This window comes from Uranotaenia lowii, chromosome 3, assembly GCF_029784155.1.
Source record: "Uranotaenia lowii strain MFRU-FL chromosome 3, ASM2978415v1, whole genome shotgun sequence".
Taxonomy (NCBI): domain Eukaryota; kingdom Metazoa; phylum Arthropoda; class Insecta; order Diptera; family Culicidae; genus Uranotaenia; species Uranotaenia lowii.
The window spans coordinates 106,339,764-106,461,659 of NC_073693.1; the positions used below are offsets into that span (position 1 = coordinate 106,339,764).

At 35.9% G+C, this 121,896-nt stretch overlaps 5 protein-coding genes, 1 long non-coding RNA gene and 1 other non-coding gene across 7 annotated transcripts; 6 read left to right on the forward strand and 1 right to left on the reverse strand.

Annotated features, from left to right (window-relative positions):
- Window positions 1-11,960: 11,960 nt before the first annotated feature.
- Window positions 11,961-12,748, forward strand: LOC129756594 (acidic leucine-rich nuclear phosphoprotein 32 family member B-like). The gene has a single exon (XM_055753505.1). The coding sequence runs from the start codon at window positions 12,254-12,256 to the stop codon at window positions 12,530-12,532; it is 279 nt and encodes a 92-aa protein (XP_055609480.1). The 5' UTR covers window positions 11,961-12,253; the 3' UTR covers window positions 12,533-12,748.
- A 20,142-nt stretch (window positions 12,749-32,890) lies between these two features.
- On the forward strand, window positions 32,891-34,062 carry LOC129756593 (glutamic acid-rich protein-like). Its single transcript, XM_055753504.1, has one exon. The coding sequence runs from the start codon at window positions 33,097-33,099 to the stop codon at window positions 33,415-33,417; it is 321 nt and encodes a 106-aa protein (XP_055609479.1). The 5' UTR covers window positions 32,891-33,096; the 3' UTR covers window positions 33,418-34,062.
- A 13,497-nt stretch (window positions 34,063-47,559) lies between these two features.
- LOC129756589 (uncharacterized) lies at window positions 47,560-49,036 on the reverse strand. The gene is made up of 3 exons (XM_055753499.1): window positions 48,562-49,036; window positions 48,400-48,491; window positions 47,560-48,310 (listed from the first exon to the last, which is right to left on the reverse strand). The coding sequence occupies exons 1-3, from the start codon at window positions 48,671-48,673 to the stop codon at window positions 48,035-48,037; spliced, it is 480 nt and encodes a 159-aa protein (XP_055609474.1). The 5' UTR covers window positions 48,674-49,036; the 3' UTR covers window positions 47,560-48,034.
- Window positions 49,037-66,191: 17,155 nt separating this feature from the next.
- LOC129756586 (uncharacterized) lies at window positions 66,192-69,172 on the forward strand. Its single transcript, XM_055753496.1, has 4 exons — window positions 66,192-66,512; window positions 66,590-66,681; window positions 66,768-66,948; window positions 68,882-69,172. Exons 1-4 carry the CDS (start codon window positions 66,383-66,385, stop codon window positions 69,010-69,012), a joined length of 534 nt encoding a protein of 177 aa, XP_055609471.1. The 5' UTR covers window positions 66,192-66,382; the 3' UTR covers window positions 69,013-69,172.
- A 446-nt stretch (window positions 69,173-69,618) lies between these two features.
- Window positions 69,619-70,151, forward strand: LOC129756595 (uncharacterized). The gene is made up of 2 exons (XR_008739498.1): window positions 69,619-69,741; window positions 69,832-70,151. It is a non-coding gene; the product is annotated as an uncharacterized LOC129756595 (long non-coding RNA).
- Window positions 70,152-84,616: 14,465 nt separating this feature from the next.
- LOC129756584 (medium-chain specific acyl-CoA dehydrogenase, mitochondrial) lies at window positions 84,617-107,958 on the forward strand. The gene is made up of 4 exons (XM_055753494.1): window positions 84,617-84,731; window positions 98,594-98,855; window positions 106,746-106,846; window positions 106,914-107,958. Exons 1-4 carry the CDS (start codon window positions 84,714-84,716, stop codon window positions 107,799-107,801), a joined length of 1,269 nt encoding a protein of 422 aa, XP_055609469.1. The 5' UTR covers window positions 84,617-84,713; the 3' UTR covers window positions 107,802-107,958.
- Window positions 107,959-111,375: 3,417 nt separating this feature from the next.
- On the forward strand, window positions 111,376-111,569 carry LOC129758851 (U2 spliceosomal RNA). Its single transcript, XR_008740092.1, has one exon. It is a non-coding gene; the product is annotated as a U2 spliceosomal RNA (small nuclear RNA).
- The last annotated feature ends 10,327 nt before the right edge of the window (window positions 111,570-121,896 follow it).

Genomic DNA, 121,896 nt, shown 5'->3' on the forward strand with positions numbered 1-121,896 from the left:
GTTTTTGTGATTTTTTTCTTATATTTTTGTCTAATTGTGTTATATCTGTCATATTTTTGGCATAATTTTTTTTACTACATTTGTCGTGTTTTATTCAAAATTTTGTCATTTATCTCTTTTTTGTTTGTCATATTTTTGTCATATTTTTAATTTTAGTAATATTTTTAATATTTTTCCACAGTTTTGTTATATTTTTGACAATATAACTTTCTTTTTATAACACTTGTCATATTTTTGTTTATTTGTTTCAGTGCTTTTTTGCAGTTTTCTCAAAATTGTTGTTAAATTTTTGTCAGTCATTTTTTATCTATTTTTTGATCCCTTTTACTCATTTCTTATATTTTGGATGGATCATGCGATTTTCACTTATTAACTGCATTTTGAATAGAGCGGAAACCGCCATCTTTTATTTCAAAATGGCGTCGGACAGCCAAATTCGACTTCTTACTTATTGAGTACTTTCATCCAATACCCATATTGTGGGAGTTTCATGTGCTTTTCAGACACTTCCAGCATTTTAAAGTTGAGTGGAAGCGGCCATATTGGATTTCAAGATGGCGTCGTATAGCAAACTCCAACTTCTATCCGTTCAGCCCCTTCACTCTATACACATATTGTGGGACTTTCATGCCACCGGTCGTTTATTGCCAGTTAGAATTTGTTTCAATTGAAAAAGACTGAAACCGCGTTTTTTTCGAAATTCCGCGCTAAAAAACCGTGCATTTTTCATTACCAACACAGAAACGGCTATGATAATTAAATAAATAAACTGTTTAAAAAGATTTTTTAGATAAATCATTTTACGATAAAAAATATCCGAGATAATATTTTCAGTGTATGTCCGGATGAACAGGATGAACTCGCGCGATCCAGCCGGGTCTTCGCATGAAAATTCGCTTGCACTGTGGCCGGTCGATGTTTTTTTCAACGTGTTTCAATGAGAAGCGGTTTGCCGCGCGAATTGGAAATTCGCTTCGCACTTCGCTTCGCGCTCACTGTGAATTCGACCTTAGTGTCCGAGAAAGCTGGAATCAGAAACATGAATGTATATATTTTTTTTAAATTTTTTTAACATCATGAACACAAAAAAATGTAAAAAAGTGGTGTACCTGTACATTTAAATGAACCATCAATGAACCGTCAAAATTGTTTAAGTCACACCGGATGAACTTTAAAAAGTGGGTAAAAATGTTGACGTAATTTGGCTGATTTTTGCATCTTTAGATTTTCAAAATATGAAACACACACACAAAACTTTCGAGGCCGGAATTTAGCAAAATTTTGCTCAAATTTGACCAGCTAGAAACTTAGCAATCAATTTAGCAATATTTTTTAACTAAAATTTTAGCAAACAGGAAAAAAGTTAGCCGCCGCAGTTTTTACTCAAATTTCTAGCAAAAACCGGAGAAAAAGATTTCCCGGATCCGTAATTTAATGTTTTGTTATTTTTTCTCTGGAGAATCAGGGGAATGTTTGATTATTGAATAGAATACACAAATTTCATTCACTTATTATTTATTTTTCATATTTTTAAATTTTATTTTCACACTTTTCGTAAAATGGAAGTTCCGATCCTGGGAACGCATGCCACCTTCATCAAAGAAAGCACCGGGGTGTTTGCCGGATGCAGCTTGTTGAAATTCCAGTTGTGGTTCTTCTTCATTGCCGGACTGTTGCGGGTTTCATGTTGCAGTTTTAACCTGGTAGAAAAAAAAACAAACACACAAATTAGTAATTAAAAAATTGAAGAATCTGAACACATTAAGATCGGACCTTACCTGTAAGCATTCGGTGTTGATTCAGCTACAATTTCGTCGTGGAGTTGGCCACCACAAGAACCACCACCAACGAACATCCGGAACCGCACTTAATCGCGACAGCTTTTTGTTTTTCTCCCAACTGGCGCGGCGGCTGCTGTCTGTGAACAAAGCGGCTGAAAAACCTTCGTTTTACTAAAATAAAGTAAAATGACCTTTTTTATAACTAAAATGAAGTAAATGTAGCTTTTTGCTAACTGAACAGTAAAAAAATATTTTTGCTAACGGAAAGTAACAGCGAAATTTTGCTAAGTGGAGCCCCGAAAGTTTTGTGTGCAGAATTTTGACGAATTTTCAAAGGTATCTGTTTTTCGAATTTCTTATCAATTTGTAATTTCTCAGAGATTCTAAGATCTGAATTAAACTTTGCACTAGATTCGAGTATGTAAATGCAAGAAAACTGCTGCAAAAGTTATCAAAACAACTTTAAAATTTTATTTTTATTTCAATCTTCTCCTCATTTGTAGGGAAATACATGAACATTACATGCATGCCTTTTGCCTTGAAATTTCACAAAACTATTGCCTACACAGCAAATTTTTTTTTGCTGGAAACCAGCAAAATTTTGCTGGTTTTTGTCCCGCTGATTTTCCAGCAAAATTTCCAGCAATTTCAATTGCTGGAAAAAACAGCAAACGTTAATGCTGGTTTCCAGCAATTCAAATTGCTGGAAAATCAGCAATTCAGATTGCTGGAAATCAGCTATTTCTTTCAACACAACCGGCAGTATTTAGTATGAAATTTATATTTCAATTCAAAATTAAAGTTTAATATTGGCTGTGCATATAATAAGCAATAAAATCAATTATTTTCTCCCATTTTCAATCAGGGATTTATTTATTTTCCAAAAAAAATTTTTTTTTTTCAAAACTTTCTAACACCGGCTCTGGGGTGGCCGCTTTGTGCCAAAATGTTGATCATCCGCCACCTGTAAAAATAGTTTTGATTAGTATCTTCTATGGAATATCTACCTGTACAATAAAAACTTACCCTTGACTTGATGCCTGGTTGCTAGAATATAAAGGAAAATAAAATAATTATATTAATTTAACCTGAGTTCGTAAAATAGAATCTCACCTTACTTCAGCGTACGAAACAAAAACAAACTCCAAATTGACAACTCGATTGCTGTTTTTTCAGCAAACTAGATCAATTGCTGGAAAGTCCAGCAATTTGAAAACCGATTGCTGATTTTTCAGCAAAAATGACAAGCACATAACCGAATGCTGAAAAATCCAGCAATTCGAAAACCGATTGCTGGTTTCCAGCAAAAAATTGGATTGCTGAACGTTTCCAGCAATTTTTTTTGCTGGAAATCGAGGCAAAAATTTGCAGTGTATGGTGTTTCAAAAACGTGTTCATTATTTCAAACAAAAAGGTAAACGTTAGATAAACGTTCAATAAACTCGAATTGCAGTAATGATTCTCAATTCTGCTCTTAAAGGTTATGAAGGAAACGATTTCGTATATTTTCATCCTCTACCGCCCCGCGTGGCTTTCTTTATACATGCACACATGCAACCAGGTAACGGGAGGGAAAAACTACTGGTTTGAATCCTTCGCACTGCGCACCAGGGTAGTTTTTTTTCTCTCTATTTACAGGGGTGATACTTTCAACCCCCAAATTTTTAGTGCGCAACAAAAGTTAGGTAGCATTTGGGCAACGAACCATTCTAATTCTAATGCCTTGTGAGCGTCACTTCATCCAAGCGGACCCTTCCAAAGTTTTTATAAGATACTTCTTTTTCCGGAGAAAATCTATATATAGGGGAGAGTGGGGTATCGTGGGCCATGGGGAAACGTGGGCCACTTTTAATATCTCAGATGTGTGTTGAGATAAAAATCTCAAACCAATTGTCATCGTCGTCGCTTTGCGTGAGCATATATTCCTATATGTTGTTGACTGAAATATGCACCATAAGCTTCTTTTATTTATCAAGCTAAAAAAAGTTAGAAAAATTTACTTACATAATTAAAAAAACATCCGCTAATTTCATCGATGAGAAACCTAAAGTGCATAATAAAAATATGCTCATACGCTTATGATCTTAGTTATGTCATGATCTTTCACGTGGAAAAGGAATTTTTGATGAAACATCAATAAGTCACACAAACGCAACCAATTTGCGAATCATAGCTTGTGGGGAATCGTGGGCCACACATCTTGAACCACCTATATTTTTATGTTTTTATAAACATTCAGAACTTAAAATACGTTTTTCCTATCTGTAAAGTTTTCTTATGCCAAATGAAGAATTCTGAAAAATATTTTGTCCATCCTATATAAGAAATTTTGCCAAAACGTTTGCGAGCCAGGTTTTGGAATCTATGCGATCATACACAGCTCTCTTTTTTATTTCATCATCTGAAATTGCTTTTAAATAACGAAATGAATTAGGAAATCACAGTTTTGGGTCAACTCATAAACTTTGCATGTTATTTGGTCAATTTGGATTTGGTGGCCCACGATTCCCCACCATTTTTCAAAATCCAAAAAATATTGCTTTTTTTCAAACAGTCAGAATTTGGGGAAAATAACTTATTAAAAATTAAAAAAAATACCTTATGATACCTTCAAAATGTACAAAACCATACCATTTTTTATTTTCATTTTATCTTTTATAATAAAGAAGTAATGGAACAAAGAAAAAAAGTGGCCCATGATTCCCCACTCTCCCATATAAAAATGGATTTCTGTCTGTCTGTCTGTTCCCTATAGACTCGAAAATTACTGAACCGATTTGCGTGAAACTTGGCATATAAGGGTATTGGAGGCCGGGGAAAGTTCCTATGATAGTTTGGGACCCCTCCCTATTCCTGGAAGGGGGAGGGGGTCTTTCATTTAAAAGTAATAAGTCTTCATAACTCGAGAACTGATCAAGCAAATCAAACCAAACTTGGCATGGATGGAAACTTGAGTACGAGGAATGTTTCTTAAAATATTTGGTACCTCTCTCTCCTTCGTGTGGAGAGATAGAAAGGGGGGAGGGGGCCTACCTTGCAATTTTGTACAGAACTGGAGAACTTATCAAGCAAATGGAACCAAATTTGGCATGGGAGGGTAGGGGAATACGAGAAATGGTTCTATGATTGTTTCAAACCCCTCCCTCCTTCCAGTGGTGATACAGGAAGAAGAAGGGGGGGGCTTTCATACCTTTTTTTATTGCATGACTTGAAAACTATTCGAGCAAATGAAACCAAATTTGGCTTGGAAGGATGTTTGGGTACGATAAATAATTCTATGAATATTTGGTACCCCTCCCTCTCCCGCTCCTTCACAATTTTCAGTATAACTGGAAAACTAATCAAGCAAATGGAACCAAATTTGGCATGGTAAGGTATTTGATTACGAGAAATGTGCCTATGATAGTTTACGAACCCTTCGTTCTTACAGTCGGAAAATCTTAAGAATGAAGGGTGCTTCCATACAATTTGTTTCATCACACGGGAACTTACCCAGCAAATGGAACGAAATTTGGCTTGGGAGGGAATTTGAACACAAAGAATGTTTCTGTGAATATTTGGTACTATTGCCTCCTTCCAGTGGGGTTATTGGAAGGAGAGGGCGGGGGGGGGGGGGGTCCTTTATAACTCGCATAACGCATAACTCGAGAACTAATGGAGCAAATGGAAACAACTTTGGCATGGGAAAGCATTTGGATACGTAAAATGGTTATTTCCTTTTTTCAGACTTCTCTCTCCTTCAATTGGGGATACAGTTAGAGAAGACGGTACATACGATTGTTTTGCATAAATCAAGATGGATGGAACTAAATGGAACCAAATATGACTTGGGAACAATAATACAATCGAGCAAATGGAACAGAATTTAGCATGGGAGTGTATTTAAATACACGGAATGTTTGATCTTGATCCCCACCTTCCAGGTAGAAGATAAGTTGGAATAGGGGCTTTTATAGCATAACTTGACAACTAATAAAGCAAACGAAACCAAATTTGGCATGAGAAGGTATTCGAGCACAAGAAATGTTTTTCCGGTGGTTTAACACCCCTCCCTCCTTTCAATGGAACGATAAAAGTGGGAAAAGGGTCACTCATACATTTTTTTAATATTTCGATAACTAATCGAGAAAATGGAAGCGAATTTACATGGGAGCATATTTGTGTACGGGCAATGTTTCTTTGATGGTTTGAGGCCCCCTTATCTTATATATAAAGTGGAGAGAGGGTCCTCCGTTTTTTTAATATCTCCAGAACTTATAGAGAAGGGAGCCATTTATGACATGGGATCGTATTTGTATACAAGAAGTGTTTTTCTGATGTTATGAGACTCCCCTTCATTTCATTAGGGATATAGGAATGGGCAAGGGGGTCACTCTAACAATTTGTATAATAATTCGAGAACGAATGGGTGAAATGAATGTCCCTTGACGTTATTTTGATTCATAAAATGTTTTATGAAAGTTTGAGACCCACTCCATATTAAAAAGGAACGCCGAAGTTCCATATATAAACAAAATATTTTGGCATAAGTTATAAACTTATGAAGCAGAGAGATCCAGAGTCATGAAAAGGATTAAAACACGGATTTAAAAAAAATATTAAGTTTTTAAATTTAAAAAGTTGCAACTATATGTCGATGAAACATTTAAAAAAAAATTAAATTGAATTTAAAATTTTGGGCAAAAAAATGAAAATTTGAATAACTAGGAACCACAAACTTCAATAAATTTTGGAAGGTGTAGCAAAGCACACCGGGTCAGCTAGTTTAAAATAAAAATGTAATTTTTTACACTTGAATCGATTTTTCAAACATGCTTTTTTCTATAATTCAATATTCCAACCCGTAATTTCCATTCCATATGCTTAGACCGCTGCAAAAAATGACTTTTTGCTCCCATATGGTTTTTCGATGCCTTTTGGGTACCCAAGCATCACTTCAAAATTGGATTCCTGAGTTAGCGCAACGCGTTCCAATTTTGTATGGAAATTTGTATGGAAGAGGTATTTTTGCACATTAAATTAAGCGCTGATGTGGTCTAGTGGATAGGCTGGCGCGAGTCTGGTAACCCAGGCGTTATTTTTATTTATATAGTATTCCGTCTCACGACATAACTTGACGAACATAATTCCTAAAATTCACTCGGTCCATGGCAACCGTTCTCCTCCGCCAGATCACGCTCCACTTGGTCTAACCACCTCGCTCGTTGCGCCCCCGCTCGTCTTGTTCCTACCGGATTCGTAGCGAACACCTGTTTCGCAGGAGAGTCGTCCGGCATTCTCGCAACATGTCCCGCCCAACGTATCCGGCCAGCTTTCACCACCTTCTGGATACTGGGTTCGCCGTAGAGTCGCGCGAGCTTGTGGTTCATCCTTCGCCTCCACACTCCGTTCTCCTGTACGCCGCCAAAGATGGTTCTTAACACTCGTCGCTCGAATACCCCGAGTGTACGCAGGTCCTCTTCGAGCAATATCCAAGTCTCGTGCCCGTAGAGAACAACCGGTCTAATGAGCGTCATATACAGGTTACACTTCGTGCGAGGACTAAGTCTTCTCGACCGCAGTTGCTTGTGGAGTCCATAGTAGGCACGACATTAGCTGATCATTCGCTGCCGGATCTCATGGCTCGTGTCATTGTCTGCGGTCACCAGTGAGCCAGGTGTGACAAAGTCTTCGACTATCTCCAGCTCGTCGCCGTGGATCGTGACCTTGTTATTACTGGACAAGTGGGTTCGGTCGGTCTCGGATACGCAAGCCACCATGTTCTTCGTCTTGGACGTATTAATCATCAACCCAATCCTTCCTGCTTCGCGTTTCAGTTTGCGGTAGATCTGTTGAAAATCGTGCCCCGCATTTCGCCCATCGCTCGTCGAAAAACACCTTCTAGCGCCACGTTGAACATCATGCAGGATAGACCCTCGCCTTCTGGAAGCCCTCTGCGCGATTCGAACTCAACAATTCACCCGAAATCTGGACACAGCACTGCGTTCCATCCATCGTCGCCTTGATCAGTCTGGTCAGCCGTTCTCGTCCATGATTTTCCATAGCTCGTCACGGTCGATCGTGTCGTATGCGGCTTTGAAGTCGACGGTGCGTAGGGACTTGGTGTTCACGGCATTTTTGGAGGATTTGCGGTAGTGTGAAGATCTGGTCCGTCGTAGATCGTCCCTCCCTGAAGCCGGCCTGATGACTTTCCACGAATCTGTTTGCTTGTGGCGTTAGGCGACGGAGTAGGATTCGGGACAGCACTTTGTAAGCGGTTTTTAGGACAGTAATCGCTCGGTAGTTCTTACAGTACAATTTGTCGATGACATTCTCCGCAACGCTGTTGATGGCTGCCTTGATGGTATCCCAACACTCAACAGTCCTCGAAAGTGACTTCGTCTAGCTTGCCCTCTGCCGGTAGCGCTGCTTCGAGCGATTTCGCGTAGTCTGCCGCGACCTCAGGTTGCTTCAATCGTGCGATATTTAACCGAGGCGGTCGTCGGTTTCGTATGTTGTTCACTACGAAGAGTTTTGGGCGAATCTTCACCATCGCCAGATAATAGTCTGACTCGATATTGGCGCCTAGACAGGATTTGACGTCGATGATGTCCGAGAAGTGGCTGTCTATCAAAACGTGGTAGATCTGTGATTGCGTTTGGTACGGTTATCTCCAGGTGTACTTGTGTGGGAGGTGGTGCTGGAAAAAGATACTACGTATGGCCATTCGTTTGGAGGGGGTGAAACCTATTAGCACAGACCTGGTGTGCTATTAGTCTGAGGCCGTTTTCGTTGGTCAGCTGGTGCGCACTGAACCTGTTTGAACTCCCTTCTGGCCGAACTGAGCGTTTAAATCCCCGATGGCGATCTTGATATCATATTTTGGGCAGCGGTCGCTTCAGCTGCGCGTAGAATTCTTCTTTGTTGTCACCGGTACTTCCGAAGCGAGTGCTGTGCACGTTGATGATGCTAATGTTGAAGAACCGGCCCTTGATTCTCAACCGGCACGTTCGTGGATCGTTCGACCATCATCCAATCACGCGCTTTCTCATCTTCCTCATCACTATAAAAGCTGTTCCAAACTCGTGTGTGTTGCCGCAGCTCTGGCAAATGGCATGACCATCTGGGTACGTTCGTACCTTGGAGCCCTTCCAGCATACCTCCTGCAGCGCTACGATGTCGAATTTGCAGCTCTTTAATTCGTTGAAGAGCACGTGAGTACTGTCCACGAAATTTAGAGATTGTCAGTTTCATGTTCCAAGTTGTTACAATGAGTATATAGCCCTCTCTAAAATAAAATTGAAATGCTCAATACAGCAATCCGGAATCCTTCCATTCATGGTATCGCTCAAAATTGATATGCTTGTTCCAGTAGTTGCATTCTGCATAGTAAGAGGATTTGACTACAAAATCAACAACTTTCCAGGTACAATGTCCTACTAGCACCGCCACCCCGTGCAACGAGTTGAAGCCTCTCTTGCGCCAGGTCCCGTCTCCCGACACGGTCAATTTTGTTGGATCATCACCTGGATTTACCTTGCTTCAACACTAGATCAGTGACAGTTTACGTTGACTCCTGCCAAACTAATGCCCAATGTACGCATAACGGAACAGAATCTAGTGTTGATCTCATCCCAAGCAACCAAAAGTCACATATTTAATTGAATGAAGGCTTTGAAAGTTGCATATTGGCTGACAAAGAGAATCAACTGTCCAATTCCCTTTGCTGAACTTTATGTACTCATTAATGAACTTGAAAGTTGCAAAAGTGATTAATATGTACGTTGTATGTGACTTGTTTTGCCCAATTCCCATGAGTGAACTATATGTACTCATTAATGAACTTGAAAGCTGCAAAAGTGATTAATATGTACGTTGTATGGGAGTCACATAAAGGGCACAAAAGTGCTCAAAACGGGATTTACTAAGTCACATAAAGGGCTCAAAAGTGCTCAAAACGAGGTTTATTAAGTCACAAACAGTGCATTGAGCTGCTTTCAAAATCAAATCACCACATCGAGTTTTAGTTTTAGTTAGAACAACATTTAGGCGTGGTCTAGTGATAGCGTGTTCGATTCTCACCACGAAGGTCGGGGTTCGATCCCCAAGCCGGGCAAGTTTTTTTCAATAAATAATTTATATATTCTGATGAGATATATTTAGGAAATGTAGGAAAGAAGCAATTGAGCAATTTGTCGAGTTTGGAATCCAGTGCGTGGCATCATGGCGACACCATGTACAGAACATAGTAAATAATCAAGAGAAGGTTATATGAACCGATGCCAAGGGTGCAGTTGAGATAGAGAAAGATTTTTTGCTCATTATATGATTTTTTGGAAACTGAATAAAAAGGCCGCTGGAAGCTGAATAGAAGATCATTAAGACTTGTTTTGAAACTTGAAAGTATCAATAAGAACTTAAATTTTGAGCTGCATTGAACGGACTTCATACCAATGATGGAGCTGAGTAAGCGTTTTTGTACCTGTTTTATGGGACTTTTGGTTGCTTGGGATATGCATTGTGGATGAAAGGACACGACGGGATAAACGTAGGGTTACAAGATCCACATGTAACTACTAATTTAAAGCCGAGCCCTCGAGTGCTTTCTATTGTGAATCGTTCATCTCCATCACACTTTTTGCATTTTACAGTTTCCGAGATAGCGGAAAACACTGCCAGAAAATTCAAGATGCGATACCCGATGTCCAGATCTTCTGGTGCTGATGACTCATGATTAGCCTTCAATTTTTTGGCTCTGGAACTGACATTCTGGTCGGAAAGTACTACTTTCTCAGCTTGAAATCGATTTTTTACAATAGGCTTCTATTTCATTGAAATTTTACAGAAAGAACTACAGTCATGGAGGTCCCGAGAACCTTTAGCTTTGACATTCATGTTTGTCCGAATTATTATATATCTATTGACGAAACTTGTCCAATTTCTGAAAAAGAATAAAGGTCGTGTGATGCTTCTTCTCCGAAAAGATGTCGACTTGGATTCTGGACCAACATATTTTTGAGACCTCAAGCTTCAAGAAAATGCATAAAAAATCGTTTTTTTAACCGCCACTCATATTACCTTAAAGCAATTCTGTTTTTAAACCCTTATTCGGCATACATTGAATTTTAAAAAAAAAGTAAATTCGTCTTCAGCGAATTCTACTTTTTGGTACGAGGGAACTCCCTTGTCAACTGGCAGCGCAAATGGGTCGAGGATGACAGGGGTCGGTGGCTCCACTCGATTATCCCAAAGATAAGCCTTGAACCCTGGTTTAATAGGTTGGACCTGAGTCGAGATTTTATTCGTATATTTTCCCGTCTCATGTCCAATCATTGTTCCTTAGACGCGGTACTCTATCGTTTTGACATTGCTGGCAGCAATTTGTGTAGTTGCGGCCAAGGTTACCATGACATCGAGCATATTGTTTGGTCGTGTAAGGTCCATCTTGTCGCCAGAACGAATTTAATAGACTCCCTTAGGGCCCGAAGAAAACCACCTAATGTTCCAGTGAGAGATGTACTTGCTGTGCTAGATTTGGACTACATGTTCGAAATCTACCTTTTTCTAAAAGCTATCGGTCTTCGTCTATAATTTCTTTTTTATTTTCATATTTCCCTTTCTATCTTCCTTTCTCCTCTCACAAAGTGTTAAGTTAAAAAAACAATTGTAAACAACGAAAATCGATTTTGGCTCCTTAAAGCCTGAAGGTATGAGCCGTTTCAAATAAATAATTGTTAAAAAAAAAGTAAATTGAAAATTTGAATGACTTATTGTCAATTGTAAAAAATTTACCTTGTATCGCATTTTTCCAAAATTTCAAAGTTACTTTTATTCGTTTCTGGTGCGAAAAATGTTTGAAAAAATATGTATACGTGATAAATTTATATTATAGTTTTCAGATATAAACTTAAGGGTTGTTATCTTCCTTGAAATTTGGTAGATTGTAAATTGTGTAGGAAAAAAGAACTAATCACACATAGGGAAAGCGTAAACAGATATCGCGCCAAGTCCTGGCAGTTGTTTGGCATTGACAAGAAGAGGAAAATTAGGCCGGCCGGCGACTGAACTGACACCAACACAGCTACAAATGTTAGAAGCCGCATCCCACAGACACCAAACAACGATGTTTGCCTGCCGGTGAACCAACGAGGGAGAATTTGAAAAATTTTACCTACTACTGCTTCTGATGCTACCGACCCAATCGACCGGCCAACAGACAGCAGCAGACGCCTTTCTACCACCCTAGCTAGCCGGTTAGCCTTTCTATCTACCCGCGCGGAGGACGGAGGCAGAAAAAGGGGACACAAAATACCTACCTAACGGTTGATCAAAACTCCGAAGGCTGTCGTTCATCGGCACACAGTCAGTCGCAGCTCTTACTCCGAACGCATCGTGTGGTGGTCGCTCTAGTCGAGAACAACGAAAACGGAAAAAGTTACAAGTTAAGCAAAGTTAGTTTGAAGTTACAAAAAAACAAACACCTCAGCAGCATTATGAGTTCCAAGAAGGTTTCTGAAGCCAAGGGAGTGAAGCGGGCAGCCGAAGATAAGGTGGCCGATACCAAGAAAGCCAAAAAGGACGAAGTTGAGGATGAAGTGGCCGATGAAGCCGAGGAGGAGCTGCTGGAGGGTGAGGACGGTGAAGAGCTAGAGGAGGAGGAGGGCGAGGATGAGGAGTTCGACGAGGAGGGTGAGGACGGCGAGGGCGAAGAGGGTGAGGACGAGGAGGAGGACGCCGAAGATGAAGAAGGCGAAGACGATGAGGACGAGTAACCGGCTACCAACCAACCAGCTAACGAACACAACTGTAGAAACTGATGTGCGAATGAAAGGCGGCTTGAGCGCGTGAGTTTTTGAGAATAGCGTTAGGATGTACGATCTTGGGTGATACACCAAAGTAATTGCGGGGAAAAAAACTAGAAACTAGACAATTTAAGGGAGGGATAAAACAAACCAATTATAAATACAACAAAAAACTAAAAATTTAAATTAATGGTACTTTTTGTCCGCGAATATCACACGATTTCAGAAAAGGTGAAAAAATATTTTAAGACGCTTCCCACGCGGGTGGTGACAGGAAGCGGCTACCGGAAAGTTAATTGTCTTAAAAGCTTTGCTGGTTCTTTAAATTGTGTTTAGGGTTTTAGAATATGATTCAATTCGTTAAATTGGTATTGTTATATAATATTGAAGAGTTTGGGTAGATATACAAATCCATTTCCAGGTTTAAAAAAAATAGCTCAAAATTGGTGAGAAAACATGTATGAGCAATATGTTGAAAAAACGCCAAAAAAGCGATAGGTGGGTAGAGCAAAGTGAATTTGTTCGCTTGATTTAGCAAAATCCAAGTATATTCGTAGGACTGTACTTTGATGATAATGTGTTTTCAATCCACATCATCCTCTCTAAAGATTTTTTAGTTTGTTTCATCATTTGTTTAATTCTTTTTTGTTATTAGTTGCAACATTAAACATGAATTCACGGCTATAAAGAGGTTTTAAAAACTAACTCATCTTCTTTAAAGCACATGAACAAGCTAAAAAAGAACCGTTCAGACATTTCATAAGATTTACGCGAGAATATAAACAATAATTTTAAGTTTTATATATCGCTTCGAACTCTACTCCTATAGCAGTTTTTTTAAAGCAAATATATCTATCACTTAAGTCTACCATACTTGAACATTTTAAAACGTTACCATACCATAATATAGGAATTAAAAGCTATGTTACCGTACACGAGTCTGACAAATTGCTAAGATTCAGATCCCAATGTATTGAAACCGTGTGTGTTAAAATCTAGCGCAAAGCATGTTTCGCGAGCAAGCTCGTCCTTCAAGTTTGGTTCTCTGGGAACATCAGTAAAAAAAATCCGAGCCGTAAAAACGTTTACATCGAAGTGAAAATGTAAAGTCGCGCAAGTGCGTTCCAAGGCAATACATTTTCTACAAGACACAATAAGGAGAACCTCATATCGAATCCTCGTAGCATCTCTTGTAGGAAACTACATTTCTCGGATACACGCCCCACTTCACAGAAAATCTTACGATTTCGGTCTTCTGCAAGTTTTAACTCTTTTGCAAGGCATTCATAATTCGGGTGATCCCATCATTGACCACATGCCAAGTGTTGGCGTACTAACACATTTTCTGCATCGGGTTTTTACACCATCACAAATTGTTCAAAATCTCTTGGTGGAATCCTGAGCTACGTGGAAATCGTAACGCAGTACGAAAAGCCCGGAAACGTTACTTCAAAGAGAAATCCGATGAGAAAAAAATCTCTTTTAACTAAATTGGAGATCGAAATAATCAGCCGATTTATTAGCCGAGTTTTTCAGCAGCGTATACAGCTCGATAACACCAGATTGCTTCGATTCCTACTTTGCAACTCTGACCAACTATGACATTAGATTTTCGCACCGCTTTTTACTGAGCAGAAAGTTACAAATGTTCTAGGTACTCTCGATCCGTCAAAAGGTCCAGGGCCAGATGGAATTCCCCCGTCGTTGATCTCGAGAATTGCAGTTTCCCTCACAAACCGGCTTTGTCTGTTATTTAACCGATCAATTTTAGAAGCAGCTTTTCCGAGCCTTTCGAAAACCGCGTCAATTGCACTGATTCATAAGTCTGGAAATGCACTGCGGATGGAGAACTACCGACTGATTTCAATTCTCTACTGTTTTTTTCCAAAGTGCTAGAAGTCCTGATGTACGAAAGGTTTTATACGGCAGCTTCTCCGTTGCTCTTGTAGAGTTTGGACTTCCTGAGTGGGCAACTAAATAGTTATATTCGTAACTTTTAATCGTCAAGGCTATATAAATATTTATCGAACACACCTGAACGTGTTCGAAATACCGTTCGGTGTTCCATACGGCAGTCACTTAGGAGCTTTAATATTCGTGCTCTTCATAAACGACCTCGCTACTTTCCTTCAATCGCCTGTTCAGAATCACTTTGCAGAGTACTTTGGGAGTTGTACAGACCCAAGTTACGCCGCGTCAGTTACCACACTCGGTCAGGTCTCCTCTCTCCGGGACCTTTACGAGGATACCCTGCATCCAGTCGGCCGGGAATGTTGCAGTATCCCAAATGTCAGCGAAAAAACAGTGCAACATTTGTGCTGACAATGCAGAGTAGGCTTTCAGCATTTCAGCAGGGATGCAATCAATACCAGGCGCTTTGTTGGATTTCATGCTTCTGATTGCCGGTTCTATTTCAGCCAGCGAAGGCGCTTTGAGGAGTTCTTCAAAATGCTCAGTCCAACGATTGAGCTGATCTGTTCGATCTGTCAACAGCAGCGATGGAAAAAAATCGCTTCTAACGATTTTGAGCAGCGAACGACCAACGTTCGGACTCGTTCCAATTGCTGCTGGTGGACGACGCCGTGTGTTCTGCTTATGTTGCATGGAGAGATCTCAGAGAGCGACGAGTGACCAGAGATTCGAAGATGCAAGAACAGAAAAAATCCTGTTGCGTGCACTCGCAACGCTATCCCATATCTTCTATATGGCTTGTTGCGCGTGGTTATGACAAGCTACGAATCTCGAAGGATACAACTCCCGAATCTCCCCGATCACGGTGTGTTACAACTTGCGATCGGATCGAATCATGGTGTTCATAATCATGATTTTTTGAATGATTCTGCTCTGTTGTATGTTGCTTGGTCGTTCGTTCGTTAGTAGTTGGAATCGATTCGTTCGCAATTATTTAGAAAGATAGCGACATGGAGTGTTATTGCTGTACTGTTGAAAAAAAAATCCCTCCGATTGTGGGTAGGAGGGGGTGGGGCAGTTTCTGTTTTATGACCATAGCAACAGGTAAAAATATGACCCATTCCAAGCGCCTCTCAACTTGAGAACCTATTTTTATTTTTCATTATTTAAAAATAATTTGTACAGCATTAGAATGGCTTTTTCTTGAGCTTCATTTCCCATTATAAAATAGTTACCTTTTTTTAAAATTGAGTTTTTTGTTGTTGAAATTTAAGAACTTTAGTATGAAAATTAGGTGATTTCAACAATTACTCTTTATTTCAAACAAAACTTTGTCAAAAAACTAGCTAAGGTACACCGGGGTAAGTGGGGACGGTGGCTATTAAAACAATACTGAGAAGTATTTTTTCAAACTTTTAATGCAGAATGTTAAATTTACTTGTAATCTATCCAATAACTGTAAAAGAGATACGGTTCCGACAATTGCGAATGTTTACGGTGACTTTTTGTAAATTTTCTATTTTCAACTACGATGTGAAGTTGATGTGCATCTTTTTCAATCGCAAGTTTCTCGTAAACTAGCTGACTCTGGACGAAAAACTCTACATTGACACAATCCTTACATTCGAAACAACCAGTTAGGAAAAATTAAATGCAAACAAAATTCAAAAATCTTTATATGTACATGGTAAATTTTATAGATACATTTTTTCCTTCTAACAAATTCATAAGACTTTGATGGAAAATAAATTTCTCATATATTTTTTTTTGTTTAACTGTCCATTATTGAAACTTCAAACTCAAAGAATATCACTAGAAAATCCAAATCGAGCCCCGTATTCACATTAAATCCCACGGAAAGACTTTTGAAGGTATAACAAAACAATAAAATGAAGGCACTAGCACAGGGTTCCATGCAAAATTAGGGCCAGAGTTTATTATGGAAACCTAAAGTTTGTATAGAATTACGTGGATTTTGTTCGGGAAGAACAAAAAATAACAGTTTTTCACCAATAAATTTGAGCTTTATCAACCGATTTGTCTTTTAACCTGAATGTTTTAAGCTTTAATTGTGACAATATTTCATCTGAAGAACGCATTTCGATTAAAGTTATCATAAAACAGTTATTAAGCTTTTAGATAGGTACCTATATGAGCGTCTAATTTCGAACACTCTATCTTTTTTTACCATAACCCTTATCGAAATGGGGCCTTTGGATACTACAAAAAAAATTTATAACCCTTATCGAAATGGGGCCTTGGGATACTACAGAGATTCGTTGATTATAATGAATCGATACTTGTCTGAAATTTTCATTAAAATTTGATCGGAGAGAAGAGCAGAAAAATGCGGTTTTATTAAAAAACTGAAAAGTGGAAAAAGTTACGCGTTGTGACGTTACGATTTCTTTTGCAAAAATTTGGATAACTATTTGTTCAAGAAAAATTCTTTTGATTTCATATTGTAGCAAATTAAATTCTTAACATAGAGGTATGTTTTTTCTTTAATGTGTGATATGAACGTTGCAAACGTTGTGACCACATGCTGGAATGGGTCATATTTAAAAAATTCAACAAAATGCTCAAAATGTAGAAGAAAATAAAAACTGACAGAACTTCCATAATTGACAAAATTAACATAATCGTCAAAATTTGAAGAAAAAAATTCAAGTATTACAAAAGACAAAATAGACAAATTGATATTTTTTCATAGTTTACAAAGTTACAAAATTGACCCAATTGTGAAAATTGACAACAATTTTAAAAATGACAAAAATATTAGAACTTAAAAATGACCATATGTTAAGAAACCATCAGAATGACCAAATTAATTAGTTGAATGAATTTGAAAAAAAAATGGACAAAATAAACTGCTTTGATAATACATATTGGCCGATTTCGCAAAATGGAATCAATTGAAAAAAAAAAAAAATACAAAAGTAAACAAACTGACTAAATTGACAGCATTGATAAAATAGAGGAAATATAACCTATTGAAAAAATTTAAAAAATTCACAACATTGGCAAACTTGGTAAACCAATAAAATAGACAAAATATTTAATTAAATGAGATACAGTGAAGTAAAGCAATGAATGGATTTTTTGTCTGAATTTTTTTTAACCAAATTTTCTGAAATAGTGGTCAAAATTTCCGTTGAATCCTCGCCCATTTATGCACCTTAGTATAAATTTGTTCTTAACAATTACAATTATTGTAAAATCAGTTTAATACAATAAGACTGTCTAAAGTTGTTTGCATTTTTTAAAGTGATTCTTTTTTGGTACTCTTTTCAAAGCCAGCTTCGGCTAATTTACTAAAACATATTGAACCAGTTTTTAAATGTTGAGAAACAAGAATAAATTACGTACCCAATAAATCTAACATCATACATATTGAACACATTCTATAGCAAGTGGAACGACTACAAACTACGAATAAAATAAAAAAAAACGACATCAGTTTTAACGGAAACTTTGCAAACGGCATGGGAAGATTTAAAAAGTTCCAAACAAATTTCTCATAGAACGACGCCCGTGCGTATGTTTTTTTTGTATCTATCCATACCCGGGCGGTTGGGTAACTCGAGAGCAAAACAAATCCTAGCCATCCTACCTAACCAACAAGTGCCGAACTTTGGGAGTGGTTGCAACAAGATGTAGGAAATCCCAAAGTGTACAAGTCTCGAGTTTCCCCGATCACGGTGTGTTACAACTTGCGATTTGGTCCAATCGTGTGCAAGAGTGACACTCACTCTACGCGAGCGACGCGTACGTAGGAATTTATTCAAGTCCGAGCATAGAGAGTAGCATCCTTCTCGGAGCTACATCACTCCCAAAATGTTGCATGTAGGTATTCAACCATCATCATGCCAACTCGATTCAGCTGCGGACGGGATTGAGTTCGCTCTTGGTTTGTAACATACCGAGATCTTGCGACGTTGCGACTAAACGTTGATCGAATCGAAATCATTTCGTTTCCATCGCTGGTCAACAGTAGATCTGCTCGGTCTTTCAGCAGCATTCTTGCATTAGTCTTTACACTACTAAGACGGCGAGAAATGTCATGTAGTAATCGGATCTCTCCAACGGCGGCTTTTCTCCCTCTTCGGCTAGGGAGTCTGTCCAGGCTCTCTTGTCTCGTCTACAAGCTCGTTTAACTGCGATTTCCAGCTCCGCATATCGTAAGTGGGCGGCTGCTTTAGCTGACCCGGTACATACCTGCTCAATTCCGACTTTCGCCTCTCTCGGATCCTCGACCATCCTCCAGGTTTCATTCGAGATCCATTCACTTCTTCTTCTTCCACAGACTTTACCGAGAGTTCCATGGCTTGCCGTGATAAAGGCATTCTTGATTCCGCACCACTGTTCTTCGACTGTTCCGTCTATCAGCGATTCCGAGGCGCGGGATTCAAGCTGTTCAACACCCGACTTTCTCCTCTCGACGTTGGACACCCGCAACTCTCAGTCGTATCTCATCAAGAACGAGATGATGATCAGAAGCAATGTCTGCGCTAAGTTTGTTCATCAACTATCGCCTATGAAAGTTAAAAATTACTGTCCCATCGTATAAAACAGTTCGCTAGGGGTTTGCTGAGAAGCACATAAACTGTATCTTAAAACATATGCACAACGCACATTTAAGGACAATCCATCATACCTCAATGTTTAATTGGTGCAAACTTTATGTTTTTAGTTTTATATTTCCATAGTTTTTCCATCAAACGGTAACTGCAACGCATCGCATAACATGCGGAAGATTGAGCAATAGGAAAACTTTTTGAAAAAAGTATTAAATAGCCCAACAAATATTTTGGTCGATTTGGTACGACAAATCGCTGAACAATAGCTGAATCACAGCTTGATTGCCGTTTCAGTCTACTGTCTGCAAAAAAGGCGTTTAAACAAATTTACAAAAATTGGTTTGACTATGACTTACCAAATTTAAGATAACATTAGGCGTTAAATCGACTCAAACGATATACTAATGTTTATAAAATAGATAAGCAAAGTTTTCACACATTATGGACGAAATTCAGCATTTTTTTTATCTCAAAACTCGATGGACTCGATTGTACAAATTTAGTACTTTTGAGTAACCAAAAGTGTTGTGTTAAATTGTGTAGAAAAGAGTTTTATAATTTAATTTATAGCAATTGAGTTAAAATTCTAAAAGAAGCTCACTCGCAGCAAGCGAAAAAACGAGATTTCTCTTTTTTCGTCCGCAATATGTTAAAATGCTTCAAATTAGATAATCATTCTAAAGTGTTTTGTGTGGGAGTAGATTCATTTCTGATAGTCTGATGATCCTTGAACGCCAGCTTGTTCGTAAATTGTTTCAAATATGTAAGTTTGTGTTGATAAGTAACGTTTTTGGAAAGAAAAAACTATCATTAAGGGAGTGTTTTAAACCAAATTTTGGAAAGAATCCAAATAACTTGTGGAGATTTACATAAACACATTTATTAAAATAATCAGGATGTTACTTTTTTCAATGCAGTAGTAAAATTTTCGGATATTTTGTTCCAGAGAGGCATGTGAAGTCGATTTCCGCTTAACATTTCAATACCAGCCAATTGCTTTTGAACACGAATTTTCTTAAAGCTTAGTTTACAACAAACATGGTTTCTTTTTTTTTTTCTTTTTGAGCTGAACCATCTTCAATTTGATTTCGTAACTTCAACTCCCGCGTTCAAGCTTTCCTACTCTTGAAGGACTCCATTTAAAACCGACAAACGAGCTGTTTTTTTTTCCTTTTCCCGCTCCGCTTGGCTTTCTTTCTGCTTTCTGCTGAAGCAAGCAGGTAAGAGGAGGGAAAACCTTCTGGCCCGAATCCACGCATCATAAAGCTAGGGACCTAGGGTAGCAGTTGTATTTTCATATGCTTGGCATCAAGGAAACTTTCAACCCTCGTGTTTTCAGCCCTCAACAGAAATAAGGGAGCGTTTATGACTTGTAAAATTGAGGTTTTTCTGAGTTCGAAAAATTAAAAATTAGAAAACCAAACTGTTTTATTTCATAGTTAGATTGAACTTTTATTTATTTAATTTTTTTATTTAAAAAAATTGCTTCAAGTTTTGGAAAATGGGGTCAAGAAAAATCAATAAATTATCTTTTTATTGCCCACCCCAGCCTCTTTCAAAGCGTGGCTTGGCTTCATTCAAGCGCCTCCACACTTCTTTTTGCTTTCGATGACCTTCTCCCATAAGATTCGGCCAACTGTTTATTTTTCTTACGAAATTCTTATAAGATGCTTCATTTCCCGGGTAAAAATGTTTACGAGTTTAATGAAATTCTTAACCGAAAACGTATTTCAAATTACGATCATTAGATAGCAAAATAGATGCATTAGAGTCCTCGTGGTTGATTTTTTATTCGTTTTTCTTCCCAGGATTCGTACCGTTATTTTTTTTTAAATCAGCCAACCGGCTGTTATTATATCATGGTCCAACCTACGCAAAATGATCGATATTACAATTCCCTAAATATTCGAAAATAAACTAAAAGTAATTCATTGCGTAACACTAGGGTGGTACCTCTTGTGCTACTCCTCACAAACGGAAGCATCCGGCTAGGGAAAAAATTCCGGATGGTTCAAATTTGATTTGCCCCTCCGTAATTTGATAAACAAGATTTTTGCCCATTCATTGATCACGTTCGGCGTGACCGCGCGTTGAGCTATGGCTGTGTTGGTTTGAACGCGCTGAAAACAACTGATACGGACCGTGGTTTCGGCAAATGAAACTGATGCCCGAGAGGTTCATTTCGGGTTCGCCTCATCCGTTTCGGTACGGTGGATGAAAATGAACGCTCCTCTTCTAGGGCTTCATTTCGAGGCGTCGGTTTGGTGTCTGTTTTTTGTCGAAATTTGGTTGAAGAACGACGCCCTTGCATGCAAGTAGCGTAGCTGTGGCATTCGAAACGAGGGGTACAAGAAATGGGTTGAAGTCTTTGGTAACCAAATTCAAATGTCTATGACCCGATTAACAGGACACTGCATTTTTTTTGGTGATAGTTCAAAATATTTTTTTAAAGATTTTGTGCTTTTTTTTTTTAATTTTAGAGTAGAATATACAGCTGGTAAATTGAAGTGCTAAAATCTAGGAATCAATATCATCCTTGATAAGCTAACCAGGGAAGAATATTTCACTGTTTGAAGTTGTTTTTATAATTTTTATTTCTTCCGCCAAGTTGATAAAAAAGCTTAAGAAAAGCCATCTAAAATATACTTTTATGTGCTGCTACGTATCGAATAACTGACAAGAACGGGGATGAAGGGGTAGGGATTGAACCAATATTGGGAAACCTTTGAACTAATGGGCCAATTTTTTCTGCTGGCTGCAATAAACTAATAGAATAGATAATAGAACTCATGTGTTATTTATTTGAAATCTTTGAAAAGAACTTTAGCCTCGCTTTTGAATGCAAAGCTGAAAAAATTCTATATGCTTACAATTTTAAACGATTAAAACCATTGGAAAAACATTTCCTTTTGTGCAGAAATTGCTTAGTAAGGTGTCAATAAAGTTATTTTTATTTGCATTTTTTTTATCAACGGATTAGAGTATGTATAGAGGGTTAATTAACACATTGCAGACCAAATACGAGATATCTCGAGTGAGCTGTACTTTGTAGCATGGGCCATGGCTCAAATGTTATAAATTTAACAATATTCTGAAAAATAAAACACAACACATTCGAAAATTCAAAGATTTTAAATTTATAGACTTTGATTCAGTAGTTTCTGATATTCTAATATTCTTAAGTTGAGTTTCAAAAATCTTATGACAATTTATGGTAATAACAATTGTAACATTAGACTGAGTAGATTTGGGTTAATTTTTGAATTTCTAAAACCCTGGAGTTTTAAAAATTCCGTTTTGGTTCAAAAATCATCCATGATTTTTGCAGAATTTGTAAGTAACGTCAACATAAGTATATTTGAACTTTTATGTTTGTATGGGTAAATTGAATATTTTGTTCTGAAAAATCAACATAACTTTTGTTTCTTCTATGAAGTCGATCCTGCTTATGGTTTTTGTGCCAATTTATATATTCCTTAAAGGAAATTTTTAATTTAATGATTAATGGCATTTCGGTGAATTATACATTCTAATAGGAAGAATTTCAAATGAAAGTAATGAAAACTATAGACGGATAGATTAGATTAGGAAGCATGAAAGGTGTTGAAAATGAGCCAAGAGCGTGATTTGAGAAAACTTCTTGCCGCACAAGACCATTTGTCCCACATCGTATTATTGTCTAGAAGAAGCAAAGTCGATAGGCTGACTTTGCATTGATCTATACAATGATACATGGATGGATCGAAGCACGTGTTTTTTGTACCCCAATCGGAAATTTTTCACTGATAAATTTGTCGGAGATCGTAAAAATATTAGCTGCTGAATAGGAGTTTTTTTGGTATTAAAAAACAATCGATTTAACTGACATCACTGCTGGGGCCTAGCGAAGTGTTGTTAGATCGACGCATTAAAATATCCAAGAAAACCATGCGAATGAAACATCGTTAAAAGCTGGACATTTTAAACTTAGACGGAAAATAGATCATTTCTAACCTAACTGATCAATTTGAAGTTGGAAAATCGTAATGCTCAAAGATTTGATTTGGTTATTGTCCATAAGGGTGTGTCGTATTGGAACTTTTCTCGAGTTTCAAAAACCCTGTAGCCCAAAAAGTTTTCTTTTTGGTCAAAACTAACGGCAGATTTTTTTGCAGTTTTTATTTAAGTGAGATTTAAGTCCCGGGCTTTGATTTGAAATTTTGTATGGAAAAAGCAAAAATTAGTTCACTTTTTGTTTTTCTTGGATATTTTGTTCTCACGCAATGCAAATAAAATTCCAATACACGGAACTTACTGAAAAGTTCTCTTGCTACAGCTCTGCCGAAGATGGTATAGCGGTATAAATGGCGAGAAAATAGTTATAATAATGCCCCAAACAGAGAATTTTCATGAAAAGAAACTAGCAACACTGACTGATTTTCAGTCCAATTTTCAGTAATATTATTTTAACAAGAACGTTTTTGATTTTAGAGTCTTAAGTCTTATGAAAAAAAGGGTGTATGAAATCAAATTGCACCACTTTTAATTGGCTGTAACTTTTTACCCGTTTAATATTTTCCATTGAAATTTTGGGTGGAATCAGTTCAATGTGTTTTTGTTTACGCTGTGTACGTTTCACTAGCAGATGTGCAGTCGATGCGAAAATGGAGTCGAAAAAACAGCAGAGGCGCAAAGAAATTTTGCGCACGTAAATACCTCGAAAATCCGGATCTTTCTCATCGGACCATCCGAAAGAAGCTGGGAATGGTACATTCTACGGTGTTTAAAATCGGTACCACGAACGTTTGATCATCGATCGGAAAGAAAAAAGTGGCAAAAACAGACCTCCGTATAATGTTAAGGATCACAAGCGGATCGTTCAAGCTTTCACGAAGAATCCCAACAGTTCAGTTCGAGTGGTGGCGAAGAAACTGAATCTAACCAAAACTTTCGTACAAGATGCGAAAAAACGTGAAGGACTACACACGTGCAAAATCCAAAAGGCGCCTAATCGCGATGCACGACAAAATACGGTAGGTAAAACACGTGCACGGAAGCTCTACACCCAGATGTTGACGAAACCACATTGCCTCGTTATGGATGACGTACGTACGTACAGACTTCCAGGGCTCCAGTTTTTCACCGCTCTTCATTTGATTTTATTTGATTCAGTTTGATGACCCTGAGGACGTTAGAAAGCAGAAGATGTCAAGGTTTGCTAAAAAATACATGATTTGGCAAGCAGTTTGCTCGTGTGTAAAGCGGAGCACCCCGTTCGTAACAACTGGAACGGTCAATGGGCAGGTGTACCTAAAGGAATGTTTCCAAAAGCGTCTACTTCCTCTTCTGAGGTCACACGATGGTCCTACGATTTTCTGGCCGGATTTTGCCTCGTGCCAGTACTCGAAAGAGGTTTAGGAGTGGTACAAGGCTAAAGAAATTAATTTCGTGCCGAACCATCTCAACCCCCCGAACGCACCGGAACTGCGGCCAATTGAAAAGTACTGGGCAATCATGAAGCAGACACTTCGGAAGCATCCTAAGGAAGTGAAATCGGAGCAATCGAGGAAGAATGACCTAAATGGGTTAAACTCCTATAAAAAAATAATAAATTGGAGCAAGAAATGAACACTCAGGCAAATTCTTATTATAATTTTCATAAGATGCATCTTATGAACCGCTTTTTAGAGTGTAAAATAGTTTTTCATAAGAGTCTTATGAAATTCTTTCAATTTTCATACGATGTTCTTTTGAAAAATAGAAGAAACGGTATTGTGAAAAAATAATGAACACATTCATTTCATCAGTTATCTATTTCATCGTCGTCAGAAGCACTAAGCAATTGTAAAGTTTCTTCAATATCAATGTGATTCTGATATTCTAAAGGTAAGTTTTCGTTTATATTTAATACTAGCTGATCCCATACGAACTCCGTTTCGCTTTCAACTTGTTTAAAATTCAATTGCCAAGCATTTTTCAGATGCACTTTTGAATTCATTGTTAAGTAATCATTGGACATCATATTGGACGATCACTTTGTCTGTTGTCTGCTACTAAATTTGAAATCAGGAATCAATTGAATGTGCCAAAAAACCCCGTGTATAAATTTCGACTCAATCGTTCATAACAACGCAGTTATTGCCAAAAAGATAAAAACCCTTTCGGTGGCCTCTTATACAATTTTTGATATCTGAAATCGATTTCCCTTTCCTCAAAACTCACGTGTGCCAATTTTCAAAGCAATCCATTGTATAATAACGCCAAATAGCTTAAAAACAGTGAAAAAGAAATCTATATAGACGACCCCTTTCATCGACCCCTGGCGAAATATTTGACATCTGAAATCGATTGCCCGTCCCTGAAAATTATCTTGTGTAATTTTTCATCCCAATCCGATGTATAAAAGCGACGATATAGCAAAAATATTGAAAGGTTAATATGGACGACCCCCTTTGCCGGCCCCTTACACAGAGTTTCATACCTGAAATCCATTACTCGTCTCCCATAACTCTCCTGTACCAATTTTCGTATGAATCCGATGTTTAAAAACTACAATATCGCATCAACAGTGAATAGTTAATATGGACGACCCCTTTGGCCGACCCCTGATTTTAGTTTGGATACGTGAAATCAATTGTTTCTCCCTTATAACTCCTATGTGCAAATTTCCATCCTAATCCGATTTATAAAAACGCCAATATCACTAAAATACTGAAAATTTAATATGGACGACCCCTTTTGCCGGCCCCTTACACTAAATTGGATACCTCAAATCGATTGCACGTCACTCAAAACTATCGTTTACCAATTTTCATCTGAATACGATGTATAATAACGTCAATATCGCAAAAATAGCGAAAAGTTAATATGGACGACCCCTTTAGCCGATCGCTTACACAAAATTTGACACCTACAATCGATTTCTCGTTTTTCAAAACACTCATGTGCAAATTTTCAACACGATCCGACGAAAAGTAACGTCAATATCGCGAAAACAATATTTGTCTTCTATGGACGACCCCCTTCAGAAGGGGTCATCCGAAAATCTAAAAACATTTTTCATCCTTCCTGGTCCTAATGAGCATCCATGCCAAATTTCAGCTCTCTAGCCATTAAGACGGCTGAGTCTATAGAGGACAAACAAACAAACAAACAAACAAACATACAGAAATTGCTTTTTATATATATAGATTAATGAAGGTTGAGAATACTTGTAAGATCAATAAAAACATTTTATTTTTTACTCACATTTCAGATTGGCTACTGGCATGAAGCGCGAATTCAAAGGGCCGAGGCGTCAATAAAATTGGGTCAATAAAAAGAACTGCTGGTTGTCGCCATGATGTTATTTCTAACAAATTAATAAAAAAAATTATATGAAAAACAATCTTGAATTATTTTTATTGGATGCGAAACATTCTTTTCTCATAAGAATATCTTATGAAAAACAACAATGCCTTATTGAAACCGGTGTTCATCCATTGAGTTCATTCCACCATAAGACAATCTTATGAATTTCATTACTTTTTCTTATGGCGCCACATCATAAGAGAATCTTATGGCATACTTAATAGGATTTTTCTGAGTGAAGAAACCTGGATTGCCACGCAAAAAAAAAGTTGGTCCAAATGTTGTACAGGAAGGTCCTGTAGTAGTGTAAAGAAGAATGTTCGTGCATTTGGATATGGAATTGAAATTGAATAAAACCAACATGGGAAAATATTCATGACATGTTTTATTTTACTCCCTGAAAGTTTGAAGGTGATTGGTTGAACGGGTGATATTTTTGTGTGTTGCAATTTGATTCCGTACACCCTTTAATCTACACTCAGAGGAAATCTTATTATAAATTTCATAAGATACATCTTATGAACCACTTTTTTGCGTCCAAACTAATTTTTCATAAGAGTCTTATGAAATTCTTTCAATTTTCATACGATGTTCTTATGAAAAATAGAAGAAACGGCATTGTGAAAAAATGATGAACACATTCATTCATAGCATCAGTTTTTTTTCATCATCTAACAATACGAAGCAATAGCCAGTTCATAGTTATTATACACTCAGAAGAAATCTTATTCATTAATTTCATAAGATACGTCTTATGAACCCCTTTTTTGAGTCCAAAATAATTGTTCATAAGAGTCTTATGAAATTCTTTCAATTTCATAAGAGTTTCTTATAAAAAAATAGAAGAAACTGCAGTGCGAAGATAAAATGAACACATTCATTCGAAACGGCAGAGGAAAAGCTTCTTAAGCATTTGAGAAAAGTAATCCATTAAGTGTTCGTGGCATTGATTTTTCAATGGTAAGTTTATTTTTCAAATTGTATTATTCTTATGAATGTCAAAAATATGCTGAAAATATTTACAAACTTTGAATTTTTGTCCACTCTCCAGCTTACTGGCTGACAAAAAGCAAAACATCCATAGAAAGAAACCGGCGGCGGAATTTTTCAGGGTTTTCTTGTACATCCGCGAACAACTGACGGATCTACTGATTCTGTGGGAGTTTTATTTGAAGTCCCACAACGAGGGAACGAGCGAGCAAATTATCCTTTCTTTCTTTGTTTTGTGGACAAGTTGGACCGGAATGAAAGTGCTGCGAATGGTTACGATTATGAAAAAACATGAATAGAACGTAATAAAATGCAATTTTATTATTGAAATTATAAATTTTACGTAAACAAATCCATATTCTTCTGGCATTGCATGTTTTTATAAACAATCTTATGAATTTTCATATTATTAGAACAAATCATAAGATTATCTTATGAAAATCAAAACCTCATCTTTCAAAGAAGTGTTCATCCTGAAAGTTCATTTCAGTCATAAGATAATCTTATGATTTTCATTATTTTTTCTTATGGCGCCACTTCATAAGAGAATCTTATGGTGTACATAATAGTATTTTTCTGAGTGTACATTGGATTCTGTGCCATTTGGAATAAAATTAGGGTTACCAGAAATGTACCAGAGTCACCAGATGCAATGGATTTTTTTAATTGAACTTAACTCTGTGAGGATCTTTTTTCTTCACTTTTTGATTGACAACAAATATGAATTTACAATTATTTGTATAAATCACATTTTGAATAAAAGTTAGGCATTTCCAAATATGCATCTTGTTGCGATAGAAGAAATCCCTGCCGTTTTTTCAACAGAGTTAATAATATTGGCGGTGCGATACTTAGCATAGCATAGGGTGACTACACACATCTTGCATTGGCTGATACAAGAGGTACAACTGATAATCATAACCAACACGAGATGCCAAAATAAGTACCTGGGTTCAGTACTATTTCAAGTGCTACACTGAACTAAATCTGGCTATAAAGAATATCGGAAATTCCAATGCTTTTGCACTACTAGAAAATCCAATACTTTTTACCAGTACTAGAAAAAATTTATTCTATTGAAATGGTTGAAGGATTGATTTCATTGGAAATTCCGATAAATACAGTAGTGTGGCAAGTTGATATGATTTATTATTTTTGCAGATGAAATGAAACGGTATCGTGGGGTCCAATGAAACTTACTAATGTTTATTTTGCTAAAAATTTTTTTTGCTTTATTTTACTTACTTTCCTTAAATTTAGTTTTTTTTTAATTAATATATATACCGCATCCTCCATATCATGCACTTTTGGATGTTCGCCGTACTTTCAATACAGCTGGTGTTTCTTCCTGTGTTGCATCGCTCATTGCCGTGTGGTGGTATCCATAAAATATGGTTAATGGACTTTTGTTCTGGAATGTATTTTAACACTATTACTTTTCCTTCAAAATAATTAAACTATATGAACTTACCGACGAAATATGTACATCCTGACGTATTGCGATGTCAAAAAAAAGTCCTCTCATCAAGCGGGATGTTTTGATTGAGCCACACGAAGCTGCGAATAAAGTTTTCCCCTCACATAGATCGTCTTCTTCTTGAGCTGCAGAAAAAATTTCATCGAGCGAAATTAAATAAAATAAATCCTGCTATTTCCGCATTTATGGATTCTGGAATAAAAATAATCACAATATTTCATTGCATTGCAGATCAAAATAAACTACTTACCAGTATTTTGGATTGAGCTTTGAAAATGAACAATGATTAATTTACGAACGAATAATCTTCCTTTTTAGAATCGATATTATTTAAATGGTTTAAATTTGATAAAAGTTATTGGATCTTCTTATGCATTTTACTACGGGTGACTGCCTTATAGAATTTATTGGATCTTTTAGTAGTTTCAGACGGATTTTTATCAACCAAAACCAAGTGCTAGAATTTATTGGATTTTCTTTTACTTCTCATTAGAAATGCTATTATCTTTTATCAAGACCCTAATTTATAGAAGTTATTGGATTGACCCGATATATTATATAGCCCGATTTTGTTCAGTGTACTTTTGAAAATCAGTGTGGTACCATATTGCACACCGCGGCAAGTCAATGTAATCATGGTAGGAAAGTTCTGAAACAGCAAAACAAACTCTTTAGGTGCAGAGAACTCATACGACCCAGAAAGCTGTTTCAGAAGGGATCTGGAAGGGTAAAAATTGGAAATCTTACTTGGCAGATAGGATTGAAAAGTTTCAACATAAAACAATCTCACCAAAATCCATCGTCAGCCGGCAATGACTTCCCACACTTCTTATCCTTGCTTGGCAGTTGTTCGTGATGGACTCATCGGGGTTCCAATTTCTCTTCATCTTCATTTTAAATAATCACAGCAGGCCACTGCTGAAAAACGAAAAACCATTTCCCAAAAACCCAAACTTTCCTCAACCCTTATTAACGCACAAATGAATTGTTTTCCTTAATAAAAAGCGGCACTACAGTATTCTGATTGAAACATCTTCACCATCAGCACACAAATATGGCACGTTAGTCAACCAGCGTAAGATGTAATCTTTCTTCAATTCCAGGAGCCCAAATTTTATGTGACAGTACAGAAAAACACCATATTAACCAGATGCTCTCGATGATGGATTCCGAAAAACACAGAAAAAACCCGCTAAATCATTAGAACGCACCACATCCGATGCAATACGGCTTCGGATTATCCTATAACAGCTTTTTATAAAATTTTCAATAATTTTACTCCTTAAATGAACAAAATATTTTAATTTTCTGGACGGAGAAAAAAACGCGTGCGCTTTCATCAAGTCAACGCCTACTTCTCATAATATTGGCGGTGCGCTACTTGTCAAAATATGATCAACATATTTCAGAAAGTTAATCGAGAAATTTTGCACCGTCTATGTAAATACATCACTAGACCTGATATGACTTTCTTGTGCATATGGTTTTGTTGCAAACATCTCTTAACATACTCAAAATCCAGTGCAAAGTTGAATTTAGGTTGTAGGTGCTAGAATAGGCTAGCAACTAACAATAGTCTCAGAAAATGCAGATTGACAAAAAGTTCGAAAAAACTTCTACATTTAAATTCTCGTAAAAATTCTATGTTTTATATTTTTAAAATCTAAGTCAAATTTTCCATTCACTTTTCAAAATTTTACTACTGTGACTCAGCTTTGGCGGTAGATTTATTAAAAAGTACGGTTTTACACCACTTTTTACTTTTTTTTGTGACCACGATCTTAAGAATTTTTTTTTTCCATAAGTGCAGCATATAGCTTTTAACTTCTGCTTACTAAATGAGGCAGACACTAAATGATGTTTTGAGCACTCCTGACTTACAGTCTTTTCTTTTCCCGTTCTATGTTTTTTAAAAAAATATGACTTTGAATAACTTTAAAATAAATTATTGTAGCTGAAGACACGTTACATTCTAAAACTATATTTTTTGTTAAAGTCGATTGAGTATCAAGAAAATTCTAGGGGAAAAAATAATAAGGGGTCTTTCGATCCCTGACGGTATGAAATGTATATGCAAAGTGTCTTTTTTTATGTTGAGAACCTTTCAGTTGGTTATGGAATTGTTATGACCTCAAATTTTATGTTGCTAGGACATATGTATAAAGAAAATAGCTTATTTGCCGGTAATCTATGTCAAATTACACTTCACTCAAATCTAACAAATTCGAATTTATGAGAAAATATCACTTAAGAGAAGTATTATTTCAGACCAAAAAATCTGCGTTTGATGAAGGATCAAGTGTCTTTCAACGTAAATGGAAATCCAAGGTGCCTTATCTGCCATTTATAACACAGATAGGTACATACATGATATAAGCCTCATTTGAAGTTGGAGAAATTTATCGAAAAAATTTGACGGAAATAAGCAAAGGGGATCAAGTGTCCTTTCTCTTCGCTATTGAAAACACTAAAACTACAGGGGAGATTGGGGATATTTGATCCCCTTTTCTCGTTTCTGACAGCGTATAATTTCAAATTTATGTGCTCTTAAAATTAGAAAGATACATGAACTTATAGACGAACTAGAAACTTTTCCGTGAGACTTAAAAAATGTGATATTTTTATTCAATTACAGGAGACTTGATCCTTTACTAAAAGAGACTTGATCCCTGGGCACCCTGAAGCCCAGACACTAAGCAAAATCTAGAAAATCAGAAGGTAAAAGGAAAATAGTCATATTTTTCGACATATAAGTTCTCATTTTACAGTTTTCAAGTATCAGACAAAGATTCATTGCATACTTTAAGGCGCAATTTTCTAGTTTTTCGATAAATATAGTATTTTGAGTCCTTTTTAACAGATAATTACTGGATGAACATAAGTTATTGGACATATATTAGTAATTTTATTATACCAATGATTACGATCCACACAGTAGAAAAATATTTGTTTTAGAACTCTAGGGATCAATTATACCCATAACATACCTTTTGGAATACTTGTTCTTAAAAAAAATTGAGAGTTTACTATTGCTTAAATATGGCATAATGAAGTTCATATTATACTCTAACGATTGACATACTGGAATAAATATTTTTAGTATAATTTTTTTCATGTGAGAAACATTTTAAAGTGATAAATAAAGATCTTCAAATCACATTTTGTAAAATTTTTCAAACAAAGTTCAATAACTCGATTTTTTTTTGAATCTGTTGAGATAGCAGCATTGTTGTTTCGTTCTATTTGGCATATTTTTTAGAACATTTGATACTTGTAAGATATTCCGGTTCCGAGATAAAGCGAAGGAATCAAGTATCCTCATTCTCCCCTAACGGAAACGTTCTATAAACCCTGTCATAAATGTAAGTTTGAGTCCAATGCACATAACTCCAAAAACTCTAAACCTTTTGAATCTCTTTACAGGCGCAATTCCCAATGTGACAATTTCATTTTATTTACATATATAAAAACAATATTGATAACTTTTTCTTCATTGAGTCTGAAAGGCATTTTATTGTACCATTTGAAGAATGCATTAACTCCTGTTTGAATATTCCGAAATTTGTCCATGAACTTTCGACATAACTTATCAATGAATCAAATTGTGACAACTTTCGGACCATTTTTGTAATATTGCTGACAAAAGCTGCTCTTTTAGCATCCGATTTTTTTTGGATGGTGTATTGCGTTGAGCTGAACCGAACTGAATCAAAGAAAAAAAATAAGTTGAAAGGGATTTTCATTACCTATCAAATTTTAAGCATTTTTTTTAAATTTTTGTCCCGATTCACCCCATTTTACGGTACATAACTCCACAACGAGATGCAGTCAAAACTTTCCAAAAGTGATCCTTATTTGGCAAGGAAACCCGTTGGATTTAAACTTAAATCAGTCGTTTACAAACCAGCATTACAACGGCTGTGTTACCAACACAAGACCGACGCCCGGGTTTTTTGGTCTACCTCTGCGCCTACCGGCATCTGTCAAACGCGTTTATATTTTACCTACTTGTCAAATAAAACCGACGCCCTTTACCATCGTCCTCCATCTCATAGTCAGACATCGTTGTGTGCGCATCAGAGCCAGAAGCTACTCCAGAGAGTACCTGAAGCAAGCCATCAGCACTCTAAAAGGCACTGTTCTTCTAACTATAAACCAAGTGGTCAAGCAGAAAAGGCGGCTTTAGTCCCGGACAGTAAGTCTACTTAAGGAAAAAAAAAGTTACAAACCTACCAAAAACCATCAAAATGAGTTCGGAAAAGAGTGAAATTGAAACCGTTGCCGCCGGAGAAGAAAAGACCACCAAGGAAACCAAGGAAGCGACGAAAGGCGTCAAGCGGCCGGTCGAGGAGAAAGCCACAGAATCGAAAAAGGTGAAAAAAGACGATGATGAAGCCGGTGAGGAAGAAGAGGAAGATATTGATGAGGAGGGTGAGGAACTAGAGGAAGGCGAAGACGATGAGGGCGAGTTTGACTACAACGAGGAGGAAGACCTCGATGGCGAAGACGAAGAAGACGGTGAGGGTGAGGACGAGGAGGATGGCGAGGAGGAGGATGAGGATGCGTAAAATTGTAAGAAAAAACCCCTTAACAAAAAAAATTGTATGCTAAAAAACGCTTCAGAGTGACAGTGAAAAATCCTATAAGTCTCCTTAGTTATTGGATAATTGGCCAGATATTTTTTAGGGCTCCACACAGCACCGAAAAAACCAAAGATCAGAAAGCGACGAAACGGATTTTAACATTTCCCAGCAACTAGACGCATTTATAGTGAGAGCACACGACGCTTCCATTTTCATTTCATTTTTAAGGTTATGTTACCAATCGGCGGCGCTGTCCCTCCATTTTTATTTTCTTCGTTCACAAATCACGAAGCTTACACAGCAGGGCCCCCGTTAGTTTCAGAACCAAAAATTTTGACAATGTTTCGTCCATTAAACGATTATTCCCCGTTTATAAAGGGGTAATGAATTTGGTTTTATAGATCATGCAAATATGTATATTGTGCGCATAAGAATAAAAAAAAAACAATCGGAGCCCTAGAAAATGTCCTCCCAATTTCCGCGCAAAAATCAACAATTGTATGTAAAGACACTGTAAAGACTGTAAACGAGTAAAAGAAGAAAATACTTTGTGTAGCTTGTCTGTGGAATGGAATGAATGGATCAATAAATGCACACTTTTGAAACGAAGCGGTTTTTCTAGCGCGCAAACCATTGGCTTTTTTCTTCTCTCATTTTTTTTTTTGCTCTATGTGTTATGCATATGGCGGCTTCCTGTATTGAAGAATTCCATGCAAAAGCGCGGCAAAATGTTGGCTGCACTCTTATTTGGTTCGTTAATTTTCTTCGTTCGCTACCTCTTTCGGTGTAAACTGGGTTTGTAAGTTGAGTCGCGAAAAGTCGTTTTTCCGTGAAAAATGGATCGGAATTTTAAATATCTGAACGCTGCTAGCTTGCCTGAACGTTGGCGTTAGCATTCAGCAGAGTCGGCGTCATATTTTTTTCGTGCGTGAATGTATTAGTTTGACGAACTCCAATACATACATAGAAAATCCCATGAACAAACAGCAAACACTATAAATAAAACCTCTAAGGGGTGATATATCGATCAAATTTACCGGTCAATATTCAATGAGAAAAATGCTGTCAGGGGTAATCTTTCAGGGATTTTCATTATTTGCTTTTTTTTTTAATTTACTTTTATCGCGACATAGTTTTTAATCAAGAAAGTTAAAGGAAAGATTTTTCATAAATCTAATAAAAAAAGATTTTTCATTTACTCTTCAATTATAAAGGTTCGAATAGTTCATACATTTTCCTGTATAATTTAATTCTTTTTTATCGATCCTGGTTCTTGAACTTCCTGAGTATATTTTCAGTCAAAAATATTTATTTCTGCGCTAAGTTTTGACTCAACGCATTTTTAATGTATATTCATAAAACTGTTTTGTTGATGTTTTTCTAACAAATTTCGGAACGTAAGGTTTTGAGAGATAAATTTTAAATATCGGTTCTGCAGCTGATATGGAACAACTTTAAAATTAACCCACATGGTAAGATGTAGCTGATAATAAATAGGTATTACAGTCGAGGCGTTAAGGATCTGAGGGTTGTTAGTGCCAAAATCATCCATTTTAAGAAAAGTATACCAATTGTTTCTTCATATTTTAATCTACATCTGATAAATACAATCTCGAATTAAAAAAAAAATGAAAAATCGAGCACCTTGACAATTTTAATGCGAGATTTCTCGAAACTATCATTTGGGCACTTGCATCCCTCTGATCCTAAGCGGCTCATTTCTTATTTGAATTAGGTAGTCATTTCTTATTCACCAAGGAACTTTTGTTTATTTCTGTCTCATTTCGGATAACATTCTGTTGAGAAGAAGATGAAAAGACAGATACAGTACTCACTCGTGAATCGGGTGATGTTGGAGCCGACAACCGAAAACGCCCGATTGCCAAGGGTGCCTTGACAGAAACATTATTTTGATCCAAAATTTTGACTCAAAACAGTCTTTTTCATGAAAATAATTGATTCGGCGTTTTAATTTGAAGCCATTTATCAGGGCTTATTGGTTACTTGGATGGCTTCTCAGCTCCTATAAACAAGCGAGTACAGTACCGATGTTGTTAAAAAAAGGGATCTAGCCTGAGGTGAAATGCCCCTGAAGTTAGACCGGTATGTCTTGTTTGAAACCATTACAGCTTTTATCATTTTGCGTTTTCATAATTTCTTTTTAAATCAGAAAAAAAAACATACAATGGAAGAATATCTATTAAGCGAACAGTCAAACAATACGTTCAATATAATTATTTTAAAAGATCAGGTACGTAAAAATGTCCAGGTACAATTTAATGTAGCATTCTCGAAACAGGATTAGAAAAAGAATAACGTTAAGAGAATTAATTTACCTAACGCCAGCATTTGAAAGAAGCAACTGAGTTCTAAACTCCAAGTTCTATACTGGGTAAGTATTTTGATTGTCTGAATTCTCAAATGTGATGTGTTTTGAAACTTACGTGGCGGCTCATATCCAGACGTGAAATTCATTGAAACCAGATGAACAAACTGTAAACGATTACCATGGAAAAAAATGTTCAAAATACAACAAACAAGATATCTTTCTTCTAAAGTCTGTTGGAATGCTCATTCACTTTCACTATGACTGGAAATTTACAGCAGAAATATTTAACTATTTATTTTATTTATTTACATAGTATTCCGTCTCAAGACATAACTTGACGAACATAATTCCTAAAATTCACTCGGTTCATAGCAACCGTTCTCCAATTTCTCGGGCACCCCACGTTCGCCAGATCACGCTCCACTTGGTCTAACCACCTCGCTCGTTGCGCCCCGCTCGTCTTGTTCCTACCGGATTCGTAGCGAACACCTGTTTTGCAGGACAGTCGTCCGGCATTCTCGCAACATGTCCCGCCCAGCGTATCCGGCCAGCCTTCACCACCTTCTGGATACTGGGTTCGCCGTAGAGGCGCGCGAGCTCGTGGTTCATTCTTCGCCTCCACACTCCGTTCTCCTGTACGCCGCCAAAGATGGTTCTTAACACTCGTCGCTCGAATACTCCGAGTGTACGCAGGTCCTCCTCGAGCAATATCCATGTCTCGTGCCCGTAGAGAACAACCGGTCTAATGAGCGTCATATACAGGTTACACTTCGTGCGAGGACTAAGTCTTCTCGACCGCAGTTGCTTGTGGAGTCCATAGTAGGCACGACTTCCGCTGATAATTCGCCTCCGGATCTCACGGCTGGTGTCATTGTCTGCGGTCACCATTGAGCCGAGATAGACAAAGTCTTCGACTTGAGCCGAGATAGACAAAGTCTTCGACTATCTCCAGCTCGTCGCCGTCGATCGTGACCTTGTTATTACTGGACAAGCGGGTTCGGTCGGTCTCGGATCCGCAGGCCAGCATGTACTTCGTCTTGGACGTATTAATCATCAACCCAATCCTTCCTGCTTCGCGTTTCAGTTTGCGGTAGATCTCCTCCACCGCCGCAGATGATCTGCCGACTATATCAATGTCATCGGCAAAGCAGATAAGTTGACTGGATCTGTTGAAAATCGTGCCCCGCATTTCGCCCACCGCTCGTCGAATAACACCTTCTAGCGCCACGTTGAACATCATGCAGGATAGACCATCACCTTGTCGAAGCCCCCTGCGCGATTCGAATGAACTCGACAATTCACCCGAAATCCGCACACAGCACTGCGTTCCATCCATCGTCGCCTTGGTCAGTCTGATCAGCTTCCCGGAAAAGCCGTTCTCGTCCATGATTTTCCATAGCTCGTTACGGTCGATCGTGTCATATGCGGCTTTGAAGTCGATGAATAGATGATGCGTAGGGACTTGGTGTTCACGGCATTTTTGGAGGATTTGCCGCAATGTGAATATCTGGTCCGTCGTAGACCGTCCCTCCATGAAGCCGGCCTGATGACTTCCCACGAATCTGTTTGCTTGTGGCGTTAGGCGGCGGAGTAGGATTCGGGACAACACTTTGTAGGCGGCATTGAGGACAGTGATCGCTCGGTAGTTCTCACAGTCCAATTTGTCGCCCTTCTTGTAGATGGGGCATATTACCCCCTCCTTCCACTCCTCCGGTAGCTGTTCTATGTCCCAGGTCCGGATTATCAACCGATGTAGGCAATCGGCCAACCTGTCCGGGCCCATTTTGATGAGTTCAGCTGCGATGCCATCCTTCCCAGCCGACTTGTTTCTATTCAGCTGGCGAATGGCTTCCTTAACTTCACTCATCGTTGGGAGTGGCTCCTCTTCGTCGTTGGCTACGCCGGCGATGTACCTTCCCCCACCGTCTTGATCTCCTGCATGTGCGCCGTTCAGGTGTTCATCGAAGTGCTGCTTCCACCTTTTGATCACCTCACGATTGTCCGTCAGGATACCCCCGTCCTTATCCCGGCACATTTCGGCTTGCGGCACGAAGCCTTTGCGGGATGCGTTGAGTTTCTGATAAAACTTTCGTGTTTCTTGGGAACGATGCAGCTGCTCCAGCTCCTGGAGCTCCTCCTCCTCCAGGCGGCGCTTTTTCTCCTGGAAAAGTCGGACTCGCTGCCTCTTCCGCTGTCGGTGATTTTCCACATTTCGACGTGTGCCTCTTTGCACTACTGCCGCCCGCGCGGCATTTTCTTCGTCCATCACCCTCCTACACTCCTCGTCGAACCAGTCGTTCCGTCGAGATCGCTCCACATAACCGATGACGTTCTCCGCCGCACTGTTGATGGCTGTTTTGATGGTATCCCAACAGTCCTCGAGAGGGGCTTCGTCAAGCTCGCCCTCTGCCGGCAGCGCTGCTTCGACCGATTGCGCGTAGTCTGCCACGACCTCAGGTTGCTTCAGTCGCGCGATGTTTAACCGAGGCGGGCGCCGGTTTCGCTTGTTGTTCACTACGGAGAGTTTTGGGCGCATCTTCACCATCACCAGATAATGGTCCGACTCGATGTTGGCGCCCCGACAGGATCTGACGTCGATGATGTCCGAAAAGTGCCGGCTGTCGATCAAAACGTGGTCGATCTGTGATTGCGTTTGGTACGGTGATCTCCAGGTGTACTTGTGTGGGAGGCGGTGCTGAAAAAAGGTACTACGTACGGCCATTCGTTTGGAGGCGGCGAAATCAATAAGTCTAAGGCCGTTTTCGTTGGTCAGCTGGTGCGCGCTGAACCTTCCAATTGTCGGTTTAAATTCCTCCTCCTGGCCGACCTGAGCATTGAAATCTCCGATGACGATCTTGATATCATGTTTTGGGCAACGGTCGTATTCACGCTCCAGCTGCGCGTAGAATTCGTCTTTGTCGTCACCGGTACTTCCGAGGTGAGGGCTGTGCACGTTGATGATGCTGATGTTGAAGAACCGGCCCTTGATTCTCAACCGGCACATTCGTGAGTTGATCGGCCACCACCCGATCACGCGCTTTTGCATCTTTCCCATCACTATAAAAGCTGTTCCAAGCTCGTGTGTGTTGCCGCAGCTCTGGTAGATGGCACGACCATCTGGATACGTTCGTACCGTGGAGCCCTTCCAGCATACCTCCTGCAGCGCTACGATGTCGAATTTGCGGCTCTTCAATTCGTTGGAGAGCACGTGGGTACTGCCCACAAAATTTAGAGATCGGCAGTTCCATGTTCCAAGTTTCCAATCGCTAGTCCCTTTTCGTCGCGTGGGTCTTTGCCGATTTCCATCCGAAATTTGTTGTTCGTTATTCGTTGCTTATGTTTTTTAGTAGTCACAGGCTCGCAAGGCCCGCAGCTAACCCCACTATCTCGCAGGAGGACCGTCGTGATGTTGCTGTTTTGGGTCCCGAACACCACCAGGACGCTGTTGCACTCCGCACGCCGCCCCTGACATGGAGAACAGACGCGTACGAAGCCCCCTAACTCATTCTGCATGCGACCAAAGCATCCACCGGGGTTGGGTACCCGATCTCCGCTAAGGTTGCTCGCACCCCAGCTAGCACCACGGGGAGGTAGAGAATCGGAGTTGCAGACAAGAGGTGATATGACCACTACCCGAGGGTTGGGTGTATGGGGTCTCGAGTTGCACATTGTCTACTTCACTAGCCTAAATATTTAACTAAAAACCAATTGATTTTCTTTTGTAAGATTCCACATAGAGAATTTTTAGATTTACATGCCTAGAAAATCCAAATTGAGTATTCAAGTTGGATGCTTAAAAACGAACCAAATTTTATTTAATTGCTAGGTTTCGCCTATTCTAAATATCTAGCATAATACCGTCAACTGGGGCATCATGCAACACTTTTCAACTTCAATGTCTACTGAAAATTTGATGTCCACAAAAAATCACACCGCTTGTACATCAAACGTTTCAAGGTTGATGGGACGTCAAATTCAGGTAGTCAGAAATGTATTGTATTGTTTTTTAAATTTACAAAAACATGCGATTTCCACACTACTAAGAAAGAGAGGTTTGCATTTACCGGAAAATCAAATGAAAACGTTTGATAATTTATAGTTTTTTATATATTTGTGATGTAATTACTCATAAAACACCAATTGCAGTAATTTTTGGATTTGTTCGAATTAAATTTGACATTCTGTAAAAAATGTTTTTAAAAGAAAAAGCAAAAGGGTGTGCTGCATACATTTAGGGGTAGAAATTACCACAAAAAAATTCTAGCTGAAATCATAAAAATAATGTTCAGATGGATGACATTTTGAAATTAATAAACATGTGATGCAAAAAAATCATATTCCAGCATATAGAAACGAGATTTAAAAAGTGAATCTTTGATTAGTATTTTGATGCATTTTAAGTTAGACTGGTAACTGAATTTTTAAAATTATTTATTTGATAAACAATTGGTAACTGTCCGAAAAATATTTTTACACCAAAAGGGTTGGTATAGGATAATAAAACCAGCATAAAGTTCAGCCAATCCGTCATACTGCGTAAAGTATTCTACGTCATCGAAAAATGTTAAAATTTGTACATCTATTGCTCAATTTTTTTTAATTTTCTATGAGAATCAAAAACTTTTAAAAACTTTCTCACCATGTGAGAAACTATGTCATCATCATTTTGTTATCATTAAATGATAACTTCATGACATTATATTAAAATAAAAATTCAATAAGCATTGTGGTACACAAACTAAACCATATTATAACGACAAGCAATGAAGTTGAAACTACTAAAGTCAATTTTTGACGGTCGCCATGGAAAAAATGTATCACCATACGTAAATACCGCTTTTTGAGGTAGGACGATTTTCTTTTCAAACGAGGATTTGAAACTACGACAGATATTGTTCTTTTTTATGCATTCCAAAGTCTGCTAACACCCTTTCTTAGACTCATTGTCGATTCTATTCAGTATACGATTAAATTTTGAAGGTTCTTTTTGTTACCGCAGAATTGTTGTAGGTAATACATATACCCATTTTTCGGGGATATCTGTCGCGAAACGATATATATACATGGTAAAAAAATAAATTAGGTCATGGATTAAATGTACCTGGGGTTACATGAACAGTTTTTAAAAAATTTCAATAACTACCTCTAAGGGGAATTGCATCTCAAAACAGTTTTTCACGTATGAAAGTTTACAAGGTGCACCATCTGGATGTATCAGATTTCATCGTCATTTTTCAGCTGGTTTTAAAAAATATACAAGACTTTTTTCAGGAAATTTAATGTCATAAATTCCAACCATGTTTAGAATACCACGTCGATTAAATGAGTATCCCCATTTGATATGCAAAAGTTGGAAAATTACCAAAAAAATTAATTGCAGTAAGTGAAACAGTTGGCGAGCATTTGAGTTAAAAATTGTAGAACAAAAATCCGGCCAATATCCGGGAAAATTTTGTCAAAACCCAGAAACTACTAAACAAAAATCGTGAACAAAATTGAAAAAAAAATGTTCATCAAAATTCATAGACAGATTTTAAATCGTATTTTAGGCTTCCAAAAACCTTTTTATGCTTATTTTTGTAAAACTTCCTCAAAACACTTAATTTTGGAGGCATAGATAAAAAAAATCAACAACACATTTTGGTTTTTTTTCTTGATTGATTTGTCAAAAATTTGAAAAAAAATCCGGCAACATCCAGGCTTTTTCAATGATGGATGGATCACCGGGCCAGGCTGGACTGTTCCCAAAACTTGTATTCAATATCCGAGCAACCCGGTTAAAACCGGCCAATCTGGCAACCTTATCATAGCTGCAGAAACGGAGTGTTCTAATCACCTGTTACCGTAAAACCAACCTCATATTCAAACCGCTTTAATATGGAATCGCGTCGATCGATTTTGAAAATATTTGGTCAAATACTAGAATATGATTTTGTATTTTATTTCACCAAATTTTGAGATGAAAATGTAAAATTTGACAATGCTACAGCAGATTTTGTGAAGAAATCTCAATTAAATAGCTGGTGTGAAAGTTTCTTGAAAAATATCAACTGTGAGATAAATGGCAGTCTGTCAAAGTTGGAAGTTTGGGCGCTGCATTTGATATGCAAAAACAGCTCTTTTGAGAGCATTCTGCATAGTATTAACCAGCATTTCGGATTTTAAATCGGCTATATCAGTTCGTATATTAGGTTAAAGTTGTTCATTGTTCTTCGGTTTGCTGGTTTTGCATCCACAGAAAATTTACGAACAAGCACATACGGTACAACTGTGATCGATGTTTATTCCCAGCAAACATAAAATCGCATTAAAAATGATAACTCAAGTCATTAAAACGTTACTGCGAATCGTAATTCTAACTTACACAAGTAAAAGGTCGTAAAAATCGTTACTCGAAGTCGGATTAAATGGTTTAAATCGAATATGATAAAAAGTCCGCTATGTTTGCCGATTTTGAAGACGATTTTGTTCCTTTGCTTCCTCCCGCGTGGGTCTAGTGATAGAACAGCTTTGTTGTTCTCTCTGCGACCAACAGTGCAACCAGATTGCTAAAAATCTGATGGTGTATTTGCAAGAATTGCCCAATTACAGAGGCAGTAAATATTGTCGCTGGCAACGGTTTGCATTCATTGAGAGACAAAACTTGTGCTCTCTTGCATTCTTTTAGTATGTATGAATATGGTGTCGAATATCTCCCAAATCGTAATCTCTTATCGTTTAAACCAGAAGTTGAAAATATGTACATACGTATATTGCCTTCACTTTGGTGGGTAAATGCAGTTTTTTTAGAATTTCATACGATTATTCTATAATGTACATATATGAGACGTATAACAAAGTTGTTGAGAAATATACCTACAAAAATGTTTGCTGGGATTCTTGGGCTCGCACTTACGGACATCGGCTCAGGAAGCACCTAACTTGCCAACTGAGCTATATTACAAGCCAAAATCGAACGATCGTTTTCGATGTAAAGCACTACAATTTCAGCGAGTTCTATTCAAGTCGACCTAATTTAAATAATTCTCAAATTTTACAGGATTTTTCTTTACAACGACGATAAGTGATATTGGAAATGTTTTCAAAATTTATGATGTTTTTTTTTAATTCAGGAGGTTTCTTTGAGTTTATTTTTCATTTTTTTTTTTTATATCTAAATCTAAATTTGAGACTTGATATGATTTCAGTTTATCATTTTTATTTTTTAATTTCTTCAATTTCTGTGTGCGTTTTCTAATTGCATAACCTTACTTACACTTTAATTTCTTCAATCTAGGGGAGATGAGGGCATAACGAATACCCAGGGCATAATGAGCACTCCTTTTTTCTACATAAGTACGTATTTTCTTAAACAAATTTTCATAAGGATTTGTTGCCTACTATCCATAGCATTAATTTTTCACCAAAAAAGAAATATCCTTTTCATCTTTACAGAAATATTAAATAATAACCAGCTAGGTTCTCAAGTGACGAAAATATTATAATTTTTGATTTTTCACTTTAATCAATTTTAAAACGCTTTTTTACTTTAATTTGTTCACTAGAGGCGAACAGAGCACTATCAATGAAGGCATATTGAGCATTTTCTGCCGGGGAATCTAGCAGCGAATTCAACTCGATGAAGTAGTCAACTGAATAATAAAGCTACAGCTTGGCTTATTTCGTCTGTCGATTTGGCCTATTGGTAAGGTGTCGGCGAGGTAATCAATAGGCTTGAGTTTGATTCCTGATCGAGGATATTTCTTTTTTAACATACCATTCATGATTGATTTTTTTTATTGTTACATTATACGACTAATAGCATCAAAGCATCATCCGTCAAACAAAACACCAGAAACATAATGTATGAGCATGTGTTAATTTTTTGAATTCTACAAACAGACCTAGATTAATTTGTTATTGCTTTGTTTGATGAATCTACGCCTCACCGTTTAGTGCAATCATGATCATGAATGATAAATTAAAAAAAAATCACCTCGACCAGGAATCGAACTCGAGCCTACTGATTACCTCTCCGACATCTTACCAATAGGCCAAATCGTCAGACGATACAAGTCAACTGTAGCTCTATTAGTCAGTTGACTTCATCGAGTCGAATTTGCTGCTAGAATCCCCGGCAGAAAACGCTCATTATGCCTTCATTAATGGTGCTCATACTGCCTCGGGGGGTTTCTCATTATGCCTCTACAGTGATTGGTTTTCAGCTTTTGGCAAAAATTTTTAAAATGCATTTTTAAACGTTTTTATCTACTTTTCAAGTTTCATCCAATTAGGCAATAGACTATTTGAGTGTCTGAACACGAAACAATGATGTAATTCACATATTACAGCTGTTCTCTATGGTTAAATAAGCGTTTTCCTTAAGGTGGCCATTATGCCCCCATCTCCCCTACGTACCGTGAAAAGGGGTGAATGGGACATGGAGGGAAATCAGGACACAAATGGATGATCCAAATATCAAACAATCTACTCATTATTTTTTGCTTCTCTCGGGGCCAAAACGTTCCTTGATTTATTGCATAAAAGCTAATAAAAGTTAAATTTATGTATGTTTCTCAAAAAGTACCAAAAAATTAAAAAGTAAAATTTCATACCGTGAAAAGAGTTGTTAAGTAACACTCCAAATTGAAATTTGCCATGTCTGCAAGTTTGATATATGAAAGGATTCTTTCAACATGATTCCAGTAAAAAAAGAAAGACAATTAATGCAAACAGCATCAAATCGTAAAACTATTTAGAAAAATATTCCTTGGGCCCCTCAATCGTTGGGTTAATCGTTACATGTAGAAAACAGTGTCTAGAATCCCCCAGGATCGTTGGAAATTGAGTGAAATAGAAGATAATTTACTTTCAAGTTGATCCCAGAAGAATTTGGCTTTCAACTTGCGCAGGAAAACATTTAAAAAAATTTAAATTTTCTTTACTATTTTGCCCCTGTAGTTAGGCACCGCCTTCAACATCTTTCGAAAATAAAGTGCGGGTGTTTTAAATAAGGGAAGTGAAAAGTGAAAAATTTTCATTGTTGAACAGATCCTATGCACACGAGTTTCTCAATAAATAAGCAACTGTCTCTATTCACTTAACATGGGGGATGAACAAAAATTAATGTTTAAAAATTGATGGTTAAAAAATCATTTCAATTTTTTTTCCTCGTTTAAGTTTTGTTCAAGATAACAGAATACACCATGTAAAAAAAATCGGGTGCTTAAAGAGCACCATTTGACAGAAACATTATGAAAACAGTTCAAAAATTGTTCCGATTCACCCCATTTTACAGTTTATTTAAAACATTTAAAAATACAATACCATTTTTCTCAGCAATTAGTATCTAATATTTTTCAAACAATTTTTCCATAGTGTTTGGTCAGACCTTCGGATAGGATGAAGATAAAGATGTTATCTTGTTGACAACCAACTTAAAAAAGGGCAGTTTATTCATATTTCATTAAACATTACATTTTTCCCTCCAAATCTTCACAAATGATTTTAAAACAAAACATTGACAAACTGGCAACATTTAAGATTCAAATTATAGTAAGTAATTCAAGGGCCTTTGTTATAATTAGTAACAAACTGCAATAAGGGTAACCAATAATGATCGAGATCCATCACACAGTTAAAGTGTTATACCTACTTCTCGAGTATACAATTAATAGTTAATAGTCTGTTACAGTAATAATTTTTTGAATTTATTCTAAAATCTATAAAAGTTGTAAAATCCACATGCGGTCATCAATTTTTTTATATAGTGATTTCCGTTTTTTGGCTTTTGTTGAAAACATCTTCGAAAACCCGCAATCTCTTTGGTTTGTATGAAGCTCTGACAAATGGATGTATCGGGGAAATTTCATTTTGGAATTTCAAAACCCACCATACACTTTTTGTTGATTGGCATAAATAAGGCCGGAATAAATTTGCGATCATTCTTTTGTCACTTGGAGTTGAAACATCTCGAGAGGGCGATAGTAAAAATAATCTAAATTTTCAATAAATTGGAACAAATAGGAAAATAGCTTGCATGCAACTAACTTGCATACAATCGTTTTCGCCCAAAATTGAAATTCGAATTATTTAAGATCGGAAATTTGAAAAATTTCGAATACAAAAGGTGCAATAGGATACAATTCTTATCTTCTGCAATTAGAATTTCGGTGTTGAAATGTTTTAAATTTAAAAATAAATGTATCAAATTTTTTGATAAAATACATTAAACTGTATTATTTCTTGCTTCGGGATTTTCGGAAAAATCGAAGTGGGGGGGGCGTTGATTGACAAAAGAAGAATTTGAAATTTGTCCCGGCCTAATTGACCTGAGCAAAAGCTCATTCGGATTTGATTTAGGGGTTTCTCAAAGCGCTCAAATTTAGATTAGAGAGGGTTCATAGAAAATCGGGAAAACAATTAAGATGCCAAATGATTTTGAAATGCATGAAACGTCGAGATCTGGTGTTATTTCGACAAAAATTTTGATCAAATATCGGCAGATTGATGTAGAATTGAACACAAAATAAAAAAAAACACGCTCAAATACACAATTTTCAAACGTCGTATATTTAACACAGATATTTTACGAAAATGAAATAAAATTGAAAAAATAAAAAATTTAATATCACAAACCGAATATAAAAAAAACTGATATAATTAAAATATGTGTTGTAACAAAATAAGCATTTTTTTTTTGATAATAACAACAAAAATGGCTAGAGTTTAAAATAAAAATTGCATAAAGGCTAGAATCACAAAATCTACAAAAATTACACAAATTAAAAAAAAACTTCATTCACAACACACAAAAATGGCAAATTTTAAAAAATCTGGGTGATTTTCATTTAATTTCTCTATTATTTTAGGATTACCCTAGTGGAAAATGAATTAACAGGCCTATTAAAAATTTAGTAAAAAATGACTTTTAATTATTCAAATAGTTCACATGTTTTTTGGAGTCAGTTATTTTACAAGCCAATTCTTCTTAAACATTCCGTATAAATCCACAGGAGTTCTAAAAATCCAAAAACGTCCCAGAAAGTCGATTTTTTTTCCAAATTTATCTTCAAATAACACCAGATCTCGGCGTTTTATGTATTTTCGAGTTATTAAATTACTTGTAAGGGTGAGAAAAGCAGAACTCTTAGCGCTTTGAAACACCCCTAAAGCAAGTCCGATTGATCTGAAATTTTGCACAACTCAGTTTTTTATACCAATCACCAAATTTTATATGATCGGGTTTTGAAATTAAACTTGGCCATTTTGGCTACCACCCTAGTAACCAATCAGACCCATGCAATCTTGTAGAAGCCTTGAGGAGAACATCAGATTTAAGCTTTTTTTGTCACATTTTAGCTTTTTTTCTCAGATTAAAGCTTTCATCTTAAATGCATCTTCAAAAGCTTAAATCTGATAAAAAAAGCTTAAAACGGGATTCACTAACACTAAGCAAATAGGTGTTGGTCACACGTTTTATAGAGAAATCGTCTAACGTTACAAGGACCTGTAACCAATAGTATACATACATACACCTAAAAAATACCAGCTCGAATACAGGTCCATGCAACGTTACACGATTTCTCTATAAAACTTGTGACCAACATCTATTTGCTAAGAGTTAGTGAATGTGATTTTTAAGCTTTTTTTTGCCTTGAGAGCATTGGAGATGAAAGCTCAAATCTAATAAAAACAAGCTTAAATCTGACAAAGATAAGCTTTCTAAATTTGAGATATGTTCTCCAGATGGCTTCTATAAGGTTGCATGGGTCAGCTTGAATACTACATAGACTAAAAGGATGTATTTTGTGTTGCTAGTTGCTGTGCAAGTTTTGACTTGATCAGCTTAGATATTTTTTAAATTTTGCATGTAACTTTTTGAACATGATTATTTTAGTGAAATTTCTGGCAATGGGATTTTTCATATTGAAAGTTTTTATTACAGAACAGCTAAATTTAAAGCCACAAGCAGTATACGAAAAAATACAAATTAATTTTTTTTTCTTTGAGCCTTTCCATGCATGGTTGCAATTTTAAGTGTCTTTGAAAGTCTGATGAGTCTGATCTATAAATTTTCTAATAAATCTATATTATTTGCAGCTTCAGTCTCATTGTACAGCAACACAGAATCTTCTTCTCGAACATTTCAGAAGAAAACACACGTTCCCCTCCCAGCAGCTCAGGTCTAAAACTTGTAGCGCCAAATTTTGCACAGTTTTTTGCACTCGAATTGAAGCTTCAAATTAGTTAACGCCTTGACATTCTAAGTTTAAGTCGACTACCCATCTACTGTCACCTATGTTGACGGTTGTTATTGTTGTTGTTTCGCAAACTACGCGCCAGCCTTTCCCTTGAGTACCGTTCATCGACGTAACTTTGCACGCCCTCGATGATCCACATCTCTAGTCCAACGGATGCCGATACAACGAGCAACATTCCGGTGGCCTCGATGCTCTTGGCATTTTCCGAAATACTCCAGGCCACACTTTGACAGGTGAAGAACACCGCCAGGATTAGATTCCTGATCAGCATGTAAACCTTCTGGGCTCGGATGTACGGTGGCTTGATCTGTTTGACGGTGACGATCAGTGTGAATGAGATAAGAGTTTGATTAAGGGATGAATCACCCTTGGAACACGTTTTGATACTTGCCGTACCTCATCTACCCCAAGCTTTATCAGCAGTGAGAAAAATGCTGAAAACAGGAATATTACCGTCCCAGCGGCCGGGAGCAGGAAACTTTCGTCACCTGTTTTTTATAAGAAGAAAAACGGTTAAACAATACCCAAAAACCTCCTCAAAAACTTTTAAAGAATTACCTCTACTCTGAACAAACTGCTTCAGACAGTGGATGGTGACGAAGAAGGACCCCAGAAAGCACAGGATGGCGTAGGTGAATCCAATCTGTCGAAAGTGTCTCGAGGCGAACATTTCTCGACTTTCGACTCTGCCATCCAACCAATCGATCAATCAATCAAACGCGCTGCACCATTCACTACAGCCGGTGGGGTTGCACTACGGGCACTAATCGATCGATGCATTCTCAATGACGGCGGGCGGGAGACAATCTACCACAATATAGCTACCCCTATCATACGAAGTGTAACTAGTGAGATTCCGACTTGGCTTGGTTGGGATTCGACGTGCTACGCAATTATTATTGGATGGAAATTCCTCTTCCGAGCGGGTTTACTGAATACTGCAGCATGTACCTTCATATGTAGGTTCTGTGTACATCTCGGGTAAGCCGCACATTCACAGCATCGGCGTTTCGTGACATAAACTCATCGTTTAGACATCAATTTTAGATATTTGTGTTTCTGGAGGCAATTTAGGGAGGCTTTAGAAATATGAAATGATTGGCCTTTAATTGGCAATGATTATGAGGACATGCTTCTTACGTAATCTCCTGGCTGGAATATAGTAGCAAATTATTTGCAAAAAAATTACTAAGATCGTGAAGAAAATACGCATCAGTAAATTTGGATCCAAAATCCCAAATGTAAGAAGCATTTGGTATGAAAATCGTACTTTGTATAAAACATCTTAATAATTCACAGAAAACTGCTGCAAAAGTTATCAAAACAACTTTAAAATTTGTATTTCACTTATAAAGTATGTTGTCCAGGCTACCAATATTCTAATTGGAAAGAAGTTATGACTAGTTTATGTCAATTTTTCTAGTTTTTCGGAATAAAACTGTTTGTTTACATTTTTTTCATATGAATTAATGAAAGCTCACGCGAGAAGTGTTGTTTGAGTGAAAAAAAGTGAAAAAAAAGGAAAACATCAAAAAGCTGAATTTAAGCAAAAAAAAATGTCTTTGAAAAATATTTTAATTTGATGTAAAAGATTCATGGGAATTGATGGAGAGAAATGTCAATAAATTACTAAAGCCACCAAATTTTAAAATTATAGCGAATCATAGGCCATTTAATGTGCATTATCCCGTGCCACCTATATGTATGTTAGTGATTTATATAACATAAACATAAAATATATTTTTCCTTTCTGCTCAGTTTTCCCATAGGAAAAGGACTCTTAGATTTTATTGACTTTTTACGGCAAGTTTTAATATTTTAAATACAAAAATTAGCAGTTGTCTACTTTGGCATTCGTTGCTCTTCAGTAAACACTAAAATTATTTTTTTTCACACATTCAGTCTTAACTTCAACTTTTAGTTAGAACTTTCAAATTACTGGCCATCGTCTTAACTACTTTGATATTAGAAAGTTTGTTTAATGAGCCCTTTTGTCTATTGACTACATTATCGTTGTCTTTTAATTCAATATAAAACCTTTAGGTTGTTAACCTGGAGTTGTATCCAGAAACTCTTTCCTGAATTTTTGTGTTTTATAAATCAAACGAATGTCTATTCTCAAGACTACAGTGCCAGTGAGCGAAATAAGAATAATACCGTCAAACGGAGCATCATGCAAAAGCAGGGTAAGATGCAACATTTGTATACAACAACACTAGTAGATAATTGTTCTCGACTGGTGAAACTGTATAAACGGGAAAATATCTCGGCTTTTTCAGTCAATTCACGGATCCAAAACACCTTCTTTTCTTATTCCATAAGAAAAGAAGGTGTTTTAGATCCGTGAATTGACTGAAAAAGCCGAAATATTTTCCCGTTTATACAACAACACTCATTTAATTTTAATTTCAATATACTGCAATAAAGCTATCATTCAATGATAAAAATTGATGATGATATAGTTTTTAACATCGTGAAAGAGTTTTTTATAGTTTTTGGTTCTCATAAAAAATTTAAATAATCGAGCAAAAGATGTACAAATTTTTACATTTTTCGATGTCGTAAAAACCTTTACCTCGTATGACGGATTGGCTTAATGATATCACCTACAAACTTTATATTGCTTTCATTATCTTATAACAACACTGTTGGTGCATAAATATTTTTCGGACAATCACCAAATGTTTTTAAATAAATATTTTTCTAATTCAATTAGCTGACTGGGGCAATATGCAACAAAATGCTAATCAGAACTAAATCTCATAAATCGCGTTTTAATGTGCTGGGGTATGATTTTTTTTTGCATTTTGCGTTTGTTAACATTAAAATTTCATCCATCCTATGATTTATTTACATGATTTAAGATAATAGCATATTTTGTAGTATTTTTTTTACCCCTAAATGTATGCAGCAGATTAACACTTTTTTCTAAAAAAACATTTTTGACAGAAAAAATGTAAAATTTAGTTCGATCAAAACCAAAAATTACTGCAATTGATGCCTTATGCGTTATAACATCACAAATGTATCAAAAACTTTAAATTTTCATACGTTTTCATTTGATTTTTCTTTTTATAACAGAGTTTGTTGCAACTTACCCCTTTTTCTTAGTATGGTGAATATCGCATGTTTTTGTAAATTTAAAACTAACTGGTAAAACCAATAATTTTTCTGAGTACGCCAGTTTGGTGTCCCATCAACCTTAAAACTTTTAATGTACAAGAGGTATGATTATCTGTAAGCATTAAGATTAGTGTTGCATGTTGCCCCAGTTGACGGTACCGCTATGTGTTTTACTTGTTTAAAATATGAATGATTGAAAATCACCAAAACTTTTTTCTACACTTTGTTTTGAATTGTTTAACAGGTAAATCAAGCATAAGTTTCCTTTTTTTGTACGTAGCAATTGGCGTTGAGGATCAAAAATATGAAAAAAGAGTGCGAAATAAGAATAGTACCACTTGAGTTTTTCAACGAAAACAAGATTATTTCTGAAAATTTGATGTGCAAAAGTGAATAATAATGCCTCTACGAATTATCTGAGTAGATAACTGCATTTTAGGGAGTTTTCCAGAATTCCAAAGGTATTAAAAGGGGGTTTTAAGAGATGCTTTTCCAGAACTAAGGAATTTGGTATTTGAGATGTAATTCTTTAACAAACTACTTACTTTCTTTATGACGTAAAATGATGAAACAAACATTCTGGGTTAATTTTGAATCAGAAAAAAAAACTAGATTGGATTTTTTTCAGTAAAACACACTTTTTTCCAGTTTCAAGTTGTTGGTGGCAGCACTATCGTGCAGTTGAAAACAAATTATGTCTCAATATTGATTTTCCAGGTTTATTAAGAACCATATTCATCATTTCGAGGTATTTTTACAACACAGTTTTGTTGGAGTTCACGCTGTAGAAAGCTTTTCCAGATTTGCAAGAAATCACCAGCACAAGAATGTACAACCGCCAAAATTCCTGCTCATCTCAACTTCCGATTCTATTGCAACTCATACCAATAATACTGCTGGCCGTCTGGTCCATCGAGCTCCATCGGAAAGTACAACATTATTCTGATTATCGGCCCAAGAAATTCACTTTTAGTGACCTTCATGCAATTCTATTTTTTTTATTTAGTGATCTCACAACTTCCAAGGAGTTCACACGGTACCAAGTACGTATTTCTTGGTCAAAATCATCCAGCACACCTAAATTATTCCTGTATATTCGAAAATGGGAAAATGAGAAATTGTGTTTGACTATTTAAAAACATTAGTATTTAACCTGTTTTTTGGATTCATATTCAGCCTGAAATCTATGTTTCATCATTTTGCATCATACTTATGAATGTTAATGAAGAAATCAAGCAGTTTGATAAAGTTTTATAGCTCAAATAACAAATTCCTTAACGCTAGAGGAGCATCTCTTAAAACACCCTTTTAAAACCTTTGAAAACCTTTGGAATTCTGGAAAACTGCTTGAAATGCAGTTATCTATTCAGATAATTCGTAGGAGCTTTATTATTCTACTTTTACACAGAACATTTTTAGAAAAAATCTTGTTTTTGTTGAAAAACTCAACTGGTACTATTCTCATTTCGCACCCTTTTTTTTTAAATATTTTTAGTCCTCAACGCCAATTGCTACGTCCAAAAAAAGTAAATTTATGCTTAATTTATCCGGTCAACCATTCAAAACAAACTGTTGTAGAAAATTTTAGTGATTTTCCATCATTCATATTTAAACAAGCAAAACACATAGTGGTACTATGTGTGCTGAACCTGTGCTTATTTGTTTTGTAGATGACCCATTCCAGCGTGACGTCACAACGTTTGCAAAATAATTTTTTGGTATATTGTATGTAAGTTTTACAGGTCATATCGCACATTGTTGAAAATTGTATATTATAAGGTCAAAATTTAATTCTCTACAATTTGAAACCAAATGTATTTGTATAGAATAAATAGTTAACAAAATTTTAGCAAAAGGAATCGTGACGTCACAACGCGCCTCTTTTCCCACTTTTCAGTTTTTTTTACAACGCCGCAATTTTCTGCTCTTCTATTTGATCAAGTTTTATGAAAATTTCAGGAAAGTATCGATTCATTACAACCAACAAATAGCTGTTTTTGATTTTTTCAAATTTTGATTTCAATTTATTTTAGAGCGATTCAGTTTCGTGACGTCACAACGCACCCTTTTTTTAAAGCAGGGTTTTGCAAAGCGTTGTGACGTCACGAAATTTGATGGTTAGCTACATGAAATAAATCAAAGTATAATCTTAAAATTAATGCTTGATTTACTTAAAATGCTTAAAAACTTAATAAATAATGTGATTTGATGATGAAATCGAACCATTTATTCCCAAAAATTAAAAGGAATTAAAGCACAAAGGCCCATATAAGCAGATAAGGTTTGCAACACTGCTCTTATCAATTTAATTCGAAGTTTTTTAATGCGATCATGTGAATATTATTTAGGACAAAACTAAAACTAGGAAATATTTATTCGTAAAAGCGTTGAAATGTGTTTCTGAATCTTTTTAATCCTTTATTGCGAAGGAAAGGAAAAATAAATGATAATTTCAAAGCCTTCGATCTTTCCAAAGATAGTTAATCGACACTAGAGTGTCTAAATCAGCCATCTAATGAAAATCTTATAAGTTGCAAGCTTAAATAGATCCTAGGCCTAACACAAAGTCCAGTGCCAAATTTTGGGATTGGCCCACGGAAATAGAGGGCACAATGAGCCTGAAATTTGTATGGAATTATGAGAAATTGGGTTTGGAAGGACATTAAAACCAAGTTATGCACCAATTTCTGAAGTCCCTATCGGCTGGTTTGTTTAAATTATAGTCATTCACAAAACTTTCATTATGACAAATAGTTTTTCTCAAGATCCCATTTCGACAATGGTTTAGTTAAAAAGGTTTTTGAGTTTCTAAAATTAGCTTCTGATGGGTAAAATACAAAAAATACATGAATGATCGTTAATCGACGCTAATTTTGAACATTATAGCTGTTTTATGATAACTCTAATCGAAACGCGTTCCTCAGATGAAATTTTGTCATAATCAAAGCTTTAAAATACTCAAATTAAAACAAAAAATGGTTGATAAAGACCTAAATTATTGACGAAAAACGTTTTTTTTATCATGCTGAATAAAATCTACATAATTCCATACAAACTTCAGGTGCGTTGCGCAACCCCTTTCCATTAGAATAATCTGACCCAAATTTTGCATGAGACCTTGTGCTAGTAAATATTTGAATTCATTAAATTTTGTAATTCAGTTAAAAGTCTCTTTTGTGAGATTTTATGTTAACACGGGGCTCGATTTAGATTTTCTAGTGACATTATTTGAGGTGGAAATTTCAACAAAAGCAGTTTTCTATTAAAATAATTTATTTAATTTTATTTATTAATCTTATAAATTTTTTAATAAAAAAATAAATCTTTTAAGTTTACCAATTTACCAGATTTTTTGAATCTCATTACATTTATTTCATGGAGCTTATTTTGTTTAAACATAATGCCAGAAAGAAATAGAAGCTACTAGCGGTGTTTTTATTCTAACATAGATATATGAAGTACTCGATCTTTAACAAGATTTTTATTCAAATCACAGATAACTATCTGCTTTATGATTCACAAATATTCTTTTACAAAATCGAACAGGATTTCATTTGTTTGATAGTTTGTTTGTTTATTCTTGAATCAAGCGTTTTTAAGCGCTGTTTTATATGTTTTATTAGAAATGTTTAAAAATAACTAAGTGAATGCAAAAAAAAAATAGTTTCTTTAAAAACTTGACAATAGAATTCGTTTATTGAAGCACATTGTTGTATTGAACTTGTATTGAAGAAATACTATCATAGTGTTGAAGTAAATAGTCTTGAACGTTTTCGAAAAAAAAAGTAAATAAATTTTCGTGACGTCACAACGCATTCTTTACCCGGGTGCAACTCACAACCCGCTAAACCGATTTTCAATCTAAAAATTGCATTAAATTCCGCTCAAAAAGTTTGAAGAAATCTCCAATTTTCGACAATATGTGAAATTTCAGTAAATCATAAATTTAAAAACAGTAGAATTTTCGTGACGTCACAACGCTTAAAAATAAATACCTTTATCAACGATTCTAGAGCGTAAACTTGCAGTAACTGTTATTTATCTTATATCATGCCTTAAAGATGGCTTTTCTACCATCATTTTGCAGTAATTTGTTTTGACATAGCTAGATTTTTGACAAAGTTATGTTATAAATAAAGAATATTTGCAAAAATCAATTTAATTTCATACTAAAATTTTTAAATTTCAACGTTAACATACTCAATTCTAAAAAAAGGTAGCTGAAAATCTTTTAATGGAAAATGACACTCAAGAAATAACCTTTCTAACGCTATGTCATTTATATTTGGATAATGAAAAATAAAAATCGGTTCTCCAGTTGAGGGGTGCTTGGAATGGGTCAGATACAGTTTTTATATGTTGTTTTATACGTTTTTTTAAACTGGAAGTTTTACCGATGTACGATTTCCTACATCGTCCACACTTAATTTCATATACATTGTTTATGGTTTTGTTGTTTCGAATTTTGTCTTTGGTTTTTGTGAAAATCATATACTTCACCTTGTCTAACGGTTGAAACGCGACATTGATTTCTAAATGCTTCTAATACGTTGATAGATTTTCTCCCGAATCAGCGCAGTATGGAATGGTTACAAAATTGTTCATATTTTTACTAGAAAGACTTAAACTGTTGTATATTTTGTGTGTTTCTTCTTGAATTACATTTAGGACGAGGTTTGAGGGATAGTTTTTAATTTAAGGATATTTCTAACTGTTTCGAGGGAATTTTCTCTGTATATTGTGTGAGTCAGCTTAATTGTTCTATCCTCTAATGCTACTATTGTATTTTTCTTGTGCGAAAATGGACTTACCGAGTTGAAATCTATGTACCGTTTGAAAAACACCGGCACGATTCCTTGTATTCGCAGACCAGCGAGGGCAGTTTGTTCGAGCCTCTCTAGAGCTTTAGAGGATACTACAGGACTTGGGACACCAAACTTCTGGGCTTAAAATTTATCGCAATATTGGAAAAAGTTCATTTCAATACAAGTTTCAAAAATTTAAAAAATTCCTCCGTTTCCATTTTTTTTTTCTTTTGATTTCGCCATACATTACATTCTATATAAAGAACTTCACCAAAACATTCACAAGCTTAGTGAGCTTGGAAAAAGTCTAAATTAAAATTAAAACTACTATTTTAACTACAATTAATAAATTCCGCATGTTACTTGATAAGTTTAGATGGCCCCACAGTTTTTTTTTTAATTTTATAAAATATTAGTTTAAAAAACAGTCAGAAAAAGAATTAATTTTGAAATTGTTTGAATTCCGTAAAAAAAAAAATGATCTGTGATACAAAAATTGTGATGAAAATTTTCTCATATTGCTATGGCATTATATATTTTCCGATGTTTTCCAGAGCTGTATTAAGGCATTGTGGGGCCCAGGGCAATTTTCTCGGGGGGCCTCAAGGAATCGTTCTTTTTTTTGCAAATGTCATCCCAGAGAAAACATACATAATATTTCAAACATATAAAAAAAACTAGATATGAGTTAAATATATTACCTTCAAATACTTATTACGTCTGAGTAGAAGGTAGTTTCAAGAGTTCATAAATTTATTAATCAATTAAAATGTTTATTTTCATTCTATCATTGATCGCATTCATCTAAATAATAAAAATATATATAAAACAAGCAACTCCAGTTTTAAAAAAAGATCAGAAAACTCAAATTGAGTTAATTTCATTTTTTTGCGCTTATCTTAATTGTTTTTTTTATAGTTTTAAAAACATTTTGTAATGCTTTTGACGTGTTGCAAAAAAAAAATAAGGTTTTTTTCCTTGGTTTAATTGTAATTTGAATTACCAATGGATTTTGCTTAAGTTTTACTGTAGCTGTTAAAACGAAACGAAAAAAAACTAAATTGTGTTATCTCTTTTTTTCAACGGTACCCCAGATTCCCTTCCATTCCACTGATGGCATGGGTTCGATTCCCATTTCGGTACTGGGTGTTAAATGTTAATCTTAAGCTGTCCACGTCATTTATTCAGTCTGTAAAGCCTAAATCGGCTAAGACGGTGTATGTCTTTTTATTACAAAAAATCTTTTGAGCCCACTGGAAATGTACGCTTGCAAATTAGGCCGGAACAAATTTCAAATCCTTCTTTTGTCACTCGGAGTTGGAACAAGGCAAGGGGGGTGGACAATAAAAAATAATGCGAAAAACAAATAACTTTGAATAAATTTCACGAAAGCTTGTATGCAAGAAAATATAATATAAAATTTGCACAAAACCTATAAATCAAGTAATTTTTTATCAAATAATTCAATGAAATCGAGAAAACAAAAGGTGAAATAACTCCCATCTTCATAAATTTAATTTTTAGTCTTGTAAACTTTCAGATATTGGAATTTTTTTATTGGAATTAACATAAATTACTTCAAACTTTATTTACTTCCCCCTTCGAGTTTTTGGAAATTTCGAAGGGGGGGGGGGGGGAAGGGGGGGGGGGGTGGTGACAAAAGAAGAAATTGATATTTGTTCCAGCCTTATCTATCGTGAATTGCAAACGATTAACATTGAAAAAAAGCAATGAAATTATTCGAATGTTTTAGGTTTGAATAAAACACTTTCAACAGTTTGGTTCAAAGCCAAGAATTATAACTAAATATTGCGCGATATGATTGTATCTCTTTAGCCAAACAATCTCAATCTCAGTTTGTTTCTTTTTTTTAATAATTATTTTTCCTCGCTGCGCTCTTGAATCATCCCACGCTTTTACGCATCTCTCTGTAACGTTTTTATTTTCACTCGCATAGTGATTTATAGTAAGAGAAAAACGTTCAACAGCAACTCAGTCGTCGGTAACATCATCGGTGCAAACGTCATGTACGTATCTTCTAACCAACAACACAACAATTCGGTAAAACCTTCACTTGCGCGCGATTGGCTAATCCACAGACCACTTAACTATTGCACTAACGATAGCAGCAGCAAAACAGAAACAGCCCTTACTCAGTTGCATCGGGAAAAACACTTAGAGATACCTACCGAGCTACTTACCTGCAGCTGATCGAGAGAACATACAATAAAAACCCAGAAAATATAAACTTCCCTGCTAGAGCTCTCCCGGGAGATTTTGCGGCTGTTGTACTTTTCTGCCCCTCCGAGAATGGGACGTGTTTAAACCATCTCTGAAAAATAAATCAAATCTACATCCGACTGTAGCAGAAACTGCACAGAGCTCGAGATCGATCGAGAAATTAGTATTGCAAAGTCCGCAAATAAGAACGCAGGAAAGTGAATACATATCGAGACTGTTAATGTTTATTCCCTTGGTTTTACGTGTTTTTTAACGAAAATTTCGTACTAGATTTAAGATCCATCAGGTTCTTACTTAAAAACGAATTTTTTATGCAATTCTAAGTAACTGTGCAATCCAGCGGATATTTTTTGTGTATCTATTATTCTCTATTCAAATAAAAATATTACTAATTGAGTAAAATGTGTTCATAGTGTTCTTGCTGAAAAATATTTAAACTAATTTGTAAGTTGATAGGGCTAAAAATGTTAAAAATCAAAGCAGTACCAAGTTAGGTACTTTCAAACAGAAGTTTAGGTACTTTAAATTAATGAGCACTCGAAAAAAATTGATATCAGATTTTAGGTAATTAAAAAATAAAATAGAAAATTCTCCAAAACTCAAGCGGATGATTTTTTCCTTCCAACGGCGACCATCAAATAAACTTTGGATAGTTTCAGCGTGTTTGGTTGTAGGTTATTGATAAGCTGCTCTTCGGACTTCTTTGAAACTTCCACCATTTCGTATCAAACCACTAGAGAAGAGTGGGATATCGTGGGTCACCCAAATTCTCGAAAATAATTGAAATAATACTCAGATAAGATTCCAGCCGATCTAGTCCAAATTGGCGAGCCTTTTGTTTAACGCCTGCCATCAGATTTGTAAAGTCACCTTATCCACTTTCTTAGCCGTAGAACGCCAGTTTGCTTCGAACTGCTTCTCTTTGCTAAAAGTTGTTTGTGTCTTGATAAGGTTCTGCTTAACTATTGCCCAATATTTTTCGATTGGGAAAAGTTCTGGTGTGTTGGAAGAGTACTTATCCTTGGACACAACCTGAATGTTGTTAGCGTTAGCCTTTTCCATAATGGAAGGATGCCAAATCCTGCCAAAACAGCGCAGACAGGCGCATTTGAAGGCACTCTTTTATGTAAATTTCCTGGTTGACGGTCCGGTAACAACGAAAATGTCGTTTTCATGTCACAGGTACAGATAGCTGCCAAACGAGATATTTCTTGGCAAACTTTGACAGTTCATCAATATGCTTGAAAATGTCTGCCAGCTTTCCCCTATCAATTGCTGTACACAGTAAACGAAAATTACCGAGTTCGGTAATTTTTTTACCGAAATCCTAACATGTGTAAATCGTTAAACTGTTCGGAAAAAAATAAACGAACATCGGTAAATCGATTCTTCATTTACCGATGTTCGTTTATTTTTTACCGAAAAAATTACCGAACAGTTTAACGATTTACACATGTTAGGATTTCGGTAAAAAATTACCGAACTCGGTAATTTTCGTTTACTGTGTATGCTCTCAAGGCAAAAAACAGCTTGAATATAAGGAAAAAAAGCTTAAAAAGAAAATCACTAACACTTTGCAAATAGATGTTGGTCACACGATACATAGACAAATCCTGTATCGTTGCCGGGACATGGAAAAAGCATAGACAAAAATAAACGCGATTTTTTCGGTAAAAAATAAACGAGCATCGGTAAATCGATTTTCGTTTGTTTTTTACCGAAAAAATTACCGAACAGTTTAACGATTTACACATGTTAGGATTTCGGTAAAAAAAATTACCGAACTCGGTAATTTTCGTTTACTGTGTAGGAGATGAAAGCTGAAATCTGAAGAAAAAAGCTTAAATCTGAGAAAAAAAGCTTAAATCTGAGATATGTGCTCCACACGGATTGAATATCGTTGCCGGGATCTGCTTCTATAACGTTGCATCCGTGTGTCAAAAGGGCCCTATGATTTCTCTTAAGGGGGGAGTAGGGTCTAACACTTTCAAATAATCGATTTTTTTATTTTTTTATTTTCTTATTGTAAAACATTTCAAGAATGTTGTGTCAAATTTTCAAGTCAATCGAAGCAAAACTGTAGAAATTATAGGCCTTTATCTCCTTCTATCTAATACTGCAAGAGAGAGAGAGAGAGAGAGAGAGAGAGAGAGAGAGAGAGAGAGAGAGAGAGAGAGAGAGAGAGAGAGAGAGAGAGAGAGCAGAAACTTCAAACGCGTTTTTCTCGAAAGCACATTTTTAAAGTCTGTGGACATCGTCATTTGAAAACTACTTCACCGATTCTTTTCAAATTTGGAACATATTTTCTACATATAAAATACCAAACCCCAACGATTTTCTTTTTTTTTACTTTGGGGAGATTTTACAGGTAAAAAATGGTGGATTTTTTTCGTGAAAAATCGTAGTTTTTACTTCAAACAGCCACAAAAATTCCAAAAACAATTTTTTTAAGTTAAATAAAATCGTTGGGGTCCAGAAAAACATCTATTAAAAATATTTTGCTCTGATTTTTTGACTTCAGATGATTCTGTGCTGAGATACAGTGTCCACCGCAAATCATGTTTTCTAAAAGGCATCCTCGAAAGTGCTCCGTCACTGACTCATTTTTCAATATTTTTCTACGAAAAAAATACTAAATGTTCTTTTAACAATGCTTTGTATAATGCAAAAAATTGAATACATTTATTTGAAAGATAGCCCTAATAAAAATTCGTGAAAATGGTGTTTTTTTCAACCCGTTAGACCCTACTCCCCCCTTAAGCTGCCGGATAAACAAAAGTTTAAGCTGAAATCTAATGTGCTGAGTTCGTATTACAGGATGGCCCGCGAACCGGCAAAACCGGGGATTGAAAATGGAACCGGAAAAAACCTGGAATTTCGAATAAAAACCTGGAAAATTATTTATGAATAGTTTTTTTCCCATATATAAGCCTATGAAATCAAGAAGTTTGTTTATTTCATCATAACGCAACTTTTTCTCAGAAACTTAGAAACGGGATTTTCCCAGGAAAAGTCGTGATGTGGAGAAATATCATGTCGTAGAAAAATTTCTCGACTATAAACTATTACTTAGCTTACGTGTATTATGAACAGCAACAAATGTTTCTAAAATAAATAAACGTTTAATAACTTTGAAGTTTGAATACGTTACTTTTATATCGTTAATTAATCAAAGAATTCAAAATATTCTACCGTTTTACACTTTTTTTCACGGATTTCTAGTTTAAAAATGAACCTAAAAATCTGGATAAAAAATTAATGAAAGGATTTAAAAACATTCTAATTGCTGCTACATTATTGTTCTGATGTGAATTCATACGTTGAAATCAGACAGTTTTTGACTGAAACCACATCTCGAAAACTAAATAAGATTCATGTTCAAAATCGATCTTTATTTATTAAAATTAATATTATCTTTATTTTACACTAGTCCAGAATTGATGATGTTCAAATCTGTGTCAAGAGCATTTCTTTTATTCAAAACAACACGTTATAAAAAAATGAGCAGAAATGTAACAAATACATTTGAAATTTTGATAAGCCCAACTAAAACACTGAATTATGATGAACAAATAAAGATCAAATTTTAATAGAACGTATGAAGAATGATATGAATTCAGCAATGCATTCATGAAGTCCTCATTCCCCTCTAAGTCAACTAATTTTCTGAAAAGAAAATTTTTACAAAGATTTTTTGAAGAAACGCTGTTTTTAAACAAATTTAATTACGACTTTTTTCAACGCAATATTAGGGTAAGTGAGTCTTAACTTGGCATGCTCTTTATCTTGGCATGCCAAAATGCATTTTGGTGATTTTCATGTCAAACATACGCCTGAAATGGAATAAAAATCAAACATAAAAGAAAATCGCATATGGCAACATTCTGCATAGCATTTGTCCACTATTAAATCCAAATGACTGCGTAATAATTTTTTTTTTCGCATGACAAACTGCAAATGAAATAATGATCTTCGGAAAAAATCCTAAATGAACCTACCTTGCTAGTGCATCTGCCGTCTTCGTATTGATTTTAAAAACACACTTCCTTATGAAAAAATTACTTAAAATTACCACTGGTTACAGCAAAACATGGCAAAAAATATAATTATAACTTACTCCAAACAACGTACATTTTCTATGTAAAATTGAAGAAAATATAAACATTTTTTTTGCCTAATCTTGGCATGCAATTCCACAAATAGAAGTATGTATGTATGTGTGAAAACGACATAGCAGGCAGCCGGCGACCGTTCGTCGGCCGACGGAGCACTGTGCAAGTGGTCTGGAAATTAAAAAGCCGGTCGAAAGTAAAATGAATGATTGAAATAATTTAAAAATATTATGAATGTATTTCGGACTATAATCAATTTATTTATCTCTCAAGCCGACTCAAGCGTAATTGGCATCTTAGTTAGAATTATAATACTACAATTTGATCTGCTTTTTTATGGTAAATTTCGAGAACTTTTATTCTCAATATAATTTACCTCTCAATAAATTAATATACCGGTTACCATACCTAAAAAAATCGACATTTGGAAATACGGTTTAACGTATTTTGATTTCATTTGATTTGTATTGAAGATGAACATTTACTGCATATGTGTCGCTTTGAAAGGAATTGTTTTAAAGTTCAAATTATGACATATCAATATTAAAAATAACTACAATGCAATGTTGAAATACTATGTTGTACCGGGCTTGAATTTTTATTGTTTTCAATTTCATGTGAAATCAAAAATAATATTTTGACCAAGATTGTTTTTTATTATACATCACTGTGCATTAGGTGATGACGTTGTTCTCTGTAGGAAAGGAATATGCGAAGGAAGAGCTGCCTAGTTCGAGTAATGATTTTGCATGAGTGCGAGAGGGATGCAGCCTTTATTTCATCCAGCTTTTGAATTTGCTATTCGCTTCCATTGCCTATAGTTCCCAAACGAACGAGTGAGATGCAATATATTTCTATCAGGCTGGCTAGAGTGAGCGAAAGTTTGTCTTGTTTTGCTATCCGAGTGTACGCATACGATTGCTAGAAAATTCCTAAGGGCGACATTTTAAACATTTATGATTCAAAGAATCGTTCGCTTACTTTAGCTTAAGCTTTAGTTTGCTTCTTGTCTCGGTCATAATGGTTTTTAAAATGTCGATCCTCCTTTTAAGGGAGTGGAATGAAAAAAATATGAACATTTACTATCTTATGTTAACCTGTTAACTTCAATGGAAACAGATCTTTCATGATTGCATGTTAAAAATTGAGCGAACGATTTGTTTGCTTCATTAATAAACATATTTATGTTAACCAGTGCAATAGTTTGGAACCTGTTTGTTTTAGATTATAATTCTTATGATAGAAATTTTAAATACACAAAAACTGAAATAAACAAGTAAAACTTTTTTACCAAAGATTATCATTCTACATGCAAATGATGCAAATATCAATTCTAAAAGTTGATTGACATTTCGTACTTCCGACTTTTTAAAAACAATACAGAACATTCCTTCCGATATAGGTTCAATGAATTCGTGGGGGCTGTTGTTGTATTAGTGAGGCAAATTTATTCTAGAGACGGCCAATTTAAGGAACTCAAAAAGGGCCAAAATTCGGCGCGGGGGCTACAATAAGGAGCATTTCAATCAAAAGTTTGATAAGGTTTGTCTCAAATTATCAACCGCTTTCAAGCAAAGACATATTTTTGTTGCATTTCAGGCTAGTAAGCAATCATATTTGTCGAAGGACTTTTGAAGGTACACATTACAGGAAGACTACAATCATGGGAAATCTAGTCAACCATGCCTTAGGGGCCAAGATTGGGAACATTTACCCTAATTATTTTTAGTTTTTTTTCAATCAAGTTATCGGTACCTTTGTCAAACATAAAAAAATAATCATAACAATACTCCAAGTTTTTGATTGGAAAAATATTTAAAAAAAAATATTCAAGTTCGAATAAAATTTATGTTTCTTTGTTTGTGTTATATTTACAATGTACACTTTAAATTGTAAAAAACTAGCAAAACATCAATTCAAAAATTAATATATATTTTTGATAAACGACATAACTTAGAGGTAATTATCTTTTTTGGTTTCGAAAATATATTCTTAACATTCAGCACAATTTCATAAAATTGAAACACAAAATTCAAATTATGCGACATTTTATTTGAATTATTGATAAACGAAAATACCAAGTTTTTGTGTAATTCTTGTATACATTCTTTCCTCAAACCAGTAACCGCATTCTTTATTTTTAAAAAGTTTTTAAAATTACTGATTTTAAGTTATTGAGCTATGGAATCACGTTTGGTATTTCGGAATCACAATCATTAAGAGTTCATCTCAAAAATCGGAATTTAAATAAATATATCACCTAACAACTATTCTCAAAATCCAGGATCAAGGATTTCAAATTAAAAAATGGAATGAAAACATGAATTTTGAAGTTGGACTGAAAATTCAGATTCAGAATTTACCAGATATTAGATAAATAGATTCATAATCAGGCATCTAGTACTCAAGCTTTTGAAGCGCACTCTGAAAGAATAATTTCAAAGGTTATTCAACAAAAATGTTCAATGAACATTGTTCATTCGGTATTTTTATTATGAGAACGGAAATCAAATTTCAGGTTGCTGCTTAGTAGATAATAAGATTCAGTCAGGGGAATCTGTTTTAGGCACAAGAAATTAAAAATATAATATTAATCAGTAGCATAGCATAAGGTTGCCAAATTGTCTGGTTTTATCCGGATTTGCCCGGATATTTAATACAAAATTTGAAAAAAAAGTCCGGCCCGGCCCGGATGCCCGGATGCCCGGATTTCATTGAAAAAAGCTCGGATTTTACCCGGATTTATTCACTTTATTTGCCAAAACAAACAAATTGTGTGGTAAAATTTTTTATACGTGCGTCAAAAACGAAAGTTTTTAAGCAAGTTTTAAAAAATAATTATGAGAAGTTTTTTGAAAGTCTTAAATACGATAAAAAATTGCTGATGAATAAAAAAAAAATCAAATTTTTTTCGATTTGTGTTGAGTAATTCCAGGAATTTGACCAAATTTGCCCGGATATTGCTTGGATTTTTGGTCAATATTTTAAAATCAAATGCCCGAATTTTGTCAGGTTTTTAGATGAAACAGCCAAAATTTGTTCGGCCCGGGTAGCTGAAATTTTTTTGGCAACTTTAGCTTAGCAATAACATTAAATTTGATTTCTTGTTCCGAAGTTAAGCGTCAGAAATTAAAATTAACTTTCGCATGATGAATCCAAACTTGAAATAAAGTTGATTTATGGATCTATATTTAATCCGAAATTCACCGTTCATGATTAAATTTTGTATTTCGGAGTTCAGAAGCCAGAGTTCAATAGTAAAATTCGGTATTTTAACTTGAAATTTTGAAAATATCATATGGCACATTATATCGAAACTATATTTTATCTCATGCAAAATACAGGATTTTTTCTTGGTGTGAAAGTATGAAAAGAAGGTAAACATTTTCGGTAAAGGTTAGGACAACTAGCATTATTTCTAACCGTATTATAATCACCAAAACCTGACTAACCTTTGAATGTCAAGATAGATATAATAAACAATTTGAAGTCCTCTTATACTTTTACGTTCAAAATTCTAAAAAATATCTTTTTCTATTGTTAAAACCCCGATAAACATATTTATTTGTGTACTTTGGAATACGGAAAATCATAAAATCACAATCCGATAAACCGGAAATTTTAAAATGGAATCTTGCTGACCACCCTGGTCTTCGTTCCTGAAAATTATCACATTTCCAAAGATGACGGGAGTATTAGAGTTTTAACTCAAGTCATTTTTGGAGGATTTGTGAATTATGCAACATCGAAATATACAAACGAAAAATCATCTATCATTTATGTTTTAATGATTACAGTTGTGATATCTTATATCGATTTAGTCTACAAGTTATCAAAATAATAACAAACACCACAATTAGACAAGGGCTACGATCCGCCCGTTTGAAAGATACTGCATGAGCCCGACTTAAGTCCCACGCTTATCTAGAGTCAATCTTCATTCGTTCGCTCCCCTCGATCTAGTCAAGTAGTGATATCCAAAGTAGTAGCAACAGTAGCAGAAGCAAAAGTACACATCGCTGTAACGCTCCCGGGTACCGGCTAGTAGTTTTTGGGATCAGATTTCGATACCGACATTTGTCTTCATCTTCTGTAATTATGGTCGAATCAAAATCATTCCGCCGGATTGGATTCCTGTACGCGGTCATTTGCTTCCTGGGGTCGTCCAATGGGGCAGTTTATTTTTTCAAACAACTAGTCAACAACGAAGAGCTGGATCCAAGTGGATGTAAGTTGCTTGTTTTTGGGATTTAAGTTTGGGGGGCTCGATTATTGACATCGTTTTTGCTATTGTTTCCTATCCAGACAACGGTAATGTTGTGATCCATGCTGCCGGGATGGTGATGTTCCTGCTGTCGGCCATGTTTTCTGTGTTCGTCAAGATCGGCATCGAGGAGGTAATTCCCGCTTAGTGATGAGTTGTTTCTGGCAGTGTTTCACCAAAGTTTAAAATTCCCCCCGTCTTCCCCGTATTGATTGATAGGTGGAACCCGCCTACATCAACATTCAGCGAGTTTGTATGCTGCTTCGCAATCTGGTTCTGATGATCGTTTGGACCTGTGGCAGCGTAAGCCTGAAGATCGAACAAATTTCCGATCCCGACTTCCCCCAGGACAAGGTGCGGGACTTGAACCTCAACACTGCCCTGCTGGTGATGATCTCGAGTGAGTACATTGTATTGAAGTTAGTGTCACTTTTTGTAGACGAAATTTGGAACAACTTTAGCAACAAATTTGAATATCAGAAAATAGAACACCGAGTAGGGAATCTAAATCATCAATTTTAAAGGAAACCCGGCAAAAAATCATGAAACTTGGTTCACTGGTGTACACTCTCTCTTGTTTCCCAACCGATTTTTACAAAATTTACAATTTTGGAAACCTTATAATGCAACTCAAACATGTTTGTCTGACAATATTCAGCTACAACACTTAAGTTTTCCGTTATTCAAAGTCTAAGAAAATAATCCGAATAAACATGCTTCGTAAAGAACTACAGTCTTCTTCAGCTACGAAATACTAAAAAATATTAACTTAGTGTCCAAGAAAGCTGAAGTTAGGAGCACATTGCACATGATGCACGTTGCACATGAGGATAAAAATAACAGCTACCTTTGAAAATTCATCAGATATTCTGTGTTTCGTATTTTGAAAATCTAACGATGCAAAAATGTGCCAAACGTAAACTTTCCAATCCTCATCCAAATTCATCTGGTGTGACCTAAACAATTTTGATGATTCAATTTAAGGTACAGTTTTTTAACCACTTTTTACATTTTGCGTGGTCATGATCTTTAAACATTTAAAAAAATATATCCCTATGCACAACGTAAAGCTAATTACTTAAGCTTTCTTGGACACCAAGCGATTTTTTTTTAGGCATTTCGTAGCCTGATTTAAAGTCTTCTTTCCGATGCATGTTTTTCGATATTTTTTTCTTAGATTTTGAATACCAGAAAACTGAAGTGTTGTAGCTGAATATTTGAGTAACGTACGAGGTTTCAAAAACTGTAAATTTTGTAATATAATTCAGAAATCAACCAAACCACCTCGAATTTTACACTGACGCTTGGTGACCCAAAAGCCCTCGAAACAACATACATATCTATGGGAGTAAAAAGTCAATTTTTGCCGCGGTCTATATTGCCCTCTCTGCCTTAGAACTCTGATGTCAAACTCTGAATTCGGTTTTGTGGAATAGGAGTTGTAAAAAAGAATAATTTAAGAATCTTGAAAATGAACTCTGAAAAATATTGAAAGTGGTGCGGTTTTTTCCCTTCAATTGAAATGAGATTACTCATCACTAGAACTTGGTTCCTTTTCTTGATCAGTAATTCAAGCCTCCCAACCAGTGTTCCGAAAATCACTCAATTCTCATGAGAGACACTGAAACGTTTTCAACAGCGAAAGCAAAACCTAAATTGTCGGTTGGTTTATCTCCCAACGGGGCAAAGATAGTGTTCGACAGCGCTGCTCCGAGAATCAAAAAAATAAAATTTGAAAGAGAGACGTTTCTTCTCCAGTTGGAATTCTCAACTGAGTGAGGAGCAACCTGATTTTCAGTTTCTTCTTTCAGTCAATAACTTTTTTTGCTCAGTCACTCACTCGTTTACTGATCGATGATCGAATGCTGTCTGCCTGATACATCTTGTTTTGTTGTTGCTGTTGTTGGGGAGGACCAAAATAGCCATTCAAACACGCAGGCAGTATGTATGAACATATGTATCTTCCGCTTTGCCAGAAAGTACGCAGGCAGTATGAACCGATGCAAGGTCGCATTGATTGAGTTTGAGTGAGTGAGTGAGTGGATTTTCGAATTGGATCTTGTATCAGTCAGTGTCTCAATCACTTCTGATACACCAGGTAGTGAGCTTGAGAGATCGACTTAGATGCGAATCCGCTCTCGCTTTTGAATCTTGTTTACATTGACTTCGCATTGACGCTCTGCCGAATCTCTAGAGAACAACAGGCAGCAGCAATCGGCTTTGAATGTTTCCAACTAGAGACCTATCATGAGCGTTTCTTCCGAGTGATTTTCGGAACACTGCTCCCAACAATATTGTAATCTGACACCCACTTTTCTTCAATCCAAACGCAGTCATCGTCGGTCTGGAGATGTGGATCATCGAGGGCATCCAGAGGTACGTGGACGATCGACACCACCAGGAGCGACGCCTGGAACAACTCCGGCGACGTTTTGTCCGAGATGTGTCGCTAATTAGTTCCTGAGCCTGAGGCCGTCCGTCTGGCAGTCTTATCCTCGAACAAGCGAATTCTGTGATAAACCTCCTCGTGATGTAATTGAACAAAACGTTAAGTACTTATATATTAGCTTTACTTCCTTCCCGCCCCCAACTTGTCAGCCAACCGGAGAGGCTGGTCTTAGTGATTAAGTTCTCGTAGAACATAGATGTATTAAAAATATTTTATTCCGGGAGATAAACAGACCACTGACTGATACCAAATAAAAGTCAACGAGAAACCGAGAAGCTGATTAGTTTATTTTTCTCTTATCGTCAGACAAACAGAGCCGAACGAGACATTGCGATTGGATTACCCCTAGTAGCTAACGAAGAGATTGTTGAGGGCATCCGCAGCAATCGCGAGCAAAGTGAAAATGCTCACGAGTTTATCCACTTCCATACCGCACCGGGGGTTAGTATGAAGGTGAGCAAAATAGGGCCGATGCCGTCGGGACCGACAAAATCACCAAATTTGCTCACTAGAAAGGGGCGAGAGCAAACATGCACTGAAAAAATTCTACCGTTTTGACCAGAAATAAACAAACGATGTCGCAGCGTGTAGATGTTTGTTGATATTTATTTTAAGAAAAAAATTGAATCAGATTAAAATTGTGGATGGATTTTTTTGTAATAACCAGTTAAATTCGCAATTTCGTTACATTATTTCGGGTTTTTCCAGGAATTGAACGAGAAAGTGTAAATGCTGGTGATGATGGTGAGTTATTTATTTTGATTTTATACTGTTTTTGACTTTTTTGTACCTATGAATTTTGATAACATTTTTTCCTTTCTCACTCAATTTCAGATAAACAAACTTGAAGCATCGTAATTTGTGACCAAAAATGGTCACTCGGAGTTTCTCGGAGTAATAATAATCGAGACCAGTGCGCTGTGCATGATTTTTGTATCCAACCGGCCAATATGGGTGGCATTCCAGTACTGTCCCTACCGATTCGGCTTTCGAAACGAGGTCTCTCAATAAGTTTGGAACTAATGGGACCCAGTTTTTCGGAGCAGCAATTATTTCAATCAGTACGTTGGATAGAAAAAGAAGTTGATGATTTTTTAGAAAAGTATGATTTTAATATAAATATAATAAACAAATAAAGTTGAATTTTAGTTGAATTGTTTGGTTTGTTGAATTTTGTTTTTCGGGTCCATGTGTTAGGAAATATAAGTGCCCGGCGTGTTGAAAGCAAAATCGAGCTTAATTCGAAAATATTTTCTTATCTGAACTTATTTTATTCAATCAAGTCGTCCTACAATTCAATAAGTTTTTAATCACAATCCAGCAAACGGGTGACACGGAATTGGAAACACCGTAAGGGAAACTCAACGCTTTACAACCACCACCGGTTGAAAGCGGTGTCCTATAGATATGATGACGAGGCCAAGCGAAGCAAACATCCTGCTCGGAAGTTCTTGCTGCATCCGTCATCGGACCCGATTGCTGGTGTTCGAAGCTGCTTGGCCTTGCTGCTGCTGTATGGCATGTTCAACCAGGATGTAGACTTTGACGTCACGATACGTATAGCAGCTATCCCGTCAAATAACTTCCAACACCCCCAGGCCCTTTTAAGACCAACATTCATCGAAATTTCAGCAAAAAACAGACGACTACGAAAATTTACTCGGTACGTATTAATTCAAGATTTAGATTTTCTTCAAAAATTTTCTCAGTGCAATGCTAAATTTGAAAATAATTATGCTACCGTCCGGTGCACGAAAGAGTGTGTATCCCAAAACCGGTCCGCTGAAATGAGCAAAACCGGGCCGCGTATACTCACTTATTGGTGCGTTTGCTCTGAATGGCGTAAAATTTATTCCGGTTGCCGTGCATAATGGCGTTAGATAATTGATATTTCATTCTTATTCCCTGTCGACCGGCTTCGAATCGGAGTGATTCCTCGGGATTGCTGGCAGAAGTGCTGTTTTTTTTATTTGTTTGAACGGTAAAAGCCGCTTCAATAATTCGTGTTTATTTGCGACTTTGTCTTTATGATGGGTACAGTTACCCACTGAAGCAGTATTCATTCAAGAGTCAAGTGTACTTTTGGACTTTAGTCTTGCTCACGAGATTAACTGCTCACGGTCGATAGTCTGATAGTAAACTACCACCGATGCTATTGTGTCGTGTTTATTTTGATTTTTTTAGCCAAAGTTGTTTTTTTATTCTATGAAGAGACTATCGATCGTATCATCTTTTTGCTCGTTCGCACTGCAAGTTTTCCGCTTGTGGGGCAAACCACGCTTGGCCTACTAATGTGTGATGGTAGATGCATCTCTATCTGCATCTACCACTTCATAGTAGTTTGCTGGTGCTGAACTTTGTTGATATGTGATGATAATGCTTCTAAATAAATTCTACCCGCTCAATTTCACCATCCTTCCTTTCTTGTAATTTTCTATACATCCATAAAATTTCATAATCTTGAGATATCTCTACTTAAAAGGACATCACATTTCATCGATAAGACCGATAGAATAAAGTAACAAACATAAATTACGGTGATTAAATCACTTCATAAAATTAAAATTTAATTTTAATTTTGTTCTTCTTAATTTAGTAGTAATCAGTTTGATAACTTAGGCTTTGATAATATACTAACCACGCTTTGCATATTTTTGTAAGGTTTCGTAGATATTCCTTGGGTGGAGTTTTTTTGTTTACCTTTTTGTAAAAAAAAACGTCCACAAACTCTCGATAGAATTCACTTTCGAGCTAGGGTTAGCCACACGATCGGTTTGGGCCATGTAGATCAAAAGAATATGTACTGCTGTTTTCTACACTTTTTGTTTGGGTCATTATTTTTCTAAATAATGTATTTGTCCTCATGTTCCGTTTTTGTCATATATATTCCTCCAGATTCTCGTTCGAATTGTCGATTAAATCATCAGCAATCATATTACCGTTGATCCGAATCAAAAATTTTATCACTGCCCTCTTGAGACACCTCATTACCATATTCACCATAGATTTTTAAATGTCATATGTACTCGTAAAGTATACAACTGATTGCTACTGAGAAAAGAAAAAAAGTTCAAAAATTTTAAAACAATATTGAAGTTACCAGCCTCTCAACGAACTCATTGAAATTTCAAATGTTTTTAAGAAACTGGAAATATTTACGATTTTTTTAACCATAGTTATTGAATTTAAAGCGATTTTTTCGGGTTTCAGTCTGTTCAAATAGCAAAAACGATTATTTATTTAACGTTCTAACGTTTCAATCCATATAAGGTCGTCATCAGGGATTGAAATGTTTATTGTGTGTTAACCAAATTTCAAAAAGTCTTCACAAAATTAACTGATTATTACCTACCTAAAATGTGTCGTATTTCTTGTCAGGTTTGATTCGGTTGATCGGGTAAAGCTGTCATTTGTATCTGTTACAATGTTTTGTGATTAATATGTTTTTTTTAGTGTTTTGTAGTGCTGTCTGACTTACCGTGTAAAAATCCGTACTTCCTCCTTTTTTCATGATTTAATTTCCGCAGTATCGATTTTTCACAATTACTACTTTTCACTTTTGGTTTTGGTTTGATCTGTTACAACTAGTTTGTGCTATTGTTTTCTGAATGTTGGTGGATTTGTGTTTCTGTGTTTTTAGTTTTAGGTTTTTGGTTTATTTTCTTATGTGTTGAATTATTTGAAAAATGCTGAAATGAATGGTGCATTTGATTTTTACCTACAATGAGTCGTATTTCTTGTCAGGTTTGATTCGGCTGATCAGATAAAGCTATCGTTTGTTCTGTTAAAATAATTTTTGTGAATAATTTTCGATTCTAGTGTTAAGTAGTGCTATCTGACTTACTGTGTCAAAATTCGTACATCCCCCTATTTTTGAATTAAATTTTCACTGCCTCGATTTTTCACAGCCACCACTTTCCACTGTTTGTTTTACTTTGATCTGGTTCAGCTAGTGTATGCTATTGTTTACTGGGTGTTGTTGGATTCGTTTTTCTGTGTTGGTGTTTTTATGTTTTGAGTTTATTCTTCATTTTGTGTAAAAATTGGACGATATACAACACCTTTTACCGCACATCCTGACAGTATGCGAGAGAGCGTAAGTTTTGCTCTCAATGCATGCAAACCGTTGCCAGCGACAATATTTGCTGCTTCTCTCATTGGCCAGTTTATCCAAATGGACCCTCTGATTTTTAGAAATCTGGCTGCACTGCTTATCGCAAAGAGAACAACAAGGTTGTTTTCTCATTTGAATCCTGCACGCGGGAGACAAATTTGCAAACATGGCGGACTTTTGTCATATACGAGTCGGTAGACTTTAACTAACCATTTTTACGATCATTTACTTGGTTTGGTAGGAGTTACGATTCGCATTAACATTGTTAACGAGTTGAGCTGACATTTCTAATGCGATGTTATGTTTGCTGGGTATATTTGTGAGCGAATGTGGAAGTTTCTTATCTTCCGCTACCATAGCTGTTTGGGTGTTATCCTTTTCATTGAGACGGTTTATGATCCTATTAATCAATCCAATCGGATAATCGTCCAACCTCAGGTTTGTTCAAATGATTTGGTTGTATTCGTTCTTATTTGTTCGAGAAGAAAAAAGTGAAACAAGTTTAGCTAAATTGATTGCAACGTTTAGTTTTTGATTAAGTGGATGGAAGGAAGAGAAGTTTGAAAATCTATCAGACGCGATCGGTTTCATGTAGCTACCAGTCGGTGATGATTTTTCCATTTTCGCATCGGTGTAGCATCATGTCCAGAAAAGGTAATGATTGTTCTTTTTCAACTTCAACAGTAAATTGAATGTTATTATGTTGAGAGTTGAAAACTTTTTGAACAGATTCTATAGTGTGTTCGGGCAAAATCAGAAATAAATCATTCACATACTTTCGTATATGTGGGAGCAAGATGGCACTGTGTGTTGCTGCTGCATAAACATCGAACTTGAAGACGCTTTTCTGAAACTTCGAAAATGAAAAACGAAGCAACAGCACCTATCCGCGCTCGTCGATCAGTCTGCTGATAACAACATCCGTGAAAGTATTATCACTTCCTAAAAACTGTTCCGGCGAAACCGTGAAACAGAAATATAAAAAAACAACAAATGCAAAACTTCACCGCTCGATGTTCACCGAAAGCCGTTAAACGAGAACAAACACTAGATGCCTATTGCAAGATTCCAAGGCACTCCATATTGCAACACTGCCAAAGGAGGTCAAACTTTTCCTAAGTTTGGGTCCAAAATTTTCCCTCCTACACACTTCACTAGCAAAAACTTTGTTTTTCCATCTGTTTGCAGACATAGAACAAATCATCCGAACTAACAGCGACACCGATGTACAAGAAAGCACTCGCTGCAAAGTCGTCTATAATAATCAATATTTTATACATAAATAACTGAATAACGGGTACGATGATCACAGGCTTAAACTATTTACATCAGCAGAAATCAAAACTAGACGGTTTTTCAAACCAAACACCACACTTTTACCACTAAAGCCGAAAAATTGAACAAAACTATCCTAGCGCCGATGTGGTCTAGCGGATAGGCTGGCTCGAGTCTGGTTTTGGTATGCCAGGCGTACTGGGTTCGATTCTCGGTATCGGCAAGAGAACTTTTGGGTTCAAATCCCATAAGTGGCCGACAGGTAAGATGTCTTTTCTCTTATAACAGACTATATAATGAGAATGTTCAATCAGCTTGCCAGCTGGGTAGGTATATACACGGATGCCGGAATACCTGTCAGTAAACTAGCCCACCTTATTGATTTGTTCTTCCAAAATATACCTTACATCAACACAATACTTTCAACCATAGCAGTTCATACGAAGCCATGGGGTCCGTTTATGGTGTACGCTTTGCATTAGAGATTCGTCGATCTGAATAATCTAAAAGAATGCATGTGAACACATACTTAGGCAGAAACTGCGGTGAATCCGTGCACCCATGGTGGATAACTAACATACATAGGGGAGAAGCGGGCTATATGCGCATACTAAGCAGAATACTGATTTAATCAAATATCAACATCGAATATTTGTACAAAAACTATATACACATGAGAAGACATCTGTTTTCTATACATTGGAATAATTTTTATGTTGAAATTCACTTCAGTTTAAGAACTTATTCTAACTATTGTCAAAATTGCTGAACCTCAAACCGCGCGGGCTAAATGCGCCTATTTCTATTTTAGGCAAAATTTCTGTTTTTTTTGGCAATGTTTCCGTATAATTTCATTGGAAATGCTAGAAACTGATAACTTTTATACGACAAAGCTTAAGTTTTATAAAAATCTATTTCATTTATAACTTTATAGAATGAAACAAAAGTTAGGGTTGCCATCATATGGACTCCATATGCCTCTTATGGAGGCAATTCATCCATAAGAAAAACTATCATATCTGTTGTGAGATCTTTAATTCTTTTTTAATATGTCAATTCAATTCTAATAAACCTGTTATTTTAGGATAGAGGCATTTTACAAACATGATGGGGGCATACAAAAACACTCCCTTAATACACTTTTTAACCCTTATGAAACTGTCATAAAAACTTAAATTTGTTTTACTTTTCAAGTTCATTTGAATTAGAAATAAAAATCACCCAAGTTTTTGCTTTGAGCTTCTTTTCGTATAATTTTTAAAAGTCGAAATATAAGATGGTATCAAAACCTTGTGTGGATTTTTATTTATTTTTTTTTTTGAGTTGGTAGATTCATTACATTTTTTCTTGTCTTATGTTCAAAGCATATCACCAAATATAGTAAAACAAATATACGTCACTGTCAGCCTTCTCCATACATCTAATCGAGGACACGCATGTCAGCACCACCTACTGACGAAAGTTTCTACTGAAGTCACTGATAGTACCAACACTGACCATACTGACTGGACACTCGATTTCGTTTTCTGGATAATTTTTCCAACGGTATGCAATGACGATTACAGAGTGGGCATCGATCGATTTGAAGAAATGCTATCCCAGTTAGGAAATGACACCCAACATTAAGAATAAAACACGCAATTTCTACGATAAAATCGGGCTTAACAGGACCATTTTTCCTACAGGGCATTTTTTGTCAAATTTTTCTGGTTCGCCACCTGCCGTCGATATTGCGAACCTGCAAAATCTGACAACAAAAAATTAGACAGAAAATGGTTGAATTTTTGTTCTAAGTGTCATGTTAGTGTTGTCAGTGGTACCAACATCACCACCCCAAGCGACAACAGCACCTACAAGTCAGAAACCGCCAAAAGTAGTTCAGATCGTCGAAGTTTATACGTGATAGTTGGAACTTTCTCCACATGATGGCATGGTTGATGTGTCGCCTTGTTTTTTGAAGAGTGAGGTATATTGGTTTTATTACTTATTTGATATTAACCTCAAAATGCATTGATTATATATGTTGTCTTGTCAGCCATTTCGTCAAACGGCCGTAGACGCATTTTACCCAATAGGCCCATTTAGGAACACTTTCCCCCTACATACATACACAGAAAAAAATTTTGAATCTTACGTGTCATTGAAAATGGTTAGCTTTAAAATAATACAACCTGTAATTTCGAAATCACGTAATTTTCTATTGATAGGTTGAAAAGTAAATATAAAATCATTGAATATTACAGTGAATGTCCTGTAACAAAAAGGAGCAGGACATGTACTGTAGTTTTACAGTTCGAAGCATTTATTTTTAAGTGAGAGCATTCTTTACAGGTCGGTTTTGAATTTCAGGACTGTAAAATTTTGAGCGATTGTGGCTAGTGTTTGTGAATGTTCGTTGCGCGGATTCTGAACATTAATTGGTACAGATTTTAAATTGAAATTAAGCATCAATTGTAAACACAGCAGTGACTAGTTTGCCAATGGAATGTGATGTGAGGACAGCACGAGTAGACTTGTTTCCATACATGTCGATTGATTCCGTCAAGCAATGGCTTAGTAGGCGCGCTTCCTTGGTCCTTGGTCCGAAGCGGCCGAAACTTCATGTTGGAGGAGAGTCAAAGAACGGGACAGATCGCTGTGAAACGGGACAGTCACCGGGTGGCTTAGAAAGGGAACATCCGGCTGCATCGGGCCTTCAGAGTTTTCCTGTCAAACTCCGAAATGTTGCATCAGCAGTGGTTCACCCATTTCTCAACGGTTATACAAATGCATGCTGCAGTCATCCGTTATCGAGGTTATCGATATCGAGAGCGTACGAGAGCAACTGAACATGATTGATATCCACGTAGCCAAGTTTGTCTAAAGAACTTCAAATTTATGATTCTTTTTAAATTCCAGGGTCTCTCGTTTTGGAAATAATTCCTCCACACATAATGTCAGGCACACGAAAGATTTGACATCATCACAATATTCGGATGCTGCCACAGAACATCCAGTTCGATGAACAGTAAGTAATGAAGCATTTTAAGACCTTATTTTAAATCCTGAATATGAATTGACTAAAAAAGCAAGCAAATTTATTAGAATCGTATCGGTATCGATTTTTTAAAAGAGCGTTTTTCTAAATGTTAATAAATCAAGCTTTAAGCTGAGTGAAAAAGTACGCTCAAGGACCAACATTTTGATTAAACATACTTATCAAAAAATATTTTAATTTAAAGATGTTAGACAAACAAAATAATATTTTTTTGCTAGGAGCTTGCATGAGGAACTGTTAAATATTAAATGCGATTTCCTCAAAACAGCGATGTTGGCACATTCGTCCTTTACTAAAATCGATAACGATCTTACTTTTTTTCAACAGCTTTCAGGGAAAGTCATATCACTGGTCATATTCTTTAAAAATACAACGATTTAGCGTGATACTTCTGAAGCAAAATTTTAAGGTATACTAATTTGTGAGAAATGAAATGGAACTCAAACCTGTTTCCAGTGTTTTTGTGGCAGCAATCCTAAATAAAGTGTCGTCAGTGATGTAGCCGTCGCTGATGATGACGAAAACTTCGCTTCTGGGATTAAACGACAATATTATTTTCACCGTGGCTTGAATATCCATCACTTTTCGATTTGGCGATGTGCATTGGTTTTATGCTCAACCGGCTGTGCATCCTGCGTTGATTAATGTTTTTCAAATTATGAATACAGAAATAATTACATGAAAACTTACCTTACAATCTAAACTTTGTTATTTTCAGGATTCTCGAAATTCGCTTTTTTTAGAAAACGCGAAAAAATAAACATTTCGGTACCGAATTTAGAAAAGGGCGATTTGAAATGTAGGGCAGGCTGAATCAGGATGGGATAGCTATGTACCTAGATGTGAAGGTATAATATTCCATTAATTTCAAATGGATTAGTCGTTCATCATCAAAGTAGAGAATATTGTACAGTATATTGTAAAACTTTTGTTAATACTTATTCTTAAAAAAATCCCATATAATCTTTTTTAGAGTAAGGATGTTTCTACCAAAAAGGTTATTCCCATGTGTTTTATTTTTGTATTGAGCTCTTAAAATTTGGAATGGTTTTTTGGAAACATGTGGCAATAATTTCGATAATTATTTTAGATGAACCATATTTCATTATTAGATTTTCATTCAAATCCCTAGCTTTAATCCCTAAAGCTTTAATATCATCGGAATCGTGAACTCATAACATTTTTTCTGGGCTACTCAACCACGTATGTAAGCGAGAGCAGTGAAATCGCGTACCTGAGTTTCTATACATTCTGCATCTGCCCTACTTTTTATCTTTTTATGCAAGGTTTATACGGTTTATACCGATACTCATTATCTAACCATCTTGTTTTTGCTGAATCTGCGGTTCTGCCAAAGATGCCAGGAGATAAGATACATTTAGAAAAAATCTTTAAATAACTTAATATTATATTAGAAGTTTTAATTCAACTTTTGTAAATTTGTTTACCTTTTTTAAAATTTTGGGATTTCAGTTTATTTAACCATAATAGTAAATATTTGTCAACAGGTTTAGTCAGTAAACTGCTATTGAATCATAATGTTGAGTCAAGAATAAGATAATAATCAACGAACATTAAGTGGTCAGAGGGACTTAATTTGGATTTTTTATAGTTTTTGAAATTTTGAGAATCAGTAAATATTAATAAGGGAAAGTCAGAACAACTGGCACCGAAGATTGCTGCAGATTATTTATCAACTGTGCTCAAACAGCTGATCAGCCGGATGTTTATATAAATATTTCCGAGCAGTCCGTAAAGTCCGGGAAAATAAGCTTCGGTTGTGGTTCGAAAACAGGTAACGTTTGCAATATTCTGCCTAGTTGTATATTATTTCTTCTTCACACAACTTTTTCCGCTTCTAGCAGTCCATAGGAATGGCAAAAAAAATCAGCTGGATGGGATGCAGAAAAACATTGGGTTGGCATCGGTCTGGATCTGGATGCAACCATCTAACCGAAGAATCATGAGCTCTACCAACTATCCGAACGCTCCACTCGGAATTCGGCTAGCTGGTCATCAAGAATGGACAAAACTTCCGGCCAGCCAGTGAGCTGGCACTCGATGGAGTCTATGCGGTTAAGGACCGGATGTGAGTGTTTTTCCACCAAGCAGAATGATCGCTGTGGATGGGTGACCGAGAACGATGCTTAATATGATGCTGGAATAGATCGGAAAGCTGGGTGGTGTACAGGAAATAATAAGTTTCGATTTTGAACGAGGTAAGCTTTTTTTTGTCTTTATAAGGGTCTTAACTAATTAGTTGTATTTTAGTAGTCATTGAACGCTCATATTAACACACCATTGAGGTGGAAAATAATTCAAACAAATAAGGGTATGACCGTGAGATTGCAGCAACCAATTCAATGAGTAGTGATGACCGGAGGTGGAAATCGTGGTGGTGAAAATCCATAAATGTTACTACCGGCAAGTTAAATATATGAAGGGAAGGGCATACCTAATAGTATTTATTTACTTTTTTGTTTGCCTTTACAGAACCATTAACAAAGTTTACCGGCAATAGCAGCAACGACTCCGGATGGTTCTGCAAAGGAAACTAGAATTTAATAGTAGAAATATGCCACTCGCGCCTCCGTATCAACGACCCAGGACTGAGAAACAGATAGACGTTGATGTTTTTTCAATTATTGTAAGTTTGGTGGTAATTTTAGATCAGTTAGTGCTGCATAAATAGTGAAAATACATGTATAAAAACATAATTTACAGTTTCACAAAAAAAGTATAATGAATTTTTAGTTAGAATGCATTCCAAACAATAACCATAATAACTGAATGAAACAATAAAACTGACTTGAATTAATCGGATTGGATGAATCATCCAATAAAATGAAAATCCCCAAAAAACAAATTATAAAAAATTTAAATTAATTTATAAGTAAACTACTTAAAAATTAAAATAAATACCAATGAACCTTAATTTTTTTTGTCCTGGGAAATTACTTTTGTTTATCCCACTGAATAATATATCAGAGAATTTTGTGTAAATTCTTACCTCTGGGCGTTTGATTGCTTTTAATTGCTTAAAATTAAATAAAATCTTTTTAAATGTTTATATTTCTATATTTCACAGATTGGATGAGGACCTTTTCACAATTCATGACCAATAATCACATCTCACCGAAGGATCCAACAACGCCAACAAACACCGAGTAATGACTCCTTGCGCACCTCAAGAATTTAGTTTTGAACTTCAAAATAGTTTATTATTCTAGTAAGCTTAAAACGTCAACGAATAGCTAAAAAACTGTTGAGAATCTAAATCATGTTCCTTATATGCATAGTAGGTAGTAGTAGCAGCAACAGTCATTATGTTATAACTACGAAAACTTCGAAGTTAATGCCGCGCAAGGTGAAATGTTACAGACGATGTATTTGAGATGAACTGCTGTGAAAATTTAGATTTGATCCTAAACAAATCAAAATTTTACCAATTTTGATTTTAGGTCCTAGTACCTTTCTTGTATGTACCCGGCTGTTTTACAAGCTCTAATCCTTCAACCAGATGGTGCTGGAACTGAGCACCGCGGACGATCTTAGTATCAACGTTGTGCGGGAGAAACCCTTTTTTTTTTCCTTGACTCCAAATCATCTTTTCCGGCGCCTATAAGCTGATGAAGCCGATGCCATGACCAATGTCGCACAGAATTCCTTGAGGCATATCATCAGAATGCATACCGACAAGATAATATGCGGTTTCGTATCACCTGTGACTACCTGAGCAAGATTATACTGACTTTGCAGTCAGACTCCCCCCGTTCCGGTTTGCAGTTAGCTAGCAGCAGCGAAGATTCTTTCACGCCTGGATCGTTAATTAGTAGCTGAATGTTGAAAGTTTTCGGGAGACTTTCGAAAGTATGTTACCTTTTTTTTCAAAATTTCTATAAAAATTCTAAATTTACAATCTTTTGTTTCAGAAATCTAAGAGCTGAAATCCAATAAAGGTTTAGCCCTGAACGATATTCTCACGGAAATCCACCTCTGTTTCCACCGGATGTGTCGAGAAACCTAAGATGGCCGCAACGATACCGCGTTCCAGATGGCTCGAGATCAAGTGTTTGTTGAAGGCTAATTGAAGGCATCGAGTTATGGATGGTTGGATAAGACTATTTTAATTTTTCATACTCATGCTAAATCACCTCAAAATATTGTAACGCTATGTTAGACAGTGGAATTTTTTTTGTCCTTACTTCAAGCCGGAGGAAAAGATTTTTTTATTATTGAATAATAAAATGACCATGAATAGCATCGGAAAATACTTGCGTTATAGTATTTATTATGTTTCATTTATTTAATTCATTAATTATATTCATAAATATAAAGTTAAAAATAAAATACGAACTACAACCCTGTACACTGTACATGGCTTTAAATTACAGTCCTGTAATTTCAAATCATACTGTAAAAAAAATGTGCACTTGAAAATTACTGGCACGTAATTTTTTTTCGACCTGTTAAATTACAGTAAATGTCCTGCTCCTTTTTGTTACAGGATATTTACTGTAATATTACAGAAAATAATTTTTTCTGTGTAGATAGACACATACATAGATAGATTTCCTCAATAAATTCATATTCACCAGAAAGGCAGTTTCATACCTATTCTAGTGGTGTAATTACATAAGCGCTGCGATTCTTAACAAAAAAAGAGTGATATTTCGAGGTTTCCAAAACTATAAATTTTGTAAAAATCGGTTGAGAAAGAAGAGAGATATAGCGGTTTTAGTCAGGAGTGTCAAATTGACATTCCAGGAGCTCTAACGGGTAACTATTTCTGGGACGGATGATGAGGGTTGAGTTCAACCAGTTTAACTCTCACTGAAAATAATAAAAAAGGTAAAATTAACCGAGATAGCAAGGTGAAAAGCCAAAGAGGTAACTTCTACCTCTTTGAGGTGAAACACACCGCGCGGTAAAATTTACCTGAATCGAGGTTTGAAAAAAGGTACAATTCACGAAGAAAAAGGTGAATCCAAAAAAGGTAAATCTTACCTCGTAGCGAGGTGAAATTCATCTGAATTGAGCTGAATAAAAAAGTATAATTCACCTAGAAAAAAAGGTAAATCCAAATAAGGTAAAACTTGCCCCGTAGCGAGGTGAAGTTGACCTGGATTGTTCTAAACAAAACGGTACAATTCATCTCGGGAAAAAGTAACGATTTGCCGAAACCGTTTATTGAGGTTAAGCTGTTTTTTCGTTCTGGAAGGAAGTTTTACTTCGTGCCCAATACGTGAAAAACGGAATAGATAGGTAAGTGTTTTCTTGGATATTATTTAGTTGTGCGGGTTCTCGTCATAATACTTCGCTTGCACAGAACTTCGAGGTGTATTCCACTTCATCCTCCATATATCATTCCGGAAAAGCCGGACCTAACCGGATTAAACGAACAGAGAAGGGCATGAATGTGTTAACGCAGTGCAGGAGGATTCAGTGGTCATTATGGTGCGGAAAATAGTGAAGCCGGGTTGCCACGAGCCTGGCGAAGAAAGGACTTACCTAAAAGTCCCTATATTGAAAAAAATATCAATTTTTGAATGAATTTTGTTTTTATTTTTATTGAAGAAACCACGCATTTACCTTTTAAATCAGTGAATGAAAAAACGGTATTATTTACTATTTTGCTAGGTGAATGCGAAAAAGGTAAAATTTATCTTTTTGCTAGGTGAATGAAAAAAAGTTAAAATTTACCCGTGGCTTGTGATATAGCTCAGTTGTCAAGTCTGTTGTCTCCTGAGCCGATGTCCGTGAGTTCGAGCCCAAGAGTAAACATCGAACAAAGTTGTATCGGATAAGTTTTTGATAAAGTCGCGAATGTCATAAAGATGGTAAAACGACTATAATCGAAACAAAAAAACCCGATTTGATACACTTAACAGTGGATTGAACGCTTTCTTACAGAGTGTAAATTATCTTTGGAAACATATGATGGATACCTTATTTCTGAATTATATATGATTAATCTATAAAAAAAATTATGATTTAAGAAAATCGAAAGCCAAAATTACTAAACTCAATAAAAAAAAGATGGCCAGTATGTTTTTTGTAGGGTAAGCGAACTGATATTCAACGAGTTCATTTACTATCAAAATATTCCAAACTGTTCAAGTTTGAGAGCCACTTTTCTCGACGCTCACTCGTGGTCAAGGGGTTAGCCTCCTTAACGCTCATAATAGATGTCGTTGGAACGATTCTCGGCTGATGATTTTTTTGTAAAATTTTTGATTGCCTCGGTAATTAATTTAGCGATTGCTGGCTACTGCTGCTGAGCAAATGGCTACCTTTTTCGGAGCCAACGTAAGCGTGATATTTATTATGGAATAGAAAAATTTTAATCAATTTTGTTTTTAAAATGTGACCTACAGGATAAAAAATCCAATTTTTTATACTAAATTCTTCAAAATCGTAAAACCTAGAATAGAAGTTAATGTGGTAAGAACGTTTCAATGGAACATACAAATCCAGGGACACCTTCGTAACTCGTCGAGCTGAGTCGATTGGTATATATAAAGTGGGATTTTGGACCCTTAATTAATGATATCCCCAACTGACCGTTCGCTATGTCTTTCTGTAAGAAAGCCAAAAAGTAAAATTTACCTCGAAAGAAGGGTGGAAAAAAATTACCGTTAGATTCTCATCTAACCGATCACAGTGCCACCTAGACATCAATCTATGAACTAGGACAGTATAGCTTCTGGCCAACATAATCTCAAAATAAGAGCCAACTCAACAGAGACAAGTCACAAGATATCCCTCCAAGCGGAATACAATTAACTCATCAACCTCTGTAACCGTTCTCTCGAAAAGCATAGCTTGGTGTTCATGTTATGCTCCCTAGGTTGCAAGCATAGCTCGAGCACAAACCGGTTATTCTTCTACCACCACATTCAAAAGTGGGAGAGGAAAAATAAAAGCACCCCACCGATCAATGTAGGGTTTTCGTTGATGTAGTTGTACCTTGGCTGTGTGAAAATGTTCGCAAATTGCCACCAACAACGAGATCGGCGAAAGACGGTCTCAGCTCAGTCAGTACGTAGTTTCCACTCTCATTGATAACGTGCGGTTGGACAAGTTCGGTTCGATCTTTTCCATTCGCTGCCCCTTTAAAATTCGGACGAAAGTACTCGAGTGACCTAGTTAGTTTAATTGAGGAACCGGGAAAAAAATTGCTGATACAGTCAAACAATTCACGAGATTATTTGTTACACTGGTTCGTTATTCTGTTACTTGTTGATAATTTTATTAGGACACTTTTAACCACAACCTAACCCTCTAAATATGGCCGCTCTATCGCAGGTAAGTTAATTTTTCATATGGGATGTAACGATAGTTGAAACACGGTGTCTTGGTGCTTTTACGTAGTAATTTTCTGAATTGTTGATGTGGAAAAGGGTATCTAAAACTCAGTGGTTCGTGTCGTGTTTGATGTTTTTATATTGTGCATTCTTAATGTGCCTGTATGAACTGAGAAAAGGTTAGGTCATTGAACGGTAAGCCAAAAACCCTTTAAAAGTAATCTATCAAAATCACCAATTAAAGATTTCGAATAATTATAATCTAAAATACGTGCCTTCTAATATTTTCAACCAATATTTTTGTTTGAATTCAAACAACTTCTGCCAACAATTTCGCAATTTCCAAGTTTGCCGTGCGGTCCTTGGCTACCTACATCTCTGCGAATTACACCACTTGGACTTTGGACTTTGGACTTTGGACGGCGCTGTTGATATGTTTTTCTTCTTTCGTTTCGCTGCTACTCTGCATCGGAGGCAATGACTAGTAAACAAGGTTTATCAAAATCGCAAGTCGTCGGAGGTCGTCTGGTGTCTGGGAACTTGATACGAATAATGGCCACTATCGGTTAAACTTTAGCAACGTCATCAGTTCCGATTCTAGAATGTTGCAGAAAAAAAATCCCCTCTTGAGCCGGTTCAACGACTGCTTCAAAGAAGTAGTAGCTTTTCAATATGTCTCGCCTATGAGAGTTATCAACAAGGTGTGGGGTTTTGAATATCGCGTCTTGTCTTATCAGAAATTTTCGACGTTTCGGGTTCTTTTAACAATGCTTAAAGTCTTATCGGAGATTGCCACTTCGGACAAAACCAAGAATCACTCAATGTCCGCATTTGATAACGGTTTGTAAAGAAGGAATGAAATACAAAATTTGCCCGATTAAAACACCGGCTGTACTTATGTATAGAAGGGCTACCGGTTGATTCTTTGTGCTGGTATTGGTTTTTATTTATAAATATTTATATTTACGATGGGAAAATTTCAAATATAGACTGAACCGGATTTGTTTACAATCAAAATCATTTTTCTAGAAGCTACTTTCTAGCTGTCTAAGGGATTTATAAAGTAAAAAATGTGAATCTGAATCTGCAATCTGAATGTGAAATCTGAATGTGAAATCTGAAATCTGAACCTGAAATCTGCATCTGAAATCTGAATCTAAAATCTGAATCTGAAATCTGAATCTGAAATCTGAATCTGAAATCTGAATCTGAAATCTGAATCTGAAATCTGAATCTGAAATCTGAATCTGAAATCTGAATCTGAAATCTGAATCTGAAATCTGAATCTGAAATCTGAATCTGAAATCTGAATCTGAAATCTGAATCTAAAATCTGAATCTGAAATCTGAATCTGAAATCTGAATCTGAAATCTGAATCTGAAATCTGAAATCTGAATCTGAAATCTGAATCTGAAATCTGAATCTGAAATCTGAATCTGAAATCTGAATCTGAAATCTGAATCTGAAATCTGAATCTGAAATCTGAATCTGAAATCTGAATCTGAAATCTGAATCTGAAATCTGAATCTGAAATCTGAATCTGAAATCTGAATCTGAAATCTGAATCTGAAATCTGAATCTGAAATCTGAATCTGAAATCTGAATCTGAAATCTGAATCTGAAATCTGAATCTGAAATCTGAATCTGAAATCTGAATCTGAAATCTGAATCTGAAATCTGAATCTGAAATCTGAATCTGAAATCTGAATCTGAAATCTGAATCTGAAATCTGAATCTGAAATCTGAATCTGAAATCTGAATCTGAAATCTGAATCTGAAATCTGAATCTGAAATCTGAATCTAAAATCTGAAATCTGAATCTGAAATCTGAATCTGAAATCTGAATCTGAAATCTGAATCTGAAATCTGAATCTGAAATCTGAATCTGAAATCTGAATCTGAAATCTGAATCTGAAATCTGAATCTGAAATCTGAATCTGAAATCTGAATCTGAAATATGAATCTGAAATCTGAATCTGATACCTGAATCTGAAATCTGAATCTGAAATCTGAATCTAAAATCTGAATCTGAAATCTTTTCAGTAGATATCAATGTTTATGGACATAAAAACCATAAATACCTCAAATAAACAGAGCGGAGAGACGATCGTACTTACTTGCCCTTTGAAACGTCCAAATGTTATCGCTAATAAAAAGCACTTTAAAGCTGTGGTGGATAGTCTATTTTTAGCGTTTAAAATTAATTTATTCGTCATGACCATCATAAATACATCAATCCATACTTATCAGACTTTTCTCAAACAGTCCGGCCCCAAAAATTTCGATGGATAAAATGCTCTTTGCAGTCTGCTGCACATTTTAACCAGCTCGTTCAGCGTGCATTATTTTGGCATTTCCAACGATGCGAACAATCTTTGCAATCAGCTCCTGTGGAAGGAAAACGAAGTGAGAATTAATTCGAATTTACAATCGTGGGAAAAGGAAAGAAGTGATATCGAATCATCATAATTTCCCAAGACTCTCCAGATCCTAAGAAACCAAAAAATATAAAGTGCTCCAATATTTGTTTTATATATCAAATACTCTTTTTTTCTGACTTTTTTATGCAAATGAAAATCTTATAGGGACATAATTAGTTATTTTCTTTAACCATGTTTTTTTTAATTTAAAGTAGCTATTTCATTTATCTCTGAAATGCAAATAAAAATGGGTTTCTTAAGTAGTTCAAAACTTTCACGTCTGAGACGAAAGAAGCGGGAATGGGCTGATGTCTGTGGACAAATAAAAGAAACTTGATGCACGAAAAACCCTTCCTACAGCTATTTGTGTCGTTAAATCTTTAGAACCCTTCCCTTTTCAAATGCTTAAAATAGACCCCTGTTCTATGAAAAACTGAAAAACATTTTTTGACAATTTTTTTCAAAAATTGCATAAGCTAGGCTAAGTAACTTTACTTTCAGTACATTTTCGGTTGTTGTATTCAAGCCATACAACCATTTTTCCTAAATTTTGAAACATACAGACATAACTGACTCATAGCTTTACTTATATCAAACTTTGGTCCAAATTGTCCACAAATAACTAAGATATTTCAACTTGTATGTAAAGTGAATATTGTGCATATTTTTTGGATCGTTGTCGTTGTTTCCCAACCCCACCATTAGACGAGGTTTATGTTTCATCTCTCCTACCTAACATAGGATTTTTTTCTCAAAAATTAATCCAGAATGGTGATATGTAACTCTTAGACATAACTGCCAAACATTTTTGTGATCGAAAACCACATGGATCAAGGGCCACCAAAGGTGTTGGAAGGGTTCAGGGGGACGATGCATGAGGTCATTTTAAAAATTCACATTTTCACATTTTTTTTTTCAGAAATTTAAAACTTATGAAATGTTATGCGCTGCAACCTAAAATTGATCCTAGGCCAAGTACAAGATATCATGCCAAATTCATTCATGCCAGATCGGACCACGTGAAGGGGTCGCTCAACGAGCCTGAAATTTGTATGGGATTTTGAGACATTTTGTTCGGGAGGAACATGAAGATCCAACTTTTCATCAATAACTTTGGTATCCTTAAGCCGATTTCTTTTGAATACGATTTTTCCTAAAGTTTAAACTATGACAAATGTTTCATCCGAAAACTGCATATTGATTCTAGTTATGGTAAAAGAGTTATTTGGCGAAAAAATGGGCTAACTTTCTTCAGGGTGATATTCATCACTGTTAATGGTTCGTCAATATGTTCGAAGCAGTGTCTCATTGAAAGTGATGAAAATCATCCTTATAAATGATAGCCCATTTTTGATGCTTAATATTTTTTTATCATAACTCGAACTCAGCCAGATTTTTTTTATTGTGACAGATTTCCAAAGATCTTTATATTTATGTTAAAATCAATAATTTTGAATGACAATCTTAAAAATCTTTAGAATATATTGTTTTTTTGTTGTTTAGTACAAAAAACGCTTACAAATAGAACATTGTTTAAGAAGTCTTTATAGATTTGATCATAGAATTTTTGACTGACAGATCACTGTCAAGCTTTAACTTTTAAAAGTAATTCCGTCATCACTTAAATTTTCAGGATTAATTTAGGTTTCATAAATAAAAGTTCAGTTCCACCTCAGCCTTTGGCAAGATCGGTCGCGTTTTTTCGCTTCGATTTTCTCCTTAAAGGCTAATGATCCCTCTTTTGGATGTGTGCAAAATAAGTGATTATTTATTATGAGTCCGTCTCCCGGAGACCACCCGGACCGGACAATACCAGAATGGCTCGACCCGCAGAACCTGCATGGACGCCTGTATTACCTTTTTCTATCAGCTACGCAAGGACACAAATTGCCGAACCCGTTTATAGTTGGTAAATCGATCGAGAAGCAGTCAGGAAAAGTTGAAGGCGCGTTTTTTGATCGTGTACGGAAATGGTACGTTATCAAATTACGCAACAAAGACCAAGCAAGACATTTGGCACAACTGAAGCAACTACTGGACGGAACCCCCATAGAAATTGGGAGACACCCAAATTTGAATCAACGCAAATTTGTGGTAAGATGTCCCGAAGCAATCGACATGACCGAAGACGAATTGCTCACCGAACTAGCCACGCAAAAAATCACAGAGGTACGACGGATAACAAAAAAAACAGCAACAGGCATCAGCGGCACACCAACGTTGATCCTAACAATAAATAGTACCGTTATCCCAGAGCACGTTAACTTTGGACTCTTGCGAGTTCGCACACGAGTCTATATTCCTGAGCCCTTATTATGTCGCCTGTGTTTCACTTATGGACATCCGAAAAAACGTTGCCCAAACGAACGAAGATGCCGGATTTGTAGCAGCTCCCAACATGACAGCAGCGAATGCCCGGGTACGAAATATTGCCACACATGCAAAGCCTCCGATCACTCGCCATCAGAACGCACTTGTCTCAAATGGATGGAGGAATCTGCTGCTCTTCGCATCAGTGTTGAGCAGAATATTCCGATCACAGAAGCCCGCCAGCGAATCAAAACCACCAACAACACGCAAAGCTACGCTAAAGTCACCCGATTTGGAAACGCTCAACAAACAATTTACCAAACTCCACAAACTAACCAGCAGCAGAAAACACAAGACAGTATATCACACCAACAACAACAAAAACGCAATCACCTATCTTCAGCCTCTGGACAACCAGCCATCCATCTGACCGTCGCTTCACCACCCCGGAAAAAGACATCTCCTCAACGTTCCCCTCCAGACTCCTTGATTGGAGCAGGAGTAGGAAATAGTGCGCCTGAGAAAACATCCTCTGCCGCTCTTCGGCAACCTGAAACCGCAAATAACCCCAACCTTCCCAAAACCCTTCCTTCATCCTCAAACCCCTTCCAACCCCCTAGCAATAAGATAAATACTAAAAAGACCCTCGGCTCATAAATACTTTGTTATTAAGTAAATTGGCCTAATAATAATTATTTTTCAAATTAAAAAAAAAAAAAATAAAAGTTTGTTATTTATTTTATCTGAAATTAATACTGTTATACTTTTTATGCTATTCTATATATTTAATTCTTATTAACAGTACCATGTAATTTTGTTTACTATAATCCCAAAGAACAGACGTACAAGCTTGCCGACTTGTGTAAAAATTCGAACGCCCTCTTTTAACCAATTTTTGTTTTTTGGCTGGGACACCAGATGTCTCCAAATACATCAAAGAGAACTATTAAAACAAAACTGAGTAAAAAAACAATATCTAAACAGGTCGAGCTACTTGGCATTTTTCAAAAAAAAATCGCTGTTGGAGTTTCGTAACTCATTCGTCATATGTTGAATAAAATGTATCGTAGAATTTATCCGTTATTTTCTTCAAACTTGCAAGAAGTACTAAATTTTGAACAATGGGATGCAATTGTGATACGTGGAACGCTTCGAGATGCCCAAAATCAGTACCGCTGGGTGAAAATGATCGTCAAGTATGTTTTTATTCAACCGGACATAGCCGAAGCTTCCTCTGACTTTGATAACAGTTCAAGAAGTGCGAAGTGCAAATTATGATTGGGTTACCATCTCAACCCAAATTTGGTTTCATTTGCTTGGTTATTTCTCGAGTTATGCAAAAATTTGAAAGGAAGTTCCATTCCCCCTTCCTATCTGCCCTTTGGATGGAAGGGTCAGAACTTAATATTCATAGAAATATTTCTCGTACTCAAAACCCCTTCCGAAATTGGGTTTCATATGCTCGATCAGCTCTCGAGTTATTCAAAACATGTGTACGGAAGTCCCCCCTTCTCCCTTTATATCTCCCCGCTGAAAGAAAGGAGGGGCTTCAATTTATCGTTGAAACATTTCTCTTATTCAATTACACTCACATGCCAAGTTTGGTTTCAGTTGCTCGATCAGCTTTCCAGTTATGCTGAAAATTGTAAGGGAGCCTGCCTCCTCGTTTTCTATCCTCCCCTTTGAAGGAGGGAGGGGTTCCAAATATTCATTGCTGGCCAAATATGGAATAGTTCTCGAGTTGTAAAAATTGTATGGAGCGCCCCTCCCTCTTTCGTTTCTCCCGCTGGAAGAAAGGAGGTGTTTCAAATAACCTTAGAAACATTCCTTGTATCAAATTACCCTTACATGCAAAATTTAGTTCCATTTCCTGTATTAGTTCTCGAGTTAAGTAAAAAATCTGTCATAGAGCACCACTCCCCCTTTTCTAACTCACTACTGAAAAAAGAGAGGATTTCCAAACTGTCATAAAAACATTCGTCGTACCGAAAAACACTCTCATGCCAAATTTGGTTCTTGCATGATCAGTTCTCGAGTTATGAAGACTTCTTACTTTTATTTGGGAGGCCCACTCCCCCTTTTCTGTGAGGAAGAGGGGTCTCAAACGATCATACAAACCTTCCATGGGCGCCAATACCAAGTTCCTGCCAAGTTTCACGCCAATCGGTTCAGACAGAAATTCATTTTTATATTTACACTAGCTGACCCGGAATGCTTTGCTTCACCTCGTATAATTAATGAAAATTTTGATAATAATTTAGATTTGAATTTGTTCGAACATTATTTTATATTTAAATATAAATATCATTATTGTTGAAATGAATAATTCAACGCAGGTTTCAGTGGTGGAATAGAGTTATCTTTATTCATGTTTCGTCTATGAGGTCACTAGATTACAACTATATTAATTAGCGATAGCTAATTGTCACTTCCACATCTTATAATCCCTAACCGGGAAAGTACTCAGAATATCTGGCAACACTGTTGTGTTACCACGAACCCAATTTATGTTGTCTCGCTTGACCGTGTGATGATGTAAACATTTATACCGTGTTTACCATCATCAGCTGTCATCTTCAATCATCACCGCTATTGTTTCAATTGCGAATTGACTCAAAGCATGCGGAACCAAAACAAACTGTTTTGGTTCTGCTCGTGGGAGCAGAAGTTGCTGCTTGCTGTTCCCAAGGAAAACCGTAAGTTTCAACACCTCCCCTCAATTCGCAGATTGAGAATGCTGAACAGCTTCGCGTGCCTCGCCCTTGGTAACGCCTTCGTGAATGCATCTGCTGGCTGATCCTCAGTAGAGATGTGTCGCAAAGATAGCTGACCGCTTCTTATGATGTCTCTGATGAAAGCATACTTCACATCCAGATGCTTCATCCGCTGATGAGTCCGCGCCTCTTCCAAATACTGGATGCAAGGGATGTTGTCCTCCATTAACTTGAAAGGAGTGCTAACCACACCCAATTCACCAAGGAAGTTTGTTAACCACAAACTTTCCTTGACCGCATGGCAAAGGGCTCATATCTCAGCTTCGGTCGATGACAGACTGACCGTCTGCTGACGTTTCGTTGACCACGAAATAAGATTTCCGAAGATCATGTAAGCGTAACCTGATACAGATCTTCGATCATCGGAGTCGTTGGCAAAATCTGCATCAGCAAATCCGATGAGTGGTTCTAATTTTGCGTTTCTGCGGTATACCAACGCCATATCGGTCATACGTCGATGGTATCGCAGAATACGCTGCAGGCCTCGCCTGGTATTTACTTAGTGCGCTAACCGCAGCACAGATATCTGGTTTCGAAGATGTCGCCAGATATTGTAGACAACCGATCAATTCTTTGTACGGTTGTTCGGTGATAACCTCACCATCGTTCAGCTTCGTCCAGTGAACGTTCATGCCACGAAACCTGTGACCTAGAGTTCACTGGACCTAGAGCCAACCACCTCCCATGCCGCGTATTTCTCCAGGGCTTTTTCGATAGCTGTCTTACAGAAGACCCATGTGTACGAAACATAGAATGGGTTTCCTGTAACATGGGTTAAGCTGACCGCTTCCCAAATCTCGCTCTCATCTAGGGCTGCTCGATAGCTGCTTAGTACGCTAACCGCAGCACTGATGTTCGGCCTCGAAAACAGCAAACAACCGATCAAATCGTAGAACGGCTGCTCAGTGATAACCTCACTTCGTTCAGCCCGAATCTCGTTCTCTTTCATGGCTACGGTGGTCTTCCGGAAAAAAGAGTCCCTTTGGCCCTCGAGCTTACTGACGATTCGAAGTTGCTCTTCCTCATCATCAGCTGCTACGTTAGCCACGTAGCGTTGATTAGCTTCTCCTCTTCGCTGACTGCGTCTCTGGGCCGATTCGGGATTGACGGAATCTTGATCATCATCGTCATCTTCGCCATCGCTACTCTCGTAGTCGCTCTCGTCTCGCGCCATATGCTGACTGGCACCGGAACCGATGATTCGTTGATTCCGGTGGCTGATAACCCCAGCACGCGAACGAAAAGCATATTGCTTTCTCGAACGTTGTTTTCTGGTAACCCCAGATAAAAAACCTCTTGCCGTTTTCTTCGCGTTCCCTCTCAAAGCCTTCATTTTGCGATGACTTCGAGAATCTGCACTCTCGGCAGGAATCCGCAGAAAGAACTGGTTGACTTCGCTAGCGACTAACCGTCGCTGAAACCACCTCCTTCGAAGCACCCGAAACATTAACCATCCGCCGGAAACAAGCTTGCGCATACTAACCGCAGCGCAGCTACTAAGCACGAGAATAATCGTCTCGACTTGCAGCTTCATGGCTTTCCGCTCCGTTGCTTTAACGCTTCGAGCGCTCCTTAAAACCGGAGGGCAACGTTCAGCTGCATGCGACCCATCTGGATCGAATATAGTGCTGAAGTATTTGGCAACTAACCGTCGCCCAAAACATCTCCGCCAAAGCCACAGAAAAATCCTTCTGTAAGCTTGGATAAGCTCACGCGTACTGATCGCAGCGTAGCTCCATATCACGAGAGTAACCCTCTCGGCAAACAGCTTCTTCCAATCTCCGATACGGGCTAATCCTCCATCTGGAGCATTCGGACCTGACCAATCCTGGTTACAGATCCCGAGAGTCCTCCTCCCGGCCGTCGGAAATAAACTCACGCTGCTTACCGCAGCGCGGTTTGTGTCGGCATCGAGAGTAACCCTCTCGGAACCCGACTTCCATGCCTCGAACTTCATTGGCACCTTCTGGCTGACCTGGAGTATCTCCTGGCCTCTGCACTGCCGATTCTCTACGCTGGTGATCCTCTGCGCTTGGATCAGTTCAAAACTTCTGACCACAGCGCACAACAAGGGCACGAGAGTAACCCTCTCGGCTATTAGCACCACCCAATTAATCCGGCTTGCTGCTGCAGCTGGACCTTTCCTCCCCTGCGCAGCCCAATTGCGGATCCTGAAACTCCTCCTTGCCGTCGGAAATGAAACCATGCTGCTAACCGCAGCGCGGTTCGTGTCGGCATCGAGAGTTACCTTCTCGGAACCCGACTTCCCGGCTTCGAACTTCAGTGGCACCTTCTGGCTGACCTGAAGCATCTCGTGGCCTCTGCGCTGACGATCCTCTGCGCTGGTGGTTTTCTGCGATTGGATCAGCTCATAACTGCTGACCACAGCGCACAACCACAGCACGAGAGTAACCCTCTCGGCTATCAGCTCCACCCAATGTTTCCGGGGTGGATATATCGACCTTCGCGCTGTACCATCTCGGTTGCGGATCCTGGGACTCCTCCCGGCCGTCGGTCGTGAGCTCACGCTTGCTAACCGCAACGTGGCTCGTGACGGCATCGAGAGTAACCCTCTCAATCCGCGAACCTCCCCGGGCTCTGGCGATACCTCCTGGCTGGCCGTGGACTCTTGGCTGCCTGGTCTCTGCCCTGGCTGGTCCATCTCCGCTGGCTCGGGAACCCTAGGTTGGCTCGTCTCGGCGCTGGTTGGTCCAACATCAGCTGGCTGGCCCTCTTCGGTGGTCCTCTGGCTGGTGGCTGGCTCCTCGACCTGGCTGGTCCTACTGCGCTGGCTGCTGAAGCACTTGCTAACCGCAAGTCTGGTAAACTTGAGAGTACCCCTCTCACTAACTCGTATTTCCAAAAATCCAGACGTATCTGGGCCCATAACCTGTTGAAATGAATAATTCAACGCAGGTTTCAGTGGTGGAATAGAGTTATCTTTATTCATGTTTCGTCTATGAGGTCACTAGATTACAACTATATTAATTAGCGATAGCTAATTGTCACTTCCACATCTTATAATCCCTAACCGGGAAAGTACTCATTTCTCAATGAGTACTTTGATATTCTTACCCAGAATATCTGGCAACACTGTTGTGTTACCACGAACCCAATTTATGTTGTCTCGCTTGACCGTGTGATGATGTAAACATTTATACCGTGTTTACCATCATCAGCTGTCATCTTCAATCATCACCGCTATTGTTTCAATTGCGAATTGACTCAAAGCATGCGGAACCAAAACAAACTGTTTTGGTTCTGCTCGTGGGAGCAGAAGTTGCTGCTTGCTGTTCCCAAGGAAAACCGTAAGTTTCAACAATTATATATCAACCCCTTGAAATGAAAGCTGCAACTTGAGTTTCGAATCGCAATGCAAAATATTTATTCTATTGATTCTATTTATTTTTATTTTCTTAAATATTTTTTTTCTGTTCTCAAACCCTGATATAAAATTTGTTTTCCAATCATTATTAAGTATCTAACATTAAGACTCTGTATTCATTTATTCAATAGTTCCTAAATTCTGCCAAAATCAATGTTTCACCTGTATGAAATTTCTCTCCCATATCAAATTTGGTTCAATTTGCTCAAGTTATTAAAAAAAATAACGAGAACCCTTCTGTTTATTAATCAAGAAAAACTTTTTCGTACATTAAGGGGGGGTAGGGTCTAACGGGTATAAAAAAGCACCATTTTCACGATTTTTTTCTAGAGCTATCGTTCAAACAAATGTATTCAAATTTTTTGCATTATACAAAACATTGTTAAAAGAACATTTAGTAATTTTTTCGTAGAAAAATATTGAAAAATGAACCGGTGACGGAGCACTTTCGAGGATGCCTTTAAGAAAACAGGATTTGCGGTGGACACTGTATCTCAGCACAGAATCATCTGAAGTCAAAAAATCAGAGCAAAATATTTTTAATAGATGTTTTTCTGGACCCCAACGTTTTTATTTAACTTAAAAATTTTTTTATGAAATTTTTGTGGCTGTTTGAAGTAAAAACTACGATTTTTCACGAAAAAATGCGCCATTTTTACCTATAAAATCTCCCCGAAGTAAAAAAAAAAACAAAAAAGAAAAACGTTGGGGTCTGGTATTTTATATGTAGAAAATATGTTCCAAATTTGAAAAGAATCGGATAAGTAGTTTTCAAATGACGATGTCCACGGACTTTAAAAATGTGCTTTCGAGAAAAACGCGTTTGAAGTTTCTGCTCTTGCTTGCTTGCAGTATTAGATAGGAGGAGATAAAGGCCTATAATTTCTATAGTTTTGCTTCAATTGACTTGAAAATTTGACACAACATTCTTGAAATGTTTTACAATAAGAAAATAAAAAAATAAAAAAATCGATTTTTTGAAAGTGTTAGACCCTACCCCCCCCTTAATCCCTTCTATGCAAGAGTTTCTCGATCATTTCTCGAGTTATTAGAAAAAAGGATGGGTGCACCCCTCTCCTGCACTAGCTTCCCACTGAAAAGAAAGGAGGAGTCTGAAATTCTTATTTCCAATTACTTCCCTATGGTAAATTTGACCCCATGTGCTTAAAATCTTATCGAAATTATTCTTCCCCTCACTGGAGGTTTCCCGAATAACCATAGAAACAATTCTCTATCCTAATTACCCTCCCATATGAAGTTGATTTTTTTCGTATGACTTATTCTATAAATATGCTACAAAAATGTATAGAGCTCTATTTTCTCTTCCTATCTCACTCAATGGAAGAAGGGAAAGGTCCCAAATAATTATAGAAACAAAACTCGTATCAAAATACAATCCCATACCAAATTCGTTTCCTTCGACTGATTCATTCTCGACATCTTGAAAAGAACTATGGTGACCTCCTCACCTCTTCCTATGTGTTAACTGAGATTAAGGAGGGTCTCAAACAACAAACAAGAGTTTTTTCCGTATCCAATTATCATCGAATACCAAATTTAATTCCAATTATTTGTTTGTTTCTCAAGTTATGCCAAAAAAAATGTATGAGAGCCCCCTCCCCCTTTCTGTTCCTCCAATGGAAGGTGAGAAGGGCTTCAAACCATCTTGGGAACATTTTGTTCACCCAAATACCCTCCGATTCCTAATTTGATCCCCCCCCCCCCTAGCTTGGTCCGCTATGTAAAATTGCAAAAAAAAAATGTTTGGGTTCCCTTTCCTCTTTCTGTCCTCCCAATGCAAATCGGGAGGAGTTTTAAACAATCATAGAACCTTTTCCCACTTCCAAATAGAATTCCATGCCAATTTGGTTCCAATTTCTCCAACAGTTATCGATTTATTCAATACAAATTGTATGAAAGCCCCCCTATCCATTTCTTTCTTCTCGCTGAAAGAAGGAAGAGGCCTCAAACAATTATTGAAAAATTTCTCGTATCCGTATGACTAATTCTCGAGTTACGTAAAAACACGTAAGAGAGCCCCCCTCTCCTCTTCATATTGTCTTACTGGCAAAAGGGAGGGGTACCAGATATTCATAGAAATATTTCTCGTAGCCAAATACCCTCCTATGCCAAATTTGGAACAATTTGCTTGAATGGTTCTCAAGTTATGCCGACATTTCTCTTTTGCTTTGGAAAGCCTCTCTACTTTTAAAGTGAAAGGGAGGAGTCTCCAATTTTATTAAGCCGGGGAAGGTCCTCAGAAGCACCCGCCAAGTTTCAAGCAAATCGGTCCAGTAGTTTCCGTGTCTATATGGAACAGTTAGACAGACAGACAGAAATCCATTTTTATTTATTTAGATGTGTATACAAGTCTTGTACATAATGTGACATACTTTTGAGACGCCAAATTTGTTAAATAATTTCAATTTTCACCCCCAATTTTAATAAGTAGAAAAAAGTAACATTTTATATTTATAGTTGTTGTCTTTGAATTTCTGAATTATGTCATCTCAAACGAAAATTCTCATAATAAGTTTGCACAGTCATTTAATAAAAATGAGTATCTATGTGAAAATTCTTACTTTTTGAAAACCATGGTACATCTACCAATAATCATTTTTCCTATTTTATAATACCATTCTAATATGTACATTGTTACTTCATAATAGCAGCAACATCTCTCGTGATCATTCAATGTTATCAGATTCGTTTTTTTTTTATTCGTCTGAATAAATAAAAATAAACCATCTTATCATTGATTACCGGTTGATTGCATAAGTATCCCGAATCCCGGCATTGAAATGTTTAGCTGACTTATGAGATTCAACTGATTTGTTTTTATTTTTCTCATCTGTTTCCAATGTTAAAATTATTATCATTTTGAAGTTCTCATGTTTTTTAAATTTAAAAGCAGTAAACAAAAATTTTCTTCAAAAATCAAAAAAAAAATCTACAAATTTTCTTTTTTTTTCAGCTCCTCCGCACGGCGCTTCGACCCTCGATGCGCGCCCTTTCCTCAAAGGCTGCTCCGGCTGCCGAGCTGGGAGCCGCCCCGGGACCCAACTTCGCGCTCAGCGATGAGCAGCAGGAAATCGTAGACATGACCAAGAAGTTTGTCCGGGAAGAAATTATTCCGGTGGCCGCCCAGTACGACAAAACCGGCGAATACCCGTGGCCAATCATAAAGAAGGCCTGGGAGCTCGGGCTTATGAATAATCACGTGCCCGTTGATATTGGTGAGTTGTTGTGGTTTTTTGTTACCTTCTCTGAATGCAGGAATCCATATGGGGATGAACCGGTTTTGTTTTACCGGATTGATTGGGAAAGGTTGCCGTTAAGGTGTAGATGGTTTTTTATAGTTACTGGATAGGTGGGGAATTACCGTACGAGTTTGTTCAATTGATATTGATAAATATATTGTCATCACAGTGCCATGCAAAGTACATCATGATATCCATACAAAATTAATAATTTTAAATTTCTAAATGAATTTTAAAAAACTCCTTCTACATTGACCGTTGTGGCCATTATGCCCTTACTTCCCTTACTTCTCAAGAAGAAGGCAAATTCCATTTAAAATCTTATATTCAACGTTTTTCTTAAATATTCAATTGGAACTTGAGTTCCGTGATATTTTAAATCTTTTTCTGAAATTAAAAAATAAATGGAAGTTTATTTTTTTCTGCTAGCGAGTCAAACTACTTATTTTCTCTTTTGTTAAACTTCAAAAGGTTTCAACAAGTTTTTTTAACGAATCAGTCCAAAAAACAGGGGAACAACTTCTTTTATGCTGTCAATCAAGCAATTTTGGGTCATCTTTAAATGAGGTATGGCAATCTGAAATGGTTACTTCTGGACTATAAAACTATTATAAGTTGAAGGTTTGGTTTCCCTGGTAGGCTTATTATCGAACATAAGTCGTCTTACTAGCTGAAGACCTTGGTAAAGTTTACTCGACCTAAGTTTTTTTTTTTTTGTTGTAATGAAAATTTCGTTGAACATCGCATTGTATTGCATAGGTCACATGCTACGTCTTAAAGCAAGCATTATTACATTTTATTTCACATACCTACAGTTGATACCATTAACAAGATTTACGTGGGAGTAATTAAAATGTTGGTTATGATCACGCAGCTGTTGTAACCTTTACAATATAGTAACGAGAATGATTAACACAAATTTATGGAGGCCACTCAACTACATGATAATGTTTTAAGACCTGGGAATGGTTTTATAAAGTTAGCCTCTTCCAGCAGAATGGGGAGAGGCATTTAAATATACAAAATTAACTCTGAAAATTTTTTAGCGGATTTGTGTAAAATCCAACACATCATGACAGCATTTTACTGTCTGTGAAAAGTACAATCTTAATATTTTTAAAAAATTTTAAATTTACGCGTTTTTTAGATATTCACAATGCAAGAGAAAAAGAAATAAATATTTAGCACAGTTTCCTTCAGAATTCATCATATTTAAATCGCTAACTGGCAAAACCTTTGATTATTCCGAAAATGTCTATAACTGAGTGGTGGAAAAGCATTCAAACACTGTCAAAAATGTCGACAAAATTCGAATAATGGTTAAGGACCATCAGGAAAGTCAAGGATCATACAAGAATTTTTAATTTTTTAAATGCGATAAACTAAGTGTAGATCGTTAATTGCTAGTAAAATTATACGAACTCGGCTGAACTCTTCAGGTTATAACTTCGGAAAAAAGGCATTATTTTGGATATTTTGTAGTAAATATATCTCTTTTCTTAGTTGAAATATGTATCTGTCAGGCCCGTGCGAAGGGCCCGTCCATGGGTGGGGGGGGGTTTCGAAATTCAAATTTAGCTAAAATTAATAACAATACCAAAAATAAACAATAAAAAGGAAAGGAATTTCTAACACCGTGTCACACTCATGATTACCACACAAACTCGAGACTGATAAAAAACTAAATTTTCAAATCATATCACAATGGAAGTTTAAAATTTTCGGTAAGCAATTGATATTTTTTTTAATGATGTTCATTATCTGAATCAGAAATTATTTTCCAAAAGAATTTCTAAGCAAATTTAAAATAATCGAAATAGGAAAACGATAATAATTGTTTATTTTTATTCATCTTAATTTAAATTCTTTTCTTCATTTCCAACTGAAGGGTTGATTGATAAACTCCGCTGTAGTATTTTGAATTTGAACAAAATCTATTTAATCGCTGTTTAAAATGTAAATTTGCGATAACTGAAAAAAAATCAATTTGGAACTTAAGAGAATTTAATTTGATAAAAAGAAGAATATATTTATTATTATTTGAAAAGTGTCATTGATAGAAGTCAGAGATCAAACCTTTTTATAAAAAAAATTCCTCCAGTTGTAAAAATAAACAACTTAAAAAGTTCACTTTTGAAGTTCAAAATAATAACTTCATGTTCAAAAACTATGTTTTTCTTATAGATTATTTCCATTTTTCGGCAGGGCTTATATGCCAAGTACACAAAAATTCAGAATTAAAAAACAAAGACAAATTTGTTAAAATTATTTCTAAAATTTAAATAGTTTGACTAGAATAATTTGGCAAGTAATAAAAGAATTGAAGAAAAACTATATTTTAAAATTCGGTAAATTTATTTGAAAATTTAAACAAAATATTAAATTGAAAAATATAAGTATTTTAAATCATTTCTGATGGTTTTTCTTTACCATAGGCTTTTAAAGAATTAAATTAACCCAACAACAGCATTTTGGTGCTTTTTTAATGTTTGATTTTATCGTCTTGAACTCGAATCTTTTATCAAATTTGGTCGAACACTTTTAGTTTTGATGATAAGGAGTTTTAAATGTATCAGTTTAAAGTGTAATCAAACATTGATGATTAACTAACAAACCAACATATACGAAAAATTTGATTCTGAATCTGTTTATCATTCTTCATCAAACTACGGATAATATTATAATGAAAATGATGCATGATCTAAAATAGAAAAATTCAACAATTTAAAAAAATTGAAAGTATTTTTGATATTACTGCAGAAAGTGCCAAAAAAACTTGATTTAATTTTTCTTATTTTTTGAAATCTGCAAAAAGATTACATGCATACTTAAAAAATATCTTAAATTCAGTTTGGTTTTAAACAGTAAAAAAGTAAAAAAAAAACATAAAACTAAATTTTATTTTTAAATGATATGTTTTTAATTTGAGTTTTTGTTCAAAAAAAAGTGCAAAAAATTCTCAAATACTTTTAACTTATTTTCAAAAATCATTCCAATATCAAAAGCTGATAGAAATATTGCATATTTAGATTCAGAGTACCCAAATTAGTCGAAATTACCTTCGGAAATCATTGCCCCTCAGAAAAATGTAGGTAAATTTTGTGGCCTTGTGTAAATTATGTGTTGTGTTGAGCATTTAAAGGAACAAAAAACACTTAATGAAACTTAGTCTGAAATCGGTTTCTTGAAGAATATTTCATATCAGCATAACATTTGTAATGATATAAACGATTTTTTCAATGAAAATAAAGGGTTCGTCTCAAACTCTGTTCTTATATAGTTACAATTCATAAAAAACCCATTCTGAAGAGGTAGGGTTTTTGTATGACAAATTTTGAGTTCCTGTATAAAAGATTAATTGAATTGCAATTAAGAATCAAAGTTAGTTTCAATTCGTAAACGTCGAATAGTGTCGTAGATCTAAATGTCTAAAGCCATGGGCGATTTAAGACTAATTTCCACCAGAGGCGAGAAAAATTTCTGACTTGCTTGCTAACACTTATTTTCAAATACATTCAAGATCAAGAAATTCAGTTTGTTTTAACCATTTCAACAACTTTCTTAAATATACTAAGTTTGTAAAACGTAAACTTTAAAGAAATTGAATAAAACTCAAAATTACTTGCATTATTTTCAAAATGCTCGTAATTTTTATGATTTTCATGCGATCTTGATGGTGTCTTCAACAAAGTTTCTTATAACAATAAGATCTACAACTTTTGTGAAGACATCAAGTCTCTAAATAGATTATTTTAAGAATTTTTTTTATTTCCCTTCCAGGTGGAAAAATCACTTTTTTCTTGCAAAAATTTGATAGATCATCAAAAAATGTCTTCCGTTTACCGTTTGTCCGCAAATAATTTTGATCGCTTATTAGGTGCATTTACCCCTGTGTGGTGCGCTAGGAGATTTAGTGAAAAAAGTCTGTTTTCATTAGAACCAGATATGTTCTAGCTATTGCTAACATAAAATAATGGTTATCTAAGGCACGGTGATTGGTATGATAACATCTGTATGGATCTATTTTTGATAATCGTTTAAACCAAAGCGAAAAAAAATCATAACCCATCAATATGTACAGAAAATTTACTTACAAGTTGAGAGCTTAAAATCAGCAGTAATAAAACATAAATATTTTCCATGTAATCTTATCTTAAAAAGATATCCTTAATTATAACCTTTGATTTGATGTATGACACATTTTCTGTACATATTGGTAGTTTATGATTTTTTTTTTAATTTTTTCGGTTCGATTTATATTTGATTTTATATTAACAATAGCTTGCTGGAACACATCTACAAAAGTTCTAAAGAAAATAGACTTTTTTCACTAAACTCCTAGCGCACGCTGGAAACATACTCAAATGAGCTCAAATTTGGTCAGGGTACTATAAAATTAATGAGGATCACACCCTGTTGTGATCAGCGAAAAAACCCAAAAAATGAACTAGTCTACTGAATATACAATATATAGCAAAAACTGAATCCTTTATTAAATGGAGTATAATAAAAAGATTCAAATTTCCATTTTTCGTCTCGGTTTGTTGGTTCATCGGTTATCAATGATAAATTTTACTCAAAATCGATAAATTTTCAAATCATCACTAAAACATGAGTTGATAGACCAATTTTGGCAAATGATTCGAATTCAGGACGCCAAAATCTCCCAAAAACAGTAATTAAAACATACGCACCAAAAATGCTGCTTCCTAGTGTAATGTGAATAAGTTTCAACACATTAAATATTCCGTATTCAACAGTTCTTTGTTTAGTAGGGTTAGTTGCCCTACTTTGGACCCTTTAAACAGTGATTTTTAATCATGTTTTTCTCATAAATGGACAGGAGGTTTATATTTTTCAGGATTTTTTGTTATTATTCATGATCTTATCTGCAAGATATAATTTTCAACATAGATTTCGCCGTTGTTGAAAGATATGCAAAGATATGGATGATCAAAATTTCCATCTTTGAACCTACTGTTCCTATTTTGGTACTGAACTGGTTCCTTTAATTGGACCTAAAGCATGGATCACGATGAATCTGGACACCTTAAAACGGGTCTTCGGACACGAATGCCAAAAGTTGGTAAAATGTCCTAAATTAAATTAATAATAATAATTAAAACGGGTCTATCTCGGAGCTATGTAAGCGAAATAAAAATGTTTTGTATTTAAAATGTAGGATTATTATTGCACTTTAAAGGAAAAATAATAAAAATATTATTCCGATAGTGTTTTGATGAATTTTTGAACTTTTTGTCGAGTACCACTCATCATAGTTAGGACATTCTATTCGCTGACCTCAGCGGCCATTTTGTTCCACAATCTCTTCATCTCTGTTGCATCCCGAGTCGTCCTATCATTCTTCTTCATCTTCTGCTTGACAATTGCCCAAAATTTTTCGATAGGGCGGAGTTGAGGGCAGTTGAGTGACTACTGATGTCCTTCCGACAAAATCCACCCGTTGGCCCGATACCACTGTAGTACTTTTTTGCTGTAGTGTCAGCTTGCCAAATCTGGTGAAAACTTAACTGGTTCTTTGTGAGATCTAATGTATGAAAAAAAAAACGTTTTTCAGGCACTCCTCTCTGTACATTTCGGAGTCCTCGGTCTTGTTTTTCACAAAAACAGATCAAACACTTTCTAGCAAACTTATCGCAAAAACGAATTCGAACTTGCTGGGGACATCACCCCGACCAGTTCAGTGCACCACTTATAAAATTTTTGGCGATTAAATTCAGTTAAATTTATGTTTCAAATATCTCAAATACTTTACTCCCCGTCAGCTCTATTAGTAGAATAATAGCTGAAACTTTTTTGTGTTTACTTACTTGTAGCACTGATCACACTGCATGACACTTAGAACAAAAATTCAATCATTTTCTGTCTATTTTTTTTTGTCAGATTTTGTATTTTCGCAATACCAACGGCAGGTGGCGAATCTGAAAAAAATTGACAAAAAAATGCCCTATAGGAAAAATGTACCTGTTTAGCCCGATTTTATCGTAGAAATTGCCTGTTTTTATTTTAAAGTTGGGTGGCATTTCCTAACTGGGATAGAATTTCTTCAAATCGATAGATGCGCACTCTGGAATCGATATTGCGTACTGTTGGAAAAATTATCCAGAAAACGAAATCGAGTGTCCAGTCAGTATGGTCAGTGCTTGTAGTTTATTTGCGTAAAGCTGACAAAAAATGTTAGAAATGTTCAATATTGGTTCTGAATTACGCCTCAATTAAAAATACGCAACTTTGTTGATTTCTTGGTATGGAAACAAAGTTTTGGTGATGCCAAAACCATTCATTTTCATTTAATATAAATATAGGTAGTAAGGTTCATATTCTTCACAGTGAAAGTAATTTCTCTTTTTAATTTGGCTTGGACAGTAAAAAAACGTGATCTCTCCTTATTCGATCTAATTTCTCAAAACGAGCCCTACCAATTGAGCTCTGATTTACCACTGATAAGAAAGAAGGTACCTTTTTAAAGTCGTTGAAAATTTTATCAGCAAGACTTTATATGGGAAAAAGCGGTATGGTAGGATTTAGGAAGAATAAAATTTAATTGTGTGCATAGGAGTTTCTTAATTCTGTGCTAGCAAAATGAATTATTTACAATTTTCGGTATTTAAGGACTAAAGTAGGCTCTAGGTCCTAAGTAGGAGCACTCATCCTAGTTTGTAGAATAACAGTTTAGTTTGTTTTCTCAACATTACATTCACTAACCAAACACAATCTTCTAAATCTGTTGCTAAGAACTTAAAAGAAAACCTTCGTCAAGAAATAAGTTACAAATCGTTTCATAAATTTTTGTACTAAGTTCTTTAGAACTTTAATATTTAGTATTTTTTTCAACTGAAATCAGTTTGAAATAAAATAATAAGGTGATATAGCATTAAAATTCGTGTATAGCCTTTTCTCTAATAGTTTTTAGATTTCACACTGATTTTTTTCGTCATATTGATATGCTTGAAGTAGACAAGCAACTCCTAGATGCAAATATTCATTAACTGTTGGTGTCTAAAGTAACTCTGTATGTTTAAAATAACGTCTTTCAAAACTACCGACAAATGAGTTTTCAAATTGAATAGAAATTTGAAGTCATTCAAACTCGAAATTTTATTATAGTTAATTCCATCAAAACAAAAAAGGATTTAATTTCATTTAGGTTTTAACACTGATCATACTGACAGGACACTTAGAACAAAAATTCGATCATTTTCTGGCTAATTTTTTTCGTCAAATTTAGCAGGTTCGCAATACCGACGGCAGGTGGCGAACCTATAATTTTTCCGGTAGAAATGCCCTGTAGGAAAAATGTACCTGTTTTGCACGATTTTATCGTCTGAATTGCCTTTTTTTTGCGAAAGTCGGGTGGCACTTTCTAACTGGGATAACATTTCTTTAAATCGATCGATGCGCAATCTGGAATCGATATTGCATACTATCGATTCCAGAGTGCGTAAATCATCCAAAAAACGAAATCGACTGTCCAGTCAGTATGGTCAGTGGTTTTAATAGCGTCTTAACTAATTTAAAAAAAAATTAGGAAGTCTGAAATCAAAGGCATTTGAACTAAAAGGATGAGCCTATTACATCAACCACGTTTCTTTTGATAGATATTGAGATCCTACCTCTAAATTTGTTTTAATATATCTACAAGCTTTTATAAAAGGTTCAAAAATGTTAATAATAATGTCGTAGCGTAGTTCTATACGAATAATCGATGCACCTTTGAAGAATTTTATGAAAGTTGAATTGTTGGTTTTGCAAAAAATAAAGATTTAGAAGACTAAACACTTCATATCATTCACGAAACTAAATTATCCCAGAAGTTAATAGTATCAAATTTTTTTTCATCATTAGGTGGTACCGACATGTCCATCCTGACCGCATGTCTCATCGCTGAGGAACTGGCCTACGGTTGTACCGGAATCAAAACGGCTATCGAAGCTAGTGGCCTTGGAGTATGTTGAAGATTTGTCTCAAAGCTTATTCAACTTAGAAGTTACCTAATTTTCTTCGTTCTTTCAGCAAACTCCCGTCATCATCGCCGGAAACGCCGAGCAGAAGAAGAAATACCTGGGTCGCTTGTTGGAGGAACCCTTGGTAGCTGCGTACTGCGTTACGGAACCCGGGGCAGGATCCGATGTGAATGGGGTCAAAACACGAGCGGAAAAGAAGGGTGACGAATACATCCTCAACGGTCAGAAGATGTGGATCACCAACGGTGGAGTGGCCAACTGGTACTTTGTGCTGGCTCGCACCAATCCGGATCCCAAGGCACCCGCTTCGAAGGCATTCACCGGCTTCATCGTTGACCGCGATACACCCGGAGTGACCCCAGGTCGCAAGGAACAGAACATGGGTCAACGGGCTTCGGACACCCGAGGTATCACCTTCGAAGATGTTCGCGTGCCCAAGGAAAACGTGCTGATCGGAGAGGGTGCTGGATTCAAGATTGCTATGGGAACTTTCGACAAGACTCGTCCACCGGTGGCAGCTGGAGCTGTCGGTCTTGGCCAGCGGTGTCTGGATGAAGCCTTGAAGTATGCGTTGGAGCGAAAGACTTTCGGTGTTCCGATTGCAGCCCACCAGGCTGTTTCGTTCATGTTGGCCGATATGGCGATCGGTGTGGAAACCGCCCGATTGATGACCCTTAAATCAGCCTGGGAAGTGGATCAGGGCCGGAGGAACAGCTACTACGCTTCGATTGCCAAGTGCTGGGCCGCCGATATGGCCAACAAGGTCGCTTCCGATGCGGTGCAAATCTTTGGCGGAAATGGTTTCAACACCGAATATCCGGTAGAGAAGTTGATGCGAGATGCCAAGATCTACCAGATTTACGAGGGTACCTCTCAGATTCAGCGACTGATCATCTCCAGGAGCATGATCGATAGCGCCAAGGGAAAGGCTTTGTAAGATAGGAACGCATGAAGGCGGTGCTTGGAGTGAATTTTCCATTTACATACAATCAGAAGAACGCGAACGACTTTAGATTCAGTTTAAAAGAGGGAAGATGGTCATCCTTTCGGCGGGCAATAAACATACACATATTAATATTAAGTTTTACATAAAAGCTCATGTTAGTTTTATTTTGTTGTTGTATTGAGAAATATAAGCCCTGGTTGCTTTGGAATAGAATTATGAATACGCAAAAGCCTTCCACTTGATTCGATTTTACAACTTTACCATCACCCACGTTTGACTTCAGCAATGAGATGCATACTTTTAACCTTTTTTCGGCTTAAAAAATGCGAACAGCTGTGCTCGATGCGAACTGGAGCGATGATCATAAATAGAGGTACCATTTTGGAATTGTCTAAACGTCTGCCATGTGTTTATTAACAAAACAGTTTAATTTAAATAATTTAAAAAGCTGTGAAAATTAGATCAAATTATAAAACAGTGCAAATACATTGCGTGATGGGACAAAACTAAAAACAAAACAAAAGATAAAACAAGACTGAATCACACAAATCCAAATAAAACAAGATAAACTAAATTGAAAACAGATAAAATTAACAAAATAAAACTATATAAGACAAGATGAAGTAAGATATGATATGATAAAACAACATAAACTATGATAAAACATGAAAAAAACATGATAAAACAAGAAAAATATAACAAAAATGTAAGCAGATTAAAAAAAATTTTAAACTAAATGAAACAAGAAAAAACAAATAAATTCAAGACAAAAATAAACCGCATATTTTTTTTTTTTTTAATAATCATTTATTTTTTGTTTGAAAACTCATTTTCTGTGATGCCTAATAGGAGGACCCTAGTTGTATTTTATGTCTTCAAACGAAAACCCTTTTCCTGGTAAACGATTCATTTAAGATTGCATCCTAAGTGTTTCATCTTGTCATAGAAAGCTATCCTCGATTGGCTAATGTCTTGCAGTGGGGGACTATCGTTGAAACTCATAGAAAACCCTCAAAACTATACGAGGGAAAATAAAACACAAAAAAGAACTAAACAAAATAATTTTAAAATAGGTAAATCCAAATAAAAATATCAAAACAAAAGTATTGATAAAAAACTAAATTGAGAAAATTTACAAAATTTATTTAATTGTCAAACCTGATAAAATCTATAAATAGCCAATGATGAAATTAGAAAGACAAACAAATTGTCAACATTTACAGAATCGAATTGGTAAAATACTATCAAATATAAAAAAATTAAATCTGAGAAAAAAAACAAAAACAAAAAGACTTTAAATTTGTCTAAATAGTAGAAAAATTAAAAACAAATCCAAAATTGAGAAGGCACAAAAAATTGATGAATAATAACTAACAGAAATTAAAACGTAACTTATTCCGAAAAAAGAGACAAGGGCAAACTGGAGAACAACTCCAACTCTGAACCAAGTGTGTTTCAATTTGTTCTATCGAATGTAATATCCAATTCGAATTATTTAAGTACATATTTCAAAACAAAAATGTACGAATTAGGCCACACAAAGTGTTCGGGCGTGTTGCCATGCTTGAATTTTAAGCTTATTTGTACCTCTGAATCTTTGTCACCTAACATAGAATTTTGGAAATAACATAAATTTTACCATTTTTTTTTTCAAGTTAAGGGCATATTTCCTGAATTATAATTTTTATGCCTCTATGAATATGGATTCTTAAGTTGTTAAATAAACAATTTAAAAAGTTGATAAAACCGGATTCTCCATAAAAATACACAAGAACGATGGAACAATTGGAAATTTAGTTCAAAAGTCAAAAATCAAATTTCAGAAGTCATAGGATTATAAGATTCCATATTCAAAATCCAAATTAAACTTAAATGGGGTTTTGCATCACGTCGAAACATGAATACTATAGTAGAAATTCTTTGAACACCCTAAAAAAACAAGTAAGTATTTACAAATTCCTGTTTGTTTATTCCAATTTTTCCTCATTTTTTTAAACCTAGAAGCGTGGCATTGAAAGTAAGAAGATGTTAATGATGCTGCATAAATTCAGGAGTTTAAAAAATTGTTAATATGACTCCGACAGGTTCTTAAAACGGTTGGAATTCACTACCAGAGGATACAAATTCGACGGGAATAACTCGTCGGATACGATGAAAAATGATGATGCTAGGAAAAACCTCTCCAAAATGCAGGAACCATCATATTACAATTTCTTAATGAAAAGTTTTTTTCTAAAATCTAAATGTTATTTCCAATTCCATGGCTCTTCGATACATTCACCACTCCAATCAATTCAACATCTGCTTGGGCAAAAATAAAACACAGGGGTTAAAATTCAATTGAAAATGCGTTAATTGTTTTCTTTGGCTTATTTCATGCCATTAATCCTAAGTCCTATGTTGTTAATCCTAAAAAATCCGAAAAGGTCATTTTGGAAAATCCCTTAACCGAGTGTTAGGTCAAGTGAATTTTATCAAATGATTTGTGCATTGTTAGACCATCATCTTTTATTGTTATCATAGCTTTGGTAAATATTATAAAGTAAATTTAACGATCATAATACATAAGTGTCCTCTAATTTTAATATCATTAATAAAGTTTTCCCCATCAAATACATATGCACAGACCAAAATTCCAAAAGAAAACCTATTTTCCAACCCAGAATTCAAATTCACCGCACCACCAACAGTTAACAACGGACAAAAAAAATCCTACGTTCCCGGTCTCATACGTTCGTCTTATTAGAATTGGTTGTTACCCGTGTGGTTTGACATTTCTGGCTGTCTTATTGGAAGTTTTACCATTCCAGCCAGGGGCATAATTTGGTTTATTCACCACTCATAAATTCGAACAATGAGTAACTGGTAAAACGGAAAAGGCAAGAATTTCAAATGCTGCTGAGGAGATGCATGTTGTAAGAATTCAAAAACTCCAGAATAAAATATTTCATCATTAACGAATAAAATAATTCAATAAATTCAATAGCTGGATATGTGAAAAATGCCACAAAATGGTATATTCTGAGGGGAGGAATGAAATTGCTAGGAGGTTTGATTCCATGTACTTGAACTTGGCGCAACGACAAGTAGGTAGCTATGTAAAGATATTCTTAAGAGAAAGAATAATCTGATGAAATTTTGGGAGGTTAATAACATTTTCAAAACATATAATTCAACATTCAGATCAGTGGTATTGCTTATAGTTGTTCAAACACGCTGTTTTGGAAAATCGTTTGTAATTTTCAATTTTCAAATGACAATTTTTGCTCTCTGATTTTACAATCAGTACCACAATCCATCAGAGAAGGAGATCCATCCTCAACACAACTCAAACTCACCACACCACACAGTAACCTAACCAATCAACGGGCAAAACGTTTTCAAACGTTCTCTCTTCTTACGTTCCCGGTCACATGCCATGCGTCTTATTAGAATTGGTTGGTACGTGGTTTTTTTCTCATTCTTTTCAGCGCGTTTGCTTCGTTCCACCGGTCATTCCGCTAGGCAATCGACATCGTAGCATGGTGCCTCAAGGTGGCATCCCTCACTGTAACCTGTTATAGTTATCGCTTCTCGGCCTAAAGGCTAAGATCAAAGTGTAGTATCTGTTCTTATCAGCTTAACATCTGATAGATCTCCCATAGGGAGACAACAAATGTTAAACTGATTTTTGGAAAAGGGTGGAAGTTTAGGGGCTTGCTCCACTTCCACCGCGGGTTGGCCCGGTATTGCAGTACCGCCGGGATCGGCCCACGTAATCTTACAAAATAGGCTCTACTTCGTTTTAAATTTCTGATTACTTTTGTCTGTTTAGCAGAATTTGAACAGCACACTGTGCTTTATCCTTCATATTTCTCTTAAAATTAATATGATTACCGATTTTTTAAGTAATTTACGGTGTTTTCATAGTACTCCATCTCGTCTCAGGAAATGATTTACCTACATGACATGTTAAACGAATCCTAAAATGACTGCTTTTACATTATCATCACGACGAAAAGATAGCTAAATTGCTCAATTTTTGTAATAACTTTATGATAATCAATAAATTAATACGATACGATGTTAATCTTGGCAGCAGGTGTTTATGTAACATTTCATAGATGCCAATTTAAGTTTTTTGGATAATGATTCTGAATTTAGGTTCAGTGACAAATTTCATTTCGAAAAGTCGCCATATTATGTCGTCATATTATGAATACAAATAAGCAGATACAGTACTTGCTCGTTAATCGAACACTTTGTTAATCGGAAGTTTTTGGGAGCTGTTTCCAAAGCCAGTTTTACTAAATAATCGGCCGTTTTGTTGAAATATTTCCAAAAAATCAGTTTTTATAATATTTCTCTAATTAGATGCTTTTCTGTCTAATAATCAATGTTTTTGTGCTCGGCTATTTTATCAGGCAATATTGATTTTTATGTATATTTTTTTATCAAATGTTTGAGTCTCTTCACCTCATTCGATTCAGCTTTTTTTCACTATTACCTACTCAATCTTCAATAATATATCAATAAGTGCGACGAAAAATTGTTTGTTTTAGTGATTTTTTTTACCAGAACAATGTTTCTGTAATGGAATCCTTGGTTATCGGACGTTTTCGGTAGGCTTTCGATTCTGCAATCAGTTTTGTAATGCTTAATTCTAAAATGACACATTGAATAAAATTCAGAACCAGCAACAGTAATAAGTTTCCAAATTCTTACTAAAACTAGAAATTTCAAGATTCATGCAGGATCCAAATTCAACGGATTGGGAATGAAATTCTGCTTTAGAATTCATAAGATTAAGAATTTAGAATTAAAATGAAATTTTCAAAAGGTAGCTGACTAACCTTTAGATTTGCTAGCGTTAATAAGCCTATAGTAGGTAAACAAAGACACGAAATGTCACGATTGGACTTTTCGATTTTCTGTCAGTGTCATTCCAATCGAGCAAAACCAAGCAGTAGTAAAGGCAGCCCTACAGCAGGGTTGCAAGCTAATTATTTCTAAAGGGATCAGACTGCGTCTCTTTCTATGTAGCCTCTTTATTTAGCGTTAATCATATTAGTTACACTCAAAAGTTGATGTGCAGTAGAATGTCCATGACAAAAACCAAATTGTTCATCAGGGCAAAAAGAATTCTGATTAATGTGAATCATCATTCTATTTAAAATAACTCTCTCAAACAGTTTTCTTAAATAAGGAAGCAAACTAATTGGTCGATATCTTGAAGGCTCTGGAGCACTTTTTCCAGGTTTGGAGTTACTTTGGCATTTTTCCATTTTTTGGGAAAATAAGCCAAGTGAAAACATTTATTGAAGATTTTAACTAAAAAATTTAAAGTGCTTTCATGCAACTTTTTAGTAAAAATATAGAAAATCCCCCCCCGGAGCTTTCATATTTTATTTTTTTTTTTTAAATCAATTTAAGTTCATCAATATTTGTCTCACAAAAGCTTTCAAATACATTTTGCTTAGAAAGAATATCATCAAATTTTAGGGAAATTTGAGCTTCAATTGGACTTACAACGTTCAATTTAAAATCATGAGCAGACTCAAAATGTTGGGCTAATTTTTGAGCTTTTTCTTCGTTAGTTAAAAGAAGTTTATCTCCATCTTTCAAAGTAGGAATTGGCTAAATTTTTGTTTAACTTTAGGTATTGAAGCGGCTTGACTATCGAAGTTGTCAAATTTTCAACAGCCAAAACCATATCTTCTATTGAATTCAGTGGAAAGTTTACATCTAAATTACGTTCAATAAAATTCCTATACAACTCCCAGTCAGATAAGGAAGCTAAAAATTTTGATAACGCAAATCATAAATGTGTAACGAATCTTCAACATCAATTTGCTCGAAACTCGTTAAATACCTAGTAATAATCGACTTAAAGTTTGTGATTTTGTTTTGTTTACATTTAATTTTCTCCTTGACAGTTCTCTCTGTTGTCCTTGGAGACATCTGGTGGCTCAACCAAAGAACATAAAATTGATTCAAAACGGTCGTCGGAAATTTACACACTTTTCAAGGCTTAGCTTGTACATCAGTTCATCAGTGTTACGGACCTCGATTAAGACCACCTTCCAGTAACTTTTTCTTTATCCCAAAATCCCATTGAAAACCCTTTAAAATCAACATTTAACTTTCAAAAATCTGACTGGGAGGGGCAAAATAAAGTGTCCAAATTATCTTTTTCCAATCTTTTATTTTTCTGGTTAAAATTTAACGAAAACGCATCGTAATCATTTTTTAAATATTTTTTATTATGTTCTTTTCAATTTTTGTTAATGTTGTTTGTTTGTTTTGTGGATGCGGCGATGGACAGTACAACGCAATACCGAAAATTGGAGCTCTTCCTGTATCTGCCGGATCGTTATTATTGCGTTTTTCTTCACTTCAAGAATGATTTTCTTGTCCGTTCTTGCATCTTTTTTTTTTTTTTTTTTTTTTTTTTTTTTTTTTTTTTTTTTTTTTTTTTTTTTTTTTTTTTTTTTTACAAGATGGAAATTTGACTTCAAACCATAACAGCCGGGTGTTTGCTGCCGTGTGTGGATTCGTCCCACTAAAACCACCTTGGGCTTCGTGTGCCAGATGTGCCCCTTGGTTTCACCCTATGATATTACATCAAGGGGTAGGCGTTCTAGCATCTGTCTTGGGCTTCAGTCCTCTTCCTGGGCGATCCATCTCCGATCCGAACGTTTTCATCTTCTTCATGATTTTTGATACCGCTGTCTTGCTGATTTCGTAGTGCTTGGCCACTTCCCGGTGCGTTTGACCGTTATTCACATCACGAACAACCAGTTTCCGGATGGTTAACGGAATGGAACCAGAAATTTCTGCGTTCTCCATATTTTACAACTTATTCGAATGTAGACACCTGCCCATTTTTTTTGGAATAATAATTTTTTTTTCTAATAGAGAAACTTTCTTTTTTTCCCAGCGCAACATTAACAAAAATTAAGAAGATCATAATAAACAATATTTTAAAAAAGATTACGATGTGTTTTCGGTGAATTTTAACTAAAAAAATAAAAGAAATGATAAAAAAATAATTTGGACACTTTATTTTGCCCTTCACTGTATATAGGAATTTTATTGAATGTAATTTAGATGTAAACTTTCCACTGAATTCAATAGAAGATATGATTTTGGCTGTTGAAAATTTGACAACTTCGATAGTCAAGCCGCTTCAATACCTAAACTGCCCCTATTCGCATATGAGTCCCATGTGTAAAAACTGCAAACCGAGAAAAACGCTTGTAAAGTTTGAAACTTGTTTTCATAAAATCAATCGTATAAATCATTTGTTGGCAAAACCTATCAATAGTTCGGAAAGAAAACACTTCAAAGAATACTTCTGTTTGCTTTTGTGCTAATACTAACTAATAATTACGGAGAAATTTCAATAAAACACTCATGTGACTCATATGCGAATATTCTTAACCCTCGAACAGAGATTATTCGCAAATGAGTCTCTGGTGCTAAAGTTATCGGCAAGTGGCAAGTACTTTTTTAACTCTTTTTTTCATTTGTTTACCATTCTTTTTGATGACAGAAGAAAGTTATCGAAAGATCTTGATTCCAAACTGATTTCAATCAAGGTTTATTCGCCAAGTGGGATGTGTTTTCCAGTGTTTTCCAAAACTTTGTTTTCATTCGTGTGAAGTTGCTGCGAATTTATCCTACATCATCATCATTTAATTCAATGTGTGTTACGGATACGTAGATAACACCGACCAAAAGTCTGCTGGATTGAAGACAAAGAAGGAGATTTCTTCCGGGAACATCTTCCTAGGTAATAAACGAAAACAGTTGTATTGATATTGTTGTGCATACAGAAAGAAGTATTGCAAAAAGTTTGTTGTTTTGTTACCAAAACAACATTTCAAGTACCACCCACCCGATCACGCATTAGATCGTCGAAATTATCCACGAAGGAACCATCCTGACCGAAGACTGATCTATTGAGTGTTGTTCATCGGTAGATTTTTGTAGAAAATATAATTTTGGTTACCAGTTACTTATTAATGTTTTTGTGACTAAAAACCAAATTTCTTCGGAATCATTTCGCTACTATACGTTCAATTTTATGTTAATTAATGTTTTAAGCATTAAATTATTGATTTACTTCATTTTCTGTCTATCCTTTCCTTCAATTGTGAGCTCTGGCGCTGAATATTGGTCATGGGACTCATATGCGAATAATTTTCACATGGGACACATCAGGGGTCATATTTTTTTCGAAATTTTGGGAACAAACTTTTAACAAAAACTTGTTTTATAGGTAAATTGGGGAACAAAGAAGCGTTTTCTAACGATAACTCAAAAACGATGAAAATGCACATGGGACTCATATGCGAATAGGAGCTTTGCCTCCGGAGGGTTTATCACTTGCAGCTACTGTTGAGCAACGTGGTACCTCAGATGCTATGATGCAATCAACTATGCCTCGAATTCAATCAAAAACTACTAAACCTGAAATCAACGATCGTATTAAACAGTATTCTGAAAATAGCCCTGGTCCTTATCAAATATATTTTAGACCGAAAGTTAAACCACTCAACATTATTACGATCTCCAAGGAGTTGCACAAAAAATATTCTTCTGTCTTGGAAATTAAGAAAACTGCACACAATCGACTTCGTGTAATTGTAGAAAAAAGAAAACATGCAAATTCAATTGTTTGTGACCCTCTCTTCACTCTCGAGTATTCAGTCTACGTGCCGAGTTTGATGGTAGAAATCGAAGGTGTTATCTCAGATAAATATATAAATATGTCAGATGTTTTAGATGGAGGGTGTGGCCGTTGGAGAAACGGGGCAATTTCTCCTGTTAAAATTTTGGATTGTCGTCGGTTGCACGATGTTTCTTACGTGGATGGTAAAAAAGTATACTCCGACTCAGCACAAGTTAAAGTAACATTTGAAGGAACAGTGTTGCCAGATTATGTTGAAATAGAAAAAGTTTTATTTTCTGTTAGAGCGTACATCCCTAAACTAATGTATTGCGAAAAGTGTAGGCAGCTTAATCACACGGAGAAGTATTGCTCTAATAAGACCAAATGTGGAAAATGTGGGCAAAATCACGCTGCTTCAGAGTGTTCAATTTTGGATTCTTTATGTTTTCATTGTCAAGCATCACATCTAAATATTTCAGACTGTCCCATCTATCGTAAAGCGAAAGGTGAATGGAAAAAAACTATTAGAGAGTCTAATAAACTAACTTATGCAGAGATGCTCAAAAGATCGAATACATCTGAGGGTTTTATATCGAACAATCGTTTTGATGTTCTTTCTGAGAATTCAGATTCAGAAAATGTTTTGGATTCCCAAGTTGACGAGGGAAGTAATTCCAGGAAACGAAAACAACTCACACGTCCCAAGATTTTAAAAAAAGAACCAAAAAGAATATCCCCAGTTGATCCAATCCCCAGTTGCTCTTACCCTGTTTTGAAACCTCAAAAGCCCTATCAGGATCCACCCGGATTTGTTAACTCAAATAGTAAACGAAATTTAGAGTCATCATTACCTGAAAACCCTAAGGTTAACAGTGTATCGGAAGAAAATGACGATTTGTTTTCATTGGATGGTTTATTCAAAATGCTGTTCAATGCTTTTGAAGTTCCTGAATCTCTCAGATCCTTAGTTCTCTTATGTAAGCCCCTCATTAAAAAAGTTCTCAAAGTATTTTGTGCTAAATGGCCCCTCTTGTCTACTTTATTTGATCATGATGCTTAATAAACTCAAATTATTACAATGGAATGCGAGAAGTGTTGTGCCCAAAAAAGAATCATTAATGGTTATGTTAAATGATTACAATATTGATATATTTTGTGTTTGTGAAACATGGTTAGTATCTGAAGTAAGCTTACAGATTCCTGGATATACGATTTTAAGAGAGGATCGCGATACGCCTTATGGAGGGGTTCTTTTAGGAATCAAAAGAGGTATAGAATTTGAAAAATTAAACATTCCGAAATTCGATAAAATAGAAGAAGTGTCAGTATCATGCAAAATAGGCAATTTTCGTTTTGCAGTTTCTTCATTGTACATTCCGCCAGCTCCATTTAATTTGAATAGGTTGCAAATTAAAACACTTGTTAATTCCATTCCTGAACCGAAGATTTTGATGGGTGATTTCAATTCTCATGGCTGTGGCTGGGGAGAAAATATTGATGATTCCAGAGCTCTCACGCTGTATGAACTTTGTGATGAAGAAAACCTTAGCATATTAAATGATGGACGTGTCACAAGAATAGGAGCTCCTAGTTCAAGAGATTCTGCCATTGACTTGACACTAAGTTCAAACTCTTTAGCTCTTGTTAGTTCCTGGAATGTATTAGACGATTTGAATGGCAGTGATCATCTTCCGATAGTTGTTGAATTAAAAATTAAAAGTGACTTGAATGAGATTACTTTTATTTATGACTTAACAAAAAATATAGATTGGAAAGCTTATAAAAATTTTTTATCAGAAAAAATTTATGAGTATGAAATGTGTCATCATTCATTCACTGTATTAGAAGAATACAATTTTTTGAGCAAATCAATTCTGGATTGTGCTAAGGAAGCACAAAAGAAGCCTATTAGTTCAAATATAAGTTCTAGAAGAAAAGGTCAACCATGGTGGGATCAAGAATGTTCTCAAAAATACTCAGAAAAGAAAAACGCATTTAAAAAATTCAGAAGATTAGGGAGGATAAATGATTTCAAAACTTATCAACAGTTAGAATATGAATGTCGTAAACTTTTTCAAAGTAAGAAAAAATTCTATTGGCAAAACCGAATTGCTTCATTTACAAGAACAACAGCATTATCTACCTTGTGGAAAACAGCTAGAAACTTAAGAAGTGTTGAAATTGTAAACTCAGAAAAATATTCAGAAGAATGGGTTGAGGAATTTGCACAAAAAATTTGTCCTGATTTTGTTAATAAGTTTGTTGATGATTTTAGGACTAACAATTCCAACGAAGATTTAGCATCTGCGATAAGTATGACAGAGTTTTCTACAGCGCTATTATCAAGCTCAAATACTGCTGCAGGATTGGACGGAATAAAGTTCAAACTATTACAAAATATGCCAGTATGTTCTAAGCAAATGTTGTTAAATATATATAATAAATTTATTAACACAAATGTTGTGCCAGATGAATGGAGGGTTGTTAAAGTGGTTCCTATTTTGAAACCTGGTAAGGATTCTTGTGACTATCGATCCTACCGCCCTATAAGTTTGTTGCCTTGTCCCAGAAAAACATTGGAAAGAATTTTACTTAATAGATTGGAAAATTGGGCTGAAAAGAATAAATATATGTCTTTGACGCAATACGGATTTAGAAAAACAAAAAGTACTTCTGATTGTTTGGCTGAGTTAACAGTGGATATAGAAATTGGTTTCGCAAACAACGAACTCATACCTGCTGTTTTATTGGATATATCTGGTGCGTATGATTCGGTAAATATAGAGATACTTTGTCAAAAGCTCATCGAACAAGGTATTCCGACAAAAATTAGTCAATTTCTTTATAATTTACTGTATAAAAAAGAGATGTGTTTTTATGTGAACAATAGGTTAAAATGTCAGAGAACCAGTTTTCTAGGACTTCCTCAAGGATCAACACTTAGCCCATTCCTATATAATTTTTATGTAAAAGAAATTGATAATTGCGTAGTTGATGGTGTATCTATTTTACAATTTGCTGATGATATTGTCGTTTATAAATCGGGAAAAAATATAACTGATTCACAAGAAAAATTACAATTAACCCTAAATAATTTAAATCAATGGGCTATGAGCTTGGGATTAGAGTTTTCGACCGAAAAATCAGAAATGATTGTTTTCACCAAAAAAAAGCTGAAGAGGTTGTACATAAGATGCAACCACAAGGTTTACGTAGAATTACGATATCAGATTGTTTCTCCTATTCGTTACACGAATATTTAATATATTTTAACATGAGTGTGTCATTTTCGAACCGTATTGACTGACTTGCTTGCTTTCACGTAGTTTTTTTCAAGTTTGTGTGAGTGAAAACTCGATTATTCAACAATAAATAAATCATTAGTTTTCTTTAAATTATAGTTCATCAATTTTTTTCCTTGTTTTCAAATGGTGAAAATTTAGAAGGTTTCAACTAAACTAATAAAACGTTTAAAAAGTAGTGTTCCTTGTCAGTCTTAACACTTCAACATGAAAACAAATTAAACGACAGCGCCATCCACCTGAGCATTGCTACACTTTCGCAAAAGCGATGAAGCCAAACCCGAGTTCAATGTGCATCTGTTTAGTTCAAAAGTTTCTGAGCAACTGATTGAATTCGCTCAATTTTTTCTTTTATATGCGGAAAATATCATAGCGTTTGCAAAAAAAAGGGTATGGTGTAAAGCGTAATAACAATGAAGGGTATACAGCATACGTGAAATATTTCTTGCAGAGTGTTGACAAAAAAAGCTTACTTTGATCCGTTGGTTTTTCTTCCAGGTCAATTGGAGATACATAGGACATCGAAAAAAGGGAAGACTGCCACTCAATTGCGTTAGGAAAAAATATACCTACGAAGTATAATGTATCCAAAAGTTGTCAATTAATGATTTTTTTTATTATTTTGAACGAAAATGAAGCTAGTGTCGCCATTTGACACTGTATATTATTTAGTTTAGAAAATGTTAAATATAGTTTTTGCATTTTTTCTGGTAGGAGAAGTTGTTTCTTGTTGAAATAATGTTTTATTCTAAAGGAAAAACGGATCATGCTAAACTTTTTCATGTAAGAACTCAAAGTCATGATAAGGACTGTTTGTTATTGTGATGTCAAAGCATAGCCTTTCGCCGTACCACCGGGGACGTTTATCGGGGACAGCTTGGATTGACTCAAAAGCCTTCTTGATGGAGGTCATGGCCCCAACGATTCGTTGCTCTTATTTAACGTCTTGTCTTGATAAACGCCAGCAACATTTCGTTGACCGAGAAATGAGTGGAAGATCCATTTCAAATTTCATTCCATTTTCAGTAGCGGAGCAACATCTTGATACCCGACTGCAACATATGCAACACGCGTCTGCTGCTCTGAAAATTTTAAACTCAACTGGTCAACTGATTTTCTCTTTCTGATTTACTGATTTATAACTTTCCAAACACTAATGCGTATTTGCGCTATATTGATACTGGTGTACTTACACACAACCAACCCGAAATGTTGTTCGGAAAAGATGTCCGATAAAGAGGCGTTTTTCGTGACGCAAGATCTGTTCGCGAATTTCAATTTGTACCCCTATAGTGTTGCCGTAAGACGTAATTCTACGTCAAAACAAGCCTGTAAATATCACGTTATCAATGAAAGGAAATCATCTTAAAAGGTCTTTGTCGGTCAAATATCTAGGCGTTTGGTTTGATACTAAACTTTTGTGGCGCAAACATATTGAATTTTTAGTTACAAAGTGTACGAAACGAATCAATTTCTTAAAAACTATAACAGGATCTTGGTGGGGCGCCCATCCACAGGATTTAATTATTTTGTATAAAACAACGATTCTTTCGGTTCTTCAATATGGGTGTTTTTGTTTCCATAACGCGGCAAATTGTCATTTAATCAAATTAGCCCGAATTCAATTTCGGTGCTTGAGAATAGCATTAGGCAGTTTTATTTCTACCCACACTATGTCTTTGGAAGTAATCGCAGGGGTGATGCCTTTAGAGTTGAATTTTTTTGAATTGATCCTTAGACAGCTGTTTAGATTTCAGGATAAACATAGTTCCATAATTGAAAAGTTAGATAAATTATTTGAATTAAAACCAAATCTTAAGTTTTTGAGTATATATAGGAGATTTTTATCAATTGAAACTTATGCTAGTCCATCTGAAAGTATATATGATTTTAGGATTGATGAGATTCAGTATAGAGCTAATGTAAACTTCCAATTCAAGAAAGAGGTTGATAAGGTACCAATTAACCTTAGAAATCATACGATTATAAATGTATTTCGAAGTAATTTTAATGAATTTGATCAAAACAAATTTATTTTTACAGATGGTTCTTTAATTAAATTCGAAGCTGGCTTTGGTGTTTATCATTCAGGATCAACTTATTCTTACAAATTGATGAGTCCTTGCTC

Coding starts and splice junctions, on each gene's coding strand:
- LOC129756594 (XM_055753505.1), top strand. CDS start 12,254: ATGAGTTCCAAGAAGGTTTCTGAAGCCAAGGGAGTGAAGCGGGCAGCC.
- LOC129756593 (XM_055753504.1), top strand. CDS start 33,097: ATGAGTTCGGAAAAGAGTGAAATTGAAACCGTTGCCGCCGGAGAAGAA.
- LOC129756589 (XM_055753499.1), bottom strand. CDS start 48,673: ATGTTCGCCTCGAGACACTTTCGACAGATTGGATTCACCTACGCCATC. Junction 48,492..48,561: donor GCAGTTTGTTCAGAGTAGAG/GTAATTCTTTAA, acceptor TATAAAAAACAG/GTGACGAAAGTTTCCTGCTC. Junction 48,311..48,399: donor TAAAGCTTGGGGTAGATGAG/GTACGGCAAGTA, acceptor ACCGTCAAACAG/ATCAAGCCACCGTACATCCG.
- LOC129756586 (XM_055753496.1), top strand. CDS start 66,383: ATGGTCGAATCAAAATCATTCCGCCGGATTGGATTCCTGTACGCGGTC. Junction 66,513..66,589: donor AGAGCTGGATCCAAGTGGAT/GTAAGTTGCTTG, acceptor TTTCCTATCCAG/ACAACGGTAATGTTGTGATC. Junction 66,682..66,767: donor TCAAGATCGGCATCGAGGAG/GTAATTCCCGCT, acceptor ATTGATTGATAG/GTGGAACCCGCCTACATCAA.
- LOC129756584 (XM_055753494.1), top strand. Junction 98,856..106,745: donor TCACGTGCCCGTTGATATTG/GTGAGTTGTTGT, acceptor TTTCATCATTAG/GTGGTACCGACATGTCCATC. Junction 106,847..106,913: donor TCGAAGCTAGTGGCCTTGGA/GTATGTTGAAGA, acceptor TCGTTCTTTCAG/CAAACTCCCGTCATCATCGC.